A 141,585-nucleotide genomic window follows, 5' to 3' on the forward strand; every position below is an offset into this window, starting at 1 on the left:
GGCCTCCATTTGTTCTTGTGAATAAAATGTTATTGGAACATAGCTCCTGTGTTTGACTGTCGTCCTTGGCTGCTTTGGGCCTGGAATGGTAGTTGTGACAGAGACCATCTGAAGCCCGCAAAGCCTAGAATATTCACTGGAGGGTCTTTTACTTTTGCCGACCCCCGATCTAGAGAATTCAGGCTGAGGGATGCTTTGCTCAACACCCCTCCTTCAGATGCAATGGGCCCCAAGGTCTTGAACCCATCCAGACTTTCCACAACATGTGGACCCCAACAACCTCACAAAAGGAGAGGGGGAGAATTTGATTTGTTTAATGGCAGACCTCTGCCCGAAGCTTGGTCTGCAGCGGTCTTTGTGAAAGTGTGAGCTTCAGGAGCTGGGGAGCTGTGGGTGCCCCAGTGGAGGGAAGGGCAGTGATTGGTTTTATTCCTATCATTGCCTCTGGAGAGCAGTGGGGGGGGTGGGGGGTGGGGGGGTGGGGGGGGTCCTCGTCTCCAGGGAGGGAGCAGCAATTTGAGAAGCAGAGGGAGGTAGAGTGACAGCCTGCCTTCCATGCAGGTGTTCTCATCAATGAGGAGGGGTGGGGGGCTGTGCCCCGTTATGCTTTCCAGAGATGACCTGAACAATCTCTTCGGTCCCACGTGCCAATTCTCCACCCCCTTGAAGACGAGATGGCCTGGCGGCTGTCTGACCAGCAGAATGAGGGGGCATGATGTGGTGGGACTTCTGGACATCAAGGAGCCTTGCAACTTCCACTCGGCTTCTCGGAACACTCACTCTTGGGACACTGTCTCAAGAAACCTAGCCTTGTCACCCTGAGAAACCCAAACCCATGGAAGAGCCAGAGGGGGGCGCTGTGGTTGACCACCTGGCTTAGCTGAGAACCAGGAGCCAGCACTAACTTCTGGCCAGGTGAAGGAACTACCCTCTTGGATGTCCAACCCCAGCCAGGCCTCCAGATGACCCATGTCGCAGACACTGTGAATTACAACCCCATGAAAGAGCCTGTGTGCAAATCACCCAGCTGAGCCCTGCTAATCCACAGTACTGCAAGAGATGATGCCAATGGTTGTTCCAAAGCTTAAGTTTTGGGATGGTTTGTTACACAGCGAGAGGTAACTTACCAGAACAAGGCAATGGCAGTGTGGGCCAGGAGGGGCATGGGGGACAACTGTGGCCACACCCCTCGATCTTAGCAGATCTTGGATTAGAGTTTTGGTCCCCAGGGTAGTGGAAAGGTGAGGGTTTGGCATCTGGCTCTATTAAATGCTATAGATCTTCCTTGACTTCCAGTGGGGTTATATCCTGATAAACCCACTGTAAGCTGAAAGCATCGAGAGTTGAAAACGCGTGTGATACCCTAACCTGCTGAACATCACAGCTTAGCCTCGCCCAACTTAAACATGCTCCAGACACTATGTTAGCCTACAGTTGGGCAAAACCATCCAGCACAAAGCCTATTCAATAAAATGTTGAGTATCTCCTATAAATTACTGACTGCTGTACTGACAGTGAAAACCAGAACATTTATAGGGATCCGGGATGGTTGTGAGCGTGTTGGTCGTTGACCTTCACGATCGCTGGCTGACTAGGAGCCCCGGCTCCCTGCCACCGCCCAGCATCTGGAGAGAGGACCACCCCACACACCGCTAGCCCAGGAAAAGATCCAAATTCAAAATGCAAAGTATGGTTTCTACCGAAGGCGTATCACTTCCTCAACCATCGCAAAGTTGAAAATTGTACGTTGAACCATCGTGAGTCAGGGACCGTCTGCAGCTGGATGACCAGGTCACTAGGTCACTTCACCTCTCTGGGCCTCATCTGGCACTTAAGAGAATTAAATGAAATAGCACCTGTGGGAGTGTTTGCACAGAGGCACTGCTGGGAGTTTCGTTCCTTTCTTCCTTTCGTCACTGCCCTCTGTTGCCTGTGGCTATGGTCATGCTGTTTTGCCACATCTTACAGAAGAGATAAGGTTCTGGATCCCGGACCACTTCCTTGCCTTCTTCCGGGCTTCTGAGGGTTCACTATGCTCTGATGTCTACTTATATTTCTTTCTTGGTACTCTTTTCTTTTTTTTTTTTAGGTTATTTATTTATTTTGAGAGAGAGAGACTGTGCATGCACACATGGGGAAGAGCAGAGAGAGAGAGAGAAATAGAAAGAGAGAGAGAGAGAGAGAGAGAGAGAGAGAGAGAGAATCCCAAGCAGGCTCCATGCTGTCAGTGCAGAGCCCGACGCAGGGTTCGAACCCACAAACTGGGAGATCATGACCTGAGCTGAAATCAAGAATCAGATGCTTAACTGACTGAGCCACCCAGGCACCCCACTTTTTTTGTCTTTCTTGTTACTCTTCATTGTACTTCCTGGAAGCCACGTGCATCCAACTATCCCCTTCCTGCCACCCTGCACCCTGGGGGAACTACTCCCGCCCCTTCCCACCAAGCTTGGTGAGTTCCTCCTCCTGCAAACATCTGCCCAGCTTTATTCAAAGGGGCCTGGTGCTTGCCTGGCCTCCCACTGAGGAACTGTGAGGCTCATGCCCCATTCCTGTACTGTGCCGAAAGACATGGGCCCCTCCTTGTGAGCATAAGGTAATAATAACAGCACAACTATCTCCTGTCGAGGGCTGTGTGCCAGGCATAGTGTTTCAGTTACTCTCTGCAGCAGCCCTTTGAAATAGGTGCCATTATCTCAGCCCCTTATTACAGATGAGGAAACTGAGACTCGGACAGATAAAGTAACTTGCCCCAAACGACGCAGCCAGCGAGTGAAGGGGTTGGACGCGAATCCAGTCTGCCCCCAACCCTCTCTCTTAACTCTCCTGCCAGCCTTCAGTGCTCACGTTCTCATTCCGATTTTCTTTTGCGTCCTCTCCATTTGGTCACTTTACAGTCACTCAACCCAATTCAGTGCCTTCTAGAAATCAGGGCCATCCAGAAACTTAAGCCAGCATCAGGGTAGAGGTGTCTGGTTAAGATGCTCTGAGGACAGAGACAATGATGGTGACAGGACCTGATTGTTGGCCCGGCACCTGTGGCTGGTCCGGGAAATCACCACAAAGCAGGCAGACCCGGCCACTTACTGAACTCTGAGCACGTGTTTCATTTCTCATCTTTTCCGCAGTCGTGCTCCTCAGATTTTCACTATGGAGTTTCCAACCAAGGACTCAGATCAGAAAAGCCAGACGTCCTCATGCTTGTTTATTTGGCTTCAGGGCTCATCAGGAAGAGGTGCACGGGCCCCTGGCCTTTCCCAGGGGTGTGGATGGAGTGGAGGCCATTTCTTCTGCTCAAGCAACACTCTCACCCTTTTCCACCGCTTCTCTTCCACTCAAAACAAGTAAAACTGAAACAAAATTTCCATAATAAAAACGTCTGCAACCCACGTGGCCAAGATGACTTTAGGTGTTACTCATGGTATTTGATCATGATATGTGGGCATGACATTATATAATATTATGGAATATGATTCTCTCCCTTTTTTAAAGTTTAATTTATTTATTTTGAGAGAGAGAGAGAGAGAGAGGGAGAGGGAGAGAGAGAATCCCAAGCAGGCTCCTCACTGTCAGCCCAGAGCCTGATGCAGGGACTGAACTCACTAACCATGAGATCATGACTTGAGCTGAAATCAAGAGTCGGACGCTTAAACGACTGAACCACCAGACTCCCCTATAATTCTCTTTTTAAAATGCATCCCCTCCTATCATTAAAAAGGTGCTCACCTTCCTGGGTCATCTGGGAACTGCAAAGTAAAAACCACAATGAGCTGCAATTACACATCCACCAGAGCCCGTACATTGAGAAAAAATGGAATGTGTCAAGTGTTGGCAAGGATAGGAAGCAATAAACTGCTGATATACAGATGCATATACATATATATATATCTGACTTCACAAAACTTTCTGCCTGTCCTGTATCTCCTCAGGCTGAACACATGCATACCCCATGACCCAGAAATTCCATATCGAGTGTGGTTACAACAGAAATGTGTGCACATGCTCCACAAACAGCATGTTCTGGGAGGTTCACAGCAGCTGCGTTCAGAAGAGTCAAACACTGGACACTATCCAAATGTCCATCAACAGTAGAAAGGATGAATAAATTGTGGTGCAGTCACCGCACGGAACACGACCCAACAAGATTGAACCCATAGCTACATACGAGAATATGGACAAAGTTGACCAGTGTTAGCTTTGAGAAAAATAAGCCAGAGACAGAAAGACTGTATATTGTATGTTTTCATTTATGTGAAATGCAAAAGCAGGCAAAACTCATCCAGGATAATGGGGTGCTGGAGGTAATAACTGGAAGGGACATGAAGGAGGCTTTTGGGTGCTGTTAATGCTCTCTTTCTTCACCTGGGTACTGGTGATAAGGAATGGTCCATTTGTGAACATTTAGCAAGTTTGTGATATGTGTACTTTTTTGTATGTATATTACATTTCAATGAAACGTTTATTTATTTTTTTAAATATTTTATTTTTAAGTAATCTCTAGCCCAGCCTAGGGCTTGAACTCACAACCCCGAGATCAAGAGTTGCACACTCCACTGACTGAGCCAGCCAGGAGCCCCCTCAATAAAACGCTTAAAAAAAAATTCTCCTCCTTCTGATGACTTAATGGAGATAAATCTCAACTTGGGTCTGGCTGGCCTTTAATTCTTCTCTTTAGACTGGCTCATCTTTTGTCAACCAGAGGAGTATGCCAGGCTCACAGGCTTCAGCAGGCAACTGTATCCAGCTTGAATTGAATAGCATTGTTTTGTTTTCATTGTGTTTATTTTTATGGTTGCTATCTATCTATGGCCATCAATCCTGGTATTTCGTTTATGGTAGTGATATAAAGTTTATTTTAAAAATAGCTTTTAGTTGCAAAAAAAAAAACCAGTGAATTGACTTAAGGTTAAAAAAAATCTTATGTAAATAAAAGTACAGGTGGTACTTGGTGAAGGTAAACCTTATGGGGGTGGAGTTTGTGAAACACTTTTCAAATGGAAAAAGGCAGGGATTAGGGTGAGAGGAGAAAACCAGTTTCAGCCTGTCCCCATCTCTGGAAAAGTCCTCGATGCCGATGCCGATGCCGGCACAGCCAGTGTCTCAGGACTAAGGACATATCCTTTGCCGAGGACTCATGAGCGATTTAGAGTAAGGTGTGCTCCAGGAACAGTGGGCACAGCAGGGACAAGTACAGACAGCCTGGGTTCGCTCAACAAATCTTTGTAGAGCTTCCTGGTCAAGCTCCTCTGCTTCTCCAGGCTTCGGTGGATGGCAGGTGTTCTGTGATGGAAGCTGTAGCAGCAGCAGCAGCCTGGAGTAGAACTCTGAACCGCAGGGGGGTGTGAAAAGGACTTAAGGAGATAGGTTCAGTGGTGATGCGTACGGAGCCCGACGCGGGGCTTGAACTCACCAACCTCGAGATCATGACCGGAGCCGAAATCAAGAGTCGGGATGCTCAACCGACTGAGCCACCCAGGAGCCCCGTAAAACTGACACTTAACCAGGAAACTAGGACAAAAGAATTGGGCTTTGGTTTTCAGGCTCATTGGAGAGAAATCTCAGGGAGTTTTTTGCTTTTGTCAAGTTAGTCTCACTTTGCTCATCTCCCCAGTTGTTGGCTAAGAGATCGAGAACTTTAAGCAGGGCTGGAATGGGGGTGCTTGGGTGGCTCAGTAGGTTGAACTTCCGACTCTTGATTTCGCCTTGGGTCATGAACCCCAGGGTCGTGGGATCGGGCCCATGTTAGGCTCCGTGCTGAGTGTGGAGCCGGCTTAAGATTCCTTCACTCCCTCTGTCCTTCTCACCCACTCACGCGCTCTCTCTCTCTCTAAAACAAAAAACCAAAAACAACTAAACAGAGCTGGAAAGAGAATGAATCTCAAATGGTAAGGGAGTAGCTGAATGAATGAGTGAATGAATGTCTCTCCTGTCCCCTCAGTAGGTTCATTGCTACCTTTCCCAGCTGCCAGACCTAGCAATGAAGACTGAGAAGGAGGGGTCCTGCCCAGAGTACTTTCCGAAACACTACTAGTCATTCATTCACTCATTTATTCATTCAACATACTTACTGCGTGCGCACTAGGTGCCAGGAGCTGTATTTTAGACCTGTGCCCTGTCCAAATGATAACTGCTAGCCACACGTGAGTATTTCAGTTTTGGCGAGCTCAAACTGAAATGTGCTCTAAGCGTAAACTACATCTCAGAGCTTGAGGATTTAGCATGAAAAAAGGAATGTGAAGTATTTCTTTAATAATTTTTAATAGTGATTACATTTGAAAATATTTTGAATACAATGAGTTAAAGTATTTATTAAAATGGGTTTCACCTGTCTCTTTTTACCACATTTTTAACGTGGCTCCTAGGAATGTGAAAATTGCACGCGGGGCTCACATTTGTGCTGTGCGTTCGATTTCCACTGGGCAGTGTCACGCGGGACACTCTCCCTACTCTGAAGGCACGCAGACCCTAGTGGGTGAGAAGAGCAGAAACAAATGTTACCAGGCAGGCATAGGGTACACCCAGGAGGAGGGACCCGGAGCCTCCCTTCCACTGTTGTCTCATTTCTTTCGGATCCGCATCAGATACAGCGCTAGTGATTTCCCGAAGTTCAGCAATGTGGGTTTCACTCCTCTGCTCAAACATGGAGGCGGAATCCCCTGCCCGCTAAATGAAGCCACACCTCCTCCCAAGTCCACTGGATTTCCTGCCAGTGCCCCCCACCCCCTAGCACGCTGCTGGCCAAAGTGAACTTCCTTTCTTCAACCTCACTTTCCCACTTCCGTGCCCTTGCTTTGGTCCCTGTGCTCCAGCTGTCCTTGCTATCCCTGCCTTCCCCCTGGTAGAATTCTAAGTTTCAATTTCAATTCTGATTCACCCCTGACCCCCACACCCTCATCACTTCTCCATCTAAATATAGTTCTCCTCCTCCAAGCCTCTGACAAACTGGTTATTTGTTCATCTTCCCCCAAACACTGTTAATTCCTTAAGCCAGAACGTGCCGTCCCTGGGGCATCTCACTCACCTTCAGGGCCAGGTGGCCACTGGGTAAGCAGCAGCGGAGTTCTTGAGTTCCGTCAAATGGCTCTGAGTCATAAAGTTAGAGCTGGCGTGGAGGGCTCCGGCGGGGGTGGCGGCGGTATCGGGGAAATTAAACCTGGGCTGGAGGCAGCTTAATGGTCCATCCCGGGCCAAGACAATCTCTCTGACGAGGGCCTTTGTTAGGGTCACAACCCAGGGACATGCGTGAGAATTAAAGCCTGGTCAAGCCTGGAATGCGGGGGCTTGGAGGCAGCAAGGAGAGAAGACTCAGTAAATCAAACAGAACAATGGAGGGAGGCCATCCTCGTGGATCTGCACTGCTGGAGAGCTATGAATGCCCTTACCCCTGGGCTTTCTCTTACACCTGGAAGGCTGATCTGACCTCTCCAAGACCCCTGAGGCAGGGTGTTTTGGGAATCTCTCCTGCAGCAAATGCCTCCAGATGGGAGAGTGGAGGCAACTAAGCGATTACTTGGGGGAGGGGGGACAGAGTAGGCAGAGAGGAAGGGAGCAGGTTTCTCAGTGCCCAGAAATTGCATTTCTGGTAATTATATGTTACCAGATGCTTGCAGGGTTGGGAAACTGCAGTGGTCACTAAGAGGGGCTGTTCGGGGCTGGGCTGCTTGAGAGGATGTGAACCTTCTTCTGATGGGCTCACAGAACACCAAAGTCGTTGCCCCAAGCAACATACCAGCACCGAGTGGAAACCAGAGGCTGGAGGGAGATGGAGACGGTGGACTGAAACCTACATGAAGGTCAGGACTGTCTCGCGTCCTTTGCATTGCCCCAGCAGTTAGCCCAGTGCCCGCCACACGGGAAGCGCGCAAACTAAGTCCTTCCAAACTGAAAACGGGAGACAAAAGCGCCCACTTTTCTGCACTCTCGTGCCTGTCCTATTCAAACCCCCAAGTTACTCGCACTCCCGGGGAGTCAGGGAGCCCGAGGTAGAAGGGTGTGGAGGCACTGGGGGCCCGAGGTAGAAGGGGGCAGGGGACCCGCAGAGCAGAGAAACGCGCGGGGGTGGGCGAGTGGGCGTGCGCGCACGCACAGGCGGGCGCGCGGGAGTGTCGGGGGAAGGGGGTGGTCTCCAAAAGGGGGAGGGGAGAAGGCAGGGGGCGGGGAGAAGCAGGGCCCTTTAGGACCCGGCTGCGGCTGCGGGGGAGGAGGAAGAAGCGGAGGAGGCGGCTCCCGCGCTCGCAGGGCCGTGCCACCTGCCCGCTCGCTCGCCGCCGTCGCGCTCACCACCGCCAACATGCTGCCGAGACTGGGCGGCCCCGCGCTGCCGCTGCTCCTGCCGCCCTCGCTGCTGCTGCTGCTGCCGCTGCTGCTGGGCGCCGGCGGCGGCCGCGGGGTGCGCGCCGAGGTGCTGTTCCGCTGCCCGCCCTGCACGCCCGAGCGCCTGGCCGCCTGCGGGCCCCCGCCGGCCGCGCCGCCCGCCGCCGCCGCCGCCTCCGCCGCAGCGTCCGGGGTGGCCGGCGACGCCCGCGCGCCCTGCGCCGAGCTGGTCCGTGAGCCGGGCTGCGGCTGCTGCTCCGTGTGCGCCCGGCTGGAGGGCGAGGCGTGCGGCGTCTACACCCCGCGCTGCGCCCAGGGGCTGCGCTGCTATCCCCACCCGGGCTCTGAGCTGCCCCTGCAGGCGCTGGTCCTGGGCGAGGGCACTTGCGAAAAGCGCCGGGACGCCGAGTACGGCGCCAGCCCCGAGCAGGTTGCAGGTAACGCGGGGCTGGGACAGCTAGTTCGGAGAAACTTGGAGGGCAGCGGAGCGCTGGGGGCGGCCGTGCCGCGGGGGACAGGCGTGGGGCCCGGGGCTCCGCGACCGCTTGAGCGGCGAGAGAGCGGAGTCCTCGACCCGCAGTGGGGCGGCTGCTGGGAGGGGGACCCGAAAGTCCGGCCCGGGGAGGGGAGCTGGAGTCAGAGCGTGCGGGAGAGCCCTGGCTGCTTACTGATTTGGTCGGGATATACGGGCAGCGGAAAGGCATCTCCGGTTACCCTAATCTTCCCCGGCTGGAACGTACCTTGACTTCTATTTTGGAGGGGGGATTTGCCGTGGTGGGGGGGGGGGAGGGTGTTGGTCAGACCCCGGGGAGTGAGAGCTTGAGGCTTATTTGGGGAGCACAGCTTGAGTCGGTGACCGCCGACCAGAGGTTCCTGGAAAGGTGCCGGTGGAGGACGCTGCTGGGGGGCGGAGGCTGGCGGGTGCCGGTGACTTCGGGGACGTCTGGGGAGAACGGGCGCTAGGAGGAGGCGGCGGCTCGTCGAGGGACCCTTCCTTCTGCGATTGTAAGGTGGGAAGAAAGGACTTGCTGGCACTTTGTGGGGTGGGGAGAAAGGAAAACGAGCGCTACTCGTGCATCTCGTTTAGGGGGAACAATGCAAGAGGGGCGCTTGGGAGGCTCAGCCCAGCGGTTCAGTCTGTGTAACTTAAGCCGGGTGGCGGGCTGCAGCCCCGGGTGAGCCTGGGACCGCCGTGCCGCTCACTGGAGCATCTGGGCCCCGCGGCGGACGGCGGGGGGATGCGGGGCGCTGGACGCAGCCGTTCTTACCGCAGGGAGGTGTTACCCCCGTCCTAATCCGAGGGATTCTTCCTGTCCGGTAGAACGGGGCGGGGGAGGGGGGGGCTGGGAGTCTTTGTAAGGGATCCTCATTCCCCAACCCCCCCAAACCGGACTGTCAGAATCTCACTTGTTTTTGTTTTCCGTTCGCTTTTAAAATTACAAAAACCTCCCGCCCCCGTGGTCTGGAGGAAACTGTAATTACTTTCTTTCTTCTTGGACACCGTTGGGAAAGGTGTCCATTGCCTGCTGCTGTTGTTTAAAAAGCAAGCGAGTCTGACCAAGTTCCTCAAGCTTTTTAGAAAAAGAAAGAAGAGAGAATAAGTGAACACGTTCTTGCTTGTAAGCTTCTGCGGCCCTAGTACAACTTTCCCCACCCCCCTCCCCAAGACCCCCAGCCCCCCTACTCTTCCTCCAACCAGCTATTGTTTTTCCCCTGTTCTCCTTGAGAATGAAATTGGGGGTCAGAGTTGAAATATTTCTTCTATTGCTCTGGCTCATTTTGACCTTGAGTGCAGAGCAAGTTAGGGCTTCCTCCCAGGGAGCCAGAAGAACCACTGAGTCCTTTCTTCTGCCTCTGCTTGCTTCCCTCCCCAGCATGTCTCGCCTCCAAGTTAACCCTTCTCTCCTGCTTCTCTTAGAAAGTAATAAAAGGAAAAGTCTTGGTCCTGCCTTCCTCCTCCATCGCCCCCCCCTTCGCACCCCCCCCCACCCCCCACCAGGGAGGTGCTGTGCTTTCTGAGCTGAACTCTGACCAACTAAACATCTTCCTCAGCAGGATGAACTTTTCCAAAGGCCTCCAAGTTCATAGACTCGCTTGGATTTTGACCATCTTAACACAGTGCGTGGTACAGGTCCTTCCTGACTATCGTAGAATTGTTTTTTCATTCTTCATCCTTCTCGCCGGCAGCCCGAAAACCGGCTCTCCTGCTTCCAAGCCCCAGAACAGATGCAGGAGATTCTCTCCATTCACTCCTCCCTAGAGCCCCAGAGGGGGGAGTTGTCAGGGGAGCCCAGGGACAATGGGGTGAGTTCATGGGAAGAATGTCACTCTGGATTTTCTGCCTGGTTATGGGACTCCTTTCCGCCAGCTAGCCCCAGCTGCCTCCTCAGCCATCTCCTCCCAGTGCCCAGACAGACGCCTTCCGCATTTTTCTCTTGTGTTCCAGACTGGGAAGAGGGGACACCAGGTTGGGGGCGGGGGTGGGGGCTAGATGCAGAAGCCCAGTGGGCACCCTGGAAAGGAGTGACCCAGAGCACGGTACTCAGGGGTCAGTAGGGCTGGGGGAAAGGGGGCATGGTGGGGAGAAGCCTGGGCTGGCAGGGATGCAGGGAAGACAGGGGCAAGTTTGGAGGCTTCTGTGCAGGAGAGGGTCTTGGGCTGGGGCAGGGTTGCGGCCCTGCTTGGAGAGCGCCGGGGTCCGGGCTGGGTGCAGGGGCGGACACTGGCCCAGAGGGGACCATAGCGCTGAGTGCTGCTGCCTCCCCCTCTCCCTCTCCCATCCCCTTTTCTCCCCTCTCTGAAGAACCGGCTCTCTCCCATCCCAGCCTGCATTCCTCTTTGAGCAGGTTGCTTTTGAGAATTTTAAACACACCCTCTTATTTTGAGGCAGAAAACCCCAGCAGTTCCGGCTTTGCTGTTAGCTCTTTTGTCTTTGTTCCCAGGACTCAGGGGCCGTGTTGCTGACTTCCTGGGGACGGCTGGGATGCAGGGGGCGGGGGTGGGCACATCTGCGGGTGCTGAGCCTGCGTCCCTCGGGGGCGAGGGGTCGGGACTGGTTGGTTCAGAGCCACTCAGAAGTGAGACTGAGGGTTGGAGTAGGTGAGCCTGGAAGAAAAATGGGGGTGGGGGGGCTGAGATGTGGTGAGGTCTGGATCTTAACGGCGCGTGGGTGTGTTTGCTGGTGGAGTGGGCAGAAGTGCCTAGAAATGTCGGGGTAAGAAGAGGAAGTGGGCTGGGGCCCGGCCGGGCCCTTTCAGAATTCTGGGCCGGCGGGGCGACTGGCTCCTTCAGCATCTCCCCTGCCTCCTTCCCCGCCGGGTACAATGCCTGGGATTATGCCGAGGGGCGGAGCCGCCCAAGTGGCCGTCTGGCCCGCTGCACATATAAAGGTGCTATAGAAATGTGCAGTCATTCAAAGTCCCGGGGCAGGCAGGCCGGCAGGCGGGCGGGTCTGAGGAGGCTTTTGCATCTGCAGTTGCTGGGGGAGCGGGAGCGGGAGGGGGGGGGCAGAGGCGAGCCCTGATTTACAGTGGTTCCGTGCAGCTTCAAAAAAGGGGAGAAAAGCAATGGGGCTTCTGGCTCAAAGCGCTGTTTTGCATCTTGTCTTGCATAAATTTGCATACTGAGTTCAAAGTCGTAAAATAGACTTGGGGAATGAGTGGGACCCACTGTCACCGATTGCTAACACCACTACCTTCCGCCACCCTCCCCCCTTCTGGACAGAACACCCAGAACTAACTCTGCTAAGCTGCTCTGAGTCACCACTGGAAGGAGGAGATGGGGGAGTTGAGGGCTACTGCTCCTGGGTCTCTGGGAGGGAGCTGTGTAGTTCCTGGGCCACAGGACCCAGCGGGGTGTGGCTGGGTGCACTCTGGCCTTGGAGGCAGGTCTGGTCCGGAGGGTGTGGCTCTGACAGGTCCGGAACCCGCAAGGCAGGCAGTGTTTGGCCAGCTGCCTCCTCCGGCCATTGTGCATGGAGGGCTGGAATTTGAGTAAGTCATAGAATCTGGGTTTTTGCCTGCAGTCTCCTTACTCACCTTCCACTTATGTCCAGATTGTTCACTGAGATAGTTCCCTTTGTGTGGTAGCCATGATCCCATCCATTCCTTTGACAGAGGTATTTGAAGAAGCTTCGAGAAAAAAAAAAAATCGTACACAAGGTCAAAGAATCTTAGGAAAACAAAATCCAGGGCCAGGAATCTCTGAATTAGAAGAGGTGGTGGAAAGAAGAACCTAACTGTTCGTGACCACCACAGGGGTCTATCTGTGCACTGGTTCTTGGTCAAGTCAGACCGTTGAGTTTCCTGGTAGGCAGAGGGAAGAGGGAAGCTTAGGTGGTTTTCACCGTTAGCTTACCTTAGCATTGAGCTTTAAAATGAAAATTTCAGGCAAATCATTCCTTTGGGTTAGGGGACGACATGGAAGTTAGTCCTAGAAAAATAATTGCATGTTATTCGAGAGCAGGCGCACATTCACTCACCACTGTCCAACATTCGAGGGCTTAATTTGAGAGACTCACTGTACTGTGGCCCATTTATCGGGTCAGAATATAGTTGGGTCTCAGGTTAGCTATTCCCTGCCGTAGAAAACTGGATGTGCAATTGCTAAATTTTGGTACCGGGAAGTTTCGAAAGTCCTTGGGTCCAATGAAAAGCAGAACAGGAGGCCAGTACCTGGCCGGGGTGGGTGGGTGGTGGGGTGGGGGTGGGGGGTCATGCACAGCAGGGGGTGCTGAAGGGAATGAAGATGAGCAGAAAATACACAGGCTGTGCCCACATTTGGTTTTGTCATTGACCCTCCTCATACCCTACAACAGGGTACCAACAACAACAATGAGAGGATTGGTTATTATTATTGTTGAAGAGCCTCCATGACTAGAGGCTACATTTAGTTTCAGTCTGTCCCTTCCTAGTGTTCCCAGTGCCCCTTTCCTCCCCTGCTTTCTCCATTCTGCCTTCTTGACCACCCCCCCACCCCCACCCCAGCATTGGTCTCCCACGCATCTCCCATTGTGGCTAGGTCTTGAACACCTGGCTGGATGCTAAGTAGCTGGGAAGGGCTCGAGAAAATGGCATGGAAAATCTATCGCCCCCAGCCTTCCACGGGAGTCCAGGTAGATGGAGACCAGGGAGGTGATTGGGGGTTGGAATGCTGGCAACCAGTCTAATCCTGAAATGATGGTGGTTGGAAGCCGTGCAGGGGCCAGGCTGTGTGGGTGGGGAAGTGGCCATGTTCCCTGAGCGGGTTTGCGCTAAGGCTGCTCCCGCCGACACCGAGGCACAGAGGAGCGAGATTATGCTTTTTAGTCGCCAGGGGAGCTGGTGTTCTGCTTGGCAGATGTTCTAGGCCTCTCTAGCACTTCTTGCGGTCTCTGGCCAGCGTTTTGCTGAGGTGGCAGGCAGCTGCCAGGGGTTCAGCCACCTTCCCGTCTGCGCTCATCCTTTTATGAACTGATTTCTTCGCCTGCTTTGTCTTCTCACTTACAAGATCCGTGTGAAGGAGAGGGGGAGGCTTTTTACCCCCATTTCACAGGTGTGGACTCTGAGGCTCGTCAACGGATGCCTTAGCAGTAAGTAACGAGACGAGAGGCTGACCTTTCCTCTGTACCCCTCTGCCCCCATGGCCAAGTAAGGGATGGGGCTGTCGGCAGGAAAAGCCTTTGACCCTGTCAGCCAGAAAGTTTGTTCCTGGACACCTGCCGTGTGCAGCTGATGCACGGGCCAGGTTCCTTACTGCCAGGTTCGGTCGTGTGCATTCCCTCCAGTCCACTGAGAGACCCAAGTCCTGGGGACTTCAGAGGGGGAAGTGGCCAGTGTGCGGCAGGCAGGAGAGACCAAAGGGTCCCAGGGTGGGGCAAGAAGAGCTGGTGGGCAGCAGATGATGCTGGAAGCAGCCTGGCCTCTGCCGTCAGGATGAGCGGGTTCCATTGCAGCCCCATCTTCGAGATCTTGATTGCTGATGCCCAAGGGCCTTCCTCAAAGACCGGTTTCCCTGTTGGTGAAATGGGGGTGATTGTATCTCTTCATGGGGTGCGTGTGGGGCTGGCAAGTGTCTGGCACATAGTAGGTTCTCACACATTGCCTGCCTTAATGTCCGCAAGCTGCGTCTCCTCTCTGACGCTTAGTTCGGTGGCCTTTAGAACGGAGGCCAAACTGGCTGTGCCGGGCAGGCCACTCGTCTCTCTGCAGGCTTTACCATGGCCTTGAGTGGCCTCATCTTGGTGTGAAGTTGTTCCAGTTCAAAGCCCAGTTTGCAGCCACATACGTGTCACCCAAGGCAAGAGTTTCCTTATCTGTAAACCAAATATAGATAGTACCACTCCGTGGGGTGGTGCTTGCATGCGTGTGTATTTGTGTGTGTGTGTGTGTGTGCTTAGGTGTGTAAAGCTAGATAATAAGACAAAGCCGAGCACTTTGGCGGTGTGTGTGTGTGTGTGTGTGTGTGTGTGTGTGTGTGTATGTGTGTGTAATGCCTCTGTTGGGAGTGGAGAGACTGAGGGGACAGAAGTGGCTCTGGAGTTTGGACCCTGGGTACTTGTGCTGGCTTGCTGCTCATAAGCAGGTGACAGGGCAGAGTTCTGCCTTCATCCAGCCAGCCAACCGTTAGGACCCAGCCCTCCAACTGCAGGTTCTCAGAGGACCAGAGAATCTCTGAGGCCACGTTTCAGGGGTGGGACGCAGCTTCCTCCATGGACAACCCTCTACAGGAAACCTGCTGGGATCCAGGCTTCAGAATAATAGGGTCTGGGAGGAACCAGACCCGTCTCAGCCCCCTTAGTGCTTTGGGCATGTGTGAGGGTGTACGCTCACTGAGTTGACAAAGCCAGTGAAGGGACTCTGTGGCCCTGATTTCCTGCTCCAGGAAAATGGGCTTTCACATCTATCCTGGCTGAGCCTAGGGTGCCAGAAAGTTGAACGTGATCCTGGCAAAGAAACCGGACGTTCTATCCAAAAAGTGACGTTTCCTTACTACGCTGTCTCCAGAGTTGACCTCACCCCCGAGTCGGGGAGTGGCGCCTCATTTTGAAGGGGTTGATGGGTTCTCGACAGGAATGCTGGGCGGGGGACTGTTTTCTGGGCCCTGAGATCCTTCCTAATGTCTCATTCCATCTGTGGTCCCAGAGAGCCCTCCGAGTGACCGCCTGTCTGGGCATAACGATACAGTGACTCTGTTCTTGAGCATTCTGGTAGAGGGGAGGCCCCAGGAAGCAGAGAACGGGGGTTGCTCGAGTCATCAGGGGTCAGCATATGCTTATGGTGGTGACAAAGCACAGGATCTGCCACTGGGAATCCGAGGTGGCCAGTTCCTTGGACTCTGGGGGCCTTTGTGATTGTGGGGAGGGGGGGCACCAGGAGGAAAAGCCCACTGGACAGCTGGGGTAGTAGATTCAGAGAAGCTTGTTGGCTTTCTGGTTCCAGGGTAACTGCCCCCACCCTCACCCCCACCTCCACAATGAGTAGAGTGTCTGGGCTATAGATTTTTTTTTTCTCTCCTGGAAAATGGACCATCCCCTGTGCCCCTCCCCCTGCTCGGCCACTCCTGCCCTTTAACAAAGCCAGGGAGGATCTGCTCTGGCTCAGCTCCTGGGTGTCAGTCAGGACGCAGAGGGAGACCTTGCTCAGACAGCCACCTCCCCCGGAAAGAAATACAGAGTCGACTGTAGTCAGGAATTGTTTCTTTCCTCCCCCCGCCGCCTTTTTTTAGGCAGGGGGAGGGGGCATTTGGCAGCCTGTGGGGCCCCTTCTGGCCGCCAGCCCCGCATCTCTTCCTGGCTGTTGGGAGGTAGCAGGAGCGGAGATTGGGGAGAAGGGGCAGGGGCTGGCCGGCCTCCAGCTGCGGGGCAGGAGAATTGGCCCCCAGGCTCCAGTTCAGCCGGCCGGCGCGGAGCCAGGTCTGGGGTTTCTAATTAGCGGATGGGTATAGGTGTGTCAGCCTGTGTTTCATTCAAGGAGCTGAGTTCTGGGAGGCAGGAAGCCAGGAGGGGCGCAGAGCCCAGGAAGGCCTCAGCAAGCTGGGGAGGTGGGACTGGGGGAGACTTAGCGTACTCAACCCCTGAGAAGTCAAGGAGGTGGGAGGCTTCCAGCTGGAGGGATCGGAGCTGGATTGCAGAGTGCAGTCAAAGGGTCTGCCCCAAAGGGTAAATGACAAAATGACGGTAATCAAAATTGCTTTTTCTCTAGACATCGGCCACTTTCACCAAAGCGCCTGTAGGGCTTTTTTTGTTCTGTGTTTTCCAGCTCTGTTTTAGCCTCAGGATTCTCCCCACTTGACAGATGAAGAAATCAAGGCTCCGTTCAGGTTCCAGTGGCGAGGCGAGCACAGACCAGAATGGAGTCTGGGTCTCCAGCTTCTCGTTCCGGGGCTCCATTCCATCAGACTCACGCATGCAAAGAAGCAGCGAATTATATATTGCTGCTCGGAAAAGCTCCTTTTCCCTGGGAGGCAGTAATTAAGGCATAACTTCTCAAAAACGTTCCTTTATGCAACTCCCCAGGAAGTTTCTTTCAGGTCTATTGTCTTGGCTTCTGGATGGGGGTGCCAAGTTGCCCCTGGATGGTGAACTTGCTTTCTAAAGTGCCCGAGGCCAAGATAAAATGAAAATGGCGGTTCCCTTGGGCCCTGACTCTGCAGCTGCCTGGGTAGTTTCTGTAGCAACAGTGGCAGGAGGTGTGTTGGGAGGGATAAAAGGGGGGTGGGTGTATGGATCAGAAGGCTTTTGAGGTTGGGTGGGGCTGGCTGGTATCTGACTGATGACTTCCCTCCCTGGGAAGATGAGGGTCCCATGGAGGTGCAGAAAGGACGAGGTGGTGGGGGACAGAAGAAACAAAGCCCTGGGGTTAAAAGCCTTCAATGGCGTCTTTCCGTAGGTGATGCCGATGGCCAGATTAGATGCCATTCTGGTTGTGTAAGAGCTATAAAGCTGAACAACCTGGATTTGGTTTTGGCTTTGCCATTGTCTACATGACTGTGCAATTGGCCTCAAACACCATGGTTTTTTTTTTTTTTTTTTTGGGGGGGCGGTCAAGGTGAGTGTAGATAAGAAATTATCAACCTCATGTGATTGCTTGATGATAAAACAAAGTTATGTACATAAGCCACTTAGCACAGAAACTCAGATAATCGGGTGAAGTCATAACAGGTTCTGACCGCCCCCTGCCCCTCCACCCTTAACCTCCTTCCTTCTTCCTCTAATCTCAACACCCAGAAAAGAGGAGAAGGCAAATGCCTCTTTTTCCATGTCCTCTGATTGGCCAAGTTTATTAAGAAGAGGCACTTAAGAATCCATTTCACAGGCATGGCTTCTTCCACGGGGTGTAGCTTACCTGGACAGCTGCCCTTTGCTTTGGAAAGTCCAGAATGGGGTTAGTGGCAGAGGGTTTTCCACTGGACAGTCGTGGCCTTTGATGCCACTGTCATTCACTACGGCTCTACCAGTGGTGGAGGGCCCAGCCCGTTTATGTCCCAGAGGTGAGGGTTCCCATTTGAACCCATTTGCTTGTCTCTGGTTCAGCTTGCTGCCTCTAAAGGGAGCATAAGCAAGGAAGACCCCTGATGCGATGCAGTATTCTATCAGACACAATTAGTGAACTTTTAGTTGAAGAGAAAGAAAAGCATGGTGACCTATTTAAAGACACTTATTTATATTCAGGACACTTCTTGTGCTGGTTTGAGAGTGTGGCAGGCAATCCTGGACATCCTTACAGGTTTTTAGTTTCTGTTTGCACCCTCTGGGTTCAATTTGTCAGGCCTACAGTCTCTGGGAACAGTCTTATGGGGATGGACAAGAGGTAGGCCGAAGGGGAGGGTGGGAGGAGAGAGGTGGGTAGAACCCAGTCTTTATCACTCTGGGAGCTACTCTGTGGGGAACTGAGCTCTTTGGAACTGAGCACAGGCACAGTTGTTTGTATATGGGTCCCCTGGGAGGGAAGCGTCTTTTCTCTCCCATCTCGTGCTTCCATTTAATGATTTCTTTTTTTTTTTTTTTTTTTTTTTTTTTTTTAACTCCTGACCGTCCTTGCTGCTCCGGGGCCTGGATGGTGAGGGAGAGGCCAGGAAAGTGAGGAGAAGTAATACAACAGGATATTCTAGGCCAGGACTCCAGGTGGGATGTTCTCCAAATAGTTAGCTTTCCTGAGGTTTAAATGTTTGTTTGTTTATTTATTTATTTATTTGTTTGTTTATATTATTTATTTTAAGGGAGAGAGAGAGAGAGAGAATCCCCAGCAGGCTCTGCACTGTCAGAGCAGAGCCCAACGTGGGGCTCGATCCCACAAACTGTGAGATCATGACCTGAACCAAAATCAAGTCGGAGGCTTAACTGTCTGAGCCACCCAGGTGGCCCCTTTTGTTTCTACTTTTCTTTAAAGCACTATGGAAGTGAAGTCCAAGTTTGTGTCTTCAAGAAGCTCTGTCCTTTGGAGGAGGAGGGCAAAGCGTGGAGCGACGGCTTTTAGCCAGTGCGCCCTGGCACATTTTTTGTGTATGGTTAGGGAGGCGGGAGGGAAGTTCACTCAAATTCCAAGAGTGCCTTGCCCAGGGTTGCCCTTCATAGTCTCAGTCAAGCGGCCTTTGGACATTTTGGAAGCCATATTGTCCATCCTCCCTCCTCCTTGAAAGTCTTTCCCTAAACCATGTGGTTTTTCCCATCTGCAGTTTTGTAACCTGTTTTAGTCCTTCCTGTGAAACTCTTGAGTGGCTTCTACCCTGGCTCTCTCCTGTTTCAGTTTAAAGCTGCTATCTCTCTGGGCCTCGAGGAACAGGTGCACCCCTTCCACTGGGCATGACTGGCCCTTGAGCACCTCCCCCACTGCACACCTCCAGTGCCCTGTGGGCTATACTAGGATGTGCTCGTCCCTTGGCTTTCCGTTCTCAGGCCTGCACCGTCTTGATTCCTTTGTCGTCCCCTCCTTGACCCTATGACTGTCTTCCACTCTCTTTGGGTCTTTCCTCTGACTCATTTCCTACTTCTTTTTTTTTTTTTCTTTTTTCTTTTTTTAACGTTTATTCATATTTGAGAGACAGAGAGAGACAGAGTGTGAGCAGGGGGAGGGCAGAGAGGGAGACACAGAATCCGAAGCAGGCACCAGGCTCCGAGCTGTCAGCACAGAGCCCGACGTGGGGCTCGAACTCATGAACTGCGAGATCATGACCTGAGCTGAAGTCGGATGCTCAACTGACTGAGCCACTCAGGTGCCACTCATTTCCTACTTCTTCATGCCACGGAGACCTGGCCAGGAGCCCCTGGTGATAGGTGGCCGTGGTGACACTACTCTGGCCTCAGAGTGGCAGGGCAGTTGTCCAAGTCACTGATGTTCGGTCCTCTTCCAGCCAGTGGGCTTTCAGAGGCACCCCAACTTACAAATACCCCTCTTGACAAGGACCTGGAAGAGTGAATGCAGTGAAGGAAGGGACTTTTTCTTTTTAAAGTTTATTTATTTATTTTGAGAGAGAGAGCCGGAGGGGGGCAGAGAGAGAGAGAGAGAGAATCCCAGCTTGGGGCTCAAACTCCTGAACCATGAGATCATGACCTGAGCCAAAATCAAGAGCTGGAGAAGGCCTGAGAGGCCTGAGCCACCCAGGCACCCCATGAGGGATGGGACTTTTTTTTTAATGTTTATTTTTGAGGGAGAGAGTGTGAGCCTATGCACGCAAGTGGGAGAGGAGCAGAGAGAGAGGGAGGCAGAGAATCCAAAGCAGGCTCCATGCTGTCCTCGCAAAGCCCAGTGCAGGGCTCGAACTCACAAACCGTGAGATCATGACCTGAGCCTAGTCGGTTGCTCAACCGACCGAGCTCCCCAACTGCCCTAGGAAGTGACTTTTAAAAGATAAATGGTTGCGGAGTGCCTGGCTGGCTTGGTCGGTGGAGTGGGTGACTCTTGATCTTGGGGTTGTGGGTTTGAGCCCCACATTGCATGTAGAGATTACTGATTGCTTAAAAATAAAATCTTAAAATGGTAACACTGCAGCCAATAATAAGAATAATGCAGTAACTCCAGTCTACCACCCAGAATTGGGAGCGGTTGATATTTTGTCATTTTTGCTTTATGTCTCTTTAAAAATCTTTTCCTGATGGCCTTCCACCAGCCTCTTGTTGCTGTCCCTTGTCCCCAGAGGCAGCCACCGGCATGCATTACTTAGTGTTTCTTTTCCTCGGCTAAACAAATTTGCTAATGGATAGCCAGCATCTGGAAATGTTCTCTGAAGATAAGTTAAATGTGCCCAAGAGGTGTCCTTCTGCCACTTTTTTGCTCTGTCAATATTAGGTTTTTGAGATCTGTTCATGTTGGGTAGATCTCTGAGCGATCACGGGTCAGAGTGATTCTTGCCAGCTGTTGGGTATTATTCCATTGTTATTACCCTGCTGATTTTATTCATCCATTCTCCTGTTTGGATCGCATTGCCGATGGTGTTTTTTGCAACTACAGATGATGCCGTAATGAACATTGTTGCCCGTGTGCCCACTACACGCATATCTGAGAGATGTCGAATCACTGGGTCAGGTTCATTCTTCCCGTTCCCATAGTCCCTGGTCCAAGTTTGCACCAAAGTACACCGTCTGCTCCCATGGGCTTTCGGCAGACAGGTCACCTTGCTGGGTTGTTGGATGACTTTAGTTGAACTGGAGGAGAAATGTTTGGGACCCACGGAAAGGAGTGAAAGCTGAGAGTGCTGTTTGCCATCTTGATACCAGTTTCTCTGGCTCTTCAAGGACAGCCTGGCTCACTGAATCCCAGAGGACCTTGGCTGAATTTGAGCATGTTTTTGTTTTCTCAAACGTTCTGCCTCAGCGCTGACCCTCCCCAGGTCTTTGCCATTCCAGGAATGACCCTGGTGTTTATAAAGCAGCCCATTAGGGAGTGCGTAGGCAGGGAAGTTCTGTAGAGGCCGTGCTATTTCTGCAGCGGCGTGAGGGCATGCTCTAGAAATCTCCATGATGCCTGGCCAAGAAGGACCCCCTGTGTGCACCCAGGCATGCGTGTGTGTCTGTTTCTGAACCCGTGAGTCTAGGGGCGGAAAGAGCTCATGGGGCTGTGTCTTCGCAGAGTGTGTCTGTGAAGTCATATCTTTTGAAAAGAGGAGGCCTCTTTCCCATCACTAGGAAGTTCTTCAGGAATCTGAGGCCAGAGAGAGAGAAGCACAAAGGAAGGGGGCCTTGGAAATGCCAGAGCTTGAAGGAGGTTGTTAAAAATACAGAGTCCCCGACCCTTGCCCAGGCTTGCTAGTTCACAGACAGGTGAAGTCTGGGACCATTTTTAGCAAGCTCTTTGGATGATTTCTCTTTTCCTTTCTTTCTTTCTTCTTTTTTTTAATGGGAAATTTCTTTATATTTTACTTTTTATAGTTTTTTTAACTTGTTTTATTTTTAATTTTTTTAAATATACATCCAAATTAGTTAGCGTATAGTGCAACAATGATTTCAGGAGTAGATTCCTTAATGCCCTTTATCCATTTAGCCCATCCACCCCTCCCACAACCCCTCCAGCAGCCCTCAGTTTGTTCTCCATATTTAAGAGTCTCTTATGTTTTGTCCCCTCCCTGTTTTTATATTATTTTTGCTTTCCTTCCCTTATGTTCATCTGTTTTGTATCTTAAATTCCACATATGAGCGATATATTTGTCTTTCTATGACTGACTTGTTTCACTTAGCACAGTACCCTCTGGTTCCATCCATGTTGTTGCAAATGGCAAGATTTCCTTCTTTTTGATTGCTGAGTAATACTCCATTGTATATATAAACCACCTCTTCTTTATCCATTCATCCATCGATGGATATTTCGGCTCTTTCCATACTTTGGCTATTGTCGACAGTGCTGCTATAAACATGGGGGTGCATGTGTCCCTTCGAAAGAGCACACCCGTATCCCGTGGATAAATGCCTAGTAGTGCAATTGCTGGGTCATGGGGTAGTTCTATTTTTAGTTTTTTGAGGAACCTCCATACTGTTTTCCAGAGTGGCTGCACCAGCTTGCATTGCCATCTTCAGATGGTTTCTGACAAACACCCATGACTGGGAGCCATTCCCGTAACCTAACTCCCTGAATTTGTAAATGAACACACTGAACCCTGCACATCTTGACCATAGAAGGTTTTTTTTTTAAGTAATGAACATCCAACGTGGGGCTCAAACTCTGACCCAGAGATCAAGAGCCCCATGTTCTACCGACTGAGCCAGCCAGGTTTCCCATATATTGAAGCCTACACATCTTTTAAAAAATATTTTTTTAATACTTATTTTTGAGAGAAAGAGAGAGGCAGAGAGAGAGGGAGACACAGAATCTGAAGTGGGCTTCAGGCTCCAAGCTCTGAGCTGTCAGCACAGAGCCCAACGTGGCGCTCGAACTCACGAGCCACGAGACCATGACCTGAGCAGAAGTCAGGCGCCTAACTGTCTGAGCCACCCGGGTGTCCCTTGAAGCCTACACCTCTTAAACACCCTGTCGAGCATCATTCAGAGTCCCAGGCATGATGGTAGCAGGGGAGCAGAACTTTGGACACCACCCCCCACCCCCCCAGCTTTCATACCAGCACTTCTCTTCCTACTATGGCCAAAGCTTTGGCCAGAGCTTTGAACCCAAGAGCTATTGTTCCAAAGGGAATCCAGAAAGTTTAGGGTGGTTTGGCAAGCAGTGGGCCCTCTGCCCTGCTTTCATACACTGTCACCAGTAGCAGGCGACTCCTTCCCTGTGTGAACGTGGGTACCGGCCATCCCCCTCCCCAGAGCTTATGAGCTCAGCAACAGTTGGCTGGGCAGTAAGCCTGAGGCAGTTGCGGGTGCAGGGAGATGATCCCCAGCTGAGAATGGCCAGGTCCTGCACTTGTGTGCCATAACCTGGATGACCTGTGGATCTAGAACATCCGAAGAGTCTGCTCGGAGCTGTTTCCTACCACAAGGGAGTTCTTTTTGTTCTAAATCGTGCTGAGTTGCTACCGGTCTGTTGCCAAAGGGGTTTCTCCCAGAAGGTGGTAGTGTCTGAGACCTCAGATTTGCTTTGCAGGCAGCCATGCGGGGAGCAGGGCCTTAGAGGGTGGGGAGAGAATGGGAAGGGAGTTTGGAAGGAAGCTGGGTGTCAGCAGGAGGTAGATGGGCTGACCAGGAGAACATCATTCGCGAAGCTGGAATGTGCCCTGCACACAGCAGCTGTCCATGCACACACGGCTGCTGCCTGCTGCCTCTGACCTTTAGGCAAAAGGGTGGAGGGAAACACATAAACAGTGTCACTTACCCAGAGAGACAAAGGACCTCAGCTGAAAAATAACAAGCTCCCCTTTCTTCTGTACCATTGGTAACTTCTGCCTCCCTCCCCACCTCCCAGCATGGCCTGGATTATCTACCCCAGCCTTGGTGGCCTGCATTATTACACATAGTGGCCACAATCAGCCATCCAAAGGGACTGGCTTCAAATTCTCTGAAACAAAAGCTGTTTCCCCTGTATGTTGGTGAATTTGCCTGTGAGCCCTGTCTGCCCTGTGCATGCAAGGCAGTTATGAGCCACCTCCCCTGCCTCCTTCCATGCCTTCTTCTCTCCCTCTCTCTCTCCTTCCCTTGCTCCCTCCCTTTTCTTCCTTCCCATAGATTCTGTAAAGTTAAAGTAATTTAGGCAAATCCACACTCGCCCAAGGACTTCCATCAAATGGTGGACAACTATGCTATTTAGCGACATACAGAATTCATATAATCAACAAAATCAGGCTTTAGAAGAAACATGCAAATAGTATTCTAGAACTTTCTTGTAACTCATTTTCCCCCCCGTGTGCGTGGCCATTCTACAGATCAGCTATCACCCACCCTTCCCCTCTGCCTAGCACATACATCTTTCATTTACCCGTTAGATCATCTGTGCATTTCTTCTGGAGCTTGCTTCTCCCATGTTGGGCAAATGCTAACAACACTGTATCCAGTTTAAGTAGCGATCATCCTGTATCCGGTAGCAACCTTCACTTTAGTAGGATTATTATTTGCATCTGTCACTCTTGAGGAGTTGGAGCTCAGAGAGGTTAGACGGTTTGGCTACAGTCATGGGTGAATCATAAACAGCAAAGCCAGGCCTGGCATTCAGGTCTCTTGACTCCTGCAATTCTTTGCCCATTTGAGCTTGTTAGTGAATTGTCCTCTGTCCTGGATGTTCATGGAGAAGCTGTCCAGGAGGAAAGAGGAAGATGGTAAGTTAGTGTTCATTCTTTTGCCCAACACGTGTCAAGATTAAGTGCCTTTGGGGAGAGACCAACAAAGGGAGCCATGTGAGGTCTGTGCCCAGCTAGAATGGAACCAGGAAAGCAGCCCGCGTCACCCCGGCCCATTACTCAGAATCCAGTCCTACGGGGCCTGGAATGCTATCACCTGTTTGAAGGAGGTGAATCCACTGGAGGGAGTGATAGATTTAGGGTCAGATTGGATGATTCCCTGTGGTGTTCCCAGCTCTTAGATTTCCAAATAGTCAGGAGGTAGACTAAAGAGAAGGTTGGAAAATGGCTAGGTTTTCTTCAGCGCAGGGGGTGGGGGAAAGACAAGAAGAAAGGAAGGAGACCTTAATCTGTTGTGAAGATGTGGTGTATTTCTGGGGGAAATTCCCTTTTCTCACCAGGCCTGCGTTAAGGACAGAGCCTCATATTCTAAGCAAGAGGGAGTAGGGGGTTGCTTTTGGATCTGGGGGCCTATTTTCTTGAATGCTTTAAGGTCTTCCATAGATCAGGAATCACCAACTGTCCTTTGGAGCACTGAGGTCAGAGCATCGCGCTAGGGGAAGATGGGGTTTCGTGAGAGTAAGGATCTGATCCGTCGGACCCAAGGGTCCATGACCTTCATGGAGTAAGGTCATCAGTGCTACAATCCAACGAGATTACACTGGGGGAAAAAAGTCTAGGCCAGAATTAAAATTTAAAACTAGGGTATTAATGCGTAGTCTAGAATGCGGAATGCAGGTGTAAGTAAAGCCCTATCTTCTGGAATGTCTGCTTCCAGCTGCCCTCCTGGGCCACTCAGTAAGGCTGGGTCAAAGAACAGCGTGGGGACCCCACGCCAATTGTGAGGCGTCTCTGATGATGGCACGGAGGTTGTGTGTGCTCCTGTAGACCACGTGGTAGTCCAGCTGGGCCTTGAGTTTGGTGTCTGTAAACTGGGGCAGCTCGTCCGTTGCCTCTCATTCTACTTGCCTTTCTCCTCTCCAGCCCCCCTCCAGGTGCATGAGGTCGAGCGGTGTGGCAGTCCACTACGCGGGATGGGAGTTCTCACGCTTCAGGTCCTCCGGTGTCTCCCCCCACTTTGGAAAAGCTTTCCTTTCCATGTATAATGGGTGAATTCCCTGTTTCGGTGTTGAACCATTGCCCGGGATGCTACATAGAGAGTGGCTAATCCTTAGGGGAAAGTCTCCGGGAGCCTCTGAGCCTGAAGCCTTTTCCAGTTATGTGATCTGGGCTGCTAAGAACCATTTCTTAGACTGACCTTTGCACTGCAGCCCACGGAGCTGCATACATAAGTAGTTGCATAATAAATATTATTCTGAACCTCACTCTCAGGCCGAAAAAAAAAGTGCAGCCTAGTATTTTTGTTCCGAGGGCAGATTCCATCTCTAGCTGGAGTTCTGCATCTGGAATGTTCTCCTGCGGATTGCTTCTGTCACCTATAAGAGAACATATGGGAAGAACTGGGTAATAACGTGACGATGCTCTTGTCCTACTGAGCGTAGGGGATGCCACGTGAGCACTTCCCCGAGCCGGCGGGGGGGGGGGGGGGCGGGAAATGGGAGCAGCTGAGAGCTGACTCCGTGTGCTCCTGCTGTGTGCCTGGCACTGCGTGTATGTGCAGCTTCTGGAATCTGTCTGCCCGCTGGAGGCAGGTGCTGTTTGTCCACAGTTTACAGATGAGCCTTGCAGCCACAGAGAGCTTAAGTAACTTGTCTGGGGCTGCACAGCTAAGTGGTAGACCTGGAATTCAGTCCGGCGATTAGACTTTGAAGCCTGAATTCTTGAACCTCCTTGGCTGGGAATGTAACCGCCAAGGAATCGAGGCTTTCCTCAGCCTACAGTCTTTTCTGAGCCCCACCCCGTCAGCTCGCTGATCTCCTTCCCTCGGCTTCCATTTCAAGGTGTGGAGTGTCAGCATGTGCGTCAGCAAATCGGACCCGGACCCGTGGATTTCTTCATCTTATTGGCATGTTCGTTGGCAGCATTGAGATCAATAACGGAATGGGACAAAACATAGCCTTGAATCCAAGTGGCCTCTGCGAGGGTGGACAAACTGACCTTGACTCTAGAGAGATCGGGGCTGTCTCAGGACAGGAAGCCGAGTCCGTCCTTGGAGAAGACTGTCCAGTCGGCCCCCATCTCCTGGGACCTGGTGCAGGGCTGTGTTAGGGACTCTGTGGACCCTGGACGCCTTTGCGTTTGTGGCTTTTCTTCTGTGAGAAAAAGTTCCAAAATGATATTTGGTAACTGGGTCTAATAACTGAAAGTATTGTATATTAAGACCTTTGTTTGTTTGTTTTTTTTTAATGTAAAAGCTTATTTTTCCTTTTGATTTTAAAGTGGATACATTTCCTAGGCCCCTGGATGCCTGTGCGTGTTGCACCTAATGACGGGCCAGCCCTGCCTAGAGCCGGTAGGCTTGATGCGTACTTACCTATGCGCCTCTCTTTCATCCAGCCTGTTTCTTTCTTTCTCTTTCTTTTTCTTTAAGTGAGGCTGGTAACTTTTTTTTTTTTTTAAGTTTATTTATTTATTTTTGAGACAGAGAGAGAGAAAATAAGCCGGGGAGGGACAGAGAGAGAGAGGAGAGAGGGAGACACAGAATCCGACGCAGGCTCCAGGCTCTGAGCTATCCGTGCAGAGCCCCTTGTGGGGCTCGAACCCACGAACCGTGAGATCATGACTTGAGCCGAAGTTGGACGCTTAACCGACTGAGCCCCCCAGGCGCCCCCATCTAACATGTTTCCAGAGTTTGTTGTGAGCAGTAAAGGTGGGCTGACCTCTGGGACTCAGCCAGGGGATGCTGCTTTGGCCCCTCTCAGTGGTCTGAGGGCGGGGAGAGCTCAGGGAAGGGGGACCAGCAGCCTGGGAGTCCTCTGGATGCCTAGGGAAGACCCCCCCTCTGCCGGAAGGGAGACTAGTGGGCCAGAAGTGTGTTGGAGATGGGAGAGTGGTGGATGGTCCTAGCTGAGGGAGGGGAATGTGGTAGAACTCAGATCGACCTTACGTGGGGCCTGGGGTCATCGGTGCTGGGCTGGGCAACTTCCAGGCCTCTGGATAAAGCCTAACTTCTGAAGGGCGGTTTTCAGTGGGGGGCGCTTTCGCCTCCCGGTGCCTTTTGGCAATTTGTGGAGGTATCTTTGCCATCCGGTAGGGAGGGGCCCAGGATGCTGCTTGGCATCCTGTAATGCACAGAACAGCTCCCCAGTGAATCCTCTGGTCCCAGTGTCGGTGGTGCCGGGTCGGGAATCAGGGTCGGTGATGAAAATTTGGGGTGGGTTGATGGGTCCACTCATACATGATGGGACAGGACTCCCACCCAGCTCGATGGTCAACGCTTCAAATAGCTCTTCCCCTGCAGGTGGTGTTGGGGCTTCTGGAACAGGATTTAATCCGTGGTCAGTTTACTTAGGGTAACACCCAGGCTACCCAGACATTAATCCCATCCCCTTTTGGATGTCTCAGGGTCATTGTCATTAGTCAAGACAACTCTTGTTTTGGGCTACAGAATGTGGAAGTCCTCAGGGGTCATCGATGGGTATGGAGTTGTAAGCTCTGCACTAAATATCCCCTAAGTTCTTATGTTTGGTTTTTTTTAGCGTCCTCTTCTCTCCCTGCCATTTGATGCTTCTTGCCACTATCCACATGCCTTTTTTCTTTCTCCTTTTAATTTTGTTGATTTTATTCTGTGGTGGCCTTGGGAACCAGACATCCAGAAACCGGGCTTGCTGGAGCCATGCTGCCGTGAACCGTCCGTGTTCTTCCTGTGCCGAATGTCCCCGCGCCTTGTGAGGAAAGCGCTCGAATTTGACCACGCATGGATACAGTGACAGCTGTTCTGATGTTCGGGGGCTTCTGTTCCTCTGCTTCCTGGTCCTTGGTCGGGTTCCGCGTTGCCAAGATAACAGATGACTGAGGCCATTTCATCACTGTCAGAGTAATAACTATCACAAGCAGGGCCTGGGTTTCTGTGTTCCAGGCCTTATCTTAACTGCTTGGCCTCTAACATGGTCTCAACAGTCTTGTGAGGCGGGAGCTGTTAGGATCCGACAATTGAGTTAAGAAAACGGAGGCGCAGAGAGGTTATGTGTGCAGGAGAAATACAGCTGGCATAAAAAGTGGGGGAGCTGGGACTCGACCCTACCAAGTAGTGCTCCCTCAGTCTGGAGATAACGTGCAGAGTTTCTGAAGGAAACCGCTGTAGCTGATGGGGACACCTGGGCCAGGTGGCAGGTGCCTGGTCTCCTGGAGCCTTCTGGAGCACGCTCCGTGAAAGCAGGTGCCAGTTCCCCATGGCACTCATGACTGTCCCCATCTCTTAGTTGGCAAGTGAGAGTGAATGCCACAGCTTTCGCACAGGGCAGCGTCTGCTCTTTCTACCGTGAACACTGGTCAGGACAGGGGCCATCTGAACCCGCCACACTGAATTCTGAGAGGACAACCAGGTTCTAAGTGCCTCACCTGAAACTCTTGGGTAGAAATATTTTAGGAGCCATGCAGTCATGTTATCAGGGCTGTAAGTTTTTGAAGGCACGAAAGAGGGGAAGAAAAAATGGGCCAAATTGGTTTAGAAACATCCCCTCCACATCTGTAGGTCTTGTTGGGACCTGAAGGGGGACCACTCGGGGGGGCATGGTCTGTGACCCTGTTTGCTCTGCCTTGTGTGCAAGGGGCTGTTTGAGTCCCAGCCGTCCTAGGGCCCTTGGGGATTTGGCCCCCTTGTTATGACTCTTCCGTGTACCATCCTGTTCCTCTGGCCTGGCTGTTGGGTGTATACACCTGAGCCAGCGTGAGACTGGGGTTGCCGGGGGCTGTTCTCAGGGCCCCCTCCACCCTGAGCTGTGCACTTAGTAGGAGCCTTTCCCTGTTGTTGACTGGTGGTTGAAGAAAGTTGAAAGAGACTTAACATGCTCCTTGGACAAGCATCTGGGTGAGGCTACGTGCCTTGTGATAAGCCGAAACTACAGAGCTGGACGGGTTCCTGTGCCTGGGGCTGGCGGTGACATGTGTGGACAGACATGGGAACAATCCAGGGCTGCCTGGGCCGTGCTGGAGCGGTCGTGGGACTGAGTCATGGGGGCACGTGAGAAGGGGACCGTTGGGCAAATGACGAGTAGCAGCAGGGGTGATGGAAACCGTGGGTTCTGGTGGTGATTCTCCACTTTCTCCCTTGCCAGACATGGCATGTGCCCTTTTAGGTCACGGATGATGAAGATCTTAAACTGCAGGTTATGGCAGGTGAATCTGGGAGGTCTTTCTAGAGGAGAATGATGGATCCAGAAGGACTCAATCCCATTCCATGGTGAAAGCCTTGCAGACACGTTCATCCTTCCGTGCTCCTTTGCTGTGCCTTGGATGGAGGCAGAACCGGCCAGGCCTCCCAGGCATTTTGCTGGGGTCGGACGGCCTGCGTTCGGATCCCGGATTTGTGGTCTTGGTCTTTCTCGTGCGCCTTGACCTGTCTGTCTGCCAAAGTTGGGGTAATGCCCCCACCCCGCCCAAGAGTTGCTGCGAAACTGAAATTGACAGTCCATGTAAATTGCTTAGCTCAACTGCAAGGATATCAGTCCTCTCCATCTCCAGGGGTTCAGACAGTTGCTGGGGGGCCCGCCGCTCTAGAAACAGCACCCTGAGCTGGTCTTCCCTTCCTCTCTCTGCAGACAACGGAGATGAGCACGCTGAGGGAGGTCTGGTTGAGAACCACGTGGACGGGACCGTGAACCTGTTGGGCGGTGGAGGCAGTGCTGGTAGGAAGCCCCTCAAGTCAGGCATGAAGGAGCTGGCCGTGTTCCGGGAGAAGGTCACCGAGCAGCACCGGCAGATGGGGAAGGGTGGCAAACATCACCTTGGCCTGGATGAGCCCAAGAAGCTGCGGCCACCACCTGGCAGGGTCAGAGGGGCCGGGTCTGGCTGGAGGGGCGGGAGGACACGTAAAAGGGGTCTTGCGGTGGGAGAGGGTGCCCAGTACCATCCGTGTCCTGTGTTGCCGGAAGGCAAAGCACTTTCCTTTCTGGTTCTGCCACTAACATATTCAGTGACCTTCAGACTGATCACTGTCTCCTTTGGGGGCCTCAGTATCTCTGGCTGTGAAAGGGACTGGGCATAGGGTTTCTTGAAGTCCCTTCCTTCTGAAACCTCCACACTTCTGTTTGGTAAGGAAGTGGATGCTAGAGATGGGGCCGGACCTCCTTAGACTTGCTCAGTCTCGCTGGGATATGCCCTTCCCTCTCCCCAGCGCAGCTCTGTTGTCTTGGGTCTTGGTCTGGCTGGGTTGATGGAAAGAAATGGGGGTTGGCCCACTGGTTTGGGGTAGAGATGCTCTAGAGACAGCCACTTGAATTCACGTTTTGCAAGTAGATCCCATTTTGATCCCTGAAAGCCACTGACACAGCACGAGAGAGGGGTGAAAACTCCTATCCACGTGACTTTCTTCAGAGGGTGGAGTGGGGCACAGTGACATATCCATGAGGTCGCTGTCGGAAGTCCCTGGTTCCACCAACTTGCTGGGTGGCCTTGGGAAAATCCCTTCCCTGCGTATGAACTTCTTTCTGAGCTTGTTCCCAGGACCGGTGTTTTGTGAGCTCAGTCTCACTCCGAGCTCCCTCTTTGCCCCTCTGTGTCTGTCTGTGCCCGCAGACCCCCTGCCAGCAGGAATTGGACCAGGTCCTGGAGCGGATCTCCACCATGCACCTTCCAGATGAGCGGGGCCCCCTGGAGCACCTCTACTCCTTGCACATCCCCAACTGTGACAAGCATGGCCTGTATAACCTCAAACAGGTGAGAGAGGATCTCCTTGGCCTTGGGCCCCAGGTGTGCTTGTCCCTGCCCCACCCACCGGTCATCCTCTGAGGTCTGAATGCTGAGGGGGCGTGGGGATGTCAGCTGCCAGGCCTCTGCACCTCCAGACGCAGAGGCTGACTCCACCTACCCAGCCACCTGCCATCAGCACTTGGGGTCCAGGTTGGGAGGGAGCCTCTGGGAAAAGAGATGTCGGGCTACCCTAACGCCTGTCAACTTATTATTGAGCATTAGAATCGCCTGGCAGTGACTTCTGGGCCTTACCATTCCGGAAGGTTGGGTGGGGACCAAAAAAAAATTTTTTTTATGTTTATTTATTTTTAAGAGAGAGAGACAGAGACAGAAACAGAAACAGAGCATGAAGAGGGGAGGGGCAGAGAGAGAGGGAGACAGAGAATCTGAAGCAGGCTCCGGGCTCTAAGTTGTCAGCACAGAGCCAGACGTGGGGCTTGAACCCTGAGAACCACAAGATCATGCCCTGAGTCAAAGTTGGGTTCTTAATTGACTGAGCCACCCAAGCGCGCCAAGGATTTGCATTTCTAATAAACTCCCAGGGATTGCTGATGATCCATGGGCTATACTTGCAGAATCATGGATTTAAACCATTGACAAGTAGCCTCTGCTGACCCCTAGGGGGTCTCACTCCCCCACTTTCCTCACAGCCCAGGCAGGCATCCTGCCCCCTCTAGATATCAGTGTAGTGTTCAAAGCTATTTGTACACGTGCCCTCGAAATGTCAGCTTATTACTTCATTTGGAGATCAAAAGTGGAAATAGTGATCTCTTCTAATGAAAGACTGGCTGTGGCCGGTCCCTACGGGTAACTAAAGGGGTTTTCAATGGTAATTAGTTTATGGGTAAGAGCAGGGACTGTAGGACGGGAATGCCTGGGTTCTTATCTCAGCCACGCCTCTTACTAGCTGTGTGACGTTGGGCAAGTTACTTAACCTATCTGTGCTTCCTTCTGATCATCTGTAAAGTGGTGAAATAATGGCACCTAACTCACAAGGTGGCTGTGCTGGCTCGGTGTGAGGAGTGAGCGACTCCTGATCTGAGGATCATGAGTGCGAGCCCCACGATGGGGGTAGAGATCACTTAAATAAATACGCTTTTAAAAAAAGCGTTGTAAACTGTAAATGAGCAGTGTGTAGACTGTTCTCACGGTGCAAAGCACCTGCTAGGGCCTGTGCTAGTGCTGACTTCTGCTGTCACGTGCTGTTTTCCCTTCACGCTATGACTGAACTCCAGTCTGCTGGGCCCCCACTGGATGGTCCCCCCTCCTGCCGGCGGGCACTGAGTCGTTGCGATGTGGGGCATCCCCTACTAGCGTGGTCCCTGGGCCAGAGCACCCGCATCACGCGGGAGCCAGACAGAGTCTTAGCCCCGCTCCGGGCCTCCTGAAGGGGAATCTGCATTTCAGGGAGGTCCCCTGGCACCCTTCACGGCCGAGAAGACCACCTCGCGGCACCCTAGCTCGGGCGTCCCGTAGCTGCTCGGCAAACCTCGGGCTGAGGGAAGCAGGGAAAGCTGGTGGCCTCAGGCCTGTCCTCCATACCCTTGTCTTCTCCCTCCTCAGTGCAAGATGTCTCTGAACGGGCAGCGTGGGGAGTGCTGGTGTGTGAACCCCAACACTGGGAAGCTGATCCAGGGAGCCCCCACCATCCGGGGGGACCCCGAGTGTCATCTCTTCTACAATGAGCAGCAGGAGGCTCGTGGGGTACATACCCAGCGGATGCAGTAAACCACAGCCAGCCGGTGCCTGGCACCCCCCGCTCCCGCCCCCTCTCCAAACACGGGCAGAGAGAGGAGAGCCTTGCGTGGTGGGCGGGGAGGGTTTTCCAGGAGTGTTGACACGTGTATTTATATTTGGAAAGAGACCAGCACCGAGCTCGGCACACCCCCGCCTTCCCCCTCCCCAGATGCCTGCACCACCCCCCCTTCTCCTGTCCCTGCTGGGGAGGAAGGGGCAGTTGCAGTGGTGGAGCTGGGGTGAAGATTTGGGGGGGGGGGAAAGAAATTTTTATTTTTGAACCCCCGTGTCTCTTTTGCTTAAGATTAAAGGAAGGAAAAATAAAGTTGTGTGTCTTTTGCCTGAGTCTTTGGGGGGCTTCCCCGGGAAAGCGATCTGGCGCTGGCTGGCCTCGTCTGTCCAGCTCTGTCCCCGACTGCTGGGAGTAGGGGCTGGGAGTGAGTGGGACAGGCACAGCCTTGGCTGGGCTGGGAATGAGAAAGATGGGTCAGGAGGCAGGGGAATCTCCTCCCTCAAGTGGCCTGTGGAAACTTAAAGTCTTCAGTCCAGGTGGACCCTTCCAGTGCGGCCACAGGACTCTGGTGTCTCCCCTGGACTGCCAGCTCAGCCTCTGGCCCCCAAGCCGCCCCTGGGTGGGCAGTGAGGGAGGAGCGGTCGAGCGAGTGTCTTTCTCTCTCCCACGTTCAGTCTCACGTTCAGGTGGTGATGCAGAGGGCGACAGAACGGGGAGACACTGGATCTGAGGCCCTCTGGCCCCTGAAGTAAGGACAGCTCCCTTCTGGGCAGGGGGAGATGACCCCCAGGTCCCCAAGGAAAGGGAGCGGGTTATTGTATGCCAGCGTGTTCACCAAGGTGTTGCCTCTGGGAATTCAGGTGCTGTTCTCCAAGGGGCCCAAGTAACTCTTCGGCTTCCAGAACAGCAGTGTTCACAAGACTACACATGCACCGATGAGCACCTGTTTCTGAAGCAAAATTCTATGAGAGTTCTACCCACTGTACTGGGGGCCCCTGACCCCTGGCGAGTTGCAGGGGCCTTCGCACTTGGCAGTGGGCCACAGGGAAAGGAGTGCCCCCCTCTCTCCCCTCCCTAGCACTGGGCGCAGAGCCCCACCTTTCCTGGTAGTCCCTCTTTTGTGTCTGGAGTCAGACACTTCCCTGCCACAGGAGGTGAGGGAAGGTGGTTTTGTTCGACCATCTCCCTCCTGTCCTTCCTTCTATCGACTCAGGAGAGGCAAAAAGGCACTTGGGACCTTTAAGGGGGTGAGACTTGCTTCTCCCCTTAGAAGGAAACGAGGTCCCCCAAAGCAGATAAATCCTGGCCAGAGTGCTCTAGGCTGCATCAGGCCAAGGCCAAGGCCTGCAGGCCGTTTGGTCACTTAGGCCATGTGCTCTACCGCTCCGAAACTGAGTTAATTCTGTCAATCCTCATGAATCTATCAACGAGGAACTATTAGGCCCACTCTACAGATGAAGAAAAAACCCACAGAGGTGTCCAACCTCCACGGCCCAGGCTGGGGCTCCAAATTCCAGAGTGCGGAGGCTGCTCAGCTCTGAGTTACGCTGCCCTCTCCGGGCGGAAGCAGGGCGGGGCTGCCTGGAGGGACCCCAGGGCGCTCTTGGCGCGGGCTGGGTTTGTACCCTGTGGGCCAGCCATCCTGGTTTGGGGTCTGATTTTCCTTCATCCACGGGTGGGTGCTCTTGCCGCCCACCCCTCGGCTGCAGCTGCTGTCCTGGGATGGGGCAGCGGGTGCTGGCTCTCCCTGCAGGTGCAGGCCGTCTCGACCCCGGCTAACATTCGAATTGACCGGGGCGCTTAAAAAAACATGCATGTCAGCATCCCACCGTCAGAGATTCTGATCTAATTGGCCTGGAGTGGAGCCCAGGTAGGGCTTTCCTTCCTTCCTTCCTTCCTTCCTTCCTTCCTTCCTCTTTCTTTCTTTTTTTTTTTCTTTCTTTCTTTCTTTCTTTCTTTCTCTCTCTTTCCTTTCTCTCTTTCTTTCTCTTTCCTTTCTCTCTTTCTCTTTATTTTTCTTTTTCTCTCTCTCTTCCTTCCTTCTTTTCTTTTCTTTTCTTTTCTTTTTCTTCTTTTTCCCAGGCGATTCTAATGCAGAGCTGGGCAAAAAGAAAGCTGGAGTCAGGACACCTGGGTTTGAATCCTGTCCCACCACTTAACTGTTTTATTGCCCTGGAGCTACCCGCCTTCTCTGAGACTCAAGTTTTCTGCATCTCATGGGGATGATCTCAGCCTCAAATAACAGGGTGGTAGCAATGTGAGACCATGGATGTGAAAACCATATAAATTGGGGTGGATTATGAAGGGGCCGTCGTTGGAGTTAACACTCACGCCAGACCCCCCTCCCCCGCCCCCGCCCCCGCCGTACCCCAAGACTGCCAACTCGGGCCCTTTCTGTAGTATTTTTGCAGAGTGCTCATTTCCACGTCACTTGCTCACAGCCTCCCTGTGCTCTAAACCCTCTGAAGAGGATTTTATGGGTGAGCCGCACCCCCACTGTGGCTCTAGCTACAGGAACCCCCTGATGGATGGATGGATGGATAGTATGCCCTAGAAACCTTTGCTGAGGGAAAGTATAATTGCTCCCAAGTGGGAAGATGGCTGGGAGGAGTTGGGGGGGGAGGGATCTTGAGGATTGCAGGCTGGTTGCTCACCTCCTGGAACTGCTGGGCTGTTGACAAACACTGGGGCTATACTGCCACCGTGGGGGCAGCACGGGAAACTGCTGCTGGGTCTCAAAGGGTGATTTTGCTTAAGCGGTGGTCCCAGGAGTCCATTTGGGAGCTTGGATGCTTGGTAAACTCGCAGAAACAGGGGACCCATTGTCGAAGACCGCCTGAGCTAGAAGCCTGGGAAGGGATCTGGGAATCTGCATTGAAACACGCCCCCTGGGCGATTCTAATTCATAGAGTCACCTAGTTTCTCGGTGACCTAATTTGTACAATTTGGGGCAGATTCAGAGCCCCTGGTTTAGAAATTATTAAGAATTTCAAGGGGCGCCTGGGTGGCTCAGTTGGTTAAGCGTCTGCCTTGGGCTCGGGTCATGATCTTGCGGTTCGTGAGTTCGAGCCCTGCATCGGATTCTCTGTCGTCAACACAGAGCCCGCTTTTCGGGTCCTCTGCCTCCCTCTCTCTCTGCCCCTCCCCTGCATGTTCTCTCTCTCCCTCTCTCTCTGTCTCTTTCAAAAATAAACATTTGAAAAAACAGAATTTCAAGACAGTTATGGCAGAGGATTAAGCCAGGCCCAGGCCCTGTGTGACCACACAAGCTTCGTGCCTGGGAAGCTGGCCTTGTTGTTAAGCCCTCTGAATCCGGACGGCCACTGCTGTAGAGACTGGACCGGCTCCATAGGATGTGGTGGGTGAGAGCGCCCCCGGGGTGAGGCAGTGTTTGAACGGAATTTGGACTCTACTACTTATGACATATGGGACTTTGGACACATTCCTAACCTCTGAGCTTTATTTATTTCCCTTTTAAATACTGGGATGATTTCTTTTTCAAAGAATTGCTTTGAGAATATAAAATCATTTCTGTCGTATAGGAAGTGCTGCTTACGTGTAGTTAGTGCTGCACCCTGGGCTCAGGGTTAGGGTTCTTGGAGGTGAAGATGAGACAGATTATGGCCCCTGTCCCGAAGGGTTGACACTGCAGTGGATGGAAACAGCCACGGGAGTCTGCGACGTCCATGGGAGGGACAGAGGTGTTCCCGAGTGCACTTGGGAGGAATGTACGTCCCACAGGAACAGTTGTAGGGAGGAGGTAGGAATTTCAGAGGAAGATGTGGTGTGTGTGGGGGGGTGTTCAGGCCGAGAGAACAGCATGAGCTACGTGGAGGCTTGAGGCTCCCTGTGGTAGAGAGAGGGTGTAGATACAGGAGCAGCTGGGGAGGAAGTCAGAGGAGAGCTCGTCAGGAAGGATTTTGGGGGTCTTGCTGAGGGATCTCAGCTTTGGACTGAAAGGAAAGCGTTTAAGCAGAGGATGGGCATGACTAGATGTGTGATTTTTTTTTTTTAATTTTTTATTTGAGAGAGAGACAGAGAAGAGAGTGCAGGGGAGAGGGGCAGAGGGAGAGAGAGAGAGAATCTCAAGCAGGCTCAGGGTGGAGCTCGACGTGGGGCTTGATCTCATGAACTTGGGCTCATAACCTGAGCCGAAATCAAGAGTCAGATGCTCAACCGACTGAGCCACCCAGACGCCCCAGATTTGAGAGTTTTCGATGAGGTAGCCAATTCCTGGGACGTGGGGACGTAGGAGGTGAATGAGGAGTCAGCAATGACACTGGGGGTCAGGCTAAGGCAACTGGGTAGATGGCGGTACCATTCTCTGGGATAGCAGCCGGAAAGGGAGGAAGGATTTGGGGAGGAGGAGAGGGTGGCTTAGGAGGGAAGGTGATGAGTTCAAATGGCGTTCTTGTTCTTGAACTTGCAGTGTGTAACGTGTAAGATAAAATAAGATGGGCAAGGTACCTGAGCGTACAGGATGAATTCGATTTTGGGCACACTGTATTGGAGCTGCCCGGAGTGCCAAGAAGACACTCTTGACTTTCCCATCACCCTCATCTTGACATCCAATTCATGAACAAGACCCATTGGGTTCTATCCACAAGACACTGTTCATATGTGCCCCTTTTGCTCCTTCTCCACCGTCACCTCCACGGCAGGAGAGGGGTGGTTAATGGCGAAGGGTGGGAGCCGCAGGTGTGCAGGGCACAGGAAGGCGGCTGTCCTTTGGAAGCAAGAAGAAGGGTTCAGGAGGGAGGGGAACAGGGCGGTGGCTTTCTGGCTAACTCCACAGGGGTTTGGATGCGAAGGTAGGACATTCTCACAGGCCGGTCTTGCTTTTCTCTGATGGGGAGCAGGGGGTACGGAGAGGAGCACGAAAGGGTGTTGTAGACACGGGGGAGCGTGGGAGGGAGGCAAGGCTAGCAGGATTTGGAGCTTGGGGATTCTGTGATGATGCCAGCCCACACCGCGGAGGGACTTTCTCCATCAGGGCTCAGCAGGGCTGAACGGGAGTGCCACTGTTGGCTGGTGAGGCTTCTCCAGGGCTGAGGTGCTGCAGGGCAGGTGGGACCCAGAAAAGCAGAGGTAACAGTGGACCCGTGCGTCTAGTCTCCTCAGGGAAGGAGGCAAAGCCGGAGAGGCTCGACGGCTTGGAAAATAGAATGGGGAGACCAAAGACTCACTCTCCCCCGAGTAAGATGCCGGCCTTGCAGCCCCCACCTGTTTCCTCACTGCGATACAGAGTACGAGTGGAGTGGGGAGCGGGGTATTGGGATTCTCCGTGTGGAGCCCTTCGGGGTCCTGAGGCTCAGAGCGTGCCTTCTGAGCTTTGAGTGTTTAGAGGCGAGACTGTTGAAGTCGACAGCACAGCGAGCAGTGTCTCTGGAAGTGTGGCCGTGGACCAGCGCGGCCGGCTGGCGGTGAGGGAGGCGCCAGCCCAGTCCTACTGGGTCACAAGGACCCCGTGAGTGATCACTGGGGTGCTGTGGGGGTTTTCCAATGACCCCTGAATCGTGCAGGGTGGGGTGGGGTGGGGCCAGGTCTGGAGCAGCCGGGAGCCAGAATCCTAGGTGACCTCGTGGGTGAACAGGAAGTTCGCAGAGGAGGGTTGTCAGGGCAGGGGGGAGGCCCACGGGCAGCAGCGGAGCCTGGTGGAGGGAGGAGCAGTGGGGAGAAGACTCCGGGTTCACATACCCCCACCCCCAGCAGCATGGGGGTGACAGCAGGGTGAGCGGCTGCCAATGGAGACGCCAGGAGACAGTCCCGGGGCAGGGGTACCATGTGGCTGGACCAGCAGAGCCTTTCCAAGCACTACTCTCCCTGGGCTCCCTCATCAACCCCCCTGCAAAGGGAGGTGAATAGATACCCCATCGCTCTCTGTACCTCCTCGTGCATCTAGGCAGAGGCAAGGCCGAGGGGCCTGCTCTATCTTTGCCTTTGCTGCTGGGCGCTGTCTGAATGACCACATGTCTGAAGGGTCCCAGGGAAGAGAGTTTCAGCGACCTTCAGAAGGATGCATGGCCAGTGACAGGCCAACCTCTTCACCAGGCAGGATGCTCCTAATCACTCCATCGGCCACATGACTCGGATGGGGCGGAGGTACCAGGGTTTGGGCTGGGCAGAGTGGGGATGCCACCAACTCTGTCTATGTGCTGTGCCCGAGGACTGGGCAGCCATCGGGTGCCGTCAGTGGGATGCACGAAGGGCAGTGAACTCCTGTGCACCCCACACGTGAAGGGGGGGCATGGACATTAGGAAGAAGGGACCCAGGAGGAAGGAAAGACAGATAGTGGGGCAATGTAGGAATTGTGCTCTTTCAATGGCTGTAAGGTTAAAATCTGAGTCATTAGCCATTTTATGGCTTTCTTCTTCACTGGGGGGAGACAGCTGGGGGCTGGGCAGGAGCGGGAGGTAGGATTCACGTTGGCCAGAGGTTCCCAGGAGTTAAGAGCTTATACGAGGCACCAGAATCAGCGACTGAGGAACATTCTAGAAATACCTTCCTGAAAATCCTCTCCAAGGAAAAGGGACCCGTCATTTGCTAAAGGGTAGATTAAGGCCACTTTACGTAATAGCAGGGGCTGAGATTAAATGATGGTAATAACGGTAAAAACAGTAGCTGAGCGCACATTGCCTAATTGCTCTAAGCACGCTGTGTCCGTTAACTCACTGGAATGTTTTGAACGGATGGAGAAGGGGGCGCTCAGGTTTGGATGGGAGGCTGGGTCTGGGGGCTCCTCTGTGGAGGGAGCAGGCCCGTCAGCCTTTCCTCTGCCTGGCCCTTTCTCCTCGCCCTCTGGAATGTGGCCTGAGGGGACCCCTGTGTGCCTCTCACCCTTCACCTGCCTCCCTGGGCCCTCGGAGGACGCTGACGCAGGCTAACTGAATGCATAACTTTATTAAATAAATGCTTTGTCATGACAAAAGACAAAGATCAAGGAGTAACATAAATTATAAGTTGAATAAATAGTATACAGCAATCTTCACTTTTTTAATAAAACGTGAGATCCTCTGGCTTTTTGTTTTTGTTTTTGTTTGTTTTATTTCCTCAGGTACAAAATGCTTAAACAGGAGGCGAGCCCCTCAGCCTGGTTTTATTTGCCGATTTATTTTTTCATCCTTTTCACCAGTAAAGATTATGAGCATTTATTTAAAAAAAAAAAAAGTTGAAAACAAAACAAGGGGAGAGAGAGAGTTATGGTATGTACGTATGTAAAACTACAAAGAGCTACAGTAATATGTGCTGTGGTTATTGCTGTCTTAAAAGAAGAAAAAAAAACCGGTAGGCAACTCGGAATCTGAAGGAATCTTGTCTGACAACTGTCTATCCATGTGGGCTACTATGCGGTGGTGGTGGGAGATTGGGGACTCAGGCTGGTGGCCGGGGACCAGGGAGTGGGGGGGGACGGGCACAGGTGGCCGGTGCTCCCCACCTTCCCTCCCCCCATTGGAGAGGGGGCCAGAGTCTGTGAAAATGGCTAACCTATATACTCCATTAGAAAACCAAGAAAGTATGTTTAAAAAAAGAAACAAAAACCTAGGAGGAAAAAAAAAGTGGAGAAAAGTGCAAAAATAAGTCTTGCACTTAGTGGTTTTAAAAATAAAGACAGTACAACACCCAGGTGGCCGGCTGGCAGGTCCCCGTCCCCTCGTGCCACCACTTCTCTAAACCCAGCCTCCTTTCTCTCAGAAGCCAAAAATGTCCTCTTTGAGCCCAAGGATTGCTTCTCCTTGGCCCACTCCCCTCTAGAGTTCCACGGGCACGGCAGCCCTCTCGGTGGGCCGAGCAGAGGGAGAGGGGCAGCCGTGGGCCACCTTGCGGGGGGGCTTGGCAGTTGAGTGGGGTAGCCGTGTGGCTGCCACCAGGCTGGGTGGTGGGAGAGCAGAGGTCAGGCCCCCCTCCCCCAGGGGAGGCTGACCCTGCGGTTACCATGGAGACCAATGAGGTGGTGACAGCAGGGCGGGGGGTGGGGGTGGGTGGGAAATGGGTGAGGAGACAGGAGGTAGACCCCACGGCCTCCTGGGCCTCCCGTCCTCCCCTGTGGGGAGTTGAATGTCTCCAGGCCTGCCTGTCCAGGCCTGGCTGTCTGAGAAACTTTCGAGTCTCTTCCGTCCCAGATGCCCTGCTTTGCTCAGGTGGGTGGGGAAGCTCTGGGGGAAGGAGGCTCAGTCCTGGCGAGGCCTCCCTCAGTCAGCGGGAACCAGTGGAAATGACGGATATCCTCTCGCTGCTAGAGTGAGGCATGAGTCAGAGGGGGATGGGAAGAGGCCCGCTGTTGGGTGGGTGAGTGGGGCGGGGGCAACACTGAGTCTTGAGGCCACAGAAAACCCGGAGCCTAAGGCCTCTAGGTGGATAAACAGCAGCCGTCAGGCAGCCTGGAGTCAAGAAGATTCCTGCTCAGGATCCCAGCTGGTGGCGTTGCCCACCTGCCTCTCCTCCTGCCCTGCCCCGGGCACGCTCCTCGATGGGGACATCTTCCTCGATGACTGCCTTTGCAGGCCAGGCCTCCCTCTCATCCTGGGAGGTCACTCTCATCCGTCACGAAGGTCCAGCATCCTCCGGGGAGTGGCCAGCTGACCAGAGTCACCCTCTGCAGAAGCACTGGCCTCACAGGTTCGGGTGAGGCGGCCTGAACGGCAGAAACCCGAAGGCGCTGGTGGAGTTAAACCAGACCATCCTCCCCCACCTCGTGGCCGACAGCAAAGAGCCGAGATCAGGGGCAGACGCCCGTTCAGAGTCCAGTAAACAGCAGGGGGAAAAGAGGGGGCCCCTCTCAGGAACCAGGTCCAGGTCTTGGGAGGGGTGTGGGAAGGGGTATGCAATCCCTGGCTCAGTCTTTTCTTAGGGGCAACGGCACCCCAGTATCCACTTGGCAGATCCCAGTTAGAAGACTGCTCAAGATCCACAGAAAGAAAGGGCAGACAGAAGAGTGAGGTGGGAAAGGTTTACAATACTGGCCTAAGACACAGAAACGTGAGTCGGGGGTTTGGGGACAGTTGTGCAGAGAGATGGGGCGCACGGACACAGCAGGTCAAGTGAGTCCTCATGGCTGCCATCCCCATAGGGCCCTCTGTCCTATGACAATCGACCATCTTTCCTGTCCCAGCCAACTGTCCAGTTGGGGGGGGGCAGGAGACCCCCCCTCCCCGAGTTCCATAGCTACAAGTTTCCCACCAGCTGAAATCTATCTGCTTCTCTGCTGTCCCTCTTCACTGCCCCAAGTTCGGTGTTGGGGTGGCCTCCATGGTGCCACGCCATTGGGAGAGAGTGGAGAGAGCTGTGTTCATAGCAAGAAGGGGTCTCCTTTGCCAGTTTCCTGCCCTTTCCTGGCAGGTCTTCTCGAGCCTCAGAGGACAGCCCACGGCTGCCAATCCGTGGAGGAAGTCAGCAGGAATGGGAATTTTCCTGGTTCCAAATCTGGCTGCCAAATGACAGCACCCTTGGAGCATCCATTTCCTGGTCGTCCTGGCCTCTCGTCCATCCTCCACACCGAGGACAAAGCCTGCACCGGCCCGTGTGGGTGGAGAGCTCGAAAGACTCTGGCCTCAGTCCCTCCTTGTGGGTTGAAGGTAGCCACCTGAGCGCATGGTCTTGTCCCTTCAAAAGCACAGCCAGTCTCTGCCGATCCTTGCTCCTGTCCAGCAGCGAGGGTCTAGAACCTGCCTAAAGTTGCCCACCTTACTGGCCCTCAGGCCTGGATTAAGCTCATTTCTGAGAAACCGTGCCCCCATCTTCCTCTTTCTTTCCTCTCGAATCCCAAAGGGTGTAGGGGGTGGGGAGCCAGGGAGGCTTCTCTTGGCTCTGTCCTCCTTTCTGTTGTTTTGCTCCAAAGCTAAAACAGGGCAGTCCCCCTGCCCACTACCCCCGTCCCTCCAGCCCCCGTCCCTCCATATGCCCTCTACGTGGGCCTGCACAATGCAATCACTTTTACTGTTTCCCTGTATTTAAACCGGTTCACTTCCATCACCCCTGCTGCCACCTCTCACTTCAGTCTCTCTCCTGCTCTGCCAGCGTGAAGGCCCAGAGAGGCTTTCAAAATGCAGGCTCTGCCCGGATGAAATGAAAAGGCTGGGCAGGACCAGGGGGTCCAACTTGGAGCTGGTGTGCGCGACTGGTGCAGGGCCCAGAGCCGGTTACTTCTGGAGGGTCTAAAGGATATGCTGGGGGGGGGGACGGTGCATGCAGGGGCAATGCACCATCAAGAGCCCTCATCTACCTGGCTCGGTGGTACCTATGGACACACACACGCGTACGGGGAATCGTGAAAAAATCCAACACCGTGGCCTGCCCAAGGTTGCGTTTACCCCTCGAGGGAGGCTGGCCAAGCCAGAGTTAAGGGTTGTGTTAGAAGAATTTGGGTTTTCCTGGTTTTTCCCCAAATGAGGAAGTTCCTCAGTGCCCCCAGAGGAACTCCTTTGAAAAGTTAATGCAAACCTTTGAAAGAAAGGAAAGAAGAAAAAAAAGAAAGAAAATAGATTTATATGCCTTATAGATCACTACATGGAGCCTCATAGATAAATACGAGGCCACATTGTTTTCAGCCTATCCTCCCCCACAGAGGCCGTGCTAATGGTGAATTGAGTGCAATGAGGGGCTGAAATCACCGTGCGTGTCGGCATGATCTAGTCACCCTGGAAGGGCAAGTCTGTCCACTCTGGGCGTGTGTACTGGGTTCTAAACGTCTGCACGGGGAGTGAAAGACGTACACACAATCTTTATGTATCTGCTTAGGAAAAATCTATCTCTCTAATGACACTCGGTTATTCATCTGCTCTGTTTGGAGAAGAATGGAATGCATTTTAGTTTTTAGAAGTTTTGGGGAGGGAGAACCCTCTGCCGGGTGAGAGGGGAGGAGGGGTGGGTGGGAGCCATGCAGCTCGCTGGCTGGAGGTGGAGACAGATCCAGGAGAGGCACTGACCCCTTCTGTCTTTTCCTTTCTCCCCCTGTATCCAATCCAGTCGGGAAAACCCCCAAGGGTGTCATCGAATGCCACACCTTGGGCCATACCTTCTAGTGCCCAAACGTCTCCCAACTCAGGCCAGGGCTGGACACGACAGGTGGATCCAGCCATGGTCCCGGTGATCTTTCCTTCCTGCCCACATTCTTCTTTCCTTTTTCGAAACTCGGTTTGTCTCCCCCTCTCTTCTACACGTGCACTTTATTCCTTTCTCTCTCATGTTCCTCCTCCCTTCCCCTCCCTGTCCATTCAACTTGCTTCAAAAAGAAAACCATTTTCAAAGGGGGGGGGGGTCTCCTTAGCTTTTTGCATCTCCGCTGTTGCCGGTTTGAAAGTTGAGACCTTGCTAGAGATTCCGAGGTCCTCAGTTTCCTCAAATAGATAGATATATGTATTTTTTTTTCCCTTAAATGAGATGAAATGAGTGGCGTCCTGGGGTGGAGGGAGGTGCTGGCTTGAGTCGGGGCTGGGGGTGGGACGGGGCGAGGGAAGGATGGGGAGGGGACGCATCACTCAACGTTGCTGCTGTCGAAGGTGTGGCACTGAAAGTCCCCATCGACATACTCCATGCCTGGCAGCTTCATCCCGTACTTGTCCACGCACCAGCAGATGCCACGTTTGCGGCCGCGGGAAGGCTTGCACTGGGGTGGGGAGAGCGACAGGCAGTGAGGGTGGCTGTCCCCGGAGGCTCTGCTCCTGTCTGGCCTTTGTCTTCCCTGCCCCCAGACAGATTCTCAACCCCGACATCAGCCATGGGGTTCCAGTAAACCCCCTGCACGGGGATGGCCCCACAGAAGATGCTAACTTAGACAGTCGGCCCCTGATTAGCTCTTACAAGCTCTTTTTTATGTCACCCATTCAGGGTCCTCTGCCGCGGTGTTCTCCAGGCGGCTACATGATGATGAAGGCGGTGGTGGTGATGGTACCGGGCATCACTGGCACAGCTTCATCATGTAGCAGACACTGCTGAACACTTACTACATAGAAGGTACTGTTCTAAGGGTTTTACAAAGAAGAGTCCATTATCCCTCATAACTGCGTAAGGACAATGGGTGCAGTCATCATTTTGCATGAGAAGCTGGAGGCAGAGACATTAAATGACTAGGTAAGGGGGACACAGCTCGTAAGTGGGAGAGCCAAGAATTGACCCAAGGCCACCTGGCTCTTGACCCCTGACCCTTGTGGACCATCAGTGTCACCTGGGAGGGAACGTGTTAGAAATGCGAAATTCCCAGAGTTCCATCCCGGAAAACTCTGGCCAGCAATTGGTGTTTTAATAAGCCACTTCCCAGGAAGTGTGAGAACCACCGGCCTGAGGTAATGGGTACCACTTGAATAGGCTCAATATTCCGTGTTGCCCAAAGGGCAGGCTGGCTGCGAATGGGATGTAAATGATCTGGGGGGGGGGTGGGTACCTGCTGAAAATAGGTTTTGAAGTCATCATCTGCGGATGTATGTATTTCTGTGTGTGGGGTTGTCAGAAAATAGTAGGTACAACGTGCGATATGACATAGTGATATAAAGCTTCCTTTTTCAATGGATTCATGGAAACAAGGTGGATCATTAAAACTTAAGTAGATCATAGCACAGGAGGGAACGGGGAGCCCGGCGACCGGGGTACCTGCACGGAGACCGGAGGCTCAGGAAACACTATTGTTAATGACGGAAATCTTAAGCATTCAGAGGTAAAAAAAATTTCTGGCAAGTGCCATTTCAGGAGCCCTCTGAACCTGGGGGCAGGGGCGGGGCGGGTGGCGTACCTGCTTCCTCTTGTAGAATCCTTTGCGGTCACAATTGGGCAGGTAGACGGCGCGGGGCACCATGCGTGGGCTACCTTTGAGCTCCTGCAGGGAAGCTTCCATGTGTCTGCGGCAGGGGCCCTGTGTGAGGACGGCAGGGGTGAGGGACACGGCGGCACCCAAATGGAGAAACCACCTGTATACGCAGAGCGCGTGGCCGAGGGCACGGGGGCTGAAGGGTCTGTCGAGACTGTCGCTCCAATTACTTGCTACCTAAGATCTTTCCTCCTCTGGGAGGAGCCTGCGTGTGACTAGACAGGAAGACACATGGTCCCACTTACCTCCCACAACACCCACCCTCAGCTCTTCCGCTCTGCCCTGATTACATCCGGGGTGGTCGTCGGCAGATGCCCTAGGGGAACGTGCAGCCTCTGCCCAGGTGACGTTGCAGCTCCTGGTGTGTTTGCTGTGGCAGCCCAGCACCTTCCTTGAATGAGCACCGCCTCTACTCCCGGGGTCCCTCGGTCAAGCGCCGAGGCCTGATAAACGTAGGCTCTGAAAATCCTCCTGAATCCCAAGCTGATCTAAGCGGTAGGCCCTCAGCTAGGCCCAGCCAAAGCACCTGCTGCCCACGGATGCTCATTTAGAAGCAGGGGAAGGTCAAAAGTCAGGGGAGTGGCAGAGGTGGCCAGGTGCGGATGCCGACGGAGATGAGGAGAGAATCCTCGAGACTCACCTGCTCGGATTCCTGTCTCATCTCAGGTGCAGAGATGACCCGGGGGTGGGCAGTGTTCTCAGCGCCCCCCACAAACTTGGACTGGGTCAGCTTCTTTCTGCGGTCCTTCTTCACGGCCTCGGCCTTCAGCTCGGAGATGCGGGTGTGCTTGGGCCGGAAGATCTTGGGCGAGTAGGTCTCCTCAGCCATCTCGGAGGTGGTTGGTTCCTCGTGCTCACGGGAGTCTCTCTCTGCAGGAGAAGGAGGCAGAGGATCAGCCTCAGGGGTGAGATGCAGGCTGTTGGGGGAAAATAGGTGACAGCCCAGCATGGACAGGAAAGGCCAAGTCTATCCTATGTGGGGTCTTTGTGCCTCCAGGACTGTTGGAGCTGGGATGGATTCTGACTTGGGCAACCGGGATGGGAGTAGGACGGTCCTCGGGATCTAGGCTAGCAGGGTGGTGGTGGGGACGATCATGAAGAGGAGAAGATTTGAGAGAGCCAGACGTGTGGGGCTTGGAGGGGAGCAGTGCTGGTGGCGGGGTGGGGGGACCTGGAACCCTTGAGCTGGCTCTGTGCTCCGGGCCCTGGGAGGCTGGAACATAACTCAGCTCCAGGCCAAGAGAGGCTGACAGCTGGCTGGGGCTGGAGCGGTTATATATAGGAGAGACTTGGTGACAGTCTATACTTAGCTGACTTATGACCTTTAAAGAAGCAGGACTTTGTTCATTTATTTGTTGATCTGTTAATTCTACCCCTAGCCTTTTCTCCCTCCACAGACTTCCAGTACATTCCTCTCTCCTAGGCACCCTTCTCTGGGTCCCCACGTCTCCTCTCAGCTCTTTGACCCCACCAGCCTCGGCAGACACAGAGCCGCTCTTCCCAGTCGGTCAGGGCGTGGCCAGGATGCCCAGAGCAAGACCAGGTACAAGGTGGGGCGGGTGGGGGCAGGGAGGCCCCGTCTACAACACCTCTTTTCTTTTCAAATTTTAGAAAGAGAAGACAGGGCTCTGGAGTGACCCCGACTGACTCAAATGAGGAGAGGGAAGATCCGGTCCCCTGCCCACTCCACCGTCACTGGGCTCCCCAGGAGCCATGAGGACAAGGCATCGGGATGGGAAATGGAGGGAGAGGACTCCAAGGAGGTGCGGATGAAGGGATGCACTGGGAAGGAGAACCTTGGTGGGAAGACACTGTTTTGTGTCCCCTGGGCAGAGGCCCTCTTCCCAGGGGGAGTTCCAGGTGTGGGGTAAGGAAGGCGTTTGGGGACCCGGCCTAACCCGGTCGGGATGGCAGGTGGCAGGAAGCACCTGGGCACCTGTTTGTCTCTTGGCTTGGGATTTGTCAAACTTAAGTGAATAGGTATCCGGTCTTTAAGGCCCTGGCAGGGAAGTTCCCCGCCCCGAAGAAGCCTCCACAGGTTTGCAGTGTTTTGGGTGGGGGTTAGCTGATTTGGGTATTTACCCATAGGCAGGGAAGTAGTCACCGGAGGGGAAGAGGACGGGAAGAGAGCAAATGGCAGAGCATCAGGCGGGCTTTCTCTGAGCAGAAAACTCAGTGCCAGGTCCCCATCCCCCACTTTTGGTCTTTCCCTCCCTCTTCCCACCTCGGCTTGACTCAGTGGAGTCAAGCAAACCTGCTGTGATGACTAACTGGCATGGTGATGTGCCTGGCAGATGGAAGATGGCTAAGGAGTGGGGTTTGGAGCCAACCAACTTTTCTTGGTTGCAGGACAAGTTAGAATGGGGTGCGGCACAGGGAGGAGCAGAGCCGGCTTGGGGTGGGGGGGGTGACTCTGTACAAATTGAAAGGCTAGGGCTCTGTTATCTAGTAACTTAGTCCCAAACCCGAGGCTCAGGTCTTGGGGAGAGATGTGTGGAAGGGAAAAGCCAACTGTGGCACAGAGGGTTGCTGAGCCCATCTTGCTGGGTGATCTGAGACACTTCACTCAATCTCTCTGGGCATCACCAAGCATTCGGACTTTTAACAAGCAGTTGACAGCTGAGGTAGGAGAGAGGACAAGAGATGGTTGCCACTGAAAGGTTGGGGGCGTTCTGGGGTGCATGGCCACACCCTTTCCCTAATCGAGATGATAACCACGTGAAGTGAGGGAGGGTGGGGGGTGGGTGGGCCAGATGCCGACCGGCACCTGGCAGAGGGCTGAGTGTCTCCTTCAGAAACTGCTCCAGCCTGGGCTGCAGGGCCAGCAACTTGTCCTCACGGGCACCTGCAGGGCCGGGCTCCAGGAGTCACCTCTTTCATGGGAGAGACCCCAGGAAGCTGCTCACCTCCAGGGGCTGGCTGTACCAGCTCCTGGAACCCTTCCAATAGACCCCCGGGTCCACGTCCCTGTGTCCAAGCAGGAACAAGTACATCCACGTTGTCTCAGGGTGCTCTTTCTACTTCCTGAAGACATCTGGGACGGGAGCACCACCCATCCTCCTCTGGCCACCTGTTTTGCAGGGGCCCCTCCGTCCCTTTGGTCAGAGGTTGCCATCCTCCAGATCTCGTGTCACCTCTCACGGAGCTCCTCTGTCTGCCTTGTGGGCCTGGCAGCATGTTGGCTCACAGCACTCCATATATCGACAGCTTTTCTCAAGACTCTTCGCCTCTTAGGACTTTTTCTAGGAAGTGCTATGGGCCACCCTTACCCTGGACTCACTCTTCCTGGCGGGAGGACGGGGCTGTTAGCAGTGGTTCCATAAACTCGGGAGCAAATTTTCCTTCACCTTAGTCTTTTCTCTGAAGGTGTTCAAATACGGCCTCGGGGCTAGGCACATGTTGATATCGGAAAATGATGCAGATCCCTGTAAGTTCTCTGAGGAACTCAAAACACTCCTGCAAGCCCTCTCTCCTTCCCCGGGCTCACCAAGGCGGGGTTCCTGAGGGCACACCCTCCCCAGCGCACAGGCTCTTTGGCTGCTTCTGAACTTTAAGTTTTGATGTGCCTCCTGGTTTTTGGTGCCACTTAACCCCACGGGACCTCTTAGGCAGCAGAACAGTCGAGTATCAAAGATACTAATCAGGGTCTTGTGGTCACCTGCAGTCTCCAGAGACAGCGGAAACGTGGCACCAAGCCAGTGCAGAGCTACGAAGATTAAAAAGCTGGAAAGTAAGACCAGAGCTGGAATGGCAGAGCCGGCTAGCCCTACTCAGCTGCTTCCCGGCCAAGCCATAAACAGGCTTTCAATTTGGGAAGGGTTTAAGTTTTGGGTGAGACAGGCAGGCACAGGTAGCTGGCTGCTCCTGCACTTTTTCATCCAGAGGATATGGACCAAAGCTGCAGAGGGGATTTAGGGGAAGACTTCCTGGTGAGTTGCCCGGGCCCCTGAAAGGCAAGGGAACTTCAAGGGGCAGGGGGTTATGGAAGCTGGTCCAAAAACAGGTCAATACCCCCGCATGGCCAGTAGATGGCGGAGGAGACTGACGGCCACACAACCTGTTTCCAGTGCTTCCAAGGATTGCAAGCAATTTTAAAATCTGGGATTTGGGTGCTTTCCTCCTCTACTTCTGTGACAGCTACCCAAGTCCTCTCCTTCTCTCTGTGTGTCTGCAGCATGCATTTGAGGAGTCGTGGGGATGGCCAGTGAAGAACTGGAAAAAAAACCCACGCGTGGACACAGTGGGAGAGTGGGAGGCTTGTTGGGGAGGGGGGGACGGACAAGGCCGACCTGTGCATAAGCCCGTGTTGCTTCTCTAATCTGCAGCTGACAAGTGATCTGGGGTGGAAGCGAGACATGCCCAGGGCCTCCCTTCCCATCTCTGGATGTCATTTTGAAAGGATTCTGCAGCAGATGGAAAAGCGGCATGTTTGGTTATTGTTCGCTCCTCCACGGGATGGTGGAGGCAGGGCCCTTTGATCCCGCATCTCACCCAACGACTGAGGGAGTGAGGGCTATCCCGTCATCCTGATGGTTGCCTTTCAGGTGGGTTCTGAGTCTGGTCTGCCTTCCAAGCTCAGTCATTCCAACCAGCTCCCTGATGGCCCCAGCCCCTGCCACGTCAGGGTGGCCAACTCCGTTCCTTTTCCGTTCATAAGGCGCTCCCGGTTCAGAGCATTGCCCCAGCATCCAGGGACACAACACGGCCGTTCCTGCACCGACAGGAACACCTCCTGGAGGGCTGTGCCATTTCCATGACCCAGCAGTCACAGAGGGTGTCTGGCTGTAGGCCCAGCTGCTATGCACCCGGAGGCACCCTAGGGTGGGCAGGTCTACTCACAGCGGAGTATACGATGCATGCTTCCTACCCAAATGCCACCGTGCTGTCCACATCCAACCTCTGGCTGCCTCTGCTCTCTCGCAGGGGCCGGATGGTGCACCAGCAGGTGCATTCTGATTCCATCCTTCTCCCCAGCCCCGTGACGGAGGTGTCGGGGACCCGCTGCTCCCTGCAATCTAATCCTCCATCCTGGGGCTCCTAGTCCTGCCCTGGCATCATTAACTCCCTGCTCCTGGGCCGGCGGTAGTTTCCCAATCTATCTTAACCTCATAATCGACCTTAAGAGAAAACGGGGTGGCCCTGATATTGCGACTTTGCTTGCGGAAATTGAAGAAACCGAGGCGTATTTGGAATTCACAGCTCCGGAAGAATGTAGGGCTTTGCCAGGCCACCTGGACCTGGGGAAGGGAAAGTCTCTTTTTCTAGCCAGGAGACAAGATGGGTTTGCCCAGAATCTCTACAAGGAATGAAAAGGGGAGCTGGGTTTCCTCTGGCCCTCATTCTAACTCCTTCTGTGGAATTTAAGCAGTACATTTCTTAAGCACACAGCTTTGTCATTTATCTTTTTCTCTCGATTATATGGTAACCAGTATATAATCTTTAAATAGAGACAGGCAAAGATTTCCCCAAGAGTTAAAGAGAAGTGGGTCTAGAAGCGTTTCTGTAACATAAACTCAGGCATGTTAGGGTTCCTTGGATGCCTTGAGAGGTCACATCACTCAGGCCCCTGCCTTAAAGCATTGAAGCTGCTGCAGAGGGAGCCAGAAAGCCAAGGAATTAGTCTTAGAGGAACAGGAACAAGGAGGGATCCCCAGATTTACTGGGCTTCTTTGATCTAAGGTTGTGCTCTCCAATACAGTACTCACTAGCCACATGTGGCTACTTAAATGGATAAATATTAAATCAAATCACGAATTCAGCTCCTCAGTCACTCTATCCACGTTTCAAGGACTCAGTGGCCACAGCGGTGAATGGCTACTGTGTTGGACAGTGCACGTATAGAGCATTTTCATCATCGCAGACAGTTCCACTGGACAGCTGGTCTGAGGGCACTGACCTGTGCCTGGGTGTGGCTAGATGCTTTGAGCCGCCTCCCAACCTTGCCCTGTTTCGCAGCCAACCTGCATCCTCCTGCTTTTTGTGAGGACAGGAGGCTTACGGGGAAATGACAGATTGTCGGCTCACTGTTTAAAAAACCGTGAGACACGTTTCAGTCTCCTGAAGTCTGACCGTTTCCCAGCTGTGGATGCCATGTGAATCAATCACACTGTGTGCGCATGCCCTTGCGTAAACAGAAAGGGGACAGGGCGGTAGGGAGAGGCTGCTGAACCTTCCTGGGGAATTGCAGTGTCCCTCCTCCTACCCATTCCATCCCTGGCCCGTGTCTGCCTTGCCCTAGTCTCTCCTGGAAGACACTGTTTTCTTTTCCTCTGTGGTCAGCAACAGACGTGCGTGTTCTGGGCTCTTTTTAACCTGACTTATGGTCTGAGAGGGACAAAAGCACTGTCTTTTCAAGAGGAAAACAAACCCAAACAACCGTCATCCTAAGGGACAGTTGCAGAAGACACTGGAGGGGAACTTTGACCTGGGGTGAGTGACAGAGGCGGGGAGCAGGTTCAGAGAATCTGTGAATAGACAGGGAGGCCATTAGGCTTACCCTGCTGAGCTCCTTGACAGCCCCTGCCCCATTTCAGGCCAGGAAAACTAAAGTACTCAGGTGCTCTAAGCCAATGGCCAAGTTGGTCAACAGGGATATGTGACATCTCTCTCCTAAGCAGAGAAATAAAGACAGCATCTAGCATAGCGGGTAAGCAGTCAGAACAAGAGTCAGACTGCCAGAAAGTCTGATCACCAAGCCCAGGTAAAAGGAACCAGTCCCTACCTCGAGAACTCCCTCCAGAAGTTTCCCCTTGTCTAATTGCATTCCTAATTCCTAATTGCAATTCCTAATTGCACCGAGGTTGCCTAGATGGCACAGATGTGGCTGGTGTCAAGTTGGTAACACTCCCCAGAATGAAAGGCCAAGGTCTCCCTCACACACCTTCCACCGTCCTGGGATCAGAGGTAAAGAAAAAACGCCCCTCATTTTACTTCCCCTAGGGCCCAAGGAGGATTCAGGGCTGCAGCTCCGGTACACATTTCTTGATCCCTGGAAGGCAGCTGGCGGTAACTTTACATATAAGAAACACACACTTATGCACACTGAGCCTTGGGGCGCCTGGGTGGCTCAGTTAGTTGAGCGTCCGACTTCAGCTCAGGTCACGATCTCATGGTTCATGAGTTTGAGCCCCACGTCGGGCTCTGTGCTGACAGCTCGGGGCCTGGAGCCTGCTTCGGATTCTGTGTCTCCCCCTCTCTCTGCTCCTCCCCTGCTCACGCTCTGTCTCTCTTTCAAAAACAAATAAAGATTTAAAAAAATTAAAAAAAAAAAAGAAGAAATACACATTTACGCACAACGTCAAGATCCCTTGCCAGGTTTCTCTGGAGCTGGCGAAGGTGGAGAATGCTCAGTAGAAATGTCTGTTCCCTACAGACATCCCAAACCAGAAGGGAGAGGAGGGGCCAGGTGGAAAGCAGCCTCTGAATGGAAAAGGGGGGAGGCGGGGAGGAGACACTTGGCCATTTCTCTGACCTGGCTACACTTCCACTCATGACTCATCACAGTCCATTCAGAACCTTACAATTAGGCAGCCACATTCCCTCAAAATGGTCCTGGATGGCCAGAAGAGGGTGGCAGGGAGCAAACAGACAGCGAGAATTCTCTCTGGTCCCCCTACGAATAGAGTGGCTAGGGGTCAGAGAAGAGTCCTGTTGTGTCTGGCAATCCAGACTCAAGACTCTTCCTTTTGGACTCCTTGGATGCCGGAGGAGAGTAGGGACGTTATTTCCTTCCTCAGGTTGGGGAGGGGCTTGTGGTGGCCTCTACGCTGTCCAGTTACAGGGCCGCTAGCCACATGTGGCTACTGAAGGTTGAAATGTGGCTAGTGGGGCTGAATTCAAGAATGTATTTCATTTAAATTAAATTAAAATTTTTTTTAATTTTTGTTTTTGAGAGCAAGAGACATAGCGTGAGCAGGGGAGGGGCAGAGAGAGAGGGAGACACAGAATCCGAAGCAGGCTCCAGGCTCCGAGCTGTCAGCACCGAGTCCAATATGGGGCTCGAACTCACAAGCCATGAGATCATGACCTGAGCTGAAGTCAGACGCCTAACCGACTGAGTCACCGAGGCGCCCTTACCCCTACATTAATTTAAATTTACAAACGAATACTGTTATTGGACAATTTTTGAGCATGTTTGGAACAACTCAGGTATGTGAATCCAGTTTTTCAACTGTAACTTTTATGAAACTTAAAACTACAGATCAAGTATTTCCAGTGAAAATGTAGTGTCCCAACTGAGATGGGCTGTAGATGTCAACTGCACCTCAGATTTCAAAGATTTAATGTGAAAGAAGGAACATAAAATCCCTCATTATAACTGTTTGGGTGTATGTTGAAATGATAATATTTTGGATATATTGAATTAAAATATATGGTTAAAATTAATTTCGCCCATTTCTTTTGCCTTTTTAAAAAATGTGGTTAGTAGAAAATTTGAACTGACATGGGTGGCTTGTATTATATTTCAATTGGCCAGTGTTGTCCTAAAGGGTCTGGAAGGACAGTCATCTTCAGTGGGTGACAAAGAGACTGTGGAGCATATACGCTCAGTTCAGCTGGGATGGAACAATCTGAATGGTTTGGGATAACTGGAGCATCGTTGCAAGACATCGCTGCAAACCAGCAAAGGTCAAAGGAGCCCAGGTTTTGAGTGCAAATTCAGCTTCAGGATTTAGCAAGGGAAGGCCCACATCTGATGGTTGAGGTTGAGGGATGGAAAATGAGGTAACCTATTTGTAGGCACACCTGGCAGGTGTAACTTACCGGGAAGAGGGCTTTATCTTATCTGTCTGGTCCTCAAGAATCAATCCCCCAAGAGACATGGGACAGGATGCCACAGCTACAGGATGTATTAGCATGGCCTTTGGCAATTCCTCAGATCAATCTGAGGCCCCCAGCTGTAATCAGGAGGCCGCTCTCTCTCTCTCTCTTCTCATTGGGAAAGATTGTCTGACATACTTGTATACACTCAAAATCTGGTGACTTGTTCTCCTCCTTATCAACTCTTGTGGCTTGTGGTTTTCTCTCCCTCCTCCCATCCTGCCCTGCACAGCTTGCCAGCTCTGGTCTCCCCATCCTGCTTGCCTGACTCCACAAAAGGCCTGTGCTGGCGGAGGTTGGTGGCCACAGGAAGCCGGCTGCTTCTGGCCACATTCTCCTTGGACCCTGTGGGCCAAGGCACAGCCAAGGGGAAGCGAGGGCCTGCCTGCCTGGCTTCCCGCGCCCAGAGAGCGCCCTGCAGTTCAGGAAATGAGGTTTGGTACATGGATCTGAAGTCTGGGCTCAGCACTGCCCCTTTCCACTCTCCTTGCCCCTGCCTGTCCCTCACCAAACCACTGGCCTAAGCCAGCCTTGTTCCCAAGCCCAGGTAGAGAAAGGAATGCGACCGAGTGGGATTGCAAATAAAAGGGGTGTTGCATTCTCCACTTTGGGGCTACTTCACTTCCCATAAAACAGAGCACCCCCAAGTTCTGAGCCCTCCATTCACCTTCACACCCCCCACCATTGGGCTGTACTTGCCACAGCCTCGCTGCAGCTTGGGCCAGGCCCCAGGGACTAGTGAAGAGCCCGGAATGGCAGAATGAAGTATAGAATCAACAGGACTGTAAGACTGAGTTCTATCCACCCGACTCTGCTGCCAACTCCGCGCCTAATTTTGGGCAAGTGACTCAACACCTTCAGCCTCAGCGTCTCATCTGTAAAACCATTGCTTTGATTGCTGGGATCTGTGGGTTCCTTCCAGCATCAGCACTCTTTGGCCAATACCCAGACAATTCCTGGGGGCACACTGGGACCGAGCTAAGCCGAGTGGCCAGACAGGAAGAGCCACTTTGTCTCTCTGGATTTATATTAAACAAAAAAGAAAAGAAAAAAAAAGGACATCATAACAGAAATCATGAAAAGAAATGGAACAGGAAACAAAAGTGGAGGAACCTCTGTATATGGGGCAGTGGGGAGGAGAAGCTTAGAACTGGCCTCCTTGTAGATTTGCTTATTAGTTTTTGCAAATAGGTAACAAATTTTATTGTTTTGGAAAACATATCCAGATGGCAATTTAAGGATGGTCTCTGGGGACTGCAACTTTTAGACCAACTGCAAAACGCAAAACAAAAACCCTAACAAAACCCCTCTGAACTGCCTCCTCATCTCTCACCGAGTCCATTCTCCGGCCCTCTTCACTTGTACCCCGTGTTGGTCCCTCACTGGTACCTGCTCTGTTTATGGCATTCTTCCAGTTTCTGGATGCAGTGGGCTCGGAGTGTGCAGATCCCTTTTCTCAAGTTCTACGTTCTTACACATTCAATAGCCCAAGGTTGCAAAGGCATTGCTCAGGTACAAAGCAAAAATTTTAGACAAAAATCACCTTCTTTACCCCGCTAGCCACCTCCCCCTATCTCCCTTCCCCCCATCCCCCATTAAGGGGACCCGGACTTCTGCTGGGAATCCTGCTCTCCTGCCCTTTGCTGGAACCCTCGAGGTGACCTCTGCCTCCTAGGTCAGCCCGGTCCTCCCTCTGCAGCTTTAAGCCCACTTGCTGCTCAAACCAACCACCCAAGCCCCAGGCTAATTCGCAGCTGCGTGGACTTAAAACTGGAGCCCTCAGGGAAGCCCTCAGGGATTGCCGGGAGCTAGGGGCTGGGGGTGGGGGCGGAGTGGGAAGGAGGGGTAAGAAGAGAGAAAAAAAAATATGGAAAGAAAATGAGCTCTCACAGTGGCCAACTGTCCATACTCTTCCAGTGTGAGCTGACACAGCAGAAAGAGGTGGCGGGAGGTAAGAAAAGTCCAGTTAAAAGCACCATCTCCTGTCTTCCTGACTCCCATTTTGGTTGTCTCAGGGCACAGCCAGCCTCTCAAAGACTTGTTTCAAAGGGAGGGGATGCGGGTGGGAAAGGAATCTGGCTCCTTCAGTTTTCCATGATCTTGTTCAACCCAGACACAAATTTGGCCAATAAACCTAACTCTGGAACTTGATTTCAACATGGCATTCGGACCAGGTTTGGAGTGGAAGCCAGGGTGATGGAGGCCAAACCCCTCAAAGCAGCAAAGGTCGAATTTATTTTTATTTAGGTAATTTTATTTTTTCTTTCCCAGAGCATACTTTCTGTTCTCTCTTATTTCTCAATGACAGAACTGAAACTCAAAACCCATTTCTCCCTGTATCCCAAGCTTAATGTCCCACAGGCTCAAGAAAGATCTCCCAGACCCGGGCAAATATGTGGGCTGCCCTCCCTCCCAGAAAGCCACAGGGCTCCTTCTCCAAACAATGCCCAAGCAAAAGCCCGGTGCTTCCTTGACTCGACCCAGCTCACCGATATTTATTGAGCCTGGCTCAATAAATAGCTCGTCTCCCGCCTCCCTCCAGCCTTCACACACACTGCCCTCTGTTTCTGTATCTATCTTTGCCCCAGAACTGGCCAAAATAAAATGTAGGGCCCGGCGCGCTCCCATCACCCAGTTCGCGGGCGGACTCGGCTCTCCGGTTGCTCAGCAACGCGCCCAGCAAAACACCAGTCTCCGCCCGCCCGCCCTCGGCTCTTCCTCCCAGCAGCTTTGGCTGCCTGCCACCTCGCTCTCCTCAGCTCTCCATTTCGGATTCTAGAGATGCACTTTTTCTTTTGGTGAAAAAAATATATATATGTATCTATATCTGTATCTTTCTTTACATGCGCATGTATCTTTTGATTTATGGGTGTGTGTGTGTGTGTGTGTGTGCGCATAATCTATATCTGTATGGCAACCGCAGGAGGGAGAGGCAAATCCAAGTTCTCATTGCTGATTTTGGGAGGGGGACATGGCGGTGGGGTGTTGGGGAACAAGATTTTTGGCCAAAGGAGCCGACACTCTCCTCCCGCTCTCTGTTCTTTCCCCTCTTTTTATGAACCGTCTCTGCCCTGTCTCCAACTTTTTGGGGACCCACTCAGCGATTTTCGAGTTGAAAGGCGCTAGCCAGGAGCGCCCACTAGCGTACTATCTTCCGGAAGGAAGGGGGTCAGCTCCTGTAGCCGTTTGGAAACTGAGGTGGGTCAGGCACCTGCCGAAGGCGGGGTGGAGTCGCAAAGTCTAGGGTGGGGCGTGGAGGGTGCTACGTGTTCGCCGAGAGGCACCTTTTGGGTGGGGGTTGAGGAATGGGCTGCAGAGAATTCTAAAGGGCATCTTGCTTGGGACAAAAGCCAGTATGTGTGTGTGTGTGTGTGTGTGTGTGTGCGCGCGCGCGCGCGTATTACGTTGAACTGGAAAGTTGGCTGATGAGCCAATTTGCTCTTCCAGCAATTGCCCTGCGCGCACAACTTTCACACCAACCGCATCACACCAACCACACGGTTGGGCAAATAAAAGCGGGCCCAGAATGCGGCTGAGTGATACCTTGCATACTTTCGATGTGACCGGATTTTTACCCAGAGCGCTGGCTTCCAAGCCAGGAAATCGATTCATACCTTTTCTTCCCCCGTGCTAAGATTTTCCAAATCCACATCCCCCAAGATGAAGGCGGCCAGGACCGCCTTGGAAAGTGGCTCCTAATAAAAATAACTTCACAAACGGGCCTCTAGGGCCTCCGGGGCCTGCGTGTTGCCCTCTGTTCCTTTTTGCAGGCTCCAATCCGGAGAACGACAGCCTTTCGCAAAGTGGAGGGGCAGCCGCGGGCGACAGGCGAAACCTGCAAAGTTTGCGGGAATCTAGGAAGAACCCGGGAAAGTTCTGCCGCTTCTCAGGAGCGGACTCCTTTCCTGTATGATAATGTCTGTAGTTTGCAGTTAGGAAAACTCATGTTGGGTGCCCTAATGGACGAGATAGGAGGGAAGGGCATGGTCTCAGTAAGAAATTACACAGAAAAAAAAATTATTTAGCCAAGTCTTAACCCCTTTTGGAGAGAATAACCAGGTTGATGTTTCAGAACCCAGATTTTTGTGTCCGATTCACTGGACTTTAAAAAAAAAGTAAAATCAGGTCTAAGTCCAAACGGAAACCCCGTCTGGTGGTGGGGGCTGGGGATAAGGAGGCAGAACTGTTCTGACTGAACTGATTGAACAAGTAGCTCTGTCAACCTTTTAAACCCTAGACTCCAGACACAGAGAATTTGGGGGCGGGGCAACCAGGGGGCGGGGCTACTGGAGGCGGAGGGGAGGCTCCCTGAGCGCGGCTTTTCCGTCTCCGCCCACTTGATTTTGCATTCTGCGTTTCCAGGGCCCCTCTTGCATTTACACCACACCCACTTGCGATCCGATTTGAAAGATTGAGGTGGTGGTGGTGGTGGTGGGGAGATTAGCACTGGCGGGCAAGTTGTGATGTCTGAGTTTTCCATCCCTTCTTGTCCCTCTACCCACCTTTCTTCCTAGGTGAAATCGGAATTTGGGCGGGGAAAAAGGAATTAGATTCGGGGACGAATACTCAGCACAGGAACCTAAACCTTACCCGTTCCTCCCCGCCCCCCGCCGCCCCCCCCCCCCCCCCGCCACCGCCGCGGAGCGAGCTATTGTAATTTTTCCTTTCCCAGGAGGAAAGAAGGTATTTTGCATTGTACTTTGTTTCACCATCTACCACAAACAGTCAAATCAAGTCAAGAGCAATGGTGTGCACGTGGGAGGGGCATCAAAGCCCCCACCCTAAAGGCGTTAGCTTCCAAGCGTGCGAGCGTTGTGTGTGCGCGCGAGTGTGTGCAGGCGTAGAGGATAGAAATGTCAGGACGGACTGGGGGGGGGGGGGGGGGGGGGAAGGGCAGGGACTGGGAGGCACAAAGGTGGAATTACCACAGCAGACCCGTAACGCCTCTCTCTCCAGGTCCCCAGTCAAAGCAATATTTTAACAAAAGAGATTTTCTTTATCAAGTCCAGAAAAAACCGTATTGGGTGGGGGTGGGGGATGGAGGAGGGAATCGATAATGTAACATGCACCCTCTCAGATTGGAGATTGAGTACCCGGCGGTTTGGACCGGGAGACTGAACAGCAGCTCAGAGTCAGTATTCGGGAAGAAGGGGGAGGGTGAGAAGGGTGGGGGTAGGGGCGAGGAGAAGGAGCGAAAACCGCGAGAGAAGCTCGGCTAGAAAGCAGCCTGGGGTAGCTGGATCGGCCAGGCTCCAATTCCGAGGTGCCCGGACCCTCCCCACCCTCCTCCCCGGCTACACCCCGGCTCTAAGCCACTTGCTGGGCCAAGCGCGCGGGGCCAGCTTGTCCCGTGTCCCCCGGCCGTGCGCCGTGTAACTGACTGGCACACCGAGCGCGCTCACCGATCTTGGCTTGCTCGCGGTAGCTCTTTTCGTTGAGGCAAACCCCGCGGCCGTGCAGCAGGGCGTGCAGCGGCTTCTCCTCGTCCTGCCGGGGGAGGCAGCGCAGCCCCTGGGCGCAGCGCTCAGTGTAGACGCCGCACGACTGCCCCTCGGCCAGGGCGCAAGTAGTGCAGCAACCGCAGCCCGGCTCTTTGACCAGCTCGCAGCCCAGGGGGCTTGGGGGGCACATGGAGAGGGCTTTCTCGTCGCAGGGCTCGCAGTGCACGAAGGAGCCCAGGCCCTGGGCCAGCCCCGCACAGGAGGCCAGCAGCAGGAGGACCGCGGTGAGCACCATCTTCTCCGTGTCTTCCCCTTTACCTTGGGGCGGGGCACGAGAGCGAGAGTGTAGGGAGAAAGGGGCCAGGGGGGCGCCCGGAGAAATTAAAAAAAATTTTTTTTTTTTTCCTGGCAGGTAGAGCAGGTGCCCTCCCCCAGACAATTGCAAAATGTAGGGAGAGATGGAGGGCTGAGGCGCCCACGATCAAGTCCCAAATGCAAGGATTAAAGGACTTGCAACAGGTTGGGGGGAGAAGAGCTGCGCCAGGTGCACGCGGAGGGAGTGGAGGCCGGAGAAACAACACCCCCCCGCGCTCGGCGGGACCCGGTCAGAATTACAGGGAGGAAAAAGCCAAAAATTGTTCACCCCAAAACAACCACCGGAATAATGCGCTCGGAGGCTGTGGAGGAGAAGGGGGTGGGGGGTGGGGGAGAAAAATGGGTCTGCCTTCAAAAATTTTGTTTAAAATCTGAAGTATACCCTGCTCCTCTCTACCCTTCAGCTGCCTGCGGCGCGCGGCTGCCGCGGAACAGGTACGAGGCGGCGGCTGTGGCCGCGAGGGTGGGGGGAAAATGTTGAAATCAAGAAATTAAAAGAAAAAAAGCCCCCAATCCAAAACCCTAACACCTCTTTGCTCCCACTCTGCCACCACCTCTTCGAAATTCGCAGGTTCCGCGTGAAGCTCGGAGAAGGGTGCAAACGGAGGAGGGGGGAATTAAAAGGAGCAAAAAAGGAGAAAAAACCCTACACCGATTTGCAGCTCTTTCCTAGCTCTTTCCCCCGGCAGAAGTTTCCAAAGAGACTACGGGCTCCGGTGGAGCAGGCGCTTTTAAATAGACGGCCCCTGGCTGCCAGCCAGTTTGTAGCTGCTATTTGAGCTCCCCAACACCCAACCCAGGCGAGGGTGCCAAGGAGCTTTGCAGTACAAACTCACACGGGGTGGGGGTGGGGAGAGGCCTTCTAGACACACGGGGGCTCCCCTGAGCTCCCGGAACAGTGCCCTCCTCCCCCCGGAATGTAAGAAAGGGGCATGGGGGACAGGGCTGGGCTGCCTACAGGGGGAGGAGGTGGGGGGGGGGCGAGTGGAAGAGAGAATTCAAGGAGGTGGTGGACACAATGAAGAGTAACCCGGTCTCCCCCTCCCTCCCACCCCTCAACTAGCCAAGGCTCCGGCTGCCTGGAGAAGCATTTTCTTATTAGCCAAGTGGATATATACAGTGCCCAAGAAATTCTTCCCAGGCTTTGGGAAATGGCTGTCTGCTAGTGTTTAAGTTACTGTGTGTGTGTGTGTGTGTGTGTGTGTGTGTGTGTGTGTTTGAGTGTGTGTTTGATGGGGGAGTGTTAGTGTAGGATGGCCAGCTGAGAGGGTAGTGAGCTGAATGAAAAAGAAAGAAAAAGAAAAGAAAAACTGGATTTCCCCCCTTAAAAGTCTGGGCAAGGGGATTTAATTAAGAGCATTTCTCTTGCTGGTAGACTGACTGTCTTTGGTCATATGATCAAGAGGTGGCCACTTTCCTTCAGCTCCATTGTTGGCCCAGGGAAGCTGTGTGTGTGTGTGTGTGTGTGTGTGTGTGTGTGTATGCATGCACGTGCACACATGCTTGTGGGTATCTGTGCTGTGTGTACGTGCAGGAAGGGACATTCATACAACGGCATTGTGGGGAGCAGTGAGTTACAGAGACTGGCACTTTCCAGAAGATGCTAAGTCTGAAAATCTTGCTGGTGATCTAATGTGTCCTGGTGTGGAGTTTTCAGATGGAAAAAGGCAGATTGGAGTGATACTTTCCCTCCACGTTCTTTCACAGGGGGCATTTCTATGGGATAGGGCCACATCTCTGGAGGGGATGGGTGACGGACGGACCAGAGGAACACCTTGTTATAAGGTTAACTGCCATGCACAGGCACATCTCAGGACTGTGAGCTGACAGCCGTAGGACCTGCTCTGAAGAGATCCTGACCAGGAATATTACTATTCTATCTGCAACCTCAGGCAATCTATTCAGACACTACTGGATCCCTTCCTTCCTTAGTAAAATGAAAGAAAGCTAAATTCTTCCAAGAAGGAAGGTGGTGATTTCAACTTTGCTTCTGAAATTGACACGGCTGGGCAGCAGACTTCGCAACCAGATCAGAGAAAAACGCACAGCCGGTCATTGCTGTCCCATCTGAGAGGACGGTCCTGGGTTGGACTCATCCCTTTTACATTTCCTTCGGCTCTTTCCAAGTGCTCTCGCTTTCCTTTGGAAAAGGGGCTGCATTTCATGAAGTTTGCCACTAGACTGCACCCTTATCTGTGATAAGAATTCTTTGCGTAGGACTGCTCTTAAGAAAAGATTTCTTTTGCTGGTGTGGTTCAGGAGCATCTCATGGTATGCTATTAACTTTCCCAGATCCTGATCTTTCTTCTTGATTATCTATTAGCTGAAAGGCACATTTTAAAACAAGGCTAAAGTTTAAAGTTGTGCTTTTGTTTGAATTGCCAGAGGGGGTGTGGGTATTAGCTGGGAGGAGGGGGAGGAGTTGTGTGTCAAGGTTAAAAAAAAAAATCCCAAACAAGCAAACAAAAAAACCCTCCAACTACAAGACCTGTTTGCATTGCATTTCCCCCTCCATCTGGGGACTTGGGAAGTTAGGGGGAAAATTAATATCCAAAAATTTGGTTGAAATATTTGAGGAACTGGGGAGATCATGTGTTATTTTCCCTTTTGTGTCAAGTTCAGACTAGAAGGGTGGCCCAGCGGTGCGGTGTGCGTTCTGACCCCTGCTCCTCTGTCTGCACCAGCTCGCAGCAAAGATCCTCCAAGCACACTGGTAGCATTTAAGATGAACAGGGAAACTGTGGCGCTCTTTCCAGAGAAACATGAGTTGCTGCTTCCAGCCACCCTCTATTCCGAGAGAGACGGCCTCCGGTGACACGTCTTTTTGTCTAGCCGACTTCCAGTGGCTGGAAAAGAAAATGTGTGAGGACAGGTAGAAGGAAGAGGGGAATGATTCATGGAGAGGACGAAAAGCCTGTGGAGAGGAGGAGGAGGAGAAGGAGGTGGCTGGGGCTGGTCCTTGAGGTAGGGCACAGAGGGGCCATGGAGAGTGGATACACTGTAAACATTAAGTGATTCTGTTAACATTAGGTGATCATCACGGGTCTCGGCTTCAAAAGAGTTTAAGTTGCTCTCCCAGGAACCTCAGGTAGGCTTCTTTAGAGAGCGCGAGAGAAAGAATTCTCAGGAGCCTGGGGCTGTCTGTAGTGGTTAGGTCCAAAGGTGGGACTGGCCAGATGGGTCTGCTTCCATACTTACATATGACAGCGGAAGGGAAGGGCTGGTGCATGATGTTGGATTGTGGGGCATCCCGATGAGCTTTTCTTGATTCGTTACCCCTTCCCCTCCACTCTGAAGACCTACATCTATTCACAGTCACCTTTAGAAGATTGCTTTTGGAGAAAAAAAAAAAAAATCATTTGCATCAATGACTTTAGTTGGGAGGGGCTCATTTATTCCTGCCAGATGCAAATGTCAGAGGCCAGGTTCCCTTCCCTCCTTTCTTGCTGACTTGCTTTCCTTGCCATTAGCTTCCCAACTCTGCTTCCCACCCTGGCATGTCCAAGTTTTGATGTCTTTCAACCACATTTTTCTTGGAGAAGTAAGAAGTTAAATATCATCCACTTGTGTCTTATCCCCCTGGAGCTCACTCCTCCCCATTCCTTTAAAAGACTCACTGCTTATCAAAACCTGGCTCCAAGAAGTACAACATAGATTTATGTGTTTATATGGACAACTTTTCAAAGGGCACCTAACATTTGTGTTTTATGAAGCTTGAATCTTTTCCTCTGATCATTTTCTGTGAGTTTCTAAGTGGTTTTCAAGGCCACGGTGGAAGCTGCTAACATGGTTGGGAAAGCTGGACTTTTAATAAGACATAAAGTATCATTGGTTCCTGGAAACCAATTTGACAATAAATTTCATATTTAAAAAAAAAAAAAAAGAAGAAGAAGACCATGGGGGAGGGGAAGGAAAAAAAAAGTTAGAGAGGGAGGGAGCCAAACCATAAGAGACTCTTAAAAACAGAATAAACTGAGGGTTGATGGGGGGTAGGAGGGGGGGTGGGTGATGGGCATTGAGGAGGGCACCTGTTGGGATGAGCCCTGGGTGTCGTTTGGAAACCAATTTGACAATAAATTTCATATGAAAACAAAACAAAACAAAACAAAAGTATCATTGGTTCCTCCCTGCTGGAAAGGAAAACTGTCAGCTGGAGGGTCTTGTCTTCATTCTTTCCTTTGCGTTACTCTCCTCACTGTCTTAGACAGACTTGCCTAAACCACTCCCTACTGTGAGTAATTACTCTATTTTAAAGATCCTATGAGATTGACACCAGTCCCTTTTCCGGAGGCCAGCACACGGCAGGCATATTAGTCCTGCCACTTCATCTCAGCCTGAAACTAAGGTATGGTGACCTTTAGGAAATAAAGTACCCAGTCGCTCAGGTCCCTCCCCAGATGAGGGAAGTTCAGCGACATTGAGGTCTGTGCAGAATGGCTCAAGGCAGCTGTGTTGTAGTGATGGGGCTGGAGGCTAGGTGGCAGAGTGGATACATCATTTCACACCCGCCTCCTTTCTGGAAGGGAAAGAAGCAGACACTGGTGGAGGTCCTTAGCCACGGGGATGGGGGGTGGGGGTAGCAAAGGCACCGGTGGAGGGCCCCAGCCACACCCCGTGGGTCATCTGTACGTCCCCGGAGCCTGGGCACTGCCCCTTTGCCATGACAGCACCGACACAGGGGAGGTGGGACACCTTCCAAGTCCCACCAGCAGCTACGTTGGTGATCACTGTACCTTGGAGACAGGTTCGGCCAGGTCAGAACTTGATTACTTTGGGTTCATCAAAGAATGCCCTAAAGCTTCTCTGATGAATAATTAGAATATGACCTTCAGCCAAAGTGCATAAAAAAAGTCCTCGAAATTTTTTTTAAGTGTTAATTACGGTATATTTCAGCCATTCAAAGAGCAGAAGATAGTAGAACATACCCCTTACTAACTAACCAACCGGGCTGAACACGTTACAGTTTTGCCATCCTGGTTTGAGACTTTGTTAAAAAGACAGTGTTGCAGAGAACAGCTCACTGCCTGCTCCCGCCCCTGCCTCTTTTCTCTGCAGAGCTAGGCACTCGTCTGAACTAGCTTTGAATCCTTTTTGCACAGTGTTTTTCTAGGTTTTACTAGAAGTTTCTTACAGAACAGGATTAGGACAATTTTGAGGGTGAGGCCACGAGCTCCTTGGAGTTAATTCTGCAGTGGTGCCTGCTATGGTGACGATTTAACTACAGTCCGCGTTGACCCCAGGCTCCTTTTGAAGGAGCTGGAGCCAACCGTGACTCGAGTGACTATGTGAGCAAGATAGAAGTTCATAGTTTTAAGAATTGATGTTTAGAAGGCTTCTGGAACCATTCCAGAGAGATACGACAGAATAGGGATGGCTCCATAAATCTAGTTTCTGGTTGGAGGACTTCTTGGATCACGGGGTCTGACATGTTTGTACAATGGACAGCCCTAGAGCTGCGTTTCAATTTTGGAAAAATGAGATTAACCATAAAAAGTGATCTGTTGTGATAAAAAAAAAAAAACAACAGTGTTGGTAGATTCAGATCTAGGAAGAAGAGGTGTGGGTGAGTTAGGCAAGATGAAATCACATGGGACAGGAGGACAGAGAGTGTGTTAACTTTTTGAAGCAGATGCATTTGAGCCATGAAAAGGACAAATAAAACTGCAGGGCATGGTTGGAATCTAGGTTCCTTTGCAATTAAAGGGAAAGAAACCGTAAGAGCTAGCTTACCACCACCAGCCTATAGGGCAAATTTATGCGATTTAGAAAAAGATACTCTTCCTCAGGATACATCTATTTGTCAGAAAATTGTTGTGAAATACAGACTTTGTTAGAATGAGAAACTTTACTCCCCCTTCCAGGAAATTGTCATAATGAATGTACGTATCTATGATGTCTGATATGTGAATAGTACCACTTAGATGGGGCTTTTTATTGTGCAGTGCACAACCTATGCAATGGTATGTGGTAGCCCTGGTTGGAAAAGTTGAGCCATCAGGAAACACTATTTTTCTACTAGCGTGGAAAGGATTGGTCCAGTGACATGGTTTGATCCATTACCAGAGTTGAGGAATGGGCCTGAACCCCTTCAAAGCAGCTGACTCTGGTCATGTTCTCAGCTGGGCCAGTCGGCACCTTTGTGCCATTCCTTAGAGAAGCTATGCCTTTCCATGCTCCCGTATCTTCGCACAAACTATTCATTCTGACAAGAATGCCTTTCCCCTTTGTTCTGACTAGTGAATTAGTCATTATTAAAGACCCAAATGAAATCACATCTACTTTGAAAGGTTTCCCTGACTCACATGTGTAATTTCCTAAAGACACCTAGCTATGTAGCTGTGTTTATCCTATGTGGTCCTCTGTCCTCATCAGTAAAATGGAGGGAGTTTATTGTCTACCCCATATGGTTTTTGTGAGCCTTAAATGAGGCAGTCTATGTGAGCCTCATTAGTGCTTGATCATTATTACCTACTAGACCGAATCTTTCCCTTTGGACAGAATGTTTTGAAGGACCCAAGGCCATACTCAACTTCATATATTATTTCCACTTTTCCTTCTTTCCCTCCTTCTTGGCCAGGAGTCCCCAGGACAGTTCCTGGCATGGAAGGCCCTTAATAAATTACTTTTGAATGAAAACTATTTACCATTCCCTAATTATTCCAGCATTTTGTTAATCACCTTGTTTTATTTCTGCATCATTCTGACTATCGGTCATGTCACTGTTGATGTGTTTCTATTTTGTCCCTTTATCTACTAGTCTGCTCAACCCTTTGTGTCTCAAATGTGAATAATTGAAATAGTCTTGTTTTACTTAAAATCTTTTAAAATATCAATAAATTCCAATATACTACTTCTGTTGGACTTAAAATATGTTAATTGTAGTATAACTTAAATATGTACAAACACAATAAGGCCTAAGTTCCATAAGCTTATCTCATTGTAAAATCCAACAAATATGTCAATAAACTCAATCAAAACTACAAACCCAACAAAACACAAAATGACAACATTAACTTAGTGTGTTGGTTGATGTTTACTTGATGTTCTGCTGAAAATAAATCACTCCTGTCCGATTATGCTTTAATTGTTATGGTACAAGATTTTTTGGCTTGTATGATGTCTTCTTTGCTGATATAATTCTCTCGCTATTTTTTTTTTTTTTATGTTTAGTTTTGAGAGAGAGCACGAGAGCGAGCACAAGTTGGGGAGGGGCAGAGACAGAGCAAGACAGAGGATCTGAAGCGGGCTCCACATGGATGCAGAGAGCCCGATGCAGAGCTTGAATTCATGAACCATGAGATCATGACCTGAGCTGAAGTCAGAGGCTCAACTGACTGAGCCAACTGAGCCACCCAGGTGTCCCTCTCTCACTGTGTTTTTATTATTTATTTATATATTTACTTAAATTTATTTATTTATTTTGAGAGAGAGAGAGAGGAAGCATGAGCAGAGGAGGGGCAGAGAGAGAGAGAGAGAGAGAGAGAGAGAGGGAATTGCAAGCAGGCTCCACTCTGTCAGCACAGAACCTGATGCAGGGGTTTGATCTCATGAACCACGAGTTCATGACCTTAGCCAAAATTGAGTCTGACACTCAACTGACTGAGCCTCCCGGGCGCCCCATCCTCACTGTTTTTTTTTAAAAACTACAATGGAGTCATGGCTTATGTAGTGACTGAAATCAGCTTGAAATACACAAATTGAGTAGAGTCGAAATCGCCCGTGAAAACTCCCTTAAATCACCTGCAAAACAAAATGGTCCCGCGACATCTTCACTTTTATGAGACAGCATCACGTCGCCCCAGTCGGCGCTGGTGCACTGTCTCAGGGTCAGGCTTGCGTCCACCCGTTAGCCTAGTGGCCCGTGATGAAGACAGTAGTGCTACTTGGCTGTCATGCCTTTGAAAACGGGACGTGTCTTCCAGAGTGGCGAGGGAGGCTGTGTGACAGAAGGAATCCGCACGCCACGGAGTGACAAGCCTTAGACAAAGACGCGTATTAAACACATATAAAGAACGTGAACGGTCTGTATTCTGATGGCTGGGAGGCATGTGTCAGAGGCTGCCCGCACAGATGGCGCGATTCCCAGGGAGAAGGCTACCGATTTGCTGGTGAACGAGGGTGCTCGAGTTGAGGTATCACACGCAGCACGAATATCCCGTCTCACTAGGCCCTTCCACTTGTATAGACTTAGAACAGGTGAAGGCACCAACTCGACCACCGAGCAGGACAGGGAAGCATCTTAACCATAAGCCAGCCAAAGAGACAACATCTGTCTGGAGTAAGGATTGAAAGGCCGAGGGGAGAAAGATGGGGGGTTTACCCAGTGAGGCGACACTGGCTGTGGAGGGTGGGTTTGGCTTCCCTGCACCCCATGCTTTTTTTTTTTTCTTTTAAGTTTATTTATTTATTTTGAAAGAGAGACATCAGGCAGGAGAGGGACAGAGAAAAAAGGGGACGGAGGATCCAAAGTAGGCTCTGTGCCGACAGCAGAGAACCTGATGTGGCACTTGAATTCATGAACCGTGAGATCATGACCTGAGCCAAAATCAGCCACTTAGCCGACTGAGCCATCCACATGCCCCCGTTTTCATTTTGTTTTGATGATAACTTTATTTTTCAAATTTTATTTTATTTTATTTATTTTTTTAACGTTTATTTATTTTTGAGACAGAGAGAGACAGAGCATGAACAGGGGAGGGTCAGAGAGAGGGAGACACAGAATCTGAAACAGGCTCCAGGCTCCGAGCTGTCAGCACAGAGCCCGACGCGGGGCTCGAACTCATGGACTGTGAGATCATGACCTGAGCCGAAGTCGGACGCTTAACTGACTGAGCCACCCAGGCGTCCCTCACATTTTATTTTAATTCCAGTATAGTTAACATACAGTGTTATATTAGTTTCAAGTATACAATATAGTGATTCAACACTTCCATCTCTCATGCAGTCTGAACCAAAGAGTGAGAGAGAACAAGCAGGTGAGGGGCAGAGAGAGAGAGAGAGGGGGAGAGAGAGAATCCCAAGCAGGCCCAGCACTGTCAGATTTCACGCACTGGCAGATCCCAGGAACTGTGAGATCATGACCTGAGCCGAAACCAAGAGTCGGACGCTTAACCAACCGAGCCACCCAGCTGCTCCTGAACCCCGAGTTTTGAATAACACGGTCCCTTCAGATTAAAGCAGCCCAACCTTGAGGAAGTTACTTAACCTTCCCCTGGCTCAGTTTATTCTGCTGTAAAATGGGCTATGTTACCTACCAATGGGTTGGCACGAGGGTTAAATGAGATAATCTCTAAATCACATAGCACAGCACCTGTTACACAGTGTATTAATTTGCTAGGGCTGCTGTGACAACAGAAGTTCATTGTCTCACGCTTCGGGAGGCTATGAGTTCAAGACCAAGGTGTCGTCGGCAGGGTGGGGCTCCCTTGGAAGGTGCCAGGGAAGGATGTGTTCCAGGCTTCTCTCCCAGTTTCTGGTAGTTCCTTGGGAACAGCCTAGCTGTGGTCTATGAATGACGTACCCCTTGTGTGTGTCTGTGTCCTGATGTCCCTGTTCAAAAGGACCCCAGTCATATTGGATTAGGGGCCACTTTACTCCAATATGACCTCATCTTAACGGATTACACTTGTAATGACCCTATTTCCTTTTTATTTATTTAATTTTGTTATTATTTTGTAAAAAACTTTTTTTTTTTAAATTTTTTTTTTCAACGTTTTTTATTTATTTTTGGGACAGAGAGAGACAGAGCATGAACGGGGGAGGGGCAGAGAGAGAGGGAGACACAGAATTGGAAACAGGCTCCAGGCTCCGAGCCATCAGCCCAGAGCCTGACGTGGGGCTCGAACTCACGGACCGCGAGATCGCGACCTGGCTGAAGTCGGACGCTTAACCAACTGCGCCACCCAGGCGCCCCTGTAAAAAACTTTTTTAATGTTTTTATTTATTTTTTGGACAGAGAAAGTATGAGCGGGGGAGGGGCAGACAGCAAGAGAAACACACACAGAACACAAAGCAGGCTCCCACAGGACTTGAACCTATGAACTGTGAGATCATGACCTGAATCGAAGTCAGATGCCCAAACGACTGAGCCACCCAGGTGCCCCCTCGGTGGCCCTGTTTCCAAATATGTTCACCTTGTGAGGGACATGAAGTTAGAGGAGTTCAACACAGGAATTTGGGCAGGGGCAGAATTCAATTCATAACACATAGTAAACACTCAAGTGGTAGTTATTATTCACAATACCTTCTTCAAACACGTTTTCATGGGGGTATTTTTGTAGCCAGGTTTGCATCTTTTTCTCATCGTCTTTCCAGGCCTTCATTATGTCTAGAAAGAAAGTGCCCTGAGAGCAGGTGATTTGACCGTGGGGTTCAGTCCTGTGCTGTCTAGGGTCTAGGCAGCAGTGGGCCCCCTGGAAGCCCCACGGAATGTCTACAGATTAATGGATGAGGTCTGTTTCTCTCCTCCTTTCTATTTACTTATTTTTTATTTCTCAGTGGCCAGCCTTCCACCTTAGTTACCTTTTCTAGATTGCGAAAGCATTAAAGGCAAAAGACATGAAACCAAACACATTTTAATTTCCTTTGTTGATAATTATTAAATCCTCCATAATCACTTGCTTCCTGCAGCCAGTGAGAAACCCAGCCAGATGGCAGAGGGCAGCAGAAGTGTTGCTGGGGGTGGGGGGAGTGAAGTGCCTGTGTTGGGGACACTTAGAGGCCATTCTGGGCACTTCCCGGGTGCTTGATTTTGGCCAGAGCTGGGTATTTGGAATGCATGTGGCCCAACTCTACTCTGAGAGTCTGGGAAGAAACCAATGAGGTCAATATTGGCTCTACAGGTTGAAAGTCAAAGTCAAAATGAAGAGCCACAGGCCTGGAAAGGTACAGGGACTTTATCTGGTCCTCAGAAAGGTGTGACGGACGCCCCCCGCATCTGGCGCAATGATTCTCTGTCCGCACACCGCCGGTGCGGGCCCAAAAGATGTGGCCACCTGTGTCTGATGGCTCCTGGTCTGAAAACAGGTCATGAGTTGTGTGAATCTTGGACTCGGACAGGAAGTGGAGTGTGAAACGCAGACAGACCATGCTGTGTACTCGAGAGACCCAGAGACGGACTGTCGTAAGCTAAGTAGCTCTGTGCTGGTGCCCGGACTCAACCCCCCCCACCTTCCGGTGAGAGAAAAGAGTGAAAACACCCTAATAGTGTGCTGGCATCATCGCGGTACAAATGCATCTATCCATCTGCCCAGCCAGCTTCTCACCGCTGTAGAACAGATGTTGCACACGCACACAGCCCCTGGCAAGAAACAGGAAGGATCCAGCCGGGAGGGGGCTGGGGTTCAGGAGAGGCAATAGCAAAGCAGTGACACGCTTTCAGGCTACTGTTACCACTTGGGACCGATGAAAACAGTGTGGGCTCATCCTTGCCCACTTCTTTTTTAATTAAGGATTTAACTGGTTATTGAACTCGACTTAAAAACATTTTTATGGTGGAGCATCTCAAAAATACGCAGAAGCAAATAGAGGAGGGTAATCATCCCCACGAGCCCATCCTTCAGCCTGGACAATCATTATTCCACGGCCGTCCGGCCCCACGTACACGGCTCTACCCGCTTCCGCTGTTCCTACAGACTGAATGTTAACACAGAATGAAAGTGTAAGTGTTCTGCCTCAGGTACGCTGTTAAATTTATGGAGCTTCTTTGTTCTCACACCCTGAACATTCACCTGAACATTCCCGAATAATAAGTAGGACGACAGATGATTTTCTTCTATATTACGGAGGCAGAATTCGGTGGCCAGTAAAGGAAATATTTGAGGAAGGCGGGTGTGTGGAGGGTACGTGAGTTTGAGGTTCTAGAGGCTGGACATCTGAGAGGATGGGGTGGGAGGCAGATGATCCGGGCAGAGGAAGCACTGAGGAAAAGTGGAGAGAAGGAGGCGGACATGGGCAACGTCTGGCGGAAGCCAGCCTCAGCACAGACAGCACGGCAGGGCTGGTGGTAGAGATCTGGGGAATCATCCACAAAAACGTGGCAGTGAGGGTACGGACTCCTGGAGGGAAGGCTCTGTGCGGAATAGAACACCACGCACGGTCTGGGCTTGGGAGGAGAACTCACGTTTTCTGGGCAATCATGCTCCATTTTGCAGGAAGGCGGAGAGGAGGTGCTGGGGAGGAAGGGCAGGTGGAGGCCACCTGTTTGATTTGATTAGATCTTGCTGCAAGACGTCGAGAGCTGGTCATCACGTCACGGCAGGAAGAGACTGGCATGTGTCGAGGGAAATGAACATTTGAGACAGCTAGGATGGACTGGGGGGGGGGAATGGGGAGGGGGGTGGCTGTCTGCCTATCCAGAAACCAAGCCCCTCTACCCACATCAGAAAGTGTCATTCTAGCTGAGAGAAAAAGAGAGAGAGAGAGACAGTAGGGACAGAGACAGAGAGACAGGGTATGCGTGGGCAGGGAGCACCTCGGCAGGTTTAAATTTCTAACTTCAGGGAACATCTAGACCCTCTTTTTTTTTTTTTTTTTAAAGCTCCCCTGATTAGTTCAGGCTCACCCAGGAAAATCTCCCTTGGAATTGACTCAGTCAACTGCAAATTAATTACATCGGCAAAGTCCCTTCACCTTTGCCGTATGAGGTACCACAATCACAGAAGTGATGTCCCGTCACCTTTGCCATATTCTAGTGGTTGAAAGCAAATTACATGTCCCACTAACACTCAGGGGGAGGACTTTATACGAGAGCACACGCGTCATGGGGGGTCGTCTTCTGCCCACCGCCACCATGCCTGACAGATCAATGAGTGTTAAAAGCTTTTATTTTGTTTTACTTTTTTATGTCAAAGGCATTTTTGTCCTCAGGTTTTCCACCAGTGAAACAATAGGACACTGAGTCCTTGGACGAGCGCTCAGGCTCATGCATAGACCCAAGCGTCAGGAGAGAACAGATTTGAGAAAGGAAGAAACGTCATGTTGTTTTCATGCTGCTCCGGTTCTGCCGTGTTTCAGAAAAAAGTCAGAGGAGGCTACCGGCAAGTGAACTCAAGTCAGCAGACGATTAGTGAGAGCACTTTAGCACGAGGCACTGCCCTTCACTTTGCGTTGCCGGGGACACGAAGATGAGATGAGTGTGTTTCCTGATCGCAGAGGTCTTTACAGTTTTCTGTGGGAGATCGCCCCCCTACTCTTGATACAAAGTGGCCTAAAGGTCGTACCTTAGAAGATGTAGGAAGCAGACCACACCCTGATGATCCACACACCTTGCAAGATGTCCCGTGGTTTCTGGTCACTCAAGCACCCCTGGTCTTTGGATCACCCTGGGGAGTATACTTCAGGGAGGAACGCACAGACTCTGTTGGTGCCAGGCGGTGCTTGGGCTTTGGCTGACATCTGGTCAACCCCACAGTCATAAAGCTGCACAGACCTGCAGTGTGGAAGAGACAGACCGCTCCAGTGAAAAGTCGGGTTTTCCAGCTCTAACTTCCAGGGGTTATTCCAAGTGTCAGGGGTGTGAGAGGAGCAGAAGGTGTTCAAGAGAACTGACGAAGAGTGTTTGGGCCGGGAGTGGACTCTGCTCCCCTCCCGAGGCTGGCCCAGCCCAGCCCACCTCACCCCCAAGTCTTTGAAGTGCGATACCTGGATGGTGAGCTAAGCCACGCTTGGCAGGAGGGAGGGAGGTTGTGTGGTCTGGCAAAGAGCAGAGCGGAGGGGCAGAGGGACCAAGCCTGAATCTGCAGCTGACTCACGGCACCTCTCGTGCCAGGCCGTTTCACCATTCAGTCCAGATGGAAAATGAGGAAAAGACCCAAATCAGGATCTCACTGAGAAATCCAGATGCCTTTCAGGAGAATAAACAAGGCAGCCTGGTCTCTGCGGTCTCCGTTTCCCTGTTTCTGTGCGAGTGTGTATGTGTCCGTTTCTGGATCTTAGGGGTGTGTGTCTTAGTTTTGATCATTTCTCCGTTCCCCTTCCTCTTACTTCCTGTAGGGATCCGCTTCAGGACTTGCTTTTTGTCTCAGCTTCGGTCACTGTCTTCAGGTATGACTGGGAAGAGCCCATAGTAGGGTGCCCCTGCCCCCCAAGGCTTCTTTAACTTCTTCTTCGGTTCAGATGAGGTCTGGGTTTCTGCCACACCTTCTGAGCGGTGTGCCTCAGCAAGCCTCTGCCCCTCGTCTTGACAATGGAAATGATGGGGGTCGGGGGAATAGAAAAAGCTCTTGACCTGGCAAAGGCCTTGCGGGGCCTCCGGTTCCGTCTGTTGCTGAAGCAACGGCATTTTTTTTTTTTTTTAATAGGCACTTCTGGTACAGGAACAAAGATCAGCAGCAAAAAATCACTCCTTTCAAGTAAGTACTCTTCTATGGCCTTGGCTTTCATTTTTCTCTGCTACCCTTTGTTTCACACCCGAGGTCCTTATATAGGCCAGCCTTCTTCCACCTTTCTACCATTTCGTCCTTATTTACTCAGGAAAAACACATCATTTCTTTTTCTTGGTCTCCCTGTCCCTTCCCGTTCTTCCTCACTCAGGGTGATTTGGGGTGAAAAATCCCTTTCATTGTCTGCATTTCATTTGAGTCCACGTACAGAGGCAGAACCTTGTTCCATGGAGGACTGTGTCTGCAGACGCACTGGTCAGGAGTCATACAGGCCTGGGTTGGACCATAGCGCCTCCGCCCATTAACTCAGGGACCTTGGTGTGTGACCTTGCTGAGCTTCAGTTTTCCTTGCTTGTGAAATGGGAATAATTATCCCCCTGTGCAGGGTTGACGGGAGTATGAAACAGGACAACAGGTAAACTTCTTAGCATACTGCCCACTAAATGGATGGCCTTTTGGCCTGAAGTCTCAATTCACTGTGGACAAGGAGGGTATTTCCTCTTAGCCTTAACTCCCCCCGTCGGTGTATTCATCGTTCCCTTCTTACCAGGCATCGTGATGGTTGTTCTGCCTCTGCTCACGGGGAGCAAGTCTCAGTGCCTTGAACCCTCCCTGTCCCATCACAGTGATTGGCTCAGGGAAGGACACCTGACCCCGTCAAGACTCATTCCTCAGTGAGCTGGGCCCACTAGACCCTCGTTCAGACATGTGAGTGAAAGAATTGGTTGTGGTCACGGGAGCTGAAAAGTCTTAGCGGAGGCTGGGATATTGGGCAACAAGATGAACAGGCACTCAGTGGCAAGTGAGGAGGATGCGGCTGATAAGCTGGAGACAAGTGAGAGTCACCCTGGTTTTCTTGAATCCTCTGATGTTTTCCCCACGATTCCATGACACTCCGTGACATGATTCCAGTATTCCCTCTCAACAGCCCCTGTCACTCCTTGAACTCGTCCGAGAGGGTTTCTGTTCTTTGCGATCAAAAGGACTTTCACTACAACGTCTTCGTGGATTTTTGGATTTGGAGTGGCGCCGGGCGGTCCCTGACGTCTTCTTCTGCCACCTCGAAGAGTGTTGGGATTGTGTATGTTTATGGTACGTTGACTCTGCAAGATGCTGTGTGGTAAGAGCTCATTGTTTTGTCAGCTTTCAGGAGCAGAAATCTCCCACTCTTAGGAAGCTCCGACGCTGGTCCTCTCGCTGAAGGTTGAACCCCTCTTCCATTATGCTTTCTATTCCCTCTGGGAGCCTTGTAGCTCTTTCTTTTTCCAAAAAATTGTGCGGGTTCTAGGAGACCAGAGATGTTTTTTCTGCACCTAAAAACTCTGAGTTTCTCACGGGATATGTCCTGGAGATAGAAAAATCTCTTTGGAAGCTTTAAGCCATATCTTATCCTTGAAGGATGCCTTATGTTTCAGAACCTGACCATGTCCTTCTGAGAATTCACCAAATGTTCACAGACATCATCTCTTTGGTCCTTCTGACAATATCTGGTTAGTTACGTGAACCCATTCTACCAGCCTGGAAATAGAAGCCGCAGGAGGGCGGGTTGGCAGTATCGATCTCTGAGGCAAGCCAGCATTGGAAAGCCGAATAGAATGCTTCTTTTCCCAACCATCACAGGCTCACTGCCAAGCTGCCAGCTAGAGACCTGAGCCTTGGGCAGACCTCGTTTCAGGGTGAGTCAAAAGCGTGAGGGAATCTTGTCCACACATGCCTAACAAGGGAAAGGCCCCCAACAGAGATGTTTCAAGGAGCTCTATCAGAAATTTTGGAGATCTTTGCTCTACTCTAGGAGAGAGAGAGAGAGAGAGAGCTCATCAAATTGGAGGGTGCATAGCTATCCGGGAGATGAGCAGGGGAAGAACTTAGGGATGCCCTGAGACCCTGTCTTCATTGTCATGGTCAGTGTTTATGGAGTACAGAGTTGTAGCCTTCATGATAGGCTCAATATACATCTAGTCCTTTAACAATAGATCTGCTAAGACAGCACGACTGCTGTCCTGGGCATCTCTGTGATGTTACCTTAGAAACCAGCTAAGCCACTTCTTTGATTTTCTCTAGCACCTGAGAATTAAACTCTTCACCTGGACCAATACTTTCAGCCGTTTCTTAATCCAAACCAGTACCGTTGTGGAGGGAAAATTTAGGATGAGAGAGAAAATAACCTTTTGGGATACCAAAGGTCTTTGACATTTGGTGAGTTTGAGCATCCCTACACTCTTAACATTTAATCATGGGCATATTCCTGAGTGGGAGCAGGATTAAGGCAGATGGTGAGGGGCCTTAAAGCAACTTGCTCTGCCCTAGATCCTCAGCCCTAGTAATTTTCAGACAATTATACGAAAATAGAATTCACAACGGATCAAGGTTCACATTTATGGTAGAGGGTCTATGTGGGGCTAGGTAGTAGTGTTTCTGTGGGGGGCCTAGGGTAGATGCCTTAGGGTTAAGGATGTCAGATAAAGTATAAGATGGTCAATTAAATTAAAGTTGCAGATAAACGATGAATAGAGTTTAGCGTAAGAATGTCCCATGCAATATTTGAGACATACTTACATTGAAATTTGTTGTTTCTCTGAAATTCAAATTTAACCAAGTAGCCTACGTTTTTATTTTTATCTGACAACTCTACCTGCTCTACCTGGGGCAGATCAAATCCCCAGCATCTCCGGGTTTGTGTGGAGGTGGTATGTGTGGATGTTTACACGTAGGAGGCATGGGTACCAAAGCACATAAGAAGGGTGTGTCTGTATCTTGGGAGGAAACAGTATCTGGGTCAGAAGTCATATGAGTGTTTTTATTTTTATTTTTTTGGCTCTTGAATGGTTCCAAAATTATTAATTTTCTATTTCCAAACACTTCCCAAGAACTTAGAGATCCTTGGAGTGCTCCAAAGGCCCTCGTGAAACTTGGGCAATGGGTCTCCTCCATTAAACTTCTCCACTAGGTCATTTGGAAGAATGAGCTAGCTGGGATTCTTAGCGTGTGGATCTTTCCTTCCTCTTTTTATCATTATCTAGAATTGTTCTCATTAAACCCTTCTTTCTTCTCTGTGATGAGCCACCAGAGAGATGAAATATGAAGACAGAAGCTGTAGGAGCTTGGGCACGGCTGGGGGAAAAAATAAATGGACTCTTCTTAGAGGTTCCGGCGCAAGAAAGAGGGGCATCCAGCGAGGGCTTTGTGGGTGCGGCGAGAACAGACTCTGGGCTAGGGCTCAGGGAAAGCTGGCAGGGGATGAGTCAATCCGTGGCAGGTCTAGGAATGGAATACTCTCCGCAGCTGGCTCTGGGCTGTGCAAAGGGAGTGGCGAGTGAGGGCTTTTAGCTCCAGGCTCAATCCTGGAGGAGGAAGGGGAGGGGCAGGCAACATTACAGGTTGCAACTAACTCCAAAGCATTGCCCAGAGCTTTTTGGTTGCCCTGGAATAGGAGGGTAAGCTCAACCGCCAGTCTGGGGTGTCTGGATCTTTTTGTTCAAGGTGGATTTGCCCCTGTTTGATGCCGGTTGTCAGAGGACTTGGCCAGGGTTAAGTAGTGTTAAGTGCGGGACAGGGGTGAGGAGGCGGGCTGGTCCCAGGTTTCCTGTCCTGGCAAGCTCTCCCTGAATGCCTGGGTAGGACACGCTCTCTGGAACCTAGTGTTCCTGTGACATCCAATGCGAGCATCTATCTGTCCCTCTCCTTGGTGGCCTTCTCTGGGGATACGCTGGTCCCAGTTCTGCTACCTGGGAGCACACACCCTGTGTCAGCATGGGGCCACCTGGGGCCACAGGGTGGTTGTTCAGACCCACCAATGTCTCATTTCCCAGACCCAGACAACACACCGGGTGGCAAATTCTGGAAAACTCGGGTTTGGTCAAGCTGGAGACTCAACCTGTTAGTGCAGGTGGAGGACAAGATTCCTATTGGCTTCCCTGTGCCTCCCAAGTTCCTGGCCAACACAGGCACCAGCCAGTTCTCTGCAGACTCTGCCAAGAAGTTCCCTTCTCTTTGCATCTTTGACTCCCATTTAACTGAGGGCCACAGAAAAACGGGTACATCCCTTTGGCCTCAGTTTCCTCATCTGTAAAGTGGGTGGTACCGCATCCACTCCCGGTCTCAAACTAGGACATTCCCTTCCTAAAGCCTACGATGATACAGTTTAGATGTAGAGTAAGGATCTCTTTGCAAAGGCTCTTGGGGTTTGCCCCTAACATATCCATCTTCTTAAATTTGGAGAGTCATGGAGATCTTGAGGCATAATTCTTGGGAATGTCAAGGATTTAGTGCAGAGCAAAGTATCGATAATGTGTTATCGCTGGTGGCTGGGGTCGGGGCTAATCTTAAGCGTTTGTATCTTTTGCATGAGTGGGCATCACTTGTGCAAAAAGAAGTAAGCATTACTTTGGAAGGCTGTCTTGAGGGGAGCCATCCAGCCTTTGCTACCCCTTTTCTGGAGGATGCTGACAGGTGAGCAGATTTTTTTTGTGTGTGTGTTAGGAGCCAGGGATTCGATTCTGTGGCTTCTGGAAGACCCTTATGACAGATGAGTCTGTGCTCAGTGCACACAGCTAACTCGTACCTCTCTGCAGGAGCGTGTTGCCAGGAGCCAGAGCGGGAGGAAGAAGAGGAGTGAGAGTGGGTAAGGAAGAATGGAGGAGGGGGAGAAAGGAGAGTAAGAGAGAAAAACCACACTGTCATGGAAAGCTTGAACCTTCCCTTTCAGCCTTTCTCTTGTAATTAGCCGGTGCAGCTGGAGGGGAAGACGTTTTGGTGAGTTGCAACTTGTTGGAGTCCAGTCCTCAGGATGTTGAAGGCTTGCTCAGTGTCTGGGGAAAACTCAGTTCTCCGATGGCCCCTCCTCCCTCTCTGTCTTTTTATTTCATCTCCCCACCCAGAGGGGGTTTGTGAAGGGTTGGAAACTTTCTAGTGTCTTGGCCAGGAAGCCTTCTACCTAGGGCTGGCCTGGAGGCGCTGGGGAGGACCTGGGTGAAACCGGATTCCCTCCACCAGGGATCTGGAAGCCGACTCCGCAAAGGTCTCAAGGTCTCAGAGGAGCAGTACAGAGGGTAGCGGAGGAACAGGGAGGGGGCCGAGCTCCAGTAGGGCAAGTGCGGTCTGGTTGGTTCCTCCCAGGCAGGGATCCTCTTGCGATCCCGGGAGTGTGGTGCCAGCGTCTGCCTCCTCTCTGCATTGCAGGCTCCAAGGCCATCAACGAGGGTGACTTTTATGACTACGGGTGCCCAAGGTAGTGCGCTTGAGTGGCCTGATGGGGAGAGCAGGGCCTCCAAAGACAGATGACTGGATTTGAATCCTGATTCTCTGCTTACCACTTGAATAACTTGCAGCCAGTTGCTTAATTTCCTTGTGTCTCAGTTTTCTCACCTGTCAAGTGGGTAGAAGGTAATCTACCTCCTTAAGAAGGGTGCTCAGCAGAGCCCCTGGCGCACAAGCACGGTTATAAGCTTCTATTATTACTGTTCTCGCAGGAGGCCGCAAGGATTTTGCTTAGGGACAGGGCACACCCACCTTTGGGCCCCACCCGGCAGCAGGAACCGAGATGCTGTGCCAGTGAGAACTTCTATCTGTAACCAGTCGGTATGGCCTCTGCAAGTGCAGGCACTGCCTTTGCATTGGACCAGAGCAGGGCTGCTGGTGGGACTGCCTGGAGGTGACTGCGCGGCAAACACGGGACCCTGAGGGTGATGCGGTCGGCTCTGCTCCCGGCTTGCTAATCGCTCCTCTCCCACTTATCCAGCTGGCCGTGTCGGGCGGCAAGAGCTCACTGCCTTCGTCATCACTCCTGAGCAGTGTCAGCCAGGTGAGCGGCAAGGGTCACGGGGGAACAGAAAGATTCTTCAATGTCATCTGATTTGCCTTTGGTGGGAGACGCTTCTCCCTGCTGATGGGCCTGGCCACCGGCCATCGCAATAGCTGTCGTTTACGGGGGATCTACTCAGCGCCCAGCGCACTGCGATCGGTTCATGTCTCTTGTCCTCACAGCTACCCTGAAAGAAGGGATAGTCATTCCTAGGTCGGAGATGACCAACTGATCATCCAAGGTCAGGCTGCTCCTAAGTGCTCCGTGAGCGTGAGGATGAATTGTAGGATTCCCAAGCTTGGGTTCCTAATAATGTTAAGACTACCTGACGTTAATGGAGCCCCTGCTACGTGGGTGATTTTACTGACGATTTAACACCACCCACGGAGCCGTGCCTCTCTTACAGATGGGGGTGTTGTGGGTGGGGAGGTCAGACCAGACGTTCGGGTCGCTGTAATAATAGCTAACACTTATTGATCGCGTCCCATATGCCTGTTGTGTAGAATACACTACACGGCTTCACCTATGCGATTCTTACAGCAATCTCATTTGACGTTCGACAAAAGTGAACCTGACTTTCTCGGTGTCACTGAGCAGCAAGTTGGAAGAACTTGGGGTTCCGAATCCTGTTTTTCTTGATGAGCTGCCCACGGCCTCCTGCATCCCCCACTTCCTCTCATCTCCCCAGGGTTTCAGGAGACAGTTTCTCCTAGTCCCTGTCTCTGTCCCCTTTCTGAGGGGAGAGAGAAGTTTGCCCAATGTCCATCTCGGAGCAGGGCCACTGAGATCATCAGGAACCGGCCCACCCAATTTTACTTCTTGTCAAGCAAAAGGCATTTTGTTTATTTACTCATTTTTTATTGTTGAGTTCTTAAAATTTTTATTAAAAAATTTTTTTTAAATGTTCATTTATTTTTGAGAGAGCGAGAGCGTGAGCAGGGGACAGGCAGAGAGAGAGAGGGAGACACAGAATCCAAAGCAGGCTCCAGGCTCTGAGCTGTCAGCACAGAGCCTGACGTGGGGCTCAAACTCACGAACGGGGAGATCGTGACAGGAGCTGAAGTCAGATGCCCAACTTACTGAGCCACCTAGGCGCCCTATTATTGAGTTTTAAATCTTAATTCCTGTATAGTTAACATAGCGTGATATATTATATTAGTTTCAGGTGTATATATAATATAGTGATTCAACAACTCTATACGTTGCTCAGTGTTTACTGTGGTAAGTGTACTTTTCATCCCCAGCACCTATCTCCCCCACCCCCACCCACCTCCCCTCTGGTAACCATTGGTTTCTTCTCTATAGCTAAGAGTCTGTTTCTTGGTTTGCCTCTCTCTCTCTCTTTTTTCCCTTTGCTCATTTGCTTTGTTTCTTAAAGTCCACATATGAGTGAGATCAGAGGTATTTTTCTTTCTCTGACTGACTTATTTCACTTAGCATTATACTCTCTAGCTCCATTCATATTGTTGCAAATGGTAAAATTTTATTCTTTTTTATGGTTGCATAATGTATATATATACACACATATACACACATATATGTATATATACACATATGTATATATGTATACATATATATACACACATATATGTATATATACACATATGTATATATGTATACATATATATGTGTGTATATATATATATACATACCACCTTCTTATATGATTTAATATATATATTGTATATATAATAGTATATATATATATTTAATATATATATATACCACCTTCTCTTTATCCATTCATTTATTGATGGACACTTGGGCTGCTTCCATAATATGGCTATTGTAAACAATGCTGCAGTAAACATAGGGGTGCATGTATCCCTTTGAATTAGTGTTTTTATATTATTTGGGTTAATACCTAGTAGTGCAACTACTGGGTCTTAGGACAGTTCCATTTTTAACTTTTTGAGGAAACTCCATACTGTTTTCCACCGTGGCTGCACCAGTTTGCATTCCCACCAGCAGTGTAACGTGATCCTTTTTCTCCACATCCTCGCCAACACTTGTTTCTTGTGCTTTTGATTTTGACCATCCTGACAGGTGTGAAGTGATATCTTACTGTAGTTCTGATTTGCATTTTCCTGATGATGAGTGATGTTGAGCATCTTTTCATGTGTCTGTTGGCCGTCTGGAAGTCTCCTTTGGAGAAATGTCTATTCATGTCTTCTGCCCATTTTTTTTTAAAAAAAAGTTTATTTATTTTGAGAGAGCGAGCAAGAGAGTGAGAGGTGCAGAGAGAGAGGGGGAGAGAGAATCCCAAGCAGGCTCTGTGCTGACAGAGCCCATCCCAAGAACCGTGAGATCATGACCTGAGCTGAGATCAAGAGTCTGGTGCTCAACTGACCGAGCCACCCAGGCGCCCCTTCTATCCATTTTTTATTGCAGTGTTTGTTTTTTGGGTGTTGAGTTGTATCTGTTCTTTATGTATTTTGGATACTAACCCTTTATCAGATATGGCATTAAACAAAAGGCACTTTAAGTCGACAGGCCAGGCCAGTCATCTTCAGAACTGCTCTGTTACTCCTTGCTTTCTCTATATAGCCACTATCCCTGCTGGGGCCCTGAATCCATGCCTTGTGCTTGGATAATTCCAGAGCCCACAGGATCAGGGCTGTCATTCTATCTTGTGAGAGAGCAATGGTTCTCGTAAGATGCACCCTCCTCCTCCTCCTCCTCCTCCTCCTCCTCCCTTTATCCTTTCTTTCCCTGTCCATCCCCCTCCCCAAGCCCCTCAAAGGAGCCTATTAGCTCCCTCTTGCTGCTGCGACAAATTACCACAAATTTAGTAGATTCGAACAACACAAATTCATTCTCCTCTAGTTCTGGTGTCAGAAGTCAGAAATGAGCCTAAAGGGGGCCAAAATCAGGGCGACAGAAGGGATGGCTCCTTCTGGAAACTTCAGGGGAGAATCTGTTCCTTGCCTCTTCCAGTTTCAAGCTGCCAGCATACGTTGGCCTCTTGGCTCGCGGCTGCCTGACTGTAGTTTCTGCTTCTGTCATCACCTCACCCTCTCACCTCCACATTGCTACAGCCTGCCTCTCATAAAGACCCATGTGATGGCATCATTGCATCCGTTCAGCTAATCCAGGACAATCTCCCCACCCCAAGATCACTGGCTTACATCTGTAAAATCTCTTTTGCCATATATGGTGTCATTTTCGTAAATTATGGAGATTAGTGCATGGACATCCTTAGGCAGCATTATTCAGCCTACCACAGGGACACTTTGTGCTTCTAGAACAACTCTCTACCTACCTGTCTGCATTATACCAGCACATAAAGCTACTATCTACCAAATATGGACTCTGGGCTTGGAGCTGGACCAAGCACCCTATGCACGTCACCTTGCTGGCTCCTTACAACGCTCTATGACGCTGCCACTGCTAATTTTATTCTCGTTTCAGAGGGACAAAACTGAAGCTTGAGATATGTGACTTGCTTGAAGTCACACAGGGTGTAAGTCAAGGACCTAAAATTTGAACCCGATCTATTTGATTCCAAGATCATTCTCTTTGACATCCCACTCTCCCTGCCATGGTAGCCAACCCCTAAGAAGGCCCCAATGATCCTTGATCAGTCCCTATGTAGGTTCCCTCCCACACTGAACCAAAATTAACCAGTGTGACCAATGGAATATCATGAAGGTGAGGGTGTGTGTCTTCTGAGGCTAGTGCATCAAAGACATTGTAGCCTTTGCCTTGCTCTCTCTTGGACACTTGCTCTGGGGAATTCGTTGCCATGTCATGACCACTCTCAAGCAGCCCTGTGAAGAGGTTCATGTGCTGAGTAACGAGGCTTCCTGCCAACAACCAGCACCAACTTGTCAGCCATATGAGTACGCCATCTTGGAAGTGGATATGATAGTTCCAGTCAGGCCCTCAGATGACTCCAGGCTGGGCTGACTGACATCTTGATTGCAACTTCATGAAAGACCCAGAGTCTAAGCCACCCCAGCTAACACGCTCTCAAATTTTTAACCCACAGAAACTGTGAGATAAGAATAATTATTTAACAAATCTTTACTATTTTAAATATTTAATAAATACATACATATTTCTTAATTGGCTTTAACCACTACTTCTTGAAGTCATTTGTTACGTAGCTGTATGTGATGAATACAAGGCCCTGGGCAGGTTTTGCTCTGAGCTCTAGCTATGTCAAAAGAGGTGCTAGCCAGGTCTTGACCCTCTGAAGCCCACGTTGCATTCCAGCAGGTTAGCCACTCAGCCCTTGAGTGGAGAACCCAACAATTCCAGAAGACTCCCCATTCCTGAGCCACTTTCCACAAAGAACAGAAATATCTGCCATCTTCTACCTTGCTGTTCTAAAACCATCAATGGTTCCTTAATGGCTACAAATGGTTCTGTCAAGTTGAGACTCCTTAGTCTGGCATTCACCCTCCCTACCCCCTCCACAACCCTTCCAGTCTCGTTTCTCATTGCTCCCAGGCTGACCCTTTATGCCTGGTCGAACCGAGGTGTTCACCACAACTGCAATCTCTTCTTGGTCTGTCTGCATGCCCTTCTTGCCCCTGGTCACCTGCAAATGAATGAACAAATACAGATGTGAGATCTGCTAAGGTACCAGAGGCTAATGACGGATGCTTCTACGTTCAGTGTCTCAAACTGCACAACAAGCCATTATTACAGAGAGGCAAACAGGTTAAATGAGCTGCCCGAAGTCCCAAGGGAAGTAAATGATGGAGTCAGGCCCACTCAGCCCTGTGGCTGTAAGTTCAGTGTTTTTCCACTGCATCGTCTTACATCTGACTCATTATTTCTATGGAATTTTACAGTTTATAAAGCCCCTGCTTGTTGTAATTTTTATTGAAACTCACAACAACCCAGGGTGATAGATGGAGTAAGAATTGGCCGCCCCATTTCACAGATGATAAATTTGACATGAGGAAGAAGATTTGTCCTCATGGGAACAAGTGTCAGAGCTGTGATTCTCACTTACGTCTCCAGGTCCATGGCTCTTTCTTCTGCCTTCTTTTTGTACTTCTCCCTAAACCTACCATAGATTTTTGCATATAATTGATGCCCGATGCATATTTATTTTTTGGCTGATTGATTAAGATTTTGATGTAGTCTTTAGTAAGTGGTGCAAAAGGGAGTCCGGTGTCTATGGAATCGCCTGTAATAACTGAGATGAACTTTACAAAAGAACTTAAATAGGTATAGCAGCAAGGTGTGAGGGCAGACTTCATATGGAAAAGGCCAATAGTCAAGGAAAGTAGACCAAGGGAAGCTATGGAATTAACTATGCTGGGAATCTCTAAAAATGGCCCACCCTCACCTGGGTCCAAGAAAGTATTGTTTGTTCTTAGGGGCAGGAGGATGGACAAAATGAGCCATGGAGGCCCTGGGTGGCCCAGCATCCATGACTCCATGATATGGTTATCATTGGTATCCATGCTGCTGATGGAGAGGAGAGAAGAGGAAAAAGCTTGTGCCTCTTTCTTTTTTTTTTTTTTTTTTAAATTTTTTTATTTATTTTTGGGACAGAGAGAGACAGAGCATGAACGGGGGAGGGACAGAGAAAGAGGGAGACACAGAATCGGAAACAGGCTCCAGGCTCTGAGCCATCAGCCCAGAGCCCGACGCGGGGCTCGAACTCACGGACCGTGAGATCGTGACCTGGCTGAAGTCGGACGCTCAACCGACTGCGCCACCCAGGCGCCCCTTGTGCCTCTTTCTTTTGTGGATACTTCTTGTCCTGAGTACTCAGGGCTTCCGTTGATGAAGAAACCATTCTGCAAAGAGGTCCTTTGAAGACAAAGTCATACAGGATCGGGTTCCTTGGGCTGTAAGGTCTCACAGGTTGTCTTGTCCATGCACCCATCCTTAGAGATACCAAAATACTCCAGTAGGTACTCAATATTTGCTGACCGACTGAGTGAACGTTATATGAATGGGTAGCTGTGTCTTTCTTCTCTCTCTGCCGGGCTCTGATTCTGTTTCACTCGTCTTGGACACCCACTCCAGTTCCACCTGACCTTGTTGGGAATCCTTCTGCCTTCCAACCCAACCAAATCCAGTAGACTCTTGACCTGCCCTCTGTGGACATAGTTCGTGACCGGCTCCCCCAGCATCATCTTGACTTGGGTTCTTTTTTCTTTTCTTCGTCTTTTTTAAAGCCTAATCTCCATTTTATTTTTTTTCTAGAGAGCCATTGTTCTTCAGTCCTTAAGGACTTAGCTCTTTCCATGGGCTTTGGTGGAGGTCGTGGGGCAGGACCCGCGGGTCTAAATCAGGGTGTGGGTGTTCTCGTCCTTTTGTGCCTCACAAGAGTGGTTCCTGAGTCCTGAGTACCTTGCTGGGAATGGGACCGCTCACACAGTAACACAGTAATGGAGTGTCACATGCAGCTCGGGAAGCACACAGGTGTTGAAGACACTCACTTTAGAAATGTCCTTGACCAAGGTGGCCTCCACCGTGTTCTGAATAATGAACTTGTTAGTGGCCTTGTCTTTGGCCACGCAATGGGCACAGCTGGTGCAGTGAGTAGGCTGCACATGACATGGTCCTTTGTGGCATGACTGTCACTCCTTCTTTCCTTGGTCATCTTGGAGGTGAGGACCCGAGAGAGCTTGACCTGGGTTCTTTTTTAATTTAGTTTTTTAACGTTTATTTATTTATTTTAAAGAGAGAGAGAGACAGAGAAAGACAGAGAGAGCACAAGTGGGAGAAGGGCAGAGAGAGCAGGAGAGAGAATCTCAAGCAGGATTCATGCTCAGCGCAGAACCTGACTCGGGGCTCGATCTCATGAACCATGAGATCATGACCTGAGCCAAAATCAAGAGTCAGATGCTTAACCGACTGAGCCATCCAGGCTCCTCTGACCCGGATTCTTTCTTTCTTTCTTTCTTTCTTTCTTTCTTTCTTTCTTTCTTTCTCTTTCTTTCTTTCTTTCTCTTTCTTTCTTTCTTTCTTTCTTTTTTAATTTTTAAGGTTTATTTATTTCTGAGACAGAGAGAGACAGAGCACGAGTGGGGGAAGAGCAGAGAGAGAAGGAAACACAGAATCCAAAGCAGGCTCCAGGCTCCGAGCTGTCAGCACAGAGCCCAACGCAGGGCTTGAACTCACAAACTGTGAGATCGTGACCTGAGCTGAAGTCAGTCACTCAACCGGCTGAGCCACCCGGGCGTCTCTGACCCGGATTCTTAAAGAACCTTTCCATTCAGATTCATAGCTTACTTGGAGTAAGACCTACAAAGAGACTCAAGTACAGCAGAGGAAGCCTTTTGCACTCAGCCTCCCTTTCAGAGTCCAGCCTGCAGTGTGTATTTAGGAACGGTGAGGGTGACAGGGCCGGTCCTCAGATCACATGGAGTGGCACCATAAATCTCCATCTGGGAGCCAGGAGACGTGGGCTCAATTTGGAATCTGTGACACGCCAGCCAGTGAGTGTGACCTTGAACAGGTTCTTTCTGCTCTGGGCCCTGGCCTGGGTTCCTCCCTGGGAACGAGGGGGTTGGGGGCCTTGCATTCTGTTTATCCACTTAACTGCCGTTCCTGCTCAGGTATGCAATGATGCAGCAGAAAACAAAATAGAGTTTCTGCGGCCGCAGAGCATACACAGATGGGGAGGCTGACAAAAACCAAATAAGGCAGCGAGCAAGTAGGTAACAGATGTAATGCAGGTGAGGTGAGTGTGCAAAAGCTAAGTACAGCAGGTAAGTGGGGAGCGAAGGATAGGACCTCCCTTAGGTAAGGTCAGCACGGCAGACATCACCCAAGAGCTGACATTCGAGCAGACCCCCGAACAAAAGGAGAGGACAGTCCATGCATGTGTCTGGAGGAGTGGATCCTCAGGAGAGGGACAGCAAGTGCCAAGGCCCTTAGAAAGGGACCGGTTTGGTGTATTTAAGAGACCACAATGAGGCCAGATGGGGACAGAACACAGAGAAGTAGGCAGGGGGCCAGACCAAGGTAAGGACCCCAGACTATAGCCTGAGCGACTGGGAAAGCCATCAGGACACTGAAAGCCAGGGTCTGGCATGGGCTTACTTGTGTGTTAAGAGGGTACATTGGGGGCACCTGGGTGGCTCAGTCGGTTAAGCATCCAACTTTGGCTCAGGTCATGATCTCACAGTTGGTGAGTTCGAGCCCCGCATTGGGCTTTGCACTGACGGCATGGAGCCTGCCTTCAGATTCTGTGTCTCCCTTTCTCTCTCTGTCCCTCCCTGGCTTGTGCTTTCTCTCAAAAATAAATAAACATTAAAAAAAAAAAAAAAAAAAAGGTACATTGATGCCTGAGTTATACAGCCATGGGCTTCTCTTAGCCCTAGGTTAAGCAGTTCTGCCTTGGCAGGGGCGGGCTGGCATAATCCCAAAGCTAGGTCCTGCCCGAGAGGCGGACTTTGTGATCTGTGCCAGGACAGACTGCTGGGACCTGCCTGCTCAGGTCTCATCCTGTCACTGCACCTGAGCCTCCGTCACAGACTCACCGGTGTGCAGGAACACAGGGCTACTGACAAATTCACCCACACCTCCCAAACAGTAGGCCACAGAGGCTGCTAAGTGAATGTGTGGATATTAACTTCGGGGCTAGATGTTTGGTGTCTCAGCGACTTCCAGATGACCTGTTCTTTCCTCTCTAGAAAAATCCTTCTCTTTTCACACCGCTTCCGTCTGATGGTCTGCATCCCGGTGTTTATTCCACTGTTTAGTTCCCTTTTCTTCCTTATCTGTCCATCCTCTGAGGCTTACATCCGTCTCTTAAAAGCCAGAAGGGAATCGAGCAAAACCTGGAAAGATGGGCTGCCTGGTCCACAGAAAAGTTAGGACACTTGCCTCAGGTTTTAGAACTAGAAGGCGGTAGGGTCTGTATCTGAAGTTGGGAAGTTTGTTCTAGAGCCCTACTGAGACAGCTCCATTTTGTTGCCTTCCAGTGGGTCCAGGGGGTGGCCGGCTGTGACGACACCCAGGGCATTCTGGGAGCACAGACACGGGAGTGCCGGTCCAGCTGCAGAGGCGGCGAGATGGTCGGGGGCGTCTTCCCAGGGGGAGGGGGTGTTGGAAATAGGTTTTGCGAGGTGAGTGGAATTTTGCCAGGCAAAGAGGCCCAAAGCAAGAAGACTGGGAAAACCTGAGCTGTGTTTGGGGAGCAACCAGTCAATTATTGAAATTAAATACCAGCAGGGATTACCTCAGTGGAAAAATCAAGAAACTGGTTGTTTAGCCCAATCCTATGGTTTTTGTTTTGTTTTCAAGTAACCATCACTAAACAAACAGAATAAATACAGATAATTTTCAGGTAATAAAGGAGATTAAATATTTATATTATGCTCGGGTCAAAGGGTAAATAAAAGAGGGGGAGAAGGGAGGAGCAGGCTGGGGTTGGAGATAGGGAATTTCCTGTTTAGACAGAATAGTGTCTGGTCAGTCTGTGACATCTGATCCCAAGAGGAAAAAAATTAAAAAACATTTGGGAAGCCGAGTCAAAAGGATCCAAAATACTCCGCTCAGTTGGAAAACCACTTCTCAGGTCTCATGTTCTCTTTTCCTAGGAATGGTTCATTATTAAGAATATTAAGTGAAGAAGGGATTTCAAGAGAAAAAATTCTGATTTGTAATTATAAGCCCTGGTTTATGCCATACCTTTCTCCCAAGAGCTCAGATTGCTGGAGGACAATTATGGCTCTAATTCCTCACGACCTAATCCCTGCCTCACACTGCTTTGTCCCCAGACCATTCCCTCCTGGCACATCCTGGAGAGAAAGGTGAGGCCCTGGGTACAGCTTCTGGAGCCGACATCGTGCACCAGGGGGACTGCTGGATGCTCAGGCTTGACCTCCAGGACTCAGGTCCCAAGGCTCTGCTGTCTGTGCTCTCGTCCCACCCCAAGACTTCCAAAGAATACCAGACATCCGTCCGCTTAGCCACTGGGGCACCTCAGGCCAACCATACTAGCAATCGGTGTCCCCTTTTCTAGAAGTGTCCAGAAAACACCATGACCTTCTTTGAAACTGTATCAGAGTCCCCACAGAGAGAAGAAGTTCTTCTCAGTACCTAACTCAAATATCTTCAGCTGTGGTACAGCCCCCATTCTTTTGGATCTTGTCAACAGCTGGCATAAAGAACAGGTATATTGTCCCCATCACTTCAAGAAGTCCCTGGAACCTTCCCTTGACTGGCCGATCTTTAACATTCATTGGTGAGATCCTCTGTCTTGCAAACCAGCAAGCCAGGCTTTTCCAAAACTGACAAAGTGGAAATTCTCGCATCCTACCTGCTAGAGGAGGTGAGCCAGTGAGTCAACGGTTTTTTGTTGAGTTCTCTCTGAGTGCAGAGCCCTGCCCTAGGTGCTCTGGAAGATATTAATCGGTTGTGACACGGTCCTGTCACGAAGGAGTCTTTGGAAGGTGGTAAAGCATATGTCCACCAAAAGCCAAACATCAACTTAAGAGCTAAATGTCCGTGCAAAATAACCATAAGCAGTATCTCGAGGAAGAGTATTATAATAGTAGCTCACTTTTAGTGAGCACTTACGAAGATTCAATTTTTCAACTCATAGGTAAAAATACCAGGATTGTTCCTGAGGCAGAGTGGGGGTCAAGGGATGGTGGCCGAGGCTTGAATCAGCCTTTGATGTGCTATGTGTCCTTGGACAAGTCATTTTCCCTTCAGGCTTTGTTTCATCTGGAAAATGAAGGGGTGTTAGGCTCAACCTCTTGGGTCTTGTCCAGCTCTAAATGCAAGAGGCTTTATGCCTCTTTTATAAACACTATAAGGCCCACGAACGGTTCTGCTCAGCTCAGTGCTGAGCACGTCCTAAGCCAAGTGTTCAAGTTTTGATTGAGCTGCTTCAGGAGTCCTGAAGAGCGAGTGACCCCAGGGGCCGGAGTGAGTGGGCAGGACAGACTGCATGAGGAAGATGCGACTGGAGTGCAGTATATGTAGGGGGAGGTAGCTGAGGTCACCCATTCCTGTCCTACAGATGTGGCTCTAAGTGTCTAAGTTAATGCATTGACAATCGTCCTTTGTTCTATCAGTTACGATCTGCTCAGTTGCAAGTAACAGAAAATTACCCTGAAATCTGCTTCCACTGAGACGGTGATGTTTTAGCTTATGTGATCAAGGAGTCCAGCTGAGTGATGGACTTACGCATGACTCAATCAGAGCTCCTGTTCTCTAGGATTCTCTCACTTCTGCCCTCCTCGAAGTGTTGTCTTTGTCCTCAGGCTGGCTTTTCTCATGGTTGCAAGATAGCAGCCTACGGCAAGCATGGCTGCATGCTTCCTTGTTCCACCCTCAGCCAACAAACCAGTCCTGTGCAGGACCAGCCACATAATTTGTGGGGATCAATGTGAAGGAAAATGCATGTCATGTTCAACAATTACTAAGAACTTCAAGAAGGCAAACCCAGAGCATTAAACCACGTATGGGGCCCTCGTAAGTGTAGGACTCTGTGTGAGTACGGGTCACATGCCCATGAAATCAGCCCGGTCCTGCACTTTCTCTCATTGGGCCAACGTGAACTAAGCACTATAATTCCCAGGGGAACGCTGTGAGCTGATTGGCTTAAATGTGGATTATTGCTCGTCCTTGGGCTAACTTTTATGGTGAATTGGATGGAATTATCTGATTGGCTTAGACCAATCAGGGTCCATCTTTGGAGTTCAGGTCAGGTCATATTGTACCCAACCACAAGTGCTACAAAAGAAAAGAGGAGAGGGGAGCCTGGGTGGCTCAGCTGGTTAGGCGTCTGACTTCAGCTCAATCATGATCTGATGGCTCGTGGGTTCCAGCCCCACATCAGGCTCCGTGTGCCTGGAGCCTGCTTCAGATTCTGTGTCTCCCTCTCTCTCTGCCCCTCCCCTGCTCACACTCTGTCTCTGTCTCTCTCTCAAAAATAAATAAACATTAAAAAAATTAAAAAAAAAAAAAAAAAGAAAAGAGGTGAGGAGAGGCAGCCACATGTCAACCGAGTTATCAGCGGCTCTGTGCCTGGTTTCAGAATGGACGGATCAGACAGTATCTCCCTTCCAGAGGAACATCTGAAGGGGGTTCCCATCCTGAGAAGCAGCCTCGCTGCTTTCTCCTCACTTTCTCTGTCTTCTCCAGAGCAAATCATGCTTCCTTCTGGCGGGCTGAGAAGAGCCTTGATTTCAGGCAGTGTGGGGTTATGGAGGGAGCTCTGAATTCGCACTCCTGGGTGTATAGCCAAAAGAAATGAAATCTGCACTCCCGTGTTCATTGCAACATTATTCACAGTAGCCAAGACATGGAAACAACCTAAGGCTATGTTGACTGATGAACGGATAAAGAACCGTGGGATACGTACGCCTGCACACGCACACACACGCATGCACACACACACACACACACACAACGTAGTATTGTTCAGGCTTCAAAAGGAAGCGAATTTTGCCATTTGTGACGATGTGGATGAACTTGGAGGACATTATGCTAAGTGAAATAAGCCAGACACAAAAAGGCCAACATCGCATGATGTCCCTTCTATGTAGGATCTACAAAAGTAACACTCAGAGAAATAGAGACTAGAATGGGGGTTGCCAGGGGCTGGGGGCTGGGGGAAGTGGGGACACGGTCAGAATTTAGAAACTTCCAGTTATAAGATGAATAGTATTCTGGGGATTGAATGCATGGCATGGGGACCACACTTCGTAATACTGTACCGTATACTTGAAATTTGCTGGAAGAGTTCCTGAGTGTTCTCACCCCAGACACACAAATGGTAACTGTGTGAAGTCATGGATGCGTTAAATAGCTTGATTGTGGTCGTGGCCACACGGTGTGTCCCTCTGTCAAGCCACCACATTGTACACCTGAAATACATGCAATTTTTGTTTGTCAGCCATCCTCAATAAAGCTGGCGTTTTAAAGAGATGATTCTCTGTGAACTGCTCGTGGACAGATTTCAGGTGAGTGTTATTTTAGTGAATGAACGTAACTGCCACACTGTGAAACTTGCCAGTAGTGTTACAAACACGTGTATAAAAGATGTTTCTGAGAGTAAGGAAAAAAGAAGTGTGGGATTAACCTCCCCACTTTGCCCCATCCCAGCTACGTCATCTTGGACACGTATCTTTCTCTATTGCTGTTTTCTTAGCTTGGAAGGAAAATAATGTCAACCCTCCCTATGTCACTGAGAGGACTGCGTGAGTATGCTTTGCAGCCTGGACAGGACGATATACATGAACAGGACTGCTGTTATTTAATTTTTTAATGTCTATTTTTTTAATGGGGGAGGGAGAGAAAGAGAGAGAGGGACAGAGATTGGGGGAGGGGCAGAAAGGGATACACAGAATCCGAAGCAGGCTCCAGGCCCCTAGCTGTCAGCACAGAGTCCGATGCAGGGCTTGAACTCATGGACTGTGAGACCATGACCTGAGACGAAGCAGGACGCTTAACCAACTGAGCCACCCAGGCGCCCCTGTTATTTATTTTAAAACTTGGGAAGAGGGTCTGTGGGTTTTAACAACCTGAGTAATTGTTATACGAGATGTCCTCTAGGTTGTGGGTAGGAAACAGGGAAATGCGAGGCGTAGGGACAGATCAACTGAGCAGGGCAGTTTAGGAAGGTCATGGAAAGACTCTTGAGCTTTAAAAATTAGGAGAAAGGGGATTGGTATCTCAGCTGGAGAATAGGATTCCTTGTCCAAAATAATAGTTTCAAGGGAAAACTCATCCCAGTTTCTAACCGACATAGGAAATCACCTCTTGGTCTCCCCCATTGGCTCACTGCCCCAGCATCTCCCTCCCCTATTACCATTCTTGCTCTCCTCTCCCTCTCTCTCCTCCACTCTGCTCAGATATCACTTCTCTGGTGCCTTGCTTCCAATGTCTTCTGGGCAACCTGGAAAGAATCACCAATCATTGGTCCTTGATAGTCAAGGATGAAGAGAACGGAACCGAGTTCTAACAGATTCCCAGAGCTCGGGTCTCTTGCGTATGCCTTCCTTCTACCCGAGACTTCAGCATCCATCATTCTTGACAGTTGTTTGCACAGGGAGGCTCCTCCAAATCTGCAAATCCCAGGTGCTCCAACAGGGCGGGCAGCTTGCCTGCAGCACGGCAACGTATCTGGGTGTCTATCTTGACACGTGCACCTGCAATACTGAAGGCACGTAAATGAGACATTACCGATTCACACTGAAGTTGGTTATTCCAACAGCTTCCTCCACTGCACCCTAGCCGCCCCCATCGCCACCGCACCAAAAATGAAATAGTGTGATTTCATACTCTGTCATGTATAAAAGACAGACAATAGATGATATCAAACCTTCCAGGCTCCCCTGGCCATCCTGAAACATTGATTGTTGTAGACCCAGAAACAGCTAAAGACATTACCAATTTTATTCTCCTATTTCCAGTCAATGCTCCATTCAGATAGTCTCAGGAGGGAGTTTGTATACGATCTTCCATAGAAATTACCATGGAAGGAGGCTTTGTGGCGTTCTTGGCTCACTTGTTCAAGTACTTTGCATCCTGACTGTGTGGCAAAGCTTCATAATTATAAGGACACTTGTGTGGGGGCTGTTCGGCATCCATTTTCTCTTTTCTCTGATAACACCACCCTAATTTCATGTGGTGTCATTATCTATGGGTTCACCTTGGTCTCCATAAAGTCTTGTCCTTCACTAACCCGCAGGTGTCCTGTTTTGGTTGGTGACCTGTCCTGGTTCAACCAAGAGGTGGGTCCAGGACCAGGCTATGCCAGCCAGATTGTCTCCCCTGAGAATTAGCTGAAGTGAGTAAGCAAGCTGAACCACACTGGGGGGCCCCACAGAGGGATCCTGAGCACACAGACTTTCCTTTCCGCTCCACAGAGATGCCCTGACCTACCCTGGATCCAGCCTTTCTAAACTTGACTTCCAGTTTTTTTGTTTGTTTGTTCCTCTGAGTCCCTACGTTAGCCCCCAAATAATCCCTACTCCCCACCCCCCCCCCCCAGCGGGTTTTGTCATTGTTTGTGTGGTACATCTTGTGTTTTCCTTCAAGTCGGTCAAGGTGAGTTCTATTCATGGCTAACCAAGGAAACTTATTTAACTTGACGATGCTTATACTTTCCCTAGACAAGGGTATTTACATACTGTCCATATATTGGACTAGAAAAATCCGATCTTAAGCATCTGATCCTTTCCCCATTTCCAGATCCAAAATTCCAACCGGACTAGACTTCTCCACCAGGATGCACATAGCCAGGTCTTGTACCCCAAGCCTATAAATTTCTTCAACAGGTGCTGGGTACCAGTCACCATGCTGGGTACTAGAGATTTAATCCAAGGCTCTTTCCTTAGGGAGCTCCCTGTTCTAGTGTGTGGCACAGAGGAGGGAACACTCCGTTCAACATTGTGTGCTAAGTGTCGCAGCCGGGGAAAACTGAGGGGGGCTCCCACGGGAGCGGTGAGCGCGTCTGTCTGCTCACTAGCTATCCCAGGAAGAGAGCCTCGCAGGCTGGAGCTGCCCACAGGGTTGTGCATGAATGCGTTCTGATAAGGATAGCCTCCTGAGGTGGGGGCCCGCCCTCCCTGCCTCGTGCCCTTTGCCCCAGTCCCACCAGTGACACTGGACGCCATCAGTTCTCAGAACACGTGCTGTTTCAGACCCTGGGCCTTTGCACGTGAGGCCTGAGTGCTCTCTCTTCTCCCTTACGCGTGGCCAGCTTGTCACCTTCCCTAGTCTAAGCAAGGGGGTCTCCCTTGGCCCTTCCTGTATGCCCTGCTTGCCCGCGTTCTTCCTCCTTCCCTCCTCCTCCTCAGCTGAGCCCAGCTCCCCTCTTCCCGTCCACCAGAGCCTCTCCAGCCTGCTGTCCTAGTCCTTCCTACCAACACTGCGAGATCTAGCAAATAAAAATATAGGCCATCCAGTTAAATCTGCATTTCAGATAAACAACAATTTTTTTCTGGCGTACGTGTGCCCCATGCAGTGTTTGCACATACTTGTCGTGTGAAAATTTTCCTTGTTCTCCCCTCCCCACTGGGGTTTGGCCCCTGATTATCCCATTTCTCCCCGTTCGCATCACTGTGAAACATTCCTTCCCCCATCTCTCCACCACGTGCCATGACCCACTTGCTCACCTCTGTCCCTTAGGCCCTATCTGCCACCTGTGCTTCTGGGCCAGAGTCCATTTGACCTGTGGGTACAGCTGCTGCCTTCGCAGCCCCCCGCTCCCCCCACCAGGAGCTACAGGGGCACCCTGGGGGTGGACCACAGAGAAGGAAAAACTTTTTCCTCTGCTCTATCACTGGGGGTCGGTTTCCTTCCTGCCTCCTCCCTTTCGCCATCTCTCCCAAACTCAGGAACTTCAGGAGAGGCAGTAGCTCCATCACTGGGACGGGGCTGGGCGAGGACAGGTCTAAGGATGCACAGCGAGGAGTACTTGCTGCTAAGTAACCCTATTGTGTCTTAGGTTCCGGATTCTTCATTGAGCGCTTACTAATATCATCTCGATTAAAAACCAATCAACTCACTCAATCCCCATAAGAACCTTAATGAAGAGGTTAGTAGCGTCCCCATTATACAGATGAGGACGCCGAGCTTAAAAGGTGAATTACTGGGTCCAAGGAGCACAGCTGTGAATCAGGGGGTGGCATGGGGCTGGGAGCAGGCAGTCTTAGCCATAGCTTGTGTCTTCACCCTGCCACCCTGCCAGCCTGCCTGTGCCAGAACAAGGCTGAGGAACATGGTGGGCACATCTTGGTACCACCCCATCCTGTCTATGCAACGGAAGAGTCCTTCTGGGCAGTGACTCTGGATATACAGATTCTTATTTTTTCCTGCTTTCTCTGCTGGCTTACCCCTTCTCTCTTACCCCGGGGGTTTCCCCAGCCCTGCGAGCTAGTTTTGGAAGCCTCATCTGGAAAAGACCCCATCTCCCCACGCCCAGTAGGCCCGGAGCCATGCTGGGTGGGTGTGCTTTTGGAGATTTGGCTTGAGATCTCGTGCAGCCCGACAGATGCTGGGCGGGTGGGGCCCTCCCCTCAGGGGACTTAAGACTCTGCCCTTGCTCTGTGTACCTGGACCTTGGGAGTCGTCTAGCTCTCACGTGTGAATATATCCACTTTTCATGGCTGAGCCTTTGCTAATTGCCAAGGCTGTTTCTACCTGGTGTTCATGTGTGAGTCCCACATGAATCCTGAGTACTGTCTCCCCACCTGCCATGTTACCCTCAAGAGGAATCACAGCATCGCAGTGTTAGCCTTAGATTTCGGCGAGAGATCATCTTATCTAACTTCCTCATTTTCCAGATGAGCAAACGGAGGCCTAAGAAGAGTTGGAGATATGATCAGGCTCGCCGAGTGAGCAGTGACTTGTCTTATCTGGACGTACGGCTTGAAGAAAGGAATCCAGAATTCTGAGGGCATTGGTGGGTGGGTCGGTTTATTCTGATGACAAACTGTGGCCTGGAGGGTGTGAGAGAAGGCAGAGTTGAGTCTCCTGAACATTGTGGTTTGGCTATCAACCATGTTCCACATCCTAGGGTAACTCAGGGCATCTGCCCCTCACGTGATCCACATTTCTAGAGCCGTTTGTGTCTTTCTGAGGATTGTTCATAGAGTGGGCTCTTTGGGGACCCAGGGAGGAGTGGTCAGAGGGAGACTGGCCAGTCACCAGGAGGGCTTTGCATGTGGCTGGCGGGGGGGGATGGGAAGACCCATGAGGTCCCATCACACCCCGGATTCTACAAACCTCTGTGAGCCGGGACTCGAACCCAGGCCTGGAGGTGTCGTGTCATTTGTGTTGGTGTTTTTCAGGTGGGGCATGCTGCCTGTGCTAAGATGATTAAAGTCCTCAAAAGTCCCCGTGGTCATCCCTCTGCCTCGTTAATGTTCCTAGGCTGAACTAAATCTGTCATGTTGGGCAGTATCTCCAGGGTAGCAAATTCGGTCTTCGTGGGGCCCCGTGCCTTGGTTTCAGAAGCCCTCTTAAACTTCCTTCTTGAGGGCAGTTTGCATTCCTTCTTTTTGGTAGGTCATGTGGGAACATGAAAATCACATGAATTAATAAGCATTTGTTGAGCACTTGCTGTATAATATCATGCTAATTTCAGGGGGGGACCTCGAAGAACAAGTCAGGGGCTCCCACATTCTTTAAGCTCTGACTTATGTTTGGGGGGGTCACTATCCCTCCGGTTCCCTTCTTTCCAGGGTGCTGCTCTAGGGAGCACTGTTGTGGCCAGGTAGGGTGACTTCAGAGTCTCCAGTGCTAGAGTGTTTACCAGCCTGCTTGCTGATGAGAAGTCTGTCTCCTTTCGGCTAGGAATTTGCTTCTTATTAAAAGGTGAATCCTTCTTTTTTAAAATAATTTTTAAAAGTTTATTAATTTATTTTGAGAAAGAGGGAGCTTAAGGAGGGGAGGGGCAGAAAGAGAGAGAGAGAGAGAGAGAGAGAGAGAGAGAGAAAATCCCAAGCAGGTTCTGAGCTGTCAGTACAGAGCCTGACATGGGGCTTGAGCTCGTGAAACGGTTGAGATCATAACCTGAGCCACAGTGAAGAGTCAGACGCTTGACCCGCTGAGCCACCCAGGTGACCCAAAAGGTAAATCCTTCTAAGAGAGGTCTCATTTATGCTCTGATCAGTTGTAACTGATGTTTATGTAACTGATGATGTAATAAGATCTTTTTTGTTATTTTCATACGATTATAAAAGTAACACCTGGTCACTGCAGGAAATATGAAATATATAGAAAATGCATCAACAAGGAAACCCAAATCACCCTGTGCCTGTATAACTCAGAGACAACTGTGGAGCATTTGTTCCAGTTTCAAATAGGTGTAATGCTTAGTTTACTGAGAGGCATAGCGGTGTGCAGAGGCTAAAAGCAAGATCTCTGGGCAGGTGCCAACCAGTTACTAGCTCTGTGACTTTCGACAACGATGGACTTCTCCCTGCCTCAGTTGTTTCAGTCTGTAAAATGGGGATAATCATGGTGCCTATGCTATAAGGCTGTTTTGAAGATTCAGTGAGCACTGCCCAGTTCAAGAAATGAGAGCCATCCAGGTTATTCTTGCTGTTGGTATTGTTTGGTAACTCATAAGTAGCTAAGCCTCCCTGGGCCCCCTAGTCCTACCCGTTCCAACTTCTAAATCCTTGCTGGACAATGTAGATTGTTCTAGAATTTCTTGGGAGATGATGGAGATGTTTATATCACTCTATGCAACAAATCCTGCCTTTCTCCCATACGCTTTAAACATCTGTGTGCTTTCTCTGACATTTTAATCCTGGTGGAAATTGTCTCATGGTCTCTTCTCTCTCTTTCCCAAGAAACTCTTCCTCAGCCTCTCCAGCCACCTGGCACTGAAACCTTCCCACCCCTTTGGAATCTCATCAGCTTACAATGCTAGCAGCTGCACTCAGTAGAACTAAAGAGCCAAATCCCAACCAACCACACCCCGGGGGCCTCATTTCGTTTAACCATGTGTGGGTCAATTTACATGCATGTACAAGTTCATATCGATGCACCCAGGTAGACCTCCCCAAATGAAATCACGCTTCATATCCTGTTTGGTGTCTTGCCTTTTATTATTATTTTTTTTTTTTGCCAGTATACCTACCGTGAGCACTTACCATCATGTATGGCTTATCCAAATGGGGGAATACTATATAGTCATTAAAAATAATCTTTAGAGATTCTTTTCTGATTCTAGTTTTCTTGTTCTTTGTTTTTGCTTTCGTTTTTATTTACTTACTTTTAAGTGTATTTATTTTGAGAGAGAGAGAGAGAGAGAGCAAGCACAAGCAGGTGAGGGACAGAGAGAAGGAGAGGCAGAATCCCAAGGAGGCTTTGCACTGTCAGTGCAGAGCTCAATGTGGGGCTCGAACTCACAAACCTTGAGGTTGTGACCCGAGCCCAAATCAAGAGTTGCATGCTTAACTGCCACCCAGGCGCCCCTGTTTTTGTTTTTAAGTAGGGAGAAAGCTTGAGGCTGCAGGCCCTGGAGGCAAGAGGCTAGACGTGAAGGCAGCCGGCGAATCAGCTCCAAGCCCCCATACACAGTCTTCTAGAACCCAGCTCGCGCACATTTGCTTCACCACCCTTGTTCTCCTCCTGAAACTCTCAAGACAGTCGATTGGAACAAGCTTTCCTAGATTTCCTGGCAACTCCTCTTCAGTATCCTCTGCCTGTTTTTCCTCTCCTACCCACTCTTAAAGACAGGTGCCCCTTAGTGCTCCCCCTTGGCCGTCTCTCACCTCTTGCTTATCCAGCACCCCCCCCCCCCGCCCCCACCAGGGCCACCTCCTTTCCTGCAGGGCCTTCAGTTGCCACTCACATACCTAGGACTCCCAAAGCTTTTCCTGTAACTGTGACCCTTTCCTGGGCTCCAGATCTCTGCCCTCACCCCTGATCTCTCCACTTGCTGCCTCCCAGGCCCCATCAAGTTCAACACGGCCAATGTGGAAGTCATCATTTCTGCCCCAAACCTGCTCCCCCCATCTAGCCCTCTATTTCATTCAGGAAACGCCATTCTCTTCCACCGGCTTCTCAGGCTATAGACCATCCGTCTCTTCGCCCCCTCCTTCCATGTCCAATCAGCATGGTACGTTTTTTATAAAAATTTATGTAGTCAATCAAAACTAGTACCCTTCATTTTGAAATTATGCTCATCTGATGTCTTTTGTATCAGAATGCTCTTAAAAGAAACAAAGAAATGTCGGAGATGATAGATGGCAGTTGTTTTCTTTTTTCCTGTTTGTATGCTTTTAGTGTCAGGGAAGGTGACACAATTGATTGACCCTGAAATCCAGACCCCTTGCCCTTTTCTGTCTGGATCCAGTTTTGGGCAGGGGTCCACCCCATCCCCCTTATTAGAGGGCAATTCTGATAAGTCTAAGCCAGAAGTTTTCAAAGTGTGGCCATGAGACTCTTCCAGGGTGTCTGGGAGGTCAAAACTATTTTTAGACTAAGCCATTATTTGCCTTTTTCACTCTTATTCTTTTATGGAGTACACTGGATTTTTCCAGAGGCTAACTGTCATGTGATCTTGCAGCAGATTGAATGCAGAAGCAGATATGAGAACCCAGCTGTCTTCTATTAAACTAGAAATTAAAGAGATCTGCAAAAACGTGGAACAATGCCATACTTCTCACTAAGCTTAAAAAAATAGTTATTTTTCATAACAAATGTTATTTATGGTAACAGGTAGTGAGTTTCTTATTGTTATTTTAAAATGAATTGATAAATACGTATTTTTAAAACTTCCTAGTGTTAATTTTTCATGCAATACACATCAGTAGATAACCCACCTACGCAAAAGCTCTCTGGGGTCCCCAGTAACTTCTAGAATTTTAAAAGGATCCCAAGTTGGAAAAATTTGAGAACCACTGGTTGAATCCGGTGACCGTTATCGGTTACGTCAGTGACCCAAATTAACCCAATCAGATTAGCTCACGGAAAGATTTATATTTCAGGTCTGGGACAGAGATTTCTCTGCTTTTTCTCATCAGATGTGAAAACTCATAGGCTCCGTTGCCACTGGTAGCCTCTTGCAACCATGCGGGAAAATATGGATGCTGTGGGTAGCTCTCGGGGAAAGGGAAGGGCCGCAGGGTCTGGAGGCTGAAGTGACCTTGTATGAAGCCACTCTGGGCCCTTCCAGAGACAAGAGGAATGAAATCTCCTCAATGTTGGGTTCAGTTCGAGTTGGTTCTCTGTTACCTGCCTCTGAAAACCCCCTTGATTGATATAACACCTACTTGGTATAATTCTACACCCGATTCCAGCATGCGTGTGGGTCTTCCGATGCCACCAAGCAATGAAATCAATTCTGACGCTACCTGGACGTAGTTTCAGATCCCACAGGTCAAGCGCTCAGTCCTACCGGACCGCTGTCCCCACTGACTCCAGGTGGCCAGTTGCAAGCCCGGGTTACCACCTGTGCTTCTGACCTACCAAAGATGGGAGGTGCCCACCTCCCCCTCCTTGGGTTCAATTAATTTGCTGGGCCTGCTCACAGGACTCAAAGATACATTTTACTCACTAGATCACCTGTTTATTATAAAAGGATGTAGCTCAGGAACAGCCAAGAGGAAGAAATGTGTAGGGCAAGGTATGGGGAAAATGGCTGAGAGCCTCACGGCCTCTCCAGGCATGCCACTCTCCCCACTTCGGCACCTATTCTCTGGCCTCAGTGCTCTCGGAACCCCGTCCCTTCGGGTTGTTATGCAGGCTTCGCGCAGTAGGCATAATTGATTCAATCATTGGCCATTAATGATGGAACTTCCTCCCCAGTCCCCCACCCATCTCCCTTCATCAGAGGTCAATGGTGACCTCTAAATATCAAGTTGGTTCTCCTGGCAACCAGCCCTCACCCTTAGGTTCTTTCCAAAATTTACTTCATTGACCTAACAAAGGACACCTTTATCGTTCTCACTACTTAGGAAATTCCAAAGGTTTCAGGAGCATCGCCCCAGACGTGGGCCCAAAGATCAAATATATATTTCTCATAAATCACAATATCCCTCTTGGAAAATGAGGGGTTGTTATTCCCATGTTGGCCCCAAACTTTGGAGGACACTTTACTGTCCTGAATAATCTATAAACCACCACATTAGATGATCCTCAGAGGTTTGTCCAAGCATGAGGAAGCACCAGGAAGGAGGAAGGGCTGAGACGGAGTGGGGAGCAGAGAGTTGAGGCCACGTGACAAAGAAGGTTCACCACATATAGATGTTCCAGTGCAGGGAGAGGGAGAAAGGTCAGACGCAGGGATGCCCGGGAATTTGGAGCCTCTGCGGGTCCTTGAGAGCCAGACTCCTTGAGCAATAACCCTCTCCCTTCCATGTCCCCCACCCCCTCCCCTCCCCTCTTTCTCCGGCTCTCTTCTCTGTAAACCAAACTGTCAACATCTGTTCGAGTGAGCTGACTCATGGTGACAGCTGGGAAAGTTTGCTCCGCTGCTTGACAAGTGCTGGATTAAACTTCGGTGCCCGGGGACAGAGGAGAGGCTTCTATCTCATATTCATGCCGCCAAATGGAGAACAAAGGGGATGGGGAGGGGGGGGAGGCACCTGTGTCACCTGGGTGACCGTCCCCAGTACCTTCCCCTTCTGTTGGCAATTGTGCTAGTTTCTATCTTGTCTCTTTGTTCCGGACTTTCAAAAGGTTTTGCACATCAATTTGGGTGTAATGGATGGGTTCCCATACCTTCTGAAAATAGCATTTTTGCCTGTTTAAAATAAGTCTGGTGTCAAAGGGCAATAATTGATGCTTCTCTCAACAGGACAGTCTGTATCCATGGCAGACATTTCCTGGGAGTGCTGGTTTGACTCTGCAAACTCACAGATACCTCTTGGGTTGGAAACCTCACAGTGAGTGAGGCTGTATAAAGGCTGAAAACGTTTGATTTTTTTCCTTGGGTTTTGGTGGGCAGCAAAGTGGGAGAGGAAGCGGAAAAAGAGCTTGGGGACATAAAAGGACAAATTGGACTTTTCTCTAATAAATTGCAAGTAAGACATTAAAGGTCTTTCTTGTTAGGAAAAGATCAAAGCTTGATAGAAGCTCCTTGCAATTTATTTATTTATTTTTTTTTAAACAAAACCGCTACAAAAGACACAAAGCACATTAGACTTGGGCTAAGCCCCGGGGAAAGTTGATGTCCAAGTTAGGATAATCAAACAGAGTTTAATTTAGTCAGTTCTGGAATAAAACCAAGGCTGCATTCAGCAATATTTGAAACCAGTTAAAGGTTAGTGAATGAGATGCTCGGTTGTATTTAGATTTTTGCTTCTGTTTATTCGTGTCTTACATTGCACTCTAAATCACGCACCTTCTTTTTAACTGCAAAAGAAGATCATTGTCATGCCTAATCATTTTATCATAGGTTTTAATTAAAAAAAAAAAAACATAAGAAATGGAAAAAGCAAGTTCTGACCTTTATTATTTACTTTTTCACTCTGAGGGGTCCTCAAAGCCAGAGGGTGTCTGTTAGTGGATTAGAACGAAACCACAGGATAATTACTTTCTGGGCTCTACCAACGCAACAGGAGTTGTTTTCTATTGTGAGAAATGCTGAAAAGTTTGCCCCAAAATTAAACCAATTAGGGTAATAAGGGGAAGAAGGAGAAGATTAAATTTATTTCCATCTGATTTAACTTATTAATTTCTCAGGGGAGAAGGATTTCCCTGCCGTTGACCTCCAGGGTTTAACCCATGAGCCCCTTCTGTTCTTGAAATGTACTTGGGATTTCATTTGTACCCAAAAGGCTGGGCCTTTTTGGTGGGCTCAAAAACCTCTGATCTCGGGAAGTAGGTTTTGAAGAACGAGAGTCAGCGAACAAGTTAGTCAACACATTTCTTGGAGCCCCTACTATGTGCCAGGCATGTTCTACAGTCTGGGGAGTCAGTGTGAACAAGTCAGAACCCCTGGGCTCTGAAAGCGTATGCTCTAATGGTAGAAAACAGGTAATATACACATAAACAAAGAAGTCAGGAAAATAGTTGATCAATGCTGGCGAGAAGATAGAATAGGGAAATGTGATAGAAAGTCACTTCCCAGCGGAGAGGACAGTAAGGGCAAAGGCCCTGGGGCAGGGATGCACTTGCTGTGTTTGAGAGAGAGAAAGAAGTCCTGTCTGACTGAGGGCTAAGGCAGCGAAGCATAGAGTGTACCGTCTCCTCCGCTTTCCTATGCGTGGCCTTGCGGCCAAAACCTTTCAACCTTTGTCTCTGCCTGGTGATCCTGCCAAGCCTCCTATAGAGAAAAACTGCCCAGCAGGACTTTGTTGACTCTCACGGCTGGTCCTGCGGTTGGTGCCGGCCAAGTGGCAAGGAAACTGGTGGCTTCTTCTTCCTGGCACCTTAGGGACTATAGTTTTCTCATTAGGTGTAGGCCTTGGTTCAATCCTAATTACATTGTTACGGGTGGTCGGCTCTGGGTAGGGTGTCCCGCTTTCAGTTGCTGATAATGGAGTCCGCTTCAGCTAGTGTAGGCTGAGAGGGGTTTATTAAGAGGTGTGGATGTATCACCGACCAACTGGGAAGGCAGAGGGAAAATGCTCTAGGATGAGCTTCCGGGAACGGCTCCTGCAACCACACGGCAGAACTGGGCCCCAGCGGGAGCTCTTGCCTCTGCTCAGCTCGGAAACCTACCTGCTGAATCAGGAGGCCACAGCCGCAGCCGGCTCCAGTTAAACGGGCATCCCATACTGATTTTCTCTTCCCTAATAACTTCGTTTCTTTTTTTTTTTTAATGTTTATTTATATGTTTTGAGAGAGAGAGAGAGAGCGAGTAGGGGAGGGGCAGAGAGAGGGAGAGAATCCGAAGCAGGCTCGATCCCACAAACCGTGAGATCATGACCTGAGCCAAAATCAGGAGTAGGATGCTTAACCAACTAAACCACCCAGGCACACCTCGCCCCTCAGTAACTTGATTTCAAATCAAGTTAGAGGTCCCAAGTCACATCCCAAACCTTAACTGTGTGGGCATCTGAGAAATGTAGTTTTGGGGGTTCTAGCCTCTGCAGTTGGAGGAAAACCTGTTGGAAGCTGGAATGGGCGTTGAGCGAGGCAGTCTACTGACCCCCCCCAACCCCCCCCGCCCCAGCTAAATGTGGGCTTATGCCATCTGCGTTCCGGCGTGGGGCTCAGTGACCCCGGCAGCTCCGTCTCCTGAACACCAAGGCTCGGACGGCTGTAAAACCACAAGCAATTTTCCTTTTCAGGTCCTGCATTCAGGGGCGTGCGCCCCCAGGCCAGATTTGATGTGGGTTGGGCCGGTTTAACCTGACGGGGATTTGGAGGTGCTCAGAGGAAAAGCCCATGAAAAGAGCTGACGTGTGGCCTCCAAGCCCCAGGAGTGGGCAGGCCGTGATTGCTTCTGACCATTTTCACAGCTGCAATATCAACACGGAGTTTGACATGTAGTAGGCCCTAAATAAACATTTACTGAACAAACGAGTAAATGAGGCAAAGAATAGGGTGAGGAGCCCTTGGGTACGAAGTCGGGGGCAGAATCATTTGAGCCCGTGTTGTGTTCGATAAATGCTGATAATGCTCCATATGTGCCCGGCGCTGTGCTAAATGCTTTACAAATACTAACGCATTCAATCCTCATAGTTCCTCGAGGAGGTAGGCACTTTATTAATCCCATTTAAAAACTGAGATACAGGGAAGTTGTGTTACTTGTCCAAGAGCGCACAGATAAGAAGGGGGGTGGGTAGGAACCCATTGGGCTACCTTCTGTCGCTTATAGGATTTCTCTGTTATTGGTGTGTCCCTTACAGACAGTTCCCCATGCCCACCTGATGATATGAAAATAAATGTGTATAGTAAGGCATGGGGGATTTGTTGTTAATATACCGAAATCCACGGATCCTTAGTCTCTCTTTCTACTTCTTCGTCTTCTTCCAGTCTCCGGGCCAGGCCTTGTCCCTCTCCCTTCCCTAAGTTGCACTGGGTTTTGGTGCAGTTTCAGTTCCCAGGAGGGTCAGATGGGCCCCTCAGCTGGGGGCCTGCTGAGCCTCCAGGAGGCCATACCTCCCTGGAAAAATCCCGACACGGTGCTGGGCCTGTGATGGCCCCTGTCGTCCTCCTCTGACTGCCTGACGATGGGGGTGTCCTAGAGCTCTGGGGTCTCTCCCGGAAATGCTAGAGAGACCACTGCAGCAGCACAGGGCATCCTGTCCCCTACTGTCCACTAGGGCCAGCTGCCAGCCTCCTCCTTGGCCGGTTTATTTTAGGGTGACGGGTGCCTTGGAAAGGCCAGGATGGAGCGCTGTTGAAACTCCTATGTAGGGCAACATGCTATCTGCAAACGCTCTGGAGAGCTGGCTTTTCTTACAGGGGCAGGAGGGTTATTTGCAGAAACAACGGGGATTCTTCTGGCAGCCTGACAGATGACACAGGGCTGTGGGGGAAAGCATCCTTTCTGCCAGCACAAACAACAGGGTGGGGGCTCATAGGGGCAAGGAGGAAGGGTGTGCTCTTCGGAGTTCAGTCCATCCATCTGCTTCCAAGCAGGTGTGCTCTTCCCAAGCTTCAGTGGACTTCTTGAGGCACCTTCCTTCCACAAAGGCACTAGCCAATGGGGAAGGTGCTCTGATCCCCAGTGCCTCTTCCTTCTCCTTCAGGACTACCCTCTCTGTTTTCCATGGAAATCTAGCCCGACTTACCTCAGATACAGGAGAAAAGCCGACCACGCATGGTTCGCTGCTCCTGACCCAGGATTTCCCACACTGGGAGGGGATCGAGGCTCCCTGGGCCCGGGTCTGGAATAGCCCCTGTGATCCTACTGCAGACCCAGTGGGTCCTGAGCCCCTTAGCTCTCGAACTTCCTCCCTTTGAGTCACAAAACTACATACCCTGCACTGTCCCTCGGAGCATATTTTTTCTCTTGAATTTTTTTCTCTCTTCAGTGTTTACATGAACTGGTTGAACCCATCACGTGGTGAGCCCATGTTTATATTTGCAGAAGCGCCGCCTGGGGAAGTTCTGTTTGTACAGAGGTCACCCCATCTCTGGGGCTTGGCTGCAGTCCCGCGCTGGGGTTTCAGCACCGGTAGCTGAGCCACAGCGGGGGCCACCCTCCCTCTCCTCACTTCTCCCTCTGCCCCACGTTCCAGGATCCTGGTCCCAGTGGCCGGCTACCTCCCAGAAGAGGAGGAGGAAGAGGCAGACTCAGGGGAGAGAGGGGCCGTCTTCGTCCCTCTTCATCCTCAACCTAATCCAGAGTTCTCTCAGGATTTGCCTGTCTCCTTTCTTAGAACTTAGCCGTCTTCCATAGTCTTGGAGGTGGTCTTGGGCTGGCAGAGTAGACGGCAGAACTTAGAGATGGGCTGCTCTGTAAGTTGGTAGAGCCCATGTACTTCAGAGTCAGACAGAACTGGGTTGGAATGGTGTCTTTGCCAGTTACTAGCTGTGTGGCCTTGGACAATACCCCTAAAGCTCAGTTTCATCATCTTAAATGAGTATAATAGTACTTACCCCTTAAGATTGTTAGGAGGATTAATTTAGGGTATGCCTACAAAGTATTTTTAATTACGATGATGATTACGAGGATAATAATAATAATAATAACTATTGCAGCAGTTAGAATTGGCAACGTTCCCTACCCCTGTCTCCCTCCTCTATTAGAGCAGTGTTTCTCACCTTTTTTCATCATCACTCTCCTTTTTGTGGATTTCCGCATTATGATTTCCTTATCATCTCCCCCCCCTCCCCTTTGTGTGCTCTGTATCTGTTCGTGTACTGTCACCTTTTGGCGGTCCAAATCATTGCGATAGCTAAGATGTTTTGAACCGCCTCCCTGACCCCAGAATAAATTTTCACAATGATGTTATGTCTCTGGAGGATGTGTGTGTTTCAGAGAGAGGCTCTGCTATCCGGGGAATCATGCAGGTTTTTATTACTGTCTTTTGATCAGATGGAAAATGAGTAGACCCCATTGAATCTCTTTAATGGGGGTGGCTGTCCACAAGGGAGAACCCCAAAGAAACCAAATGCTTGTCATACAATATTGGGCACCCATTGCCAAGAGGGTGGAGCGAGGGCATTTACTCATCACAGTTGAAATTGTATCTTTTTTCTCCTGTCCCCCACTTAGTGTTTGTTTGTCTTGGGACAGCTCTCCCTGGTGGGAGGACTGGAGGATCCATATTCACTCTTTCTCGTGGGACTGGAGCCCATTCTTCCACTGGTAACTTTGGGGCTCAGTGATGGCCAACATGCCAACATTGACCAAATGGCTAATTCTAGAGCTCTACATGAGACAGTAAAAGACAGAGTGATTTAGGGAGCCGAGACCTCTTTGTATGGAAAGGAGAGAAGGGTTCCTGAAGGAGAGTACATTTAGGACACAGATACTTGGAAAAGTGGGTGCTTGAGGCCATGTGAATAATCTAAGCGCAGGTGGGCCAACTTTAGGTGAGACAAGGCCTCCTTTCTAGCTGTGTAAGCCAGGCCCTGCACAACTCCCGGGAAACCATCACAGACTATTACGGGAGTGGTGCTCCCAGGCATTGTGCAATATGGCGGCCCTGCATAGATGACCTCTTCCTCGTGAAAGCCTAAACCTTAGATGCCTTCCCTTGGGAGCTGAATGAAAGCCCATGTTCACAGTTCATTTGAGGTTTGTCCAGCTTAACTGATCCTGCCCTTTTGAGTTTTCTCTAATTCTTGAACAAAGAAATTTGCATACACCTGCAGTTTGGTGTGTTAGTCTTGTGGTGGCCAAGAAAAAGGAGAGGGGAGTGTTTTCCCATCCTGACTCATCCTGTTTTCTAGGAGTGAAGTGCTAATGACCTCTTGGAAGGGATATGGTCTCAAATACTTGGAGGGACCAGGGGGTGGCCCCGGGTGAGGTCTGTGGCAGATTACCTCAAAAGGACATACACGAGAAATAACGTTGGATCCTGCAAATACTTAGACCAAGCTGTCTTGAGAAAGGATGCATGAAGAAGAGAACTCCTGAGGTAGAGTCTTCCGCTGTGTGCCAGGCTGGCCGCAAAATGCTCAGGTTAACATCGTTGGTCCACAGTGCAGATCATGACGATACCTATTATCTAGCTCCTGGATTTAAACACATTTTTGCAGACGAGGTTGGCAATGTCCCTCCTCACTCTGACATCTTCTGGAGGCTGCCCGAGAGAATTTTCTATCCGTTCTGCTTCCCCGTGGATGTGCTTGTTAACATCTTCCCTGAAAGCAAATGTTGCTTATGGAGAAGAAGGACCGTGTCTGAGAGAGGCAAAGGCAGGGGAAAGGAGGGTAGAGAACACAAAGGCTTACATATTCTGGCTCTGCCTGGAACGCAAGTTCCCAGCTTTACCTCCTGTATCACTGTAGGTTTTTAACGCTACCCAATTGCAGAGGCTTTCAGATCTTTTACGTTTTCCCTATTTCTCAGCCATTTGCTCTTTCCTAAGATTTTCCCTGGAGACCTTTGTGCTTGATATCCTGCCCTGCACATGCTTCTCCACCTGTTGCAAGGCACCAGATAAGGCAGTCACAAGCAGGGCGGCCCCCTTGAGAAATAATTCTCACTGGAAAGGGCGGGGGGTGGGGAGGGGGGAGTGGGATGCTGCTGGGTGCGGTGTGAGGGAGGGGAATGTCCTGCAGAGGCTGGGAGGGCTTACGTGCTGGCGGTGTGAACGTGAACCCGGAGCCATTCAGAAACCCCTAGGGCAGCCCAGGCTCTGGCCCTCGCTCGCCATTACTTTGGGCAGACTGAACTTGCGTGCCTTCATCTGCAAAAGGAGGGATTTTCGAGATGGACGTTGAGATCCTTTTTCCAGCTGTTGATACGTTATGACTTCTAAAACAGGAGTTGGAAGGATCACCAACTTTTCCTCACAGTGTCTGTGTCTCATTTGCTAACCACTTAGGGTTCGCATCAGCATACTTCCCAATGTGGACCCCAGCCACTCTGTGAGCTAGAAGTTAACACCGGCTTTCCTCTTTCACTTTGGCTGAGCTTTTAGTATAATGATTCCATCCTGTTTCAACCCCCCCCCCCCCCCCGCCCCATTTCCCACCATCTGCTCATCCTTAGTCATGAGGACACTTCCCATGAGCAGCTGGGTGAGGGCCTGAGAACGGAGGCTGAAGCCAAGTTGGGAATGGGTTCTCCAAAGATGCGGTGGGGGGAGGGCACCGATCATTAATGCTGCCAGTCAACTTCTGAAACTTCCAATGATAATCGCTTAACCATGAAAAAATTCTTCTCCATTGTCCTCCTGTCCCAAGCCTTTAGGCAACTAACCTTGGAGAGAAGGATCTCTTTTCTTCCGAACTGTGACAACTTATTGTTGCTTTTTTGGTCCACTCACGTCTTTATTCTTCCCTGAGCTCTGCAGGCCATGGCAAAACTGTGCCCAAGCAACCACTGGGTTGCTCCATGAGGATACCCAGAGCTGGGGTCTTTTTTGCCTTTTTGGATCTAGTTGATGGCAACTTATGCCTTCTGGGAGGCTGGAGAGTAATGGAAAGCGGGCTTCTCTCTTGATCTACATACCTCATCCCTTATCTGTGGACCAGAGAAGGGAGTAGAGTGACGGTATGTGTTAACCCTACAAGATAAGGCTGGAAGCTTCTCTGCCTCACATAAGAAGGGCCCTGTAGGGGCGCCTGGGTGGCTCAGTCGGTTGAGTGTCCGACTTCAGCTCAGATCATGATCTCACAGTTCGTGAGTTCGAGCCCCGCGTCAGGCTCTGCACTGACGGCTCAGAGCCTGGAGCCTACTTTGGATTCTGTGTCTTCCTCTCTCTGCCCCTTCCCCACTCATGCTCTGTCTCTCTCTGTCTCTCAAAGATGAATAAACGTTTAAAAAAATTAAAAAAAAAAAAGAAGGGCCCCACTGTTGTTCCCACCTGGACCTTCACCTCTCCAATGGTTATCCTCTAACAGAGCAAGAGCTACTCCATCTAAGAACCACCCATTGTTTAGCCAATACACTTCTGCTTCCAATATGCCATCGAGCCCTTTCTGGCATTTCTGTCTAGAGAATAAGAAGGTAGAAGCTGAGAACGGGCATGAAAAGGATATGTTAACCCTTGCTAAAAGTTACATTTGTCAACACATCTGCAATTGCATAGGAAATCAATATTTTTAGAACTCCCTTAATGCCACCCATCCGGAAGGTGCCCAGTGTGGAGAAAATGAGGAAGAGAGGGTGTGTATGTTTATAAGGTGGGAGGCTGTGGTTCTAAGAAATGAGAAACCATGTAAATACATTTTACAGAGGAAAGCAGGCACTGAAGAAAAGATCTGCTAAGAATGATTGACTACTAATCCCCTTCGGTAAAAGGAGCCACCCTTTGTGCATCTCTTGGCATCTAGGAAGGACTGACCACCATTGACCCTGAGCAGAACGATCCGGGGAACTTTAATCCAATTTAGAGAACAATTATCTTGAGAGTCAGGAGAATTTCTCCTGGGCCGCCTTTCCTCCTATTTTATTTGGATCATATTGTTTGGGAAGTAGCCTTGCATGAGCTTAAACATGGCAAGTCAGGGTCTCCTTCACTCTTTGCTTCCCTGTCACGAATCATCTTGAACCCCTTCATCAGTCAGTCCTCCAACTGGGCTCCGTCCTCTCAGAGACTGGATGGCAAGAATGTGTTGCAACACAGAAAAAGGCTTGGAATAATGTTAAGAAAAAGCAGACATCACAGGCCCCGAGCAAAGTGTGAATTGGATGGTATTATATACTTTTTAAAAAATACATAAGCATGGAAAGTGGAAGAAATACACCCAGATGTTACCCATGATGAAATTGCGGGTTTTTCCTCCCTCAATTTTCCCAAAGTTTCAAAATGCGTCTCTTTGGCGGAGTGTATATCCGTTGGAATGAGGGTGGGTTACATCAGTCATCGTCCCTGGTCAGAGTCGATCTTCTGGATTTAAGAAGAGGGGGTGGGAACCGGGCCTTTTTCAGAATAGACCTGTGGGAGGTTTTCTGGGTCAGTACCTGTCTCCCTTGCCTCTCTCTGATTTTCCCCTAAGCAACCCATGCGTGTGCACACACGCTCCCTTCTACCCCAAGCTGCATGTGCAGAAGGCACCGAAGAATATCTAGGAGAGGCATCTGTACAGACACTGTTTAAAGCCAGCCAGCTGGTTTCAACCCTCTCCCGAGCCACTTGAGATGGTGGGAACTGAGCGGTTGCTGAGTCGGACGTGGGAGAATTGCAGAATCCACTGGTGAATTGCTCCTTTGTTCTCCTCCTAATCTTCTAATCCCGGGGAACAGAGAAAGGAGTTTTCCTGGGACTTGGGGCTCAGCGCTCCAAATCCCTCCGTCTTTGACCCCACCCTGAGGGTTGGAGTGGGGGAGGGCAGGTGGAAAGTCACCAAGGGGAGGGTGGTGTCGAGGCTGTGAAATAGTTAGCAATGGCCCACCATCGCCTTTCTCAAGCAGCTAGACTTAAGGTGACCTCATGTTAGGACCTCTACCTTTCCTGGTTCTGGGCCACCGCGCTGTCTCAGCAGCCCCACCGTGGCTCTTCCCAGCTCACCCATCTTTACCACACAGCAATGCAGTGGCTGAGAGCCAGGGAGCAGGAACCGACCTTTCGAAAGTGTGTTTAAAGCTGAACTTCTCCCATCTTACTAGCCAATCACCACTCCAGTGATCAACATATCCCTAGGCCTAAACATGTTGTAAATGCTTGGTGTCCTCTACCTGCCTGGTTGGAGCCCCATGCAAGGAGGCCCAATCCATGGCTTGGTTTCCTGTGCAAACCGTTTTGCTTTGCTCAGGTCTGTGACCCTGGGCTGCTGCTTTTCCTTAAACTCGGCAGCGACTTCTGCTACCGCGTGCGGCCAGCTGCGATGATAACCGCAGCTAATGTTTATCGGTGGCTTGATCTGTGTCAGACGCTGGGTGAAGAGGGTTTGGTGGGTCGACTCATTCAGCCCTCGTCTCCGCCCTGAGCGGGAGTTGGGTAAGGAGCTCCATTTTGCAGATGAGGACGCTGAGGCATGGAGATGAGGGACTTGCCCAGGAGGCCCCAGAGGGAGAGCCGCAGGGTCCTTGGGAACAGCCCGGCTGGAGGGTGCAGCGGGCCCGATGCCCGGGGGGCAGGGAGCAAAGGGGCTCGCTGGCCACACTGGCATGCCAACACACGGCCTCGCAGAGGCCACGGCATCCTGGTCGCCACCACGGTGTCTGGCTTCAGGGAGCGAATGCGTCGTTGGCTCGTTAAGCATCCGGCTGAGTCCGGGTCGGGGCCTTACCTCCCCGGAGGGGCCGGAACAGGTGCGTCTAACACACGCCGCCCAGAAGAAGCCCTTTTTGGATGAGGCAGAACATAGAGGTCATATTCCGTTCGCTGTTTCTCTTAGTTTTCAGAGCCACCCCTCCCTGCCTACGTTCCACCCGTGTTCTCTGTCGTCACCTACGATCATCCTCCTGGATACTTTCTCAGGAATAAGCACCAGCGTTGTATCCTGAAATTATAGAGAAGGATGGGGGTGGGGGGACTCTTCAAGTCTTGGTTTTTTTTAACTGCCTGAGCCACCGAGGTGCCCCCTTTTTGTTAGGGTTTATTTATTTATTTATTTTTTTTGAGAGAGAGAGAGAGAGAGAGAGAGAGAGAGAGGGGGAGGGGCAGAGAGAGAGGGAGACACAAATCTGGCTTTTTAAAAAATGTATTTTTATTTTTATTTTAAGGTTTATGTTTTGAGAGAGAGGGGGAGAGAGAGAGAGGGAGAAGAGAAGGGGAGGGGCAGAGGGAGAGGGAGACACAGAATCCGAAGCAGGCTCCAGGCTCCGAGCTGTCAGCACAGAGCCCGATGCGGGGCTTGAACTCACGAACTGTGAGATCACAACCTGGGCCGAAGTCGGACGCTCGACTGACTGAGCTACCCAGGTGCCCCCCCAAATCTGGGTTTTGAGAAAATTCTCTTACAGCCTGTGCTGGGAAGGAGAGGCAGCACTCCTGGGCTGAGGGGCTGGGCTGAACTGGAATGTGAGGGGGTCGTGCGGGTGGACGGGCTTGGTGAACAGCGTGGGGATCTTGAAGCTGGTCAAATGGTTTCCCAAATCGTTTCTTAGTGCATCTGGGTTCCTTTGTGCCTTGCGCCAACTTGAGCCAGGCAAGCAGAACTCTGTCAAGGGGACGGGGGCTGCAGGTGAAGCAACTCGTTCCCAGTTTCAGCTGGCACGAGAGCAAACGCATCGCGCTCTGAGGGCCACCGAGCTCTGCCAATTCCAGGCTCCAGACGCTGGCAACAGCTGTCTAATGGCTCTGGCATGGAGCAGCAGGGCATTCTGGGTATTGACATGCAAATAAGTGGAGCATAATGTGTGTGGGTGGGCAGAGGGACAGTCTGCTCACAGGTCTAGGGTGTTCTTTGCCCCAGGGGACTGTCGATCTCTCCCTAATGCAGCAGCCCAAGAGTAGGAGGGTGGTGGCAGGGAGAGGACAGTCCAGAGAAAGAAAAGGAGAAAGAGAGAATGGGCAGTGGGCAGCCAGCTGCCGGGACACGGTGCCAGCTCATGTTCTGGGAGGACTGCTTGACAAAGAACTGGGCCAGATCTCAGAGGAAGCTCCTGGGCCGCCCGGGCTTCCAGAGTCGCGGGCCAGGCAGGCTTCTTCTGCTCATGCCTGGCCCATGCACCCCGGTCAGGAGCTGTAGAGGCTTCCCTCCTGTAGCTGCCCTCAGCCGCCCCAGTGGGCCCTTGTAACCGGAAGTAGCCCTGCCCCGAGGACCCTCTGAGGCGTGTCTCCTGTCTTTCCCTGTTCCCAGGTACTCGGTTCAGTGATCTGTGGCCTCTCTCCTCTTCATCTTGAGTCCTACTCATTCATTCAGACTGGTCCCCCCCCGGCCCCCAAGCTGAGGAGGGTGGATGGATGAATGGATGGCAAGTCTTCCAGCGCTCCTGGGGACCCTCTTCCTGCTGATGTAAAATAGCTCCTGACACCTCAGCGGTGCCCCAAATATCGCTTTAAAAATCAGTCATCTACGGAGGGCGAGTTAACTGTTTTAGCAGTCATCACCCAACACCTCAACGGCTCAGCACAATAAAATGGATTTCTTGCTCACGTCTCCGGGGGAAGAGGCATGGGGTTGTCGGGCCCGGGATCGTGGGACTCTGCTCCATGACGTCACTCATCCGTCTGACGTGTCTTCTCCTTAGAGCCCTGGGTCCACCGTGGAGGCTCCAAGCCCCAAGGTGGCAGGTCTGAGGGGAGGGAGAGCATGGAGAACCTCGTGGGAAGGATCATGCTCTGGGCGCGTGGGTGGTGGTGTTCATCGCTCTCTTGACATGTGCTCAGGCCTGCACGTGGGAGGCTGGGAATGTCGAGCTCTGGAGGGGAGGCCAGTGGTTTGAACAGTTAGAGCATCTTTGCCACAAGCACCTTGTGTTTAAGAGCATTATCTCTTTGGCGTCAGAAAACTCAAGCTGAAAGCTGAGCCCCACCACTAAGTGGTGCGTGCTCAGAACTTTGCAGAAGCAAGTGACCATTGGAGTTAAGTGAGGAGGAAGATGTTCAAGCCAAGGTCATTCCGACACCAGAGCTGCATGATTCGGCCCTGGTTGCTTATTCTCTCTGGACCTCCATTTTTTTTCCCCATCGGTAAAGTGAAGCTAATACCCTCCAGGGTGGTTGTACAGATAGAAAAGTGATGTACAAAGTCCTTATCACAGGGCCCTCAGCAGCCCCAGCGAGCCCTTGTAAACGGAAGTAACCCTGCCCCGAAGACTTGGTAAATGTCGTCTGTCACTGTTACTACTATTTAGTGCCACTAGAGTTGTTATTTCATATTAAATTGTGTACCGGGAGCTGGGGATAGAAGACTAAGCCAAGTAGAAATCATCCCTGGTCCTTGAGCATCTCACAGTCTTTTATAATAGTTGGATTGTCCACCAGTAATTTCCGTATGTGACATTTCTTCATGAAGGGGGTGGGTGGCATGGACAGAGATGAGGACATCTTAGGGATTCAAGGGAATTGGTGGCCGCTGAGACGTAGCTTAAAGAGAGGGGAGGGTTTTGAGGAAAGGAGACGTGGAGAGTGGACAAGTGGTGGCCGGTGAGGCCGTAGGAAGGCGTGACGGTTGGGAACCCCCAGCAGCCCACACGGGGGGATGGGGCAGAATGTAGCATGTGCTCTTGTAGATGTGCTGGGTCACAGTGGAGGAGAGAGGATAGGTTAGTTGGAGCCAGAGCAGGAAAATGCAATGAAGTGAAATTTGATCTTGTCCTGGAGACAGTAACTGGGCCTCCTTTGCAACCCCCAGCCTTGCCTTGTGTTTGTCTGGACATAAGCCTCAGCGTGTTGTCACTTCCCCAACCCTCATACCTGCTCCTGAAGCAGGGGAGATGTCCAAAGGCAGTGCACCTCTCTCCATGTAGCGAAACCTTCTCAACTCCTTTTAATCACCTCTGTTCTGCCTCTGGGGGCTTCCATATTTTTTTTTATTTTTCTCTTTTCTTTCTTTATTTCTCTTTCTTTCTTTCTTTCTTTCCTTCTTGTTTCTTTTTTCCCTTCCTTTTTTAAAAAAATGTTTATTTATTTATTTTTGAGAGAGAGAGTGAAAGGGAGAGGGAGAAAGAGAAAGCAAGCTGACGAGGGGCAGATAGAGAGGGAGAGAGAGAATCCCAAACAGGCTCTGCATTGTCAGCGCAGAGCCCAATGCAGGGCTCGAACCCACGAACTGTGAGATCATGACCTGAGCCGAAACCAGGAGTCGGACGCTTAACTGACTGAGCCACCCAGGTGCCCCCTTTCCCCTTTAGGTTCTATTTCCCTGCTCCCAAGAGGGTCTAAGCTTCCTCTGCCCACTTAGGATGCCTGGACCTTTCCTTTGGTTCTATTTTTTCTTACACAGAGCAATTCACTGTCATTTGCCTTCTCATTATGTATACCCATGCTTTACCTCCTTTCTGCAAAACAAAAGAAACCCTTACCTTACCTTAGCAGCAAGTTAGTTCTTTTTTATCCCTTGTCAAACAATTAATTGAGTCCCAACTCCATCAAAGACAGTATGTGGTGGTCATTAGGGCTGTTTCCATGCAAGGGGTAGTTGCCTTCCCCACCCACTTGAACCCAGACGTGGCCGATGACTTGTTTTGGCCAATGGGATGTGAGTGGAAGTGATGGGTCTCACTTCCTGTCAGAGGCTATAAGAGCTGGTGTGAGATTGAGAGTCACCGTGACCTTTCCCCTTTGCCCTCTGTCACTGACACAGGCGATGTTTGAGATGATAGCGGCCTGGGTCATCTCAGACTGGACCCTGGATGAAGGAGAGAAGGGCCATTGCCCGGGTCTGCAATGTGCACGTGGTAGAAAACAAACCTGTGTTGTTGTAAGCCTCTGAGATTTGGGGGTTGTTTGTTAGAGAACATAACCTGCCTGTCCATCCTGACAGATAAGCCTGGTGGCTCACACTCCGTAGGATGTGTCATGGACAGAAGTCATCCACCCTTGAGGGTGGAACCCTAGTTTGCTATGTCCATGAAATGCTTTCTGATGAGACTATGGGGTGACACTGAGAAGCACCCCTAGTGCCCCAACAAAGAAGACTCTTTAATATGTGTGCCAGATAACTCTGGGGGTCGCCGCCCAAGGAAGAGATGGCAGGACAGCCAAGGATGGGCCAGCCTCCCAAGACCTCAGCCTGGAGAGGTTTGACTCAACCCCAGTGTCCATTTATTCATTCATTCACTCGTCTAACCTAAGACTGATTGAGGGGCACCTGGCTGGCTGAATCGGTAGCTCATGTGACTCTTGATCTCAGGGTCGTGAGTTCAAGCTCCATGTTGGGCATAGAGCTTGCTGAAAACAAACAAACAAACAAACAAACAAACAAAGTACCTATTGAGAGTTGCAGTCACTGTGCATTCAAAGCCAATTAAGACATGGCTCTAGCGTCCAGGGACTCCCAGACAGTGTGTAAATTCTGGATTAAAACACAGTGCGATAAGGACTCTGTAGTGTCCGGGGCGAGTGGGCATAGAATGATTGAGCTCCTAAATCACTCTGGGTCCTGAGGGATGAAGAAGTGACACATTTCTAGCCAAGTCTCCAAGGAGGAGCTTCCCTTTCCCACCAAAAGGAATTTGAAATGATCCCCCCAGCCTGGACGCCGGAACTCTGAGATCTTCGTGCCTGGATTAAAGAGAAAGCTGCTGGGAGGCAGAAGCAGACCCCAGCTCTTTGCGCGGTTTGTAGCGAAGCAAGTGTTCTTTCAAACAAACTTCGTGCAGCTTGAGCCTCGATGGGAACTGAAGGTGTGGAGTGAGCAGTGGACAGGGGCTGCGAGAGCATCCGGAGCCGGGCCAGGCCTGCGCAGCTCGCTGCCTGCAGCTGAGGGTTTTTACTGCCTGGAAGGAGGGGAACCTGGTCTGCGTGCCAACAGTCCGCTCAGCCTTTTGGCCGCGTTGGCTAGGATAAGGCAAACCTTTTAGCCGTTGCAGAGTTGGGGCTCTGACGGTCTCATCAGCTCCTTCTCAGCATCTTCCGTAAAGCTAAGGTTGGCATTGCAGGTTCAGATTTATGTTTCCAGACTGTGGGAGGCTGGCTTGACCATGGGGCAAGACTCTGGCTCCCAGAGTCGAGACGCCACACGAAGCGCTCTCTTTCAGAGCTCTGTCTTCATCCACTTGTTTGGGTCCCAGAGGGCTGTAGTGGGCACAGGGGCTGGTGGGCAGAGCCAGTGTGGCTCTGAGGAGGGACTGGTCTACTCCTTCCCAGCTGGTGATGCCATCTCCTCCCAGGGGCACGTCGAGGAGCTGTCCCCCAAGAAGACGAGGCTTGAGTTATATTTTCTGGATGAATACAGGTATTTCAGGCAGAGAACACTGTTTCTGAAAAGGCGCAGATGAACGAAACAGCGTGGTGAGTGTGTGTGTGTGTGTGTGTGTGTGCATGGGTGACAATGACCGAGGCTGAGTCGAAAGGCACGTTTTACCATTTTGAGGTGACCAGCGGTCTAACACAACAATAACCATTTGCAAAGCCAGTCCGTTCCGCAGGGAAGCCAGTCTGGTTTACATCACAGTCGTAGACCATCTTCTGTGCTCTGACCCCAGGCCTTGGTTTTGGGTGAAGCTGCCTGACATCCGGCCTGTCACCCATGCCCCCCAACCTCGAGTCTCCTAGCAAGACCGTCTTCCTTGAGCCTAGAGTCTTCTGAACCACCCGAGTGCTGTGCTTAAGTGAGGCATCATCTGATTACTTCCTTGACAATCTTTCCTCCTTCTACGTGGGACCTAAAGTAAATGGCGCATCTTCCAGTGAACGCATTTGAGATTCAATGAAGTGTCTTTAGTTGGTTGATGTACTTCTCCAAGCTCACTGAAGCAGCACTGTTTCCAGGCTTTCATCGGAGTTGCTCTAGTTTTCTTTGCTTTCTATCCTTGCTTCTAGGACGGTTGTCAGCTTAAACGGGTGTTAATTAGCCACTTGTCAATAACCATGAAATCAGCATGCTTCCGGCACACTCTACCTTTGATGACCTTTTCCTCTGCGATGAATTACGGACTCAGATTCGATATGCAACACTTTTGATGAGAGGAGTTGGAAGCAGTGAAAATTCAGAAATGGACTACATAGCCAACAATAAAAGATGGATTTAACACATCATGAGACACCGCATGATAGCATGCCATCTAGTGTGAAAAATTGTGTTTGTGAAGATCCACATAAATGGCAGGAGAAAATGCTCGCGTCCTACTAATACATCAAAAAAGCCGGTTAGATCCAGTATGATCCTGATTCCGGTAAAATAATTATATACCCCTACATACACAAAATATGAGTTTTGTTTTCTTTGTGCTTTTTCTCTGCTTTCCAAATCAATGCAGTGAGTTTGCATCAGTTTTATAATAAAAAAAAACATGCTCAGTTCACAACACCTATTTGAGAGGTGGGAAATTCTTCACCGCGACTTTTTAGGGCTAGGTGGGGCTTCTTTAGCTTTTTGTTGGGATTTTGCAGCCCTGAAAGCAGAAACTGAGAGTCTGTGCGACTGTTGCCTGAAGGAACACAGGGCCATCAGCTGTGGCAGAAAGAAAGCCAACATGACGTTGGGCTTCGTTAAGAAGGATGTTGAAACCAGAGTTCGCTGCCCTGCCCTCCTCACACCAGCTGTGGTGCCAACACATTCTACTTGCTAGGTCTCAGATAAAAATAATAGAGGTTCGCCCCATGATCCAGCTCATGGTAGGCACGCTGCTTTGTTTCTTCCTCCTGAAAACATGGAGGATGAGGAGTTACATGGTACATATTTATGAAGCTATTTTGGGTTGGAGTAGGGTGAACATGGATATGACTTTCGACACCTTCCCTGTGTGCAGAAGAGAACATTTCCAGAAGAATGAAATGGGTAATCTTAGAAATGAATGGAACACACACACACACACACAAAATGGAGTATTACTCGGCAATCGAAAAGAATGAAATCTTGCCATTTGCAACCATGTAGATGGAACTAGAGTGTATTATGCTAAGTGAAATTAGTCAGTCAGAGAAAGACAAATATCATATGACTTCACCCGTATGATACAAAACAGACGAACATAGGGGAAGGAAAGTGAAAATAATATAAAAACAGGGAGGGGGACAAAACATAAGAAGCTCTTAAATGTAGAGAACAAACTGAGGGTTGCTGGAGGGGCCGTGGGTGGAGGGATGGGCTAAATAGGCAAGGGGCATTAGGGAGGACACTTGGGATGAGCACTGGGTCTTCTATGTGGGGGATGGATCACTGGATTATACTCCTGAAATTATTATTGTACTATATGCTAACTACCTTGGATGTAAATTTAAAAAAAATAATAAATAAAATAAAATAAATAAAAAATAAATAAAAGGACACAAACTGTACAGAGCCATTAGTAGCTTCTATAGAGATTATTACCCTCCAAAGGTGGTATAGGTGGGCTATAGAACATCAGAAATGAAGTTAATGGAGTTTGGGCTTATGTCCCTGATCCAGTGACTTCCAGCCTTTGCACCCTTGGGATATAACGTTGGAAACACACTTGATAGGATTAAGGATCTGAAGATAGCACTTAATGAGTCAGCAATTATGACAATGCAGCCAATGAGAGCAGTATAGTCATGTCTTTCCACATCTACGAAACATCCACTTGCCTCATGAATTTTTTGTGTTCTTTGCAATGCCATGGCCCTTATGAGTAGAACTCTTTATTACCCTGGACACGCTCTCTTACATTCTCTCTGGTGGGTTCTTCCACATTGCCCTGAATATGTGCCCCTTCTTCGGAACTCAACTCTATCCCTGCCATTGGTTGAATGTTTGTGTCCTCCCCAAATTCATGTCAGATTCCTAACTCCCACTGGGATGGTATGTGGGGTTGGGGCCATTGGGAGGTCATTAGGTTTGAATGAGGTCGTGAAGGTGGGGCCCTCATGATGACATTGGTGTCCTTTTAAGAAGAGGAAGAGAGATCAGAGCTGGCTCTCTCTCCATGTTCGGGCACCAGGAAAGGGCCATGTGAGCGCACAATGAGAAGGTAGCTGTCTGCAAACCAGGAACAAGATTCTGACCTGAACCTGACCATGCTGGCCCCTCATCTTGGATTTCCAGCCTCTAGAACTGTGAGAAAATAAGTATCTGTTGTTTAGGCCACCTACCCAGTCTGTGGAATTTTGTTATGGCAGCCCAAGCAGACTAAGATGGTCCCCTTCCCCCCCTGCAAACTTTACCTGCTCTAAAATGAGTTACATGATATAGTGAGTTCAAAGGGCCACATGCGGGGGCCCCTGAGTGGCTCAGTCAGTTAAGTGGCTGACTCTCAGCCCGGGTCTTGATCTCAGGGTCATGAATTGAAGCCCCACATTGGGCCCCATGCTGGGCGTGGAGCCTACAAAAAAAAAAAAAAAAGAAAAAAAAGACAAAGGGCCACAAGCATCACTGCCCTACAAGTATGGGTGCTCCAGTGCATCCAAAACAAATACCATATTTGTTCCGATTTGGTGGCTCACCTGTGAAGGTTGGGGGGTATTTGTTGAGCACCAGTGACCCAGCCTATGCCTTTAGGATTATTAATAGCCATCTCCAGAGTTTGCTCAGAGAGCTAGCAGCGCTGGGCTACGTGCACGTTTGGTCCCACCCAGGGTGACGCCTCTTATGTTTCTGCAGAACAAATATTTGGAAAATAAATGAACGAGGTATTGGTGTTTCAGAGGCCCCATTGTCAGCAGGTTATTTTCTTTGGTTGTATCTCTGGCAATCTCTGGGGTTGTGACAATTCAACCATTCTTCTTTTCTAGCTCCAATTGCCCAACCCCATGTATAAAATGAGAAAACAGGCTGGGGTGAGGAATGCCACATTCAGGTGAGAGAGGACTTAGTTGGGGGAGACCACTAATTAGAGGAATCTTTCAGCTTAGACCAGCTTCTTAATCTTGGCTTCATGCCAGCCAAAGCTTAACTGGATGGTAAAATAGTGGATCAAATTAAAAGTGTGTGTGTATGCGTGTGTGTGTGTATGTGCACACACATCGTTAGTAGACATGAATTTGCATATTGGTTAGCTTGTATATCGATGGCTTCACTGATTAAGCTCTCAAGGCTTTGATCCTCATAGAACCATGATAATTCTGATGGAGTAGGACATGATCTGTTATACGTGCTCATGGGTGGGGGAGGGTGGAATGTGTGCACAGACTCAGAAAATTCCGCTGCTGATTCTCATTCACTCCTTGCCTGAGAGCTACTCATTTGGGGGGAATTGTCACCTCACTTTTGCTTCCTCATAAATGATGTCATTTGGACGTCATTTCTCTGGATCGCCCCTCACCCACACCCTGGGCTCCTAGCTTTCTAGGGTTAGGATCAGAGGAAAAGAAGCCAGGTTCATTGATGTGCTAATGAAACACCAGTTGCCTGATCTTGCTCTGCAAGAGAGGCGGGCCCCTGTGGGGTTCTATTAATTAAGTGCTGAATCCCAGCGGACAGACAAGTTCCTTCCAAGTATGGAAACATCCTGAAGTCGTTTTCATGGGTGAAAGCTGGGGGGAGGTTTCAGTTTGCTGGATGGAGGCTCTCAGAGTCTTTGATACTAAAGATGCTGTTCGAGGAGGGACAGGACAAGGCTCAGCGAGGTTGGGACGGGTCCATTGGAAAGGGCCAGCAAGCAGCAGGTCTGGTGTGGGAAGGGAGAGGCCCAAGCCTATGGCCACTCAAAAACTGCTGATGCACAGAAAAAGAGCTGGGCTTTTAAAGCAAGCAGGAGAGAAGTACCACCTTCTCTTTTTTTCCCCATTACAAGACAAGCAGCTGGACTCTGTTCAGTAGCAGGAGGGGTAAACCCTGAGAGCTGAAACATACGAAGAGGCCACTTGGTGTATTCGTTACCTCTTTGCTTCTGTAACAAGCCACCCCGTACTTGGTGGCTTCAAATAACATGAATTTATTATTTTACAGCTCTGTAGTCAGAGGTCTGCCACAGGAAAATGCTGGCCTGCAGAAACCAGGACTGCTTTCCTTCCTGGAGGCTGTAGGGGAGAACCAGTTTTCCAGCTTCTAGAAGCAGCCTCCATTCTTTGGCTCAGCATCACGATCATCGGGGATATTCTTCTGTCTCAAGGTCAGCTGATTAGCAACCTTAATTCCATCCACGGTGTTCATTCTGTGCCATGTAACTTGGTGTATTCACAGGTTCGGGGGATGGGGGCAGGTGGCATTTGGGGGCACCATTATTCTGCCCGCCATCTTGCTTTTGCTTCTGTGCCTTCAGCATCCGGCACACGGTGTGCCCATTCTGGCAGCAGCTCAGCTCCATGAACTGGGGTCTCGAAGACCCCTTCCTTCTATTTCCAGCTTTTACTTCTCACTTCCCCATCCATAAGTATGTGCAAGGAATCATTTTAGAGCAGAGTTTTAAAAGGTGCACTACTAAATATGCAATTATCATAGAACCTGCCAATTAACTCCAGGGCCTTGACCCCAGAGCGATGAAGGCTTATCTTCACACAAAAATAAATGCTTATGGTAACTTTACTTGTAATAGGCAAAAACTGGAAACAACCCAGATGTCCTTCAACAGGGGAACGGTTATGCAGGTTGTGGCACAGTCACAGGACGGAGTACTACGTAGCACTAAAAAAGGAATGAAAAATCGATACACATAATTATGGACACATCCCTGCACAGCATGAGAAAAGGCAACTTTGAAAGTGTGCATACTGTATGCTTCCAATTATAGAACATTCTAGAAGTAACAACGTTTTAGAAACCGAGAACAGATTGGTGGTTGCCAGGAGCTACTGAGCGGGGAGGGAGGGAGGGAAGTGTGTTGGGCAGCGGAAGGGCAGGACGAGGGACCCCTGCAGTGACGGAAATGTTCTGTATCTTGATTGTACCAATGTCAATCCCCTCGTTCTGATTTTGTACTGTGGGTTTGTAAGATGTTCCCCTGGGGGAATTGAGTGAGAGAGACATTGGAGAGCTCTCTGTACCATTTCTCACAACTGCACGCGAATCTCCAATTTGCTCAAAACGGTAGATTCACGTAAAGTTGTAAGAAACTTTAATTAGAAAGAAAAAGTCTTTCCACAGGTCAGCAACAGACTCTGGAGAGGTGGTTCGTTACCTTCCACAGCGGCCCAGGGGAGTTCTAAAAGGCCTCCTGTGGGGGCGCCAGGGGGGCTCAGTGGGTTGGGAGTCCGACTTCTGCTCAGGTCATGATCTCACAGTCCGTGAGTTCGAGCCCCCCGCGTCGGTCTCCGTGCTGACAGCTCAGAGCCTGGAGCCTGCTTCGGATTCTGTTGTCTCCCTCTTTCTCTGCCCCTCCCCTGCTCACACTCTGTCTCTCTCTCTCTCTCAAAAATAAATTAACATTAAAAGGCTTCCTGTGTGACTTGGAGGGCGGTTAGTGGGTTCAGGGCCTATCTCTCACTAAACGTGGGCCACTTTGGAAAACTTCCTATTTCTTAGTTTGGAACATGGGCAACACATTGATTTTCTCCAATCCCGAGAAGTTATTTTGACGCAGGACATCACGTGTGTGGGGCCACTGAGGGTCCCAGCCAACAAGGGGCACATCCCTGATAAGGGGCCACCTGTCTGTCTTCCTCTGTCCTCTCTGTCCTCTCTCGTCCTCTCCTTCCAGGCTTCACAAATGCCCCGGGCAGAGGGTGCCTGAGGCCGGGGCCTGCCCGCCACACCGGGGGGGCCGACGGAGGAGGGGTGTGTGTGCGGTGGGTTGGGTCCCTTGCCCTGTGGACCGGGCACGGCCACGTGCAGGCTGCAGGCGGGCAGGGCCACTCCGGAGAGAGCTGGCTCAGCCCCACGCACGAGGCGGCTCCTGGCTGGCTCCGGGGCTGGCTTTGCTCAAGGCCAGAGCTGTCAACTCTGTCCTTTTGAAAATGAGCAACAAAGGGGAAAAGGAAAGAAAAGAGAAAGGGGTGGGGTGGGGGGGCAGCCCAGGGTGGGAGTGGGGGAGGCACGGGCTGAGAGAACAGGTGGGGACTATTTAAACAGAAGGCCTGACTCAGCCTTTTTCTTTCACTGAATTTCCAAAGGACTGTTTGTTTTTGCTCCCCCAGGCCCCTGGCTGGAGCAGGCTGGGGGCCCTTCTCCGGGGGAAGAGAAGGAGCTGGGACTGTGGTAGGGAGGACCCGCACAGCAGGCATCCTCTGGGCTCATGGGGCCTGGGGTAGGCGGGTCATTTTGCTCACTTTCTGCTCTCTGAGCTCCAGGGGCAACATTTCGTCCTGGGCTCTCATCTAGGGAAACTCTGGGCACTCGCAGAGGCTGGAGAAGCGGGGATGAGAAGCTTGGGGGAGAGCCGTGAATGTGCCCCCACCGCTCCAAATGGAGAAGAGGAAATAAATGCCATATGAGAAGAGGAGGCAAATGCCAGATTCTAGGCATTGATCTCGAAAATGTGCAGATGGAAAGAATGACCAAGGTGGGGAAAACAGATTTCTCCGGTCTCCCGGGTCTAATACAGAAAAGTCACTGTTCTCTTCCCACAGGAATGCCTACACTTTCTGAGTTCTTAGTTCCATGATTATAGTCACAAATAAGGCAGAGTGTGGGACTTGTAATTAGCTCCTGGCAAACCACACCTCCTACAGGAAGGCCTCCAGGTCACCTTAAAAAGAGTTACATTTGTATTTGGTCTCTGCAAGCGCTCTTTCTCTCAGTGAATTCACCTTGGACTGGCATTTATAACCCCAGGCGCTCAGTAAGGCTGCAGTTTATGGCAGAGCACAATTTGTAAATCTAGGGAGGTGTGCTTTTGTTTAAGCGATCACATTGAAAGCTAATTGCTTTCAAAGGGTTCAGCCTTATTGGGCCATCATTAGTGCCTACTAATAAATGATGCAGTTTTAGGATTTGATAGCTTTCTCCCTGGGGTGTCAGACTCCACCTGAACTCTAGAGTGGAATACATTTGGCTGAACGCAAAGCTGCATTTCAAGGAACAGATAAGTAGCATTAAAGGAGAAATGTAAATAGGCTTCCAATTCGTGAATTTGCTGGCCCACTCCCACCTCCACGAAGCCTACAAGACTGTAGCTCCCCGCATCTTATCAAGAGATGAGTCTGGGGCAGACCCACAATATTTAAACATTTTTTTAAAAATGTTTATTTATTTTTGAGAGAGACAGAGAGAGAGGCAGAGAGAGAGAGAAAGAGAGAGAGAATGAGCGGGGCAGGTGCAGAGAGAAAGGGGGACACAGCATCCAAGCAGGCTCCAGGCTCTGAGCTGTCAGCACAGAGCTCTACGCAGGGCTCGAACTCACAAACCCTGGATCATAACCTGAGCCGAAGTTGGACGCATAACCAACAGAGCCGCCCAGGTGCCCCAGACCCACAATATTTTACCTGGTTGTTTTGCTTGACATCAAAATCAGATTTTAAAAATAAAAATAAAAATACATGCTACACATTTTCAACGTAAGCCAATTTGTCTAATAAAATGACGAAAGAAAAAATCCCCCAAATCAAACCGAAACAACAACTTGGGATCACCCCCACATGACCAGATTCATAACCCATCTGGAAGAATATTCTCACACCTTGAAGGTGGGATCAGATCCACCCCCTACCTTAGCAGGGGACTGGAGGAGGGGTAGGATCTGTGCCTTACCAGTCCTCTGGTGAGTTGGGAAAGACATTCGCTCCTCTACTCTGAAGAAAGAAGGTATTGGGTTAAAGGAGAGGTCTTTCACCCCTGAGGATCCCAGGATTTCTTTCATTGTGTGAACTCCATGTTGTGGAATATATGCAGTTAGGATCTTTAAGGATAATGTTCTAGATCCCAAATCTTGAAAATCAAAACCATTGCTGCCAGTTAATGCACGGTTGCTATTTATCATAGGGTGTTTATTTAATTTCAGTAAAAAACTATTATTTAATTTTAGTTATTCTGTTAAGTGCCAGATCCTTTCCTATGCTCCACATGCTTGATCTCCTGTATCCTCATCAAAACTCCTCAAGGCAGATACGATTATGTTACCTTTTCACCTATGACACCAATTTTAGTATTTATTCACTTGATGCCTAGTCTTAGAACTTGCCCAAGGGCACACAATTAGTAGAAAACAGTATAGTTGGCATTTGAACCCATATCTATTTTAATCCAAGACCCGCATTCTTTTCTTTCATCAATACTGCCTAACAGCCCAAACGTAAAATATTGCTACCATTTCATTTAGTTTGTTGGCTTTCTTTCAGGTTCAGTTCCTATTCTGCCTTTCAACATCCAGAACATAGCTCATGAACCTTTATCAGAAGCCTGGTTGGGACTACGAGATAAGCTACCCTAAACACTCTTGTGCTCCCAAGGACACCTTCAAGAAAGTGAAGAGACGATTCACAGAACGCGAGGAAATAGTTTACAAATCATATAACTGATAAGGGTCTTATATCTAAAAATATACAAAAAATTCTTACAGCTTAACAATAAAGTGGGTGATGGGCATTGAGGAGGCTACCTGTTGGGATGAGCACTGGCTGTTGTATGGAAGCCAATTTGACAACAAATTATATTTAATTAAAAAAAATAAAAAACCAAAAATAAATAAACATTAAAAAAAAAGACAACCCAATTAAAAAATGGGCAAAGGACACACATTTCTCCAAAGAAGATATATAAATGGCCAATAAGCACATGAAAATACTCTCATTATCATTAGCCATCAGAGAAACGCAAATCAAAACCAGCAATGAGATATCACTTCAACCTCATGAGGATGTTATGATCAAAACTGCAGGTAATACTAAGTATTGGTGAGGATGTGTAGAAATTGGACCCCTCATATGCTGTTGGCGAGAGTGTGGACTGGTGCAGCCTATGTGGAGATTAGTCTGGTGTATCCTCAAAAATTTTAATGTAGAGTTATCATAAGACCCAGAAATTCTAGGAATAAACTTAACCAAAGAGGTGAAAGACCCATATTCTGAAAACTATAAAACACTGATGAAAGAAATACAAGATGTTGCAAAGAAATAGGCGGACATTCCATGCTCATGGGTTAGAAGAACAATTATTGTTAAAATGTCTATACTACCCAAAGCAATCTACAGATTTAATGCAATCTCTAGCAAAATACTGACAACATTTTTGGCAGAACTAGAACAAACAATCCTAAAATTTGAATGGAACCACAAAGGAGCTCAAATAGCCAAAGCAATCTTGAAAAAGAAAAACAAAACAGGAGGTATCACAATTCCAGACTTCAAGTTATATTACGAAACTGTAGTCGTCAAGACAGTATGGAGCGGTCACAAAAACGGACACATAGATCGATGGAACAGAATAGAAAACCCAGAAATAAACCCACAACTGTATGGCCAATTAATCTTTGACAAAGGAGGAATGAATATACAATGGGAAAAAGACAGTCTCTTTAACGAATGGTTTTGGGAAAATTGGACAGTGACGCGCAAAAGAATGAAACTGGACCGTTGTCTGTACCATACAGAAATGAATTAAAGAGCTAAATGTGAGACCTGAAACCATAAAAATCCTTGAAGAAAACACAGGCAGTAATTTCTCTGATGTTGGCCATAACATTTTGCTAGAAATCTTTTGAGGCAAGGGAAATAAAAGCAAAAATACACTATTGGGACTACATCAAAATAAAAAAGTTTCTGTACAGCAAATGGAAACAATCAATAAACCTAAAAGCCAACCTACTGAATGGGAGAAGATATTTGCAAATGACATAGAGGATAAAGGGTTAGTATCCAAAATATATAAAGAACTGATACAACTCAACACCCCAGTACAAATAACCCAATTAAAAAATGGGCAGAAGACATGAAAAGACATTTCTCCAACGAAGGCATCTAGATGGCCAACAGACACATGAATAGATGTTCAACATCACTCATCATTGGGGAAATGCAAATCAAAACCACAATGAGAGATCACCTCGCACCTGTCAGAATGGCTAAAATCAACAACACAGGAAACAACAGGTGTTGGCAAGGATGTGGAAGAAAAGGAATCTTCGTGCACTGTTGGTGGAATGCCAACTAGTGTAGCCACTGTGGAAAATAGTATGGAGGTTCCTCAAAAAATTAAAAATACCATATCATCTTGTAATTCCACTACTGGGTATTTGCTCAAAAAAATACAAAAACACAAATTCAAAGGGATACATGCACCCCTATTTTTATAGCAGCATTATTTACAATAGCCAAGATATGGAAAGAGCCCAAGTGTCCATCAACTGATGAATGAATAAAGAAGATGTGGTGTATATATATACAATGGGATATTATTCAGCCATAAAAATGAATGAAATCTTGCCATTTGCAAAGATGTGGATAGAGCTAGAGAGTATAATGCCGAGTGAAATAAGTCAGTCAGAGAGAGACAAATATCATATGATTTCACTCATATGTGGAATTTAAGAAGCAAAACAAATGAGCAAAGAAAAGAAAGAGAGAGAGAAAGGGAGAGAGAGAGAGAGGAAAGAAACCAAGAATCAGACTCTTTTTTTTTTAAATTTTTTTTATTTAAAAATTTTTTTTTCAACGTTTTTTATTTATTTTTGGGACAGAGAGAGACAGAGCATGAATGGGGGAGGGGCAGAGAGAGAGGGAGACACAGAATCAGAAACAGGCTCCAGGCTCCGAGCCATCAGCCCAGAGCCTGACGCGGGGCTCGAACTCACGCACCGCGAGATCGTGACCTGGCTGAAGTCGGACGCTCAACCGACTGCGCCACCCAAGCACCCCAAGAATCAGACTCTTAACTGATGGTGGTTACCAGAGGGGAAGGGGAGAGGGGATGGGAGAAATAGGAGAGGGGATTGAAGAGTACACTTACGATGATGGAAAAAAATGATAAAATAAAAAAGTACTTATTTCAGGATATAGTAAAGGCAATTACATATAGAATTATGAAAAAAGGAAACCCTGCAATGCCAATCCTAGTATGTACCCAGGAGAACTGGAAACATGTCCATGCAAAGACTTCTACATGAATGTTGATAGCAGCATTATTGATAACAGTCCAAGAGTGGAAACAACCCAGATGTCCATCAAGGGATGAATGGATAAACCAAATGTGGTCTATCCTTACCATGGAATAGTATTTGGCAATAAGAAAGCATGAAGAACTGACTCACACTACAACATGGCAGAACCTTGCAGACGCTATGCTGAGTGAAAGCAGCAGACAGAAAAGACCACATGTTGTATGATTCCATTTATAAGAAAGGTCCAGAACAGGTTAAGTCTATAAGCATAGAAAGAAGAACAGAAAGAGATCACCTAGGTTGGAGGGCTGGGAAGGAATGGGTAGGAGAGGAGGCAATGCTAAATGGTTTCTTTGGGGGTGATAAAAAAAAAAAAGGTTTTAAAATTGATCATGATGGTGGTTGCATTCTGGCTAATTAGTGACCCTGTGCATATACTAAGAAACATTGAATTGTACATTTTACACTTGATCTTAGCCAAAAGGCTGGGAAGCGATGAATTGTACATTTTAAATGGATGAATTGTATGGATTGTGATTTAAATTTTGATAAAGCTGTTAAAACAACAACAACAACAACAATTCAGTGCTGAGCTTCCTGCAATCTTGGTAAGAAATGAGCATTGGAATAATCAATTGCAGCTTTGCAGAGGAGGTAGGATTTGCGCTGAGTCACGGGAAAGAGCTGGATTGACCATGGAGAAGCGGCTTGAGGTCTTTCCTGGCTTGGTGGGAGGGGGGGGGGATTGTCAGCCAAGGCCTGGAGACAGGGGTGGCCTTGCAGGTGTGGGGGCAGTGAGATGGTCTCTCCAGCTAGAGGCGAGGGTACAGGATCTTCTGCAGGAGGACAATGGACAGAGGGGATGCAATCTGAGGGCCCTGGAATCCAAGGTAGGGCACCTGACTCCACAGGGAGGGCGACACTGAAGTTCCTGGAAGCATCTGATGAAAGCGGTACTTTAGAGAACTCTTGCCGCCCTGGTCTTCTCCACGTACCTTCCTCTTACCTGGAATGCCAGGTCCCTTCTCCGATTCGTCAACTTCTATTCAGCTTGGATGAGCAGCTTGAACGCGTGCGTATTCCATCGTGGTGGGGGATGAGAACCAGGGCCTGGGGCAGGGCAGCCGGGGTGCTGCCCTGAGGAGTCCTTGCGTGATGGACAGCTCGATGGCCGTCTTCCTGAAGCCGCGCCGGGACGTGCATCGAATGCAGAGGGCAGGGCACACGCGGGGCTGGAGATGTCGTGGACAGAATCCATGGAGAACGTGTGAGGAGGAGAGCTGAGGGCGAGGCTCAGGGTCGGGGTTCCCCAGCTCAGTCCAGAAATGGCTTTGCAGGGCCTGTGTCTGGGAAGTGGGTGCTATGCAGGAGCCAAGCTGAGCTGAACAAAATGTCGTGTCCCTGGGCTCGCCTTTCAAGAGATCCAGTCACTTCCTCCTCTTTGCATGTACCTCTGTTCCACCACCCATTCGAGTGTGGTGTTAGCACTTGCCCATTTCTCGTCCCTTCAACAAGACAGTAGACTCCTGGAAGCTGGTGACCCTGGTGTTTTACTCCTCTGTGGTTCTGCCCCAATCCCGTATCCTGCCTGACACACTGTTTGTGCTCAGCAGACACATCTTTGGTCTTTCCAATCTATGCGCCCCTCCCCAACCTTCCTCAAGGCTTTCAGGAGGAAAGTTAAGGGCTTTGAGAACACTCTGGCCAACTTCTTAAAGTTCTTACAGTTCCAGTGGTTGGCATCTACTCATTTGACACTGTCTAGTGAGTGCCATGAAGGCGATGTCCCAACGGTTGACTTCTGCTCTGGTTCTCATGTGTCTCTTGGTTCCTGCTGACCTCCAGGGAAATCACAAGTATAAATACCTGGTTTTTGGGGGGGGTGGGGATGGTTCTGGGTCATTTACCTCTTCATCTGCTACACGCGTTAATTTAGACGGTCTCTCCAGCTAGAGGCGAGGGTGGGTTGGGGATCAGAGGAGTTAGAGCAGGGGAAGTTAGCAGTAGAGCTGGGGTTTGCAAGAGGCAGTCTGGCTCCGAAGTTCACCCAAGCAGCCTCAACGGTATAGGGGCCTTGACCTTGTGCTTTCTTGATTTCAGTGTTTCCTACATCCTCAGAAGAGAAGCTCCTTCTTTGGGGCTGAGCTCTGGTTTTCGCCCTGCTCACGGGTGAGGAGATTCAGACAGGCTCTGCGGCCAGTCACGCTGGGGTTGTGGAGTGGCGCTCGCTCCTGGAAGGACCTCCAACATGTATCTGGAATCCCGCCTTCCACGGTCACACCTGACTGGGGAAAAATCAGGTCACCGCAAGTCCCCAGACGTGACTTCTCTGCTCTGCTGATGTGTTTTGAGAACTCTATCCAGTCTTCCCTCTAAGTTCTCGCAGATAGATTTTGGGACCCTTGAAGAATGCCTCATATATCCGGCACACATCAGTCCTCTGCACCTTCTCCCCTGGACGCCATCATCTTGAAGTCGCCTGCCCCAGCTCCCTGCCAGGGCCCTTTCAACTTTGCAAATGCCGCAGGAGGCTGCCAACAGGGGCTGGTGCCTGAGTGCCCTGCAGTGGGGAGGAGATTAAGTGTCCTCTAAGAGCTCTGAGCACAGTTCCAGGAGAGGGCACTCAGAGGGGGCAGACAGCCCTTTGAATCTGGGGACTGCTCACCAAGGGGTGCCATTGATTTGGAGACAGTGCCAGTGGCTGTGTGCAGAGGCTATTCTGGGCAAGGAGAACATCACGGACGACACACACAAGTCTGTCGTCTGAGACTACGGAGTTGTGCTCTGCACAGAGCCCTGAGGTCAGCTGGAGCTGCCCTGAATTTGTCATGAATTCAAATCCTACCTGATTGCGCAGAGCCCAGGCAAAGCGCTGTCTCCTCCCACCCCAGCCCATCTTGGACTTTCATAGCATTTATCATCGGGGCAATCAACAAGCATTATATTGACAGCCCGCTGCTTGCCTCACTCTGCTTTCCATCTGGCATCTGTGGAGAAGCGCTCTCCCCGCCCCCTTGCCTCACTGGAGTTGGGTGGGGTGGAAATGAGTCAGGACGTCTAACCTCTTGAGTCTCCTCTCCCCTGTTGTAAAGCCTTTCTCATTATTCAGCATCCATTGCGTGGTTGGCATCACGACAATACATGGCCTGGAGCTGGGTTTCCTGGAGCCACATTTGGATTGGGTGCTCGAAAGTGATGAGACGGGGCATGGAGGGGAGTGGAAGACGGGTCCCTGGCTGTGGCAGCCTCAGAAGCTCTTCTATTGCAAGCTCCTGAGTGATGTTTGGACTCTTGTGGGGACACTTGTGAATTATTGGCCAAGTTCTTTGGGGGTAAAAAAAAAAAAAAAGAAAGGAAAAGAAAGAGGAGAGAATACTCTCAGACAAGTACAGCAGAGGAATCAGAACAGTTACACGGCATCTCTAAAAAGGCAGGCAAAGGGAAGGTGGGACTCATCAGGGACCCTGATATTCGGGGACCCACACGCAAGTTCTCATCACCACATGCTGCTGCTTCATAGAGACCGAGATTTCTAGATGCTGCTCACTTGGAATTCTCCAGCAGAAGCTGGCTCCCTCCTCCTCACAGGACTATAGGTTCTGTGACTTGTAACTAGGTTAGCAACAAAGGAAACCACATCACAGCCTTATAAAGAGGCCGTGGAGGTGAGACTGTCTGCCTTCGGGGAGAGGGCTGGTGTTCCTTGATATTTGAGAACAAGAGTCAGTCCTTACTTTCTGAAAAGAAGCAGGATAGCGATGAAAAGGAGCCAGCCCAGGAGGTGAGTGTTCGGAGGGGCTGTTCGAGCTCCCACCCGTAAGCTTTTGAGAATAATGACATCACAACAGCTTCAGAGATTGGGGGTGTTTGGGACCGCGCTGGAAGTCTGTGGAAGCTGAGTGGGAGGGGAGAAGGGGCACCTAAAAATACTCCATGGAGGAATGGCCCATGAGGTCACCCCCCAGGACACTCTGCCCACCTTGGCTGGACTCTGGTTCCAGTCGCTTGTCCAGCTCTGAGTACAGTCATTTGAATGGAGCTGGAGCTCAAGGGCGAGTGTTGACTGATGGGTGGCTTCAGAGGGACACAGGGAGCCCACAGAGGGCTCAGAAGGGGGGCCAGAAGTGGTGACATGGCTGCAAACTAGAGCTCGTGGCAAGGTCAAGGCAGTGGGACTGGTTTCACTTGGACAGGAGTGGGCTGGAAGCATGGGCTGGGGAAGGGCCGTTCTGGGCCCCCGGAATGGTCAGGCCTTGGCTCTTCCCCTGCAGCGTGAGGCAAGAATCAGAGCATGGCTTTGCTCCTGGGGATGGGCTGTGAGTTCCTGGAGCACTGGGAGCCCCACAGCAAGGCAGAGCCGCATTTTCAGGTCATCGGCACAATTGTCTCCTTCTCCAAATGGCAGACATTAGGACTTGCAGCCATCACAGCTCACAAGTCCCAAAAGGCCTCCAACTGAGAAAAATGACTCCTCCGTGGTGTGTTTCCAAAAGCTGGCACGGGGGTGCTGGGGACAGTCACGAGCAGGTGGGGAGCCTACGTGGTAGCCATCGATCGCCTTCCGCATGAGGTCACCCACTTGCACACTGGACCTTGGAAAGGAAGACAGGAGTGAGGCCAAATGGGGATGTAAAGATTCTTTCCCCGGGGGAAGGGAACAAATTCGTACATATGGAGCCCCTAGGATGTGCCAAGAACTTTACATGGGTTTCCCGTTTAAGTTTTTAATAATCCTGTGGGGGTAGGAGAAGGACGGTTTTTCTTCCATTTTATAGATTAGGAGGGGAAGGCAGAGATTAAACAATTTACCCAAACTTGGGGGAAAGAGTTGTACCGCTGGGGTTTGAACCAGAGCAGGTCCAATTCCAGAACCTGTCTACCGTTGGTGAGGGATCTGGAGAGTTTTTGTCACCTCCAGTGTTCATCGTGGGTACCCCGGGGGCGCATCTAGGACAGGCTCACTTCTGACTCTCAAAGAGTTTACGTCTAAGTTAAGAGCAGGCCAGTAGCAAAGTTATCTGGCACCCCTCCCCAGCTCTTAGCTTGGGATCTGATGTAAGTGGAGGGTCCAACATGGAGCATCCCTGGGATTCCCCACCCCCCTCACTCCCCAGGATGAGAGAGAGGTTGTGTGGAGCAGAGGAGGGATGTGGTCGGTGTGTCTGGAAGCAGTGAAAGAGATACAATCCCCAAGCTTGGGTGTCTGGTTCCCCCAGCCTGGAATCTGAACCGAACCATTTTCCATGGGCAAATTAGCTGAACAATCCAGCCCACAAAGGGAGCAGCTCTGATGTGTCAGTTAACAAGCTTAGAGGGGAGGGGTGGGGGTGGGGGGGGTGCACGCAGCTAAGAGGGGAGGGAGGGGAACTTTGGCGAGAAATCCACCTTCTCTTGTTTGCTGTCTTGAGTCCAGCCATTCTGCTTGGGAACCGGGGAGGGAGGCTGGTCTGATTTCCCTATGCTCTGAACGGTGGGAATTTTTTTTTTTTGTTTTTTTTTTTTGGTGGCAGATTATATTTTCTTGAGGTGGTTTGAATTACACCTGCCCCATTTCATTTAATTAGGGCTGATGCTGCTGCCTATTGTGTCCAGTGGGCTTTCCTGCATGAATAAATAGTAACATGTTTGTTTTCTTTCGGGTGGGGCTTTTTTTTTTTTTAATGATGGGGTTGGCAGAAAAGAGAGGGTACAGGAGTGATGATGAAATCATCAGGAAAGAAGGCGAGTGAGTTCTCACCCCACCGAACCTGCAGCGGTGACTCTTCCCGCCCCCAGCTTCTTCTTGGACCCAATTGTACACAGTGTATTCAGTTCCTACTCTGTTTTCACCTCTGTCCCCCAGCCAGGCTTTCTTTCTGTCTGTGTATACCTGGGAACCAGGCATTTCCTCCTTCTGTTCTACGTGTCTCCCCTGTCTCTTCTCATTTCACTGTAGTTTTCCATGCAACACACCCCTTTCTCCATAGCTTCTGGCTACTCCAGGATCATCAACAGAGAACTTGTTGAACCAGCCATGATTCGGTCTTGCCATGGAATGTTACGAAGCCAGGAAAAAGAATGAAGAACTCAATATATGTTGGCTTGGAATGCTTATCAAGAAGAGCTGTAAAGAAAAAAAGTGTTCTAAATAGTATGCTCCCTTTGTATAACAAAGGAAGGCTTGTGTGCAACATAATATTTCTGCAAATACGCAAAAGAACCATGAACAGTGGTTATTTCCAGGGAAGGGACTGGAGCCCAGATATGGGGAGGGGTCTGCTCTTACTTATATTGTATTACTTTTTGTGTGATTTGATATTTTTTGTTATCATGTGCACACATTACTTTTTGCAATAAAGAATTGATCTATAGAAGGAAAGCACAAAAGGTAAAAACATAATTTAAGACATTATATACTTAATTACCAGGTGAAGCAGTGATTCATATCTGGCTGAGAGGATCCAGGTTTGAATCTTGGTTCCACCAAATACGAAGTGCTTAACTATAGGCCATTTCCTCAATCTTTCTAAATCTCCGTTCCCTCATTTGCAAAATGGGGATAATGATAGTATCTACTTTATTAGGTTTTAAATCTTATAGTTTTCAGGAAAGGCTGTTGGTTAAGTATATGCCTAAGTGGATTTAAGTTTCAATTGCTTTATAAAGTTTCCATGAAAGTAAACGTGCAAATCATAAAAAAAAAAAAAAAAAAAATCATTAAGGCCCGGGATCTTGATAGTCTATTTAGAAAATGATAGTGCTAGATAATACAGCTTCTCAATTCCAAGGACAGTGAGAGCATTGCTGGAGGCTTCAGGGAGGAGGTACACACAAGCAAGCCTTGCAGGATGCGTGGAGAGGCCATTTCACTTATGGGTAACAGTGGAGTCAAAGGTTCTGAAGAAAGGATAGAAGATGTCGGTGAAACAGTGAGTAAATCAATGTGGCAGGAGCAGAAGTTTCCTCTAGAGGGTGATCTGTGGAGGCAAAGACATTGGAACCAGATTGTTGGGGGCCTGGAAGGCCAAGCCAAGGACATCACACTGTCCTAGAGGCAGCAGGAGGCATCACGGACATTGGATAAGGGAGTGGTCAGGTTACGTATCACAGTGTAATAAACTATCCCCAAACACAGTGGATAAAGCAACCATTTGTTATGCTCACGGAGTCAATGTGTCAGGGATTTGGACAATAGGAACAGTTGGTCTCTGCTCCTTAATTCCCGGGGGCCTCAGCTGGAAGACTGAAAGTTGGTGATGACTTGATTGCCGGGTCTTGAATCATCTGAAGGCTTGTTTACTCATGTGTCTGAAATTGATGCTGGCTGTCAGCTTAGCTGGGTCTGTCTGCCAGAACACATAGTCAAAGTCTCTCTAAGTAGGCTAGGCTTCCTTGTAACATGGAGGCTGGGTTCCAAGGACTAGTGTCCTAGGAGAACCAGGAGCTTATAATGCCTTTTCTACCATTGCTTCAAAAGTCATGCAGTATCTCTCCCTGGATTCTGTTGATCAAGGTAGTCACAAAGTCTTGCCCAAGTACAAGGGGAGGGGAAGTTGAGTCTACCTCTCGACGGAAACAGCCTACCGGACTGCTTGTTGGGGCCACTTTTTGCAAAGAACAGTCTGCTGCGGAGAGTGACATGGGAAAAGCCATTCATTCAAAATAAGTATTTGTCGAATATCTGTTATGCCTTAGGTACTCTGCTAGAGGCTAGCGATAGAGTGATGAGCCGAAACAGGTATGATTCCAGCCTCCTCGAGCTGACAGCCTAGTGGAGGAGGCAGACATGAATCAAGTCATAGCACAAAAACATGTAAACTTTCAACTATAGTAAGACCTAAAGGGAAACAGGGGGCTAAGAGCTCATATAACAGGGCATGGAGTTTACAGAGTCAGAGAGGGCTCGATAGGTTTCCCGGGGGAGGTGATGTCAGGCCTGACAAGTGAAGGGTGATAGAAGGAAGAGAGGGTTCTCTGTGAGTGAAGACCCCAATGCAGGTGGGAGAAGGTGCGTGTGATGACTGTTTACAAAGGCCTGGTGAGAGAGCATAGTGGCAATGAGAATAAATAGGCATTTATTCTTTGAAAGAGAAATTTTGAACAAAGAAACAGCTAGCAGAACAAGGGAAACTTGGGTGAAGTGAAGGGTCCAAGGTTTCTATGAAGTTTCAGGTCAAGGTGAGGAGGAGGAGGACGCCATCATGAATCATGAAGTGGGGACAGTTTGGAGAGTAAGAAAATTGTGTTCGGGTGGAGAGGTGTTGAATTGGAGGTATTAGTGATAGGAAATAACGGAAATGTGTGTAGATAGTTGGTTTGCCTGGTTCGGTAAGGGGAAGGAGCTATGGGTTTTGGAGCAATGGATAAGAAACTGGGGGAATGACTTAGACGATCAACACACAGAGAGTTGTAGATGAAGGAGGACCTGAACGCTGGAGAACGCCCATATCTAGGGAGAAAGAAGAGGCAGAATGGCCAGAAAGAAGACAGGGAGAATGGTCGGAGGTGGGAGGGCTAGGGCAGGCAGTCATCTGGAAAGCCAAAGGAGGAGAACCTTTCAAGAGGAGGAGGTGGTCTGTGATGCATATGCAGCCCCAGGGCAAGAAGAGGTAGCAGCGAACAGAAGCCCGGCTTGGTGCAGAGTTTCCTTTCCGCAGGGGGCTGGAGACAGAAGCAGCAAGAAGCATAAATCAAGGTAGAGAGGGTAGGAAGGAAGCAGAGGCAAGTGGCTTGAGGATTTTGTCGGTAGAAGGAGCAACCAAGCCTTGGAGAGAAAGCAGATGCAGGAAGGTCAAGGGGAGGCTGGACAAGACTGGGGAGACCTGCTGCCATGAAAGAGCATGAGAAGGAGCTGGAAAATGATAGAGAAAGAGGTAGGAAAATAGACTTGGGATCCCCCTTTGTCTAAAGATTCCTACTTATTTTTAGGATGATGACCTCCAAAGGCCGTGGTCAGAGAAGACCCTCTTAGAGAGGAGTGAATCCAGGAGGGATTGGTTGGTGCTTTATTTTTATTTATTTATTAAAAAAAAATTTTTTTTTTAACGTTTATTTATTTTTGAGACAGAGAGAGACAGAGCATGAATGGGGGAGGGTCAGAGAGAGAGGGAGACACAGAATCTGAAACAGGCTCCGGGCTCTGAGCTGTCAGCACAGAGCCCGATGCGGGGCTTGAACTCACGGGCCGCAAGATCGTGACCTGAGCTGAAGTCGGACGCTTAACCGACTGAGCCACCCAGGCGCCCCTGGTTGGTGCTTTAAATCCACACCTCACCAAACCACTAAAGTAAGATACCAGAAACAACTAGTCTATGTAAAATTTTGCCTCAAAATTCCCTGGTAACAAAGAAAAAAGAATTTAATGTTTAAAAGCCCTCGAAATCTCATATCCCAACGAGAGCATTTATATCATTTTGAAATAGTTTGTTCGCATACTACTCTCTCCTGGTTAGCTCCTGTCCCTCCAGGGCAGGGGTCGCGTCTTACTTTTCTTGGATTGCCCGGACCTTGCCCGGTACCTGGTGAATCAGGGTCTCTCGGAAGGTCGAGAGGGTCTTTTCCATTTCTGAGGACCCTGACACCGATTGAAACCCGAACGAACGACAAAACAAGGTTCTAAAAGTCATCATCTGCTTCAATGGACAAGTGGAAGGAGTCAGCACTTCCCCCACGTGTGCCCCAAAATAAACATGCCCCATGCTATTCACAAGATAGTCACAGGTCTATTAAAAAATTACTCTTAGTGAAGAAGCTTTCAATTCTGCCAGGCCATCTTGCTGGCTGTGTGCATAATTTCCTTGGGAGCTATATTTGAGGATCTTAGGCTGTGAGGCAAAGGATGATGAACTTCCTGCACAACAGATTCCCCAGCCATTGCCCCAATCCTGCCTGGCCCCCTGCTGGGGACCGTGGCATACAAAAGGCGCTCAGTATTTGTGTCGTTTCCTCTATTTGAACCACAATGTCTGTGAATGTGTCTTTGAGGCCCCCCTTCATGTCTTTCAGGTCTTTGTGCCACTGTTTGCTCTTTGAGGTGGCCTATCCTGACCATTCAGTTTTATTTTTATTTTTTAAATGTTTATTTATTTTCGAGACACA

At 50.1% G+C, this 141,585-nt stretch overlaps 2 protein-coding genes and 1 long non-coding RNA gene across 3 annotated transcripts; 2 read left to right on the forward strand and 1 right to left on the reverse strand.

Moving 5' to 3' along the window:
• Window positions 1-8,189: 8,189 nt before the first annotated feature.
• IGFBP2 (insulin like growth factor binding protein 2) lies at window positions 8,190-33,367 on the forward strand. The gene is made up of 4 exons (XM_042995299.1): window positions 8,190-8,750; window positions 30,156-30,385; window positions 31,132-31,272; window positions 32,869-33,367. Exons 1-4 carry the CDS (start codon window positions 8,291-8,293, stop codon window positions 33,031-33,033), a joined length of 996 nt encoding a protein of 331 aa, XP_042851233.1. The 5' UTR covers window positions 8,190-8,290; the 3' UTR covers window positions 33,034-33,367.
• On the forward strand, window positions 18,338-26,669 carry LOC122241016. The gene is made up of 3 exons (XR_006220929.1): window positions 18,338-18,415; window positions 25,480-25,550; window positions 26,397-26,669. It is a non-coding gene; the product is annotated as an uncharacterized LOC122241016 (long non-coding RNA).
• An 11,080-nt stretch (window positions 33,368-44,447) lies between the features above and the next one.
• Window positions 44,448-61,261, reverse strand: IGFBP5 (insulin like growth factor binding protein 5). The gene is made up of 4 exons (XM_042995300.1): window positions 60,075-61,261; window positions 46,493-46,722; window positions 45,778-45,897; window positions 44,448-44,658 (listed from the first exon to the last, which is right to left on the reverse strand). Exons 1-4 carry the CDS (start codon window positions 60,406-60,408, stop codon window positions 44,527-44,529), a joined length of 816 nt encoding a protein of 271 aa, XP_042851234.1. The 5' UTR covers window positions 60,409-61,261; the 3' UTR covers window positions 44,448-44,526.
• Window positions 61,262-141,585: the final 80,324 nt, after the last annotated feature.

The sequence above is a fragment of the Panthera tigris genome, chromosome C1 (genome assembly GCF_018350195.1).
Source record: "Panthera tigris isolate Pti1 chromosome C1, P.tigris_Pti1_mat1.1, whole genome shotgun sequence".
Taxonomy (NCBI): domain Eukaryota; kingdom Metazoa; phylum Chordata; class Mammalia; order Carnivora; family Felidae; genus Panthera; species Panthera tigris.

What these genes read in the sequence shown, in the direction of transcription:
- IGFBP2 (XM_042995299.1), top strand. Translation starts at nt 8,291, where the DNA reads ATGCTGCCGAGACTGGGCGGCCCCGCGCTGCCGCTGCTCCTGCCGCCC. An exon ending in CAGCCCCGAGCAGGTTGCAG is followed by an intron (nt 8,751 to 30,155) that starts GTAACGCGGGGC and finishes CTCTCTCTGCAG; the next exon opens with ACAACGGAGATGAGCACGCT. An exon ending in TGCGGCCACCACCTGGCAGG is followed by an intron (nt 30,386 to 31,131) that starts GTCAGAGGGGCC and finishes CTGTGCCCGCAG; the next exon opens with ACCCCCTGCCAGCAGGAATT.
- IGFBP5 (XM_042995300.1), bottom strand. Translation starts at nt 60,408, where the DNA reads ATGGTGCTCACCGCGGTCCTCCTGCTGCTGGCCTCCTGTGCGGGGCTG. An exon ending in TGAGACAGGAATCCGAGCAG is followed by an intron (nt 45,898 to 46,492) that starts GTGAGTCTCGAG and finishes GTCCTCACACAG; the next exon opens with GGCCCCTGCCGCAGACACAT. An exon ending in GATTCTACAAGAGGAAGCAG is followed by an intron (nt 44,659 to 45,777) that starts GTACGCCACCCG and finishes TCCCCACCCCAG; the next exon opens with TGCAAGCCTTCCCGCGGCCG.